This window comes from Fringilla coelebs (assembly GCF_963513975.1).
Source record: "Fringilla coelebs genome assembly, chromosome: 6".
Classification (NCBI taxonomy): domain Eukaryota; kingdom Metazoa; phylum Chordata; class Aves; order Passeriformes; family Fringillidae; genus Fringilla; species Fringilla coelebs.
Window position 1 is genome coordinate 15,711,072 of NC_140034.1, and position 144,179 is coordinate 15,855,250.

The 144,179-nt window shown below is 39.6% G+C and overlaps 2 protein-coding genes across 5 annotated transcripts in view; one reads left to right on the top strand and one right to left on the bottom strand.

Annotated features, from left to right (window-relative positions):
• Positions 1 to 4,028: 4,028 nt before the first annotated feature.
• On the bottom strand, positions 4,029 to 110,506 carry UNC79 (unc-79 homolog, NALCN channel complex subunit; the record flags this gene model as incomplete). 2 transcript variants are annotated; one of them, XM_084208554.1, is made up of 52 exons in its annotated part: positions 4,029 to 4,229; positions 4,919 to 4,960; positions 8,486 to 8,563; positions 10,740 to 10,937; positions 12,276 to 12,462; positions 14,081 to 14,256; positions 17,678 to 17,767; positions 20,221 to 20,298; positions 24,037 to 24,141; positions 29,620 to 29,730; positions 30,314 to 30,382; positions 31,929 to 32,102; positions 32,935 to 33,020; positions 33,105 to 33,217; positions 34,179 to 34,217; positions 38,192 to 38,332; positions 40,057 to 40,159; positions 41,805 to 41,888; positions 43,899 to 44,015; positions 48,213 to 48,320; positions 49,992 to 51,215; positions 52,565 to 52,714; positions 55,472 to 55,634; positions 56,352 to 56,534; positions 60,315 to 60,601; positions 64,361 to 64,426; positions 65,485 to 65,664; positions 67,277 to 67,478; positions 68,733 to 68,914; positions 69,248 to 69,405; positions 70,422 to 70,570; positions 70,650 to 70,729; positions 71,122 to 71,263; positions 72,675 to 72,902; positions 73,536 to 73,757; positions 75,067 to 75,207; positions 76,488 to 76,611; positions 76,965 to 77,155; positions 79,327 to 79,557; positions 81,887 to 82,058; positions 83,191 to 83,417; positions 84,487 to 84,515; positions 85,745 to 85,785; positions 86,951 to 87,039; positions 88,820 to 88,884; positions 90,434 to 90,563; positions 91,191 to 91,246; positions 92,536 to 92,628; positions 95,395 to 95,565; positions 98,995 to 99,299; positions 104,803 to 104,923; positions 110,485 to 110,506. In XM_084208554.1, 52 exons carry the CDS (start codon positions 110,504 to 110,506, stop codon positions 4,029 to 4,031), a joined length of 8,124 nt encoding a protein of 2,707 aa, XP_084064680.1. The 2 variants fall into 2 exon arrangements, with proteins under 2 accessions (XP_084064680.1, XP_084064681.1); XM_084208555.1 differs by lacking the exon at positions 64,361 to 64,426.
• Positions 110,507 to 138,389: 27,883 nt separating this feature from the next.
• Positions 138,390 to 144,179, top strand: part of BTBD7 (BTB domain containing 7) — a 50,993-nt gene continuing 45,203 nt past the window's right edge. For 2 of the 3 annotated variants that reach the window (XM_084207596.1, XM_084207598.1), the window contains exon 1: positions 138,390 to 138,521. The gene's annotated coding sequence lies outside the window, so the exon portion shown is untranslated. The remainder of the gene's footprint in view (positions 138,522 to 144,179) is intronic. The other variant, XM_084207597.1, reaches the window with a different exon arrangement.

The following is a 144,179-nucleotide window of genomic DNA, read 5'->3' on the forward strand; positions in this document are numbered from 1 at the left end:
CGTGCAAAACAAAGCCAGAGAACCAGCGGTGCTTTTAGGGCCTTTGAACTGCCCCGGCTCTAAGGACATGTTGCAGAAACATTACCTATAAGATAAGGCACGTATGTAGGTAGCAACTGATGTGCTGTAAAAGCCTTTGTTTGTGTGACCCTGCGTGTAGCTCAGGCCGTGGCTCTCTCCAGAGGCAGAGGAAAGCCCCTGGAGATGCCCACGCAGACATTAACCTCGCGCTCAGGACACGGGTTACGTAACCCAGCAGCAGTGGGCGTTTAACCATTGCTTCATGCAAAGTGCCCCTTCTTGTTGGGAATTTCACAGTTCAGCACACACTAAATTAATGCTTTTACTAGGTCAGGCCTGGTAACAAGCATTGATTTAAGCAGCTTATTGCAACAGAAGACTCAGCACCGTTCCTAAATGGCAGCTCTCTGTGATCCTGCAGAGGATGGATTCTGCTCCTGCTGCCACACACCCAGAGACACAGCCGTGCTGGGAGCCTGGCAGAGCAGAGAGATTTGCTGCTGCCGATCGGGAGAATTTTCAGGGAACACCAAATGTTATTTACTTCCTAATCTTCCTACAGAATATAAAGAATTGCTGCTCTGGGCTATTTCAGTGAGATAATGTGAGTGACTCATTTGAGTTGTATATTGACCTCAGGCACTGTAAAGATACATTTCACGGTGCTTTAAAAAACTACTAATGCAGATTTCTGTAGTTCTGAAGATCCCTAGAGTGCACTTCAAAGATTTTCCTGAAGTCTTAAACCACACATATCTGGTCAAGCCCTATGTTATTTGTTGTTATTAGTCAAACACCCCTAATCATTGGTCCTATCATCTTCCAGGCTATATCCCCTACACTAAAGCAGCTTCTAAATAACTTGCAGTCCTAATTTGCCTAGGCATAACAGCTCCATAAGAACCATATTAATTATAATCAGTGACAGATACATACTAAATCCTATGTTGAAACATGGGAGTAGTTTCTGTGACCAACTCTTATCTCTAAACCCAGAGCTGAAACCAAATCTCAATTCCCACAGTGTTAAACTGTTTAAAGACCTGGATTCAGCAGGTCTGTCTTTGGCTTGTGTTTAATTTAATAACTCCCCACCACTGTATTTGCATTCTTTTTGAATTTTGCCAGTCTGAACATAGATGCTTTAAAGCAGATTTAGCTAGGCAGGGAAAAAGCTTTTACCATATTTCTTCCATGCATTATCCACTGAGATGCCTGATCATAGACTCTCCTTTCCAGCAGTGAGTTTTAACAAGCTTTCTCAGGCTCTTCTCCAGCAAATCATCTCTTCATCCTTTAGGTTTCCACAATTCCCATTGCACCCATCTGAGCTCACCCACCTCACGCCCGAGGGCCTCAAATTCCCTCCCTCTCCTTGTCTTTCAGCTGTCTTTCAGACACACCAGATCAGAGCACATCAAAATACAAAAATCTCTCTCCTACTTGTCCCACTTTCAGGGGCCCATCAGCACTTCCCTTTCAGTAGGGTGACCCTACACCTGGGCCCCCTATTACCTAGCAAAGGTATCACCTGTGTGGCAGGTACAAAATTGAAGCAGACAGAGTTGAGGGATGGAAGGAATGAAGTCCACTGAAAGCACAGACCACGGCTCTTTTTTGCCCAAAGTTCCAACTGCCTACCACTCAGCGTGATACTGCACCCCCATGAGGGAGTGACAGACCTTGGGGTGAAAGGAAGGGATCCCAAAATCAGCAAAACATGGCTCAACCACCAGCGTTCTGCAGATGAGCAAGGAAGTGCCTACAGGGAATCATTATGGGGAAAATCCCAAAACCCTTCAGGAAATCATGCTGGGCACCCCTCTGAAGTACCTGTACATTAATGCACACAATATGGGGAATAAACACGAGATGAGAGCTAAGGGTCCCAAGAGGTAAGATGCTGCATGAAAGAAGGACACAAGAAAGACAGTTAATATTTGAGAAAAACCTACTCTAAGCTCAAGAGCATGCTGTGCTGGTGCATCCCCCTCCTTGTTCCTTCTCAGACCACACTATGACCTCAGAAAGGCTCCTTAGGCCACCAGCCTTTGAGCAGGTGCTGCTGATGGAGCGGAGCTGCTGCCCCCACTCCCTGAAGCGCACTTTCCCCACCACCTGCTGAGAAGATGCAGAAGCACCCAGTGTGAGCACTTCACTGCACTCCAGGGGGTTTTTCACAGGAACCTGTACATACTCCTCACTATGTAGGTGGAGAGTAGTACATTAGTGTGCATGGGACTGTGAATGGGCTGTGGCAAGGCTACTGTGAATGCTCTCCCTTGGATTCTTAAGTGTTAGGTGTAGTAAGATAGGCTTCTAAGGGAGTTGATGTGTTTATAGAATACTTTGTTAAATTGTTTAAGTTAGGCTGTCAATTAAGTGCTGTTAAAACCTTCAGGACAAAAAGTGTTGGACACGTCTGGGGCTCACTTTGGCAAGGGGGTCCACTCTGAAACTTGACTCAGTGGGAGGATGTCTCTCATTCCTTTTATCCCTACTGTTTTTTCATCCCCAGCCTCCATGCAGATCATTTTAGGTTGCTTTCAGTTTTAGATTAGCCAAATCAATTTCTTTCCACTGAAAGAACACAGAGGGGCATATTTTAAGCAAGCTAGCATATGCCTGATTTTTCTTTCTTTTTTTGGTTGGTTTTATTTTTGTTGTTTTTGTAAAGCATAACATTAATGGCATATCTGCAAACATTTCCATTTGTATTTTAGTGAATGTGTTGAGGGAATACTGACCCTTCACAAAACCTGAAACACACTCAGCTAGACTGTGAGAGAGGTAATAAAGACTAGGAATTCAATACCATTCCAATATACAACTTAATTTTGTTATTTTTCTAATCAGTGCATTACAGAATAAATACAGAAAATACAACTGGGATTGCACAGATTTAGGTATTTATTACAAGAGGTGGTAAATCATTATGCTTTCAAGATTTTATGTAAAATCCACTGAGTTAATTGATTCTCCTTAGATTCCAATGGGCTTTGGCTGAGTCTCTTAATGATATTAAAATCCATCTGTTATTAAACATCATGTATGCAACGGTATGCAAATGCTGGGATTTGTAATATCATTATGCAAAAGTTCAAGTCCAATCATGCTTCTCCTGAAGTTTGCAACATAAATTCTGTAGACATCAATAAGAATAGATTTGGGATATCTTTTTAATTGCACTGTATACAAGTATCGACAGAAGAATACAATAGAGTAGTCACAAAATTAAAGAGGCTTCTATGAAACCCACATAGTAGAGCAGCATAGAATCAATGAAGTAAAAGCAGTATTTCAAAAAATAATAAATCAGACCTGGCAGTTTTGGAAAATGTACTGAAAAAAACCACAAATTAATTGGCACAGTTTAACAACCTAATTTCTAAGTGCACTTCATAACAAATCTCCTTACAAGCTGCTGTTTTCCCAGAAGATGATGACAAAAAGCCTCATTAGAACATCACTGTTTTATAGTGACAGATTTTATTGCATTGCCAGCTGTGAATCAAAAAAAAAAAACCAAAACCTCCCCCCTAAAAACTTATATAAAGGTTCCTAAAAACCCTATTTTCTTTTGTAATTGTCAAAAAACAGCAACATAGCACTTCCATGTTTGTGAATACCCACAATTCTATTTTTAAAAAAAATAGAAGTTAAAGAAAAGTGATTTTTGTTTTAGCTTCAAAAATAATGTAAAGGAACATTTAAGAACAAGTTATTTCAATGATCAGAGAAATATGTACAATATGATAGATTTGAGTCCAATCCATGTTCATGAAAGCAGACTTAGAACCTGTTGATCCTGAGAAACTGTAATTATAAATTGGCAGGAGCAGGCTCTTAGCTTCACCCATTTATATTATTTTTCACAATCTGTCCTAGGCTAAAAAGTGTAGATACAGTATATACTCAGTATATGGATTTATACAAAAGGTCTTTTACAGCTCTAACCCTGTTATTGCTAGGCTAAAAAATGACTATTTTGGAACAAGTTACATGAATCATAAAGGGTAAAACTGAGATGCAGCTTCTGATGACTGAATTTCTACTTGAGCCATTTTAAACTGGGTACACTGCAGCCACTTGCGGAGCACAGACGAGCTGTTGTTCATTTGTCCTGACCCCTGTAACATCCTCAGGCTGTGATGGTTGACATTGCTTTGGATGGCTTGAAGGCGGAGCTGAAGTCCAGCAGATAAATGCTGTTGAAATGATGCAAAACATTTAGTTTCTTACCTTTAACATGTACATTAATACAGCAATGTGAAGGGTATTGGTTTGTTGGCCAGGGAGTTTCTTGCACTGTCCCATGTCAAATTTCTTTCTTGCACATCCTGCCTTGTGTTTGTAAGCACACTTGCCATGGAAGGCAAATGTGCTTACAAACACAACTTCATACTGAGACCAACACCAAACCTTTTCTTCTCTTCACCAAAAATCTCTTGACTCACAAACCACTGATCCATCTTTCTCTCCCTTACAAAGAGGGCCAGATGGTAGTTTTACCAAAGCAAACAGGCCCACATATCTCCCTTAGAACCCAAATCTATCTCCTGAGTCAAGAGTCCCAACCCTGATTTGTCAGGGAACTCTCAAGCCTAAGGCATTAAGAAAAAACACAGCTCAGGGAACAACCAATCTCAGTAAACGGCAAGGAAAGGCCTCAGAGCAGAGCCTGGGTAGAGGAAAATGTTCCAGAAGGGAAATGCATAGAGCAGTACTGACTAGAGGGCAAGTGTCTCAGCAAATGATGCTCTATCTCTGCTAACACTTCAGAGCTTCATCTCAACTGCATATGCTACAATTATCTATTTTCACACATCTTTTTTCCAGAATTTAGAGAAATGTATAATACTAACAATAAAAGGATAAGGCACTAGAAACAACTTACCTTTAGGTTTGACTGTATCATTGGCAACCACATTGGTATGAGCTGCAAGAAGAGGTGCATTTTGTTATTATACAAGTGACTGTAAGCATGCTACTGTGAGACAGAGAAGTATACATCTAATGCATTTAGCCTTTGAATTGGCATGGTCTGAACCACAAATCTGAAAATGTGGTTATTTTAAGTACTTGGAGAAGGTAAATCTCAGATGTAAAGAAGCCAGTTTCCCTTGTCTGTAGCTTGATGAATCACCAGTAGCAATTATTGATATCCTGTTTAAGGTAATGATGAAAATACAGAATTAAACTTGTTACAGGAAGTCACTTATTACTTTCCTTGTAAGGGTATTTCTGTATGTGCAGGTGAGCAATACTGGAGTAAACAGACTAAACATTTTGCATGGTGAGGCATACATCAAGAAATTAAAAACAAAAAAACAGCAGCAGTTCTTAATAACAGGTCACATATTTAAATAGTAACCGACAGTTTTTAAGCCACTAGTCACATCATTCACTGCAGAATGTGAGATATTCTGAAGGCTGGGGAGCACAGGTAAAATCTATCCAGAATGGCAAGGTGAGGAGGTCTGAAAATTTGTCAGCTCTGATTGGACTGGAGTTACACATATTTCAGATTCCTGCTCTTCAGGGAATTTTTTCTTCTGAGGAAGTGTAACATGACAGCCTTATGAAAGCCAGAGAGGCATTTCTAGCAAAAGTATTCATGTTTTTCAATATTAATTTAACCATTGAGGTTACTGCTCTAAAATGTTCCTCCAAATGGCATTAAGATTTGCAATTTGCCAATTATGCTACTGGAGCTGCAAGTTAAACCTAATCACTATTGACAACATTAGATAAAGTGCTGTTTCCCTTGTACAAGGAATGATAATTGTTTCAATTTCAGTGCTCTTTTGCTGGGGAATCATATGCAACTCTGTCAGGACTCATTACTTAGTCTACCACATGAAGAACCATAGTCCAAGCTCAGCATTTACAGACAGATGAATGCCAAAACAGCTGGAATGCAGACAGATGCAGCAGATGTGTGAGCTCTGTACACCTTCCATGGGCTCTCACACTAATGAAGTGATTAATAAGATGCAGTGACCACAATCCCAAGGTGTGTTTTTGGTGAGGAGGGAACAGGTCTGGGAAGCCATGCTCCACACCCCACTGCCATCAACAAAACATTCCTGACAATTTCATCTGGCACTGGTGGAGTTCCTGTGGAGTTAGCCAGTGGAGGCAGGACTGGTGTCAGAAGTACATCAAGCAAGAAGGGAAGCCAGTAGAAACTTAGGGTACCCCTCTGCATCTGAACCAATTCACTGGACAACTTTTACAGTCAGCTGAGAGAATCAAGCACTTCACATTCAGTTCATCTTGTCCCAAAGCAAGTAGCTAAAATAGATCAAGATGAATCATGTCCAAAAATACTGACTGTAAAGGGCACTCATGGAAACTAGCTTTTATCAATATCTCTTCTGGACAAGTCTAAGGTCAGATACAGATCTTTGTCCTCCAGCACCAGTTCTGTCTTGCAGGGTCTGGACATATTTAAGGAAATAAACATTCTGCTGCACGCACAAGCAAGCAAACCCTCTAGTGCTACAGCTGCCAGATAGATAAGTCACACAAGAAGACATTTTTATGGAAGCACTTGAGTTTTGTTAACTAATCCTCAGCCAGCCTTTTCTTCACAAAAGAAGAATACAAAACACTAGTCAGAAAAAAAAGTTGGAAGAACAGAGTGCTGTCAGACACTATCAAATTTTTTGAGTTGATATTTTCAAGAGAACTATATTGATTCCAGTTTAATTTTTAAAGGGAAACCAGGCTGTAGAACAGGCTGGTCACGGTGCTGTTCTGGCTCTCCAAATCTGCTGCCTGTCCAGCTCTCTAAAAAGCTACACAGCAGCTGCTGGGGCTGCCCAAAACCCTTGGGTCTTGGCAAAAGGCCTTGAGCTGTTCTTGCCTTCACTGAAGCCTCCCAGTTCCTCAGAGATACATTTGATGGTCAAAGATGTGACCAGCAAGGTACTGGTCTCCAACACCAATGCCTAACCTGGTATGGCCACTTTTCCAGTTCCTCTGACATAGAAAAGCAGGAGAAAAGTTCAACACTTTCATTTCTCAGTCACAGAAAAAGAAACTGTCTAAAATTTGATTATTTTAATTAGAGAACCAACTCACTGGTTCCTGTGTGAATAATCTTTGCCCCTCTGTGTCTCTGAAGGGACTTCAAATATACACTAAGTCCCTAAATCTTGGTGCTTATTTTTCACATCTACAATCAATATTTTTACAATCAGTTCAGAAGAAAAAATAGTGATCTGGAACTATGAATCCTATAGTACTGTTATGCATGTATACTGTTCATGCAGGATTTCACTTTAGGGCTGAGTAAAGGGGATTTGGTCACCCAAATTCTTCTCTTCCATTTCCCACCCACTAAATATGAAAGCTTAGCACCTTAACTCATACTCCCACAGTTTTATGAGCTTGATTTTATAGTAACAACAATGTCCTTTTACCCTGACTTAGCATTATATTGATATATGCTCTCAAACATAACCCCCTGAAAGCCTTCATTTGATTTGTGACAGGGATTTGGCCCTAAAGGCCTCTCTTTTCACAGCTTTAAAGCCACTCTCCATCTTTGTCAAATTCTGAACATCCTGGACTGGCTAAAAGAGAAGCCCATATGTCTTTCAGACAGAGCCATAATCACTTTAACAGCCCTTAGTGACAGAATTTCTGTAGTCAATCAAGCCATTACAAATCTGTATTTCCACAATGAGTGTGAATACTTTCATGTTGACATAAAGACCATCAATTTTAGCTACTTTATTTTCAATTCTTGCTTGATCATAAAAGATTGGAGTAAAGCAATAGCCAGAAATTTCCTTTATGGCAACAGAAGAACTATATTAACCTTAACTACTTATGTGGAAACTGTCTTGCAGTGGGAAAACATAAAAAAGGATAATAAAATTGATTTATGCTTGTGAGACTACCTCAACCCTTCAGCAAACAGTGTGATGGAAGACTGGCTATGGATTTCCAAAGAAACAACTCATATAATAACAAGAAAATCAATGTGGCAAAAAGTTTTTGTCATCCACCTAAAAGAATGTGAGGCTCAGAACACAGAGGAGATCTGCAAAGGACCTATGATGATTAAAAAATACAGAATGGCTGAAAATTTAGGCAGTAGCTAGAGGTTTACAAAGTCAGTGACATTAGTTGTGTCTGTTAGAGGAGTAAGATCATTACTGACATTAGTGGCAATGGAAAGAGGAAGTAGATTGGATGTTCACTTAAAAAAAAATCAGGAGGTCTTGAATTTGAGATTGTGATCTGGTTTTCTTAGCACAGATTTTATTTTTCAGTATGCTCTGTTAGGGTATATTGTGGCATTAACATTCAACCTCAGTTTCTTCCACTCTCTCTTTTTTTAAGCAGGAGGGAAAGCACAGGACAATATACATTTAGAAATCAGAATAATCAGGCAATATAATTTAATACATATTCATGGTAGGGTAAAACCACAGTAGAGTATGCCTACCTTTACAAAGATAGTAGAGTTGCATTCTTGTAAAGCCTCCATTAAACTGATCACATGCAGGCACACCATTTCCACCATCTTGGAAAAGAACAATCAAGTGTGAAACTAAATTAATATTCAGCATAACAATGTAGTAAGACAAGCCAACAGCCTCTAAGAAGGATCTTCTTGTATTTGCTAGGCAGTTTATTACCCACTGACACAGAAGATTAAAGATTACATGAGCACATATGGGATGTTTTTCTTTGTTTAGTTTTATCCCAAGGTGGTGACAGCTATCTGTTAAGTATTTCAACCCTTGATGTATTTTAATTCTTACCACACATCAAAACAAGCTGTCTTTGGCTTTGCTCTTTTCAGACATCATAAACTGTTTTTTATGTCTTTGCTATGCAACTCTCATCAATCTGTGTGTCAGAAATTGTTATTTTTATTTATTTAATCTTTGAAAATTAACATTGTCACAAACCCCATATTTTTATCCCCCATCAAAAGACAATTTATTGTTTTGAACTGACAGCTAGTCCATAATTCTTCCATTTTGTAACATAATGTATGACAGATGCAAATATCAGTTATTTGGTAGCAGACAGCTTTTTATGTTTTATATTGTGTAAATTCACAGGTACAAGACAAACACCCTGAGCCAGCAATGACTATTTACAGTGCCTGTCTAAACTACATGTAAATTCCCCTTGATAATAATAAACTCAGCTTTTATGTTGTGCATTTCATCTTCAAAGTGCTTCACAAACAAAAACTAACTAACTAACCTTAAAACACCCCTGTGAGACAGGCAAGTATTACTATCTACATTTTACAGAGCAAGAGCTGAGGCAGAGAGCTTAATAACTGTGGCTCTAAAGCTACATAATTATATACTTTCAGAGAAAGGATTGGAACTTGGGACTTCCCAGTCATACTCTTGTCCTAGGGCTTGACAAGAGGCTTTTGTGTCTGACTAAAGAACTGGCTGGCTGGAAACACAATGCATGCTTCCTGTTCCTTCAAGTGGAGCTTCCTGAACTACTGTTCCAGCAATGGCTTGTGACCCACAGAGACCCCACCATGTCAGAGGCTAAAATATCATCTAGGGACAGCTTTAGGTGGTTCTTGCCTGATATGGACAAGACATAGGAGATAATAACTGGCTAAGACTTAAAATTGCAGCCCAGGCAATTACAATTAAAAGGGCAAGGTCCATACCTGCCTGGGATGGAAGATGTTTCACGTGGGGAAAGAGGAATTATATAAAACAATTTCCATACACATAGCAGATCTACATTTAAAAAGAAAAATGGAAACCCAAACAAACCAGGAATGAAAACCTTAGTAGCAGCAAACCTTAAAAACCCAAACCTTAAGACCTAACTTAAGAGGAATGGGCAATGTATAAAAATGTTTCCCAAAGCTAACCTCAAGCTCTCCAGAGCCAGAACTACTAGTGAACATCCCAGTTAAAAAGTTTTGACCTGTCATGACTATCTGGGATGTGGGAAACACAACAGGCCTTGCCCATCAGAAACAAGCTCTTAACCCTAAGCCTGCAAGTACAGAGAATCATTAGGCAAGGGTAAGCAAAGGAGCAGCTATGAGAGGGCTGCTGGAAGCCCTCTGGGTTCTTATTCTACAAAGTTGCTCCAACAGAAGAGAGTATTTGGGATAAACAAACATTTAAGGGTTATGTCCAAGCAAATGGTATGGATGATTTCTGGACAGAGTGAATATTTCCCTTTAAATCTTATCTCTAGAGATGCCTCCTTCCAGTCAGTCATTACTCAAAAATGTTTCAAGAGATATTTATGTAGCTTATTTTTGATGAATAATCTGCAAATTATGGGTGGCCAATTGTCAGCAGTTGAGTGTTTTTTCACCATCACATGGTAAAAAATAACCAAATGGATATTCACAGAATTATCCTAGAAAAGTTCATTTGTGCTGTAAGGCAGAGTCAGATAAAACAATAGACCACAGTTAAGAATTAATAGATACAAAATGAGATGCGATGCAAGGAGCTCTTAACCCAACAAGCAGCAACTCAAGCTCCTGATGCTGTTTCAGGTAGATTCTGGCTACATCCTGTTTCAGGCTCTCTGTGAGGTTAAATCACTGCTAATTAGCTATCCCTTTAATTTCTCAAAAGCATCAAAGTCACTTTATGATGTTATTCATAGTCTGTTGTATTCCACTGAAACAGAGCCAATCTTCCTCTGACATTAATCTGTACTAAATCTGTCTGCAGCACCTGACTTACCACTTTGTTATGTGCCATTAGCTGCAGGATGCTGGGTGTCACTCGGCTCCAGAACTCCAGGGCTGTGAGGATTGCTGTAAAGCTAAATTCGTTCTGATTCTGGACTGTCGGAGCTACTGCCGTTTGTTCACAATACACTGTCCAGAGCTGAGCAAATATAAATGCATGGAACAAGGAACACATGTGCAGAACAGATGTCTGTAAAAACAGAAAATAGAAGAAAATGTTTATTTAAGTAACTGTATTGGGATACAGTGCAGAGGCTTTCATTCTCTGTCACGTACCCTGCTGTGCAGTTTTGCCCCTCATTTTCCCATGTTTCCCTCCCATTAGGAACTAGTAAGTCAAGTACACTTGATAAGATCTTTTCCATGTTTACAAAATGGGTTTATATTTGTAAAAACTGCATTTGCAAATATGCTCCCATGCCATCTAAGTGCCTGGCATTAAGGTCAGTCCCTTTAAAGAAAGTTAGTTTTGCAAAACAGGCATTCAGGACTATTTCTGAAAGTTTCTTAATGGAAATCTCCACTGCAATCTGTGGAAGGCCTGAAGGTTCTGGCACATATGACTCCACTTCAGAACCTGAAAGGACAGTTATGATACAAAATACATGATTTTACATCTGTTCTATTAATCTGTCATCCATTTCTGCTTTGCTGGGACTGCTCATAGTCACAAGGAAACAGTCAATGAAAGAGAATTCATTTTGCATACTCAGGCATGGCTCCTTGCTAACCCTCGTTATATATCACAGTGTCTGAGCCCCCAGGACTGCTGGACATTAACCATTTCATTACAAGAAAGATGCTTCTGGTCAGAGATGTTTTCTCAGTTTACAAGAGCAAGAGGGATTCATGCTCTGTGGCAGTATGACTGCACCAAACATTGCAATGGTTGCTTGGTAACTGGAAAGAGGTACTTGAAAGAACAACAAAAAGGCCAAGGAAATGGATGGGAAACACCAGTGTCATGGCTGGGTGGAGGGAAAGAAAGGAGTATTTTATGTAAAAGATAAATGTGTGATCATTCTGCTTCTGTCACTAATAAAAACCTGGTTGGTGTCAAAGACTGCTGCTATATTTGTGTTTAACTACTGTCACAAATGTTTTATCATCTATAATAACTCTTCTTGTCCTGAAAACTTGAAGACAAAAGTTGTGCTTGAATCATCACTGTTTGTAATTATTTTGATCATAAAATTATTTACATGCTATCCAATGCAAATATACAACAAGAATAAATAACTATCTGAGAGACTTGCTACAGAGAGGGTCACTGCTAAAGCTTCAATTTGGAATTCAGTTTTTCGTTCCTCACTCCTGTGTTCAGACATTTTGAAATAGCCAAACCTCAAACTTAAGTGTACTAATATCATCAGTCTTCTAGGCATGTAAGAAAAACTGTATGGAGATTTCTTTCCCTGGCTCCTGGGTTTTATTAAGCTTTTACCCCTCCTTTTATCTTACTAAAAAGAAATGTTTGCAAAAAGGCCAATACAAAACACATCTCTACTTAAAACACATAATCCCTTACCTTTGATTGCTCTGGAAACCCAATCAGAATAACAATAAGGTGGTCAGCAATTTGTGAACCTGCATCCAGTGGAATAGGCATGCAAGATGATGGAGAATTTGGACAGACAACATTGTGTGTCAGAGACCCCAGAAGTAGCCAGGACAGCAAACGAATGTGTGAGACACATTCTATGAACTCTTTGGGCCTGTCAAGAAAGAGCAGATTTTACAATGATACTAAGTTTTCTGGCTTTCCCCAAAATATGGAGTCTCCTTATGCACATTTGGCAGATGCAGTCTCAGTGTGCTGGAGACACAGATCATTGGGAAGATTCCAACCACACAGATCTTGGTGGCCTTGACATACCACATTAAGTCCAATAGAACCTATTTGGTGGGTCTAAGAAACAGCCTCTATAAAAGGTTAAAGCAGTCACAGATTCATTGCTCCCATAGAGAATGATTTTTTTTCACAGATGTCATCATAAGGGAAGAATTGCCCAAGTGGAAATGCTCCTCTCAGCTCCCCTGGACACCATGCAGCTGCCTTACCTCCGCTGTGTTCCACCTCTCCCCTGGTAAAGCAGAGTTAATTTCTATGTTCTTGGGCATCTCCTTGCACATTTGGATTGTGTTTTTGAGGGCAGGGACTATGCTTTTTTGTGACACTTAAGTATTTGTCCACTGTCAAGTGCAGTGGATAATTGCAAAGTGTGTGCCTAGATAATCTAAAAAGGAAGAGCCCTTTACTGGTGACATCTTGTCTGTCCCTTTGCTGCTTTCAAGCTCTGACTAAATACTCATTTGAATTCATAGGCACAGGAAAAAAAATAATTGTTTTTCCATCTATAAATCACTATTTACTAGGCCACTCTCCCTGCTGGTTTTAGTTTCTAATTTGATGTCATTGTCAAAGACTCATATTACCCAAGACACATTCCATTAATTTTTGGTTTTTAATAAAATCTGATACAATGCTCTTCCTCAAGTCCCTATAGGATCTTAAAGTAACTCATTACTTTCAATTCAAAACATGTATTCCTTTTTTTTTTTTTTTTTACATGTAAGAAACTAAAGTGCAAGGATTTAAGCACTCTAAAAGCAGACATGCTCCACATAAATACACAGGCAGATGTATCTAAAAGGACTGCAGCCTAAACAGCTTAGTCCCAAGGACAGGTAGTCTGGGACAAACTGGGACAGGAACACAGGTTTGTTGAAATATAGTCCAGTTGCCTACACTCAAAACAAGTCACTTATTGTCATTGTAATACAAGGGAGAGTACTCCCTTTTTTTTAGAAAATAAACACTGTACATCAGGATTTCTCTCAGTGAAGAGGGACAGAAAACATGTCTTGAGCAGGATTTCTTTCATTTAACTTTAGCCAGGTGAACTTAGTAGTTTATTATACATCAGTAGACCTACACTTTAGAGTTCTCACTCATTTGTACTCCATAATTTCAAAGGCCCCATTTCCTGTTGTATTGTCTATAATTCAGAGAATATTTTCTGTAATTCTAGGACTTATCAAGTGCCTGTGTGCTTTTTACTGTCTGCACCTAGACCAAGAATCAAGTTAATTTCCAGTGTTACTCCAGTCAAGCCCCTGGAGCAACCTCCACTATCCCTTTGGCATGTACTTTAAATATTATATTGACAAACTCCTCAGTTAAGGATCAGGGAGATGCTGAGCAGCTGTTTCAATGTCCCACTGCCACCATTTCCTACTGTGGGTCTTTTCTGTGGAATCTGGCAATAAAAACATAATTTTGTGAAGATTTCCAACTCATTTTAGCATTCCATTTTGTAAAAGTGTTCTCACCCTTGTTGCATTGCTGAAGGAGGATGGTAAAGCCAAGGCAAATACCGGATCACAGCTTTGTTGTCCCTGTGGTTCCCCCGGGTGATTTCCATAGCAGCGATCTGAGCTAAACCAACTTTCAGATGTCCACCAAATGTGTCCTCGTGCAGTGGCTGAGAACAAGTCTTCATGTGACTCTGCAAGGCAAAGATCTGATTTCCTACCCAAAAAGAGTATTTTGCTTGAACAAAATTCTTCCCAAACGCCGCATGTTCTATTTCACTCCCCCCCCCCCACCCTTCAATTCCTTCCCAGGATCTCTAACTGTGTCTACAAAACAAAGCTCAGAAATAGATTTTTCAAAATTCTCCAATCCCTATATTAGTAACCCCAGTATGATGCAGATTGTTCCACAGAGGGCCACAATTCTAAGAGACCATAATATAAAAATATAAGGACATAATATAATTTGGGCAAAATGTATAGGCAGCTTTTGTACAGCAAACTCAACAGCTGATGAATACAAACTAATGCTTGCATATCCAGAGAGGTTAGGTAAAAAGGAAAGACTCCAACCATTTAACAAGACAGCATCTGGGCAGGAATATTCTGCAATATTCCATTTACATGTTCAGAAAGAAGCTCACTTATTCTCCAGCAATATGACTACATTGCACTAGTCAGCTATATTGCACTATTCTGTTACAAATGTCTTTAAGCTCTGGCAATAAAATGGCCAAACCTCTCACCAAGAAATACTCAAATATTTATGCTTGTAAAGATAATTTATTCTGCTTTGACAGCTTTAAGGGATGTTTCTTTGCTGCTTCTTGAGATACTTCTCTATTTCTATTCAGCTAACTTTGCATTACCTTCTGGTACTAGACTATAACAGAACACATGCTGACTGCAGTTGCTAGCTTAAAAGGAGAGCCATATGCTTTGCACAAGAAAATCAGGTCATCAGTTATCCAATTACTATAACAGGATAAAAATCAGTGAACCAATAATATTTTTGTAGCAGATAAGTATCTAGCCACAGAAACTTACACTCTCAAATTGCACTTAAAGTCTCTTTGAAGAGAAAAACCCTTATGTACCAGCATGAATATTTAATGACTTTGTTCTACAGACAGGTAAAAAGGATAGACAGTTATGCAGGCAGATATATTATAAATCTTCAAAACTGGTGGAATTTTCTAAAGAAAATCCTGCCAAGCTTTACCAATTAAGATGCTATCTCAAAGGGAAAAAGAAACCATAATAAACTGAACAGAAACAGTGCGCTGAAATGAGATTATCTTGAGAATTAACATTTATACCTTTTTTATAGTGCAGTAGTTCCTAATATACAGGACTGAAAATTATTAGTCTCTTTCAAAGAAATTATTCTTGGATATTCAAAAGAAGACATTGGATATAAATAAACAACTTTAACTAGGTCTGTTCTCTGAATTCCTACAGAGAGTAGAAATTTCCAAATTTGAAAAGCAACATTTGAAAACTACCTTCTGCTGTTGGGATTGTTACAGGTCATAAAAATCACATAGGATTCTTTGTTAGCTATAACCCCAGATGCTGCTGATAATACACACTTGTAGCAAGAAATTGTACCACCAGCTGATCTTAGGACTCATTTTCTAGGGAGTAACATTTCTGTTAATAAAACCCAAGCAATGTAAGTTAATATATTAAATGAGCTTTCAAGAATTTGAATCTAAATGCTGTGAATTTGTTCCAAGTTCTGACTATTTGTAAACTTAGAAATGCTTACAAATATTTTCTCAAACATGTTGAAACCACAAAGTAAGTTCTATCTGTTTAAATACAATCTGCCTTTTAATTTTATAAGATAGAAAAGCTTATTCTTTGCAATACATAAAATTATGGTCATATTTGACTCTCCTATTATGCCAATATGTCCTCATATTTCTGTATTACGTGGCTAAATCAAAACAACATGGAATTTCTGACTCAGTTGTAAATGGCTAGATGACTGACTTGGGAAGCTTCTTGTCCCATTTTAAAACATGAAAGGGCCAAAAAACCAGGTAAAGTTTTAGTTCCTGTTTTATCTATATCCATCTATAACATTTTTAAAAATAAATAGCCCCACTGAGGATAAGAAGTAATCACCAGACTTCAGCACTGTAAGAACAATTCTAAAAATCAGACTACAGCTCCAGGGAAATGAGCAGAAGGAGAAAGTCCAAATGACAGAAAGTTTCCTACAGAAACATTTACACAGGAGAGAGGATACCTGCAAGTATTTATAAATATATTTTCCCCATTCCTGGTTTCAGGTAAGCTGATTTTTTTCCTGTGGAACTAGCAAACCAGATGTATCTCTTGCCTCATTTATGATTCATTTGCTACCTATTCTGAAAGCAGTTCTGAACTTTAACAGAAATGGGTGAATAACTTAAGAGGATAGAGTGGGAAGGCAATCCAATTCAACTTCAAATGATTAATTGCTTTGAAGTAAATTTCTACTTCTGCATAACAGGCTGCTTCCCTTAGACTATTTTTTTTTAATTCAAAGAAATTCATGGCCAACAGGGTAAAAATTTAAGAAAGGGAATATTTTGTCCAGTAAAATACAATTACAGAGAGTTTCAAGACACAAGTTTCAGTTTAGCTGGGATTCCTCTTCCTTTGTGGTAAGTATTATTAACATGAATATGGCTTCCCCTCTGAGGCACAAGGTGGGTTTGAGGGCCAGAGGGACAGTGAAAAAGTGAGTGTCTAAGAAACTAGTAGGGTAAAAATTCTCATCTCATTGCTTCATAAATGAACTTCAGAGCAGCAATGTTACTTAGGCTACTTATTTTCCAAAACATTTTAGAGAATTTTCATTCTGTAGGAAATTCAATAGGAACATGAAGTTCCTCCATGAAAGAGAAATTCTAGGTTTTGATTAGCTAATGATTACTAGGATCTTTTTATGAAATGCATTCCTAAATAAAATATTTTTTATTAACAGAGGTATTTTCCTATCACCCTTCTTAAAAATTTGTCATCCAACTAATATAAAGAAATCAAAATGCAGTTTGGACTACAAATGTAAGAGCCATTTGGTTTTTCCCCACCTTCTCCCCACAGAATATAACCTGACAATGAAAACAACTGCATCCATTAGGAAAGGACACCCCCCTTTTTAGGTCAATTACTGCATTTTAATTACCTCTGAACTTCCAATAAATTTTAGTGTCTGTTTGTGGCTATAAGAGACACAGGACTCCTCCACAGGAGTGTACTTAGTTGTACAGGCAGGGAGTTTTATGCTTCCCTGGGTTATATTAAACACAACTACTTCTCACAGTGACTTTGGTATGACATTTGCTTTTCATCAACATTTCAGAAAAATCATGCCTGCATTTTTATTATGTGCTCATGATATTAGAATCAGCCTCCATTTCAACATCACATAAGCTACTTTTTACTGATGCCACAGAAGTCTCTAATCTATAACAGCACTAATATTTTTTACAAGGGAAAGAAAAAAAAACCTGTCAGTCACCCCCTACTTCCTACTGTCTCCCAGGCAGATTCCTTACAGAAAACATATTTTTGTCAAAAAACCTCATACACTTTAGATCAATATATGCCAGAACCAACCTTCAATTTGGTTAAGGTATGCATATCTGCAATGAAATCCAGCACTTCCCCAACATACTGCCTCATGCATTCCATTGCTGCTGTTCCACACTAAAACATAAAAGAAATAAGTTTAAGTACTGGGTTTTGCTTCATCAGAATACAATTAGTCTGTCTCAAATTCTTTATTTTCCTTTTTAGTTAGAATAATTAGAAATAGGTATTCTTTGATGTTCTTCTTCTCACTGTATTATCTCCTCTTATCTGATTATGAGAAGATAGCCCAGCTGCTGTAATTTCTTCACGCATCATAAAATACTCTTATCTATGACAGCAATAAAAGACCAGCTGATGAAACTTTCAAGAATATTCTGCTCATGTCACCCTGAAATTTACAGTGGTCCAGAATCAAAGTCTTAAAAACTCATGAGAATTGAACAACTCAGTTTTTCAAGCAGCTGAGCATTTCTGCAATTGGAACCAATCACTTACAATCAAAGAAAAACAAAATTCAGTCACAGGCACAGATGCCCTTATTTCACATTAATCACAATGGAAAAACAGTTTAAATAACTTCGTGCCTTTTACGTGTAAACATCACTAAAATGAACATCACTGAAATGTGTCATGTTTCTTCCTTTCCACAAAAACTAGTGAATATTTCCTGTATATTCCTGAAGAAAGAGCATTCAAAATACAGCATCTTAATGGAATTTAAGCTATGCAGTGCTCCAGTTAGATCATAAAGGTATAAGCTTACTGAGAAACCACCTGTGCCAGAGCAAAAACAACCTCAAAGGGAAAACAAAGGGACTCAATGTGGCGCTTGCTGTATTTGTGCACTACAGATTTTCATAATCCTCTTCCTAGAACAGTGAGAAATGTGAATCTGGCCCTCAGCAAGCATAAGATGAGCCCAAGGTGCATAAAGCAGTCAACAGAACAAAGCTGTCAGATTAAATAAGGGCTTTGAATAGATCAGAGAGGCCTGCAGGGAAGCTTCCCAAAGGTGACACTACCAACCCACTAGGTATCACATAAACCTCTGTTTATATGTTAATAGTCTGAGGTGAGGAAAAAAAATGCTACTTGAATTCAACAGGAACTATGGATGCCTCATTCTTAGGGGTCAAGTAAAACAAATGCTCAACTTTTGAGGCTAAATGATCACATTATTAAATTGGATATCTTTTCAAAGTCACCAAAATCTACTTTTATCCCAAGTTATAGGGTCAGAGCAGAGAACTAAAGTAATGTTTACAGAAGAAAACTACTGTTCTTTGACCTCTTTTTGATTACCTGCACTTTGAAGCATAGAAGCTGATTATCCTATCTGAGCATACAAATGAATTAGATTTAGTTTTAGTCACAGAATTATTAAGCCACAGTTGAGTTTTAGTGGCTGAAATTTGAAAAACTGCTAGCCTTCTATATTTAAACAACTGACCTGGGCACTCCTCATTTCTGTATGTTCCCTTACTATGCCACCTCCTGTCTTTTCAAATGATGTTCCTGTCAGTTCCCATGACAGAATAAAAACCAGTGAAATATGGACATTGGGTACCCTGTCCGTATATCCTCCATCCAGTTTATGTGCACTAAGGATTCAACCTGGGTTCTTGAATAATAGATTATGAAAGAGACTACACTCCAATCTCTGAAAATAAATGCTCAGTTGCACAAGACTTCTCTCCAACAACCTATTCTGTGTCATGCAAGCAGTAGTCAGCCTAATTTTCTATGTTTTCTTCTGAAATGATCATGTTCCTATCATACCTTGTAACAGCAGTATTAGTCTATTCAAAGCAAGTATAAATTAAAGTAACCTGTTGGGAGGAAAGGTATTATTAAAGATTGGCATGTAAAAAATCATGCACTTCAGAAGATACACGGGAAAGATCCTATTAAGTCATCCCCAAAGCTGACAAACACAGGGAAACAAGTTTTCCTTACTCAGCTTGTAAAGCAAACTTGGCTAACCCTCTTCCATCTGCTTGGGTACTCAGTCACATGTGTCATGGAACAAGTCAAGATCTCCCATTGTGGTACTTCCTCCCATACTCACCAGGTGCACATTCAGTGCCCTGGCAAGGAGTACTTGTAATTTAGCTACACTCATTAGCAGGATACAGATTAATGACTTACACATTACTAGAAAAATACCATTAACTCCCTTCTTTAATCAGATAATCTTTTGTGAGAATGGAGGCAATGGCTTGTAGCTTTCCATCCTGCTGCCATTTTTTGATGCATTCATCTGGTCTGCTCCCCACTGAGAACTGCAGATCTTTGATTTGTCTTTTTGAGCACAGGTTCTACTGAAGTCAGTTACATGACTAAAGGTTATCAGTGAAAGCAAGGGAAGCAACATCAAATTCAGAACCTTTCCACTGTTAATAAAAAGAATGAAGCATCTCAGCCTCTGCCTGTAATCCATCTTGCCAATCAGAGGAGAAATGGAAAGGAAAGAGCATTAAAATCAAGTAAAGCATGCCAAATAAGATGTATTTTCAAAAAAAATCAGAACAACAGAACTAAGAAATGGACTTTGGTTCAGTACTTACTCCAGGCATTGAGGCAATCATCTGTTTATGTAGGATTGTTGACTCAGCTAGTTTTGTTCCAGCATCTGCACAAACAAACTAAGAAGAAATTAAAGACAAGTTATTTTTAATTATTTTTTGAGGAACCTGAAGACCCTAATAATTTATTCATTACTTCATTAAAATCAGTTCAGATCTCTTCTTGCTTTTATTCATAGTAATTTGCCTTTAGAGATCTCTTTCTTTATAAACAACCTACTTAACTCACCATTATAAATGAGATAATTTTCTTGAAAAAACATCTGACTTTAATGTGCTTAATTAAAACATATGCTGTGCAGAAGCAATTTGAAGAATATTGTGTAACAAATCAGACTTTCTTTATGAAAAAAATATATATTTGCTATTTCTTCCATTTATCAAATGCTCCTCTCATTATAGAGAGAACCATGATAGAGAAGGATAAGGCAGGGTGTCATATTCTTCACTGTGATATTATGACATGTCACTGAAGTTCTACAATGATGAATTATATGAAGAGTTTTGAAGTTGACAACTAGTATGGTGCAGTATAACTTCTGTACAGTACAACATAAACAAGCTGTTTCTGAGACATGGTCAGTGTCATGCTATTACAGTAGAATATCCCTCATTGCTTTTCTTATGCTTTTATTTTACCTTTTTTCTTGTTTCTTTTTGTTTCCAAATCCCTTGACCTAAAATCTCCAATGTCCATATCATTCATACATTAAACTTGCTAAGGCTATTATTTAATCATTTTAAACTTCAATAATGTATTGGACACCCTGCAAATGATTTGCTTGTTCCTACAACTTCTTGTCCTAACATTTTATCTTCACTTGAACAATTTTTGTCCATAGTGATGCAATATAACTTTCTAAGAAATAGCAGACAGAAAATAACAGTCAACTAAGGTCTAAGCCTTAATCTTCCTTCTGATTAAAAAATTAATTTATACAATAATACTTTCACAAACTGAGAGAGATATTGACTACCATGTTTTATGGTTGTCTAATGCATATATGTTAGCAGAACTATCAGTGACTGACTGCTCTTCATGAAAGCATTTCAAAATATCCTTTACAGCCCTAGAATTTACTCTTACACTTACACAAGCTGCACAACAAAACAGATCAGGTACACTGAATTTTAGAGACTGACTGAACAAGCAAATTCCAAAGAGACACCAGTTAATTTGAAGTCAATGTAAATCTTGAAGATGTGTGCTGATGAAATGTGAGCAGGAGAAAAGTACTAGGAAACAAAACGCTGCGTGAAGAAGCAGTTCCTATGGAAACCCATGGAACAGCAGCATGTACATGATGGCTTTCATTTGCTAGGACAAATCAAGGAGACAGTCTCTCTGTACCCTTAATCATCCATGACACCTATGCAAAGATTGGAGTGGTTAAAAATCTGGTTAAAAATTCTCATTCTTTGTAAAGTGGGACAAAGTTAACTCTCATTTTAGCCTTAATGTCACCAGTGACACTGATGGCACTATGTAACATGGATAAACGTGGGTGTCAAATGTACCTTTCTAGGAACTCCTTTGTTAGTCAGCCCACGACTGATCTATCATTAAATTAAAGTGCTCCTAGCTCCTTTGTTATCTGGAACAGTTTGACAGAATCTCTGAATTCTGTGTGCACTGTCTGTACAGAATCTTACATACAGGCTAACATGTCCATGGAGATATAACTGCTGGAAATTAAAACCATTTCCGTTTGGTGCTGTGTTAACTCTGCTATGTCTTTATTCATTCAGAAGCACACAATTTGAATTAATATCATGTGGTAAAGAGGTGAACCAATCCCTTAATTCTATTAATGGCACCAGAGATTATTTAAAAAATAAGAGACATGCATTTTTATTGGTAGATTTCTTAAATTAGAGTGGTGCTTAAGATGGGCTTAGTGGTTACTATGGCATTGCAACTCCAGAGGCTGTTGAGTGATTCAGACCACATACTACTGAGAGCTGCCAATTTACAGTCAATGGGAGAAGCAGTCATCATGCCTCCAGTAGGCATCTATGGCAGATGGTCTGAATACAACCCCTATTCTTCACCACTGACTGCATAAAAACAGAAGCTGGCTGCTTTGGATAGCAGGAAATATGAATCACTTCATCAGCCTCTGAAAGAGAGACATCATAAAAGACATTTATATCCACATTAGATGCTGTTGTATAAGGTATGAATACATCCCAAAGTGAATACAGCATATGGGAACAGTGCTAGGAGGAAAACCCAGGCAAATACCATTTTATCTTTATGAGATAAGGTACTGTAAGAGAGTTTTGTGTACTAGGTCTCTCAGGCAATTGACTCAATGTGAAGCACAAGTGTAAATCAGTTAAACTTCATTGCCAAAATTGACATGGCCTATTTGCATTCTCAAATGATGAATTCAGGAAGGACTAGATTAGGGGATTGTCATGCTTTGGGATAGCCACAGGCCTGAACTATAGGAGTAATCAGAATAATTGCTTTATTCAGTAATACATGAAAAATCAGTTCAAGTCAACAAAAACCAATGTACATGGTATCAAGGTGCGTCACTGCAGCTGTAAGACAGAAAGAGGTTGGTGGTTGTTATTTGATATATTGACTGGGACTGGAAAAAGGAAGTTTGAGTTTAATAATAATTAACAAAAAAAAAAAAAGACAAACTTGTACTTTTTAAATTAAACAGATTTTAAAAAACAACCCTTAAGCATCAAAAGAAAAAAAAAACCTATGTTATTCTTCCCTTCCCAGCTTCTTCCCCTAACACTGATGGCATAATAATTGTTTTCAGAGTTAGGATAACTGCCATATTATTTCATTTGTCAGTATTATTTCTCTGTCAACTGGCAATCATTTACTTACTATGAGTAATGTACCAGTGCTCAAAAGAAAATGAGTCCACAGTAAGCAACATGAAGCTTTGACCCATCATGGGAAGGGAAGAAGTGAATGGAGCTGGGATGCTGGGGGCTTTATGGGGGATATATGTAATAAACACCTCACCTGGACCTTATGAAGTGTTGTTATGCTGGTCCCCTATAATTTTAAGTTTCTAAATTTAAGTTCCTTACATATCATTGTCATCTCATTGTAACAATGAGCCCAGTGCTTGTGATTACATTTTATGGACTTCAGCAAATTGTTTTGGTGACAGGCTTGTGATGCCAAACCGTGCCACACAGTTGCCTTCTTGGAGGCAGAAATTTTCACAAGTCTGTATCTTATTTCCTCATACTTTCCAAAGGTAGCTTGACTCTACAGAATGAAAGCAGCAGAAATATTGTCAATGTATTTGTTGCTGGAAAACTACAGGTCAAAAGCAAATGGCCTGCAGGATGTGGAGACAAGCTCACTGCCAGAAACTGAGTTGTGACCCATGATCCACTAGCAGCCCTTCCCACACAAGCTGGTGACAGGGTTTGAGGCTAGGATATAAAGAAAAGGTAGAACCAGGGGCAGCTGCCCCAACAGGACATGATATAAAACTCAATGGACTCAACCCTTATGGGTCCCTTCCAACTCAAGATATATTCTGTGACCTTCAATGTATCAGCAGTGATGCAGCACAGGTCATTGTCATGATGAGAAATTTGGATTCCAAATTTAGTTTCTTAAATTTTAATGTAGGAGCCTGAATTTATGCACCAATGCATACAAATGCAACTGGATTTGGATTTTAAAAGTTCTTGCTTCTCCAGACATTGCCGGTACTTTCTATAACCATGTTGGACTCCATTCTTCAGCCTCTGCCCCACTCCTGAACCTGGGCCCAGACAGTATGAGAATTACATCAGAATTTCCTGTACCTGCACCAACAGCAGCAGATTCATGTCTGGTAAGGGCGACTTCAACTTGAGTGCTTGCAGTAATTCCAATATAACACAGCGTGTCAAGTAGAACTTGTCCCTTTCCTGCAACAAAAAAACCACAGAATTATGAATGTCCTGAAATTCACGGACAGCCACTAGCAAAGCATAAAGATACTTTTTATCTAAGTTTGAGAATGACAAAATTACAAAAATGTACCAGCTTCTGCTCTTTAAAAAAAAAAGCCAACATCACTCATAATTTATATAATTCTACAGATTTAATGAACAGACATCAACGAAGGTGATTTTTCTTTGCTGTTTTGTCAGACATTATATCCAAGATATAGTATTTCACACATGAAATACAGACAGATTTTATAAAATAGCTATAAAACCCAGGTACACAAGCACAGCTTTCATTAAGTAGTCCCATGAAAAGAGAAAAGAGGAAAGCAGTAAGAAATGACACAGAAGAACAAAACTGGCATAGTATTCAGCTTTATTCTTTCACTGAAGCTGCCAAAACCAGTCTATATTTCCCCTACTTTCTTTCTGTTGTTATTCCCCTTTAAAAAAAGAGTGCCTCTACTACAGCTGCTTGGACCATCTATTCCCACTCATTAGACTGGCAGTACTTTTCCACTTCCACAATAAAAACAGTCTTGGCTACAGCTGCTACAACAGAAACACTTTAAAACATAGGGGGAGATCAGCCAGTGGAGATGAGAACGCAGAAGTCTAAGAATAGAGTTGTAGGGCTGAGTCAGCAAGGAGGTACATGAGATAAGATGGCCTTGTTATACATCTTACTTTGACATTCTTCAACTTTAGACAATAAGATAAAAACATGAAACAAATCCATAACCTGCTACTGACCACAGCAACTCAAGGATTTTGATAAGCAGGAGCACCGTGCTCTATTTCAAACAACCATTAGAGATGAAATAATTGGTCTAATAATGAGAGCATATCCAAAGTGTGCTTAAAATCTAAAATCTGGTGTCCTCCACCTTGTAAATCCTATGCACTTGCCTGCTCACTTAAGTTAAATGTGGGAAAATTTCTACTCAGTCAGGGCCTCCGTTTCTCCACAAAATCTGTAAAATGGGATTATTTGTCTCTTCCTCAGAGAAGTTTTGTGAGGTTAATGAGTGAGACACAATTTGAAGGCCACCTCCAACTGCACACAGGAAAAGCTGAAGGTGAGAGTGAGCTTCTGTTGTAGCAAACAAGCAGTCACCAGTGTTCCTTTCAGAGCACTGCTGTCGCCACAGCAGCTGTGTGGCATACTGTCTAAAAAAGCTTGCAGCAGCAGTGCATGTCTCCCACAGCACCCACATATCTCTGAATGAAAAGATTTTAAATATCAGGCCTTGATCTGAGACAAGGTGCCAAAACAACAGAATGGTGTGTATTCCATGGAAGTTATGATGCCAGCGACCATACTTCAAGTTCCTAGCTTCCTCTTCAATTACACGGAGTGTGCAGACAGAATGGGTCCCAAACTGCAGTCCTTGTCCTTGTCTGACTATACTGTTGCAGTATAGGCAGCTAAACTTGCAGGAAGCTAACACTCCAGAATCAGCTGTATTATGAAACCATTTCTTGAGGGGAAAAATATTCAAAAGTCACACATTCCACATGCATGAGTGCCGCTCTGATAAAAAATATACAATATAAGAATGTTCAGGAGAGGTCAGATGGGAACAAATGTCTTCAGTAAGTTATCTCCAACAAGGCCATAAGCGGAAGCAAAAGGAAGAATAAGAACAAGGCAAGCATGTATAATTTCACCATTTATTTTCAGTTCTGGGAACTTCTGAGCTCAGAGTGGTTTCTGTAAAATTCAAAACTCTCAATGTATTTCTCTTCCACATAACTGTCCATTGACCTCTGGGACTCATGCCAACCTTTAGCACAAATAGTAAAGAGTCACACACTGTTGAAGAATCACTTCCCTTTACTTGCTTTGACTAGTTCCTATAAACTTAGTATGTTCTTTACACTGGAAAGGAATGAAATTACCTACCCCTGTCTGGATCACTTGGGACCTTGCAGACCTCCCTCACATTCCCATCAGTTGCTGCTCTTTCAGACCAAAGAGCTTTGACTTAGTCGCTCCATATGCGGAACTCCAACCGTTTGATCATTCTTGCCCTCATTAACTGAACTTTTGCTGACACTACAATATTCTGAGTAGGAATGGAGAACCCGAACGTGCATAATACCCACAGTGTAAACAAATCCTGATTACTTGTTAGAATTCCCCAGGAAGAGTCTCCCTTCCACCATCAAATGCCTTCCCAAACCCAACACTATGCAGTGCCACACTCAAGTCAGTTGACAATTACATCCCCCCCAAAAAGTGGACAGAAGTTCCTATCAGTAACCCAGTCCAGTAGCCTACACATACTGAAAAAGAAGGAAAACATAATTCTTTCAAAAGCATTCAGCTATTTTACATACCAACATCTATGCTACACAGGATATAACTGGGCCATAATAAATTGCTTGTCAGAACACTGGAAAGGAAGCCTAGGCTTCATGAACCCCAGCTTTTCTTGGCTTTAGAGATAATACAACTGCTAACTGCCTCTTTATCTAAGGAGTCTCCTATCTCACAGTCTAAACTCTTAAGGTTTGTTAAGCACATGTAATGAAGAGAGATTGTTAAGCACATGTAATGAAGAGAGATTGAGCAAAATCAGGCAAAATGTTTTTTTGACATCTGATCTCTTGCTTCCTGCACTGTATATCAGGAGCGATGATATATAAGTCAATGGCCTTAGAGTATCCTTCCTACCCAAGTCTACTTTTCCTATTATCCTGCTGGTGATAAATATGTATAAAGTTTATATTTTGCCACAAAGCCGTTGCTTCTTGAGAATAACATCCAGGGGAGCCACATGTATAAATCTGATACCAGAAGTGTCAGGAATACACTACTTCAGCCACTGTTCAGCCAAATTAACTCTCTCACATGTCTATGCATCCCCACAGAAAACGGCTTTGCAACCTTCAAATTGTGACTAACCACATGTCAATATGGAGAACATGAAACTACTGAAGTTCTAGTAATACCTCAGGTTCCAAACTTAGTAATAAGAGTATATTTGGATCTTTAATGGAGATTGCTATCCTCCAAATAAGCCAGTATAAAGCAAAAATCTTTATTTTATTACTGCTGCAGTAATTAAAAATACTGAAGATCTGCCTCTTAATATTCTTTAAAAGATCCAATAGCAAAATCATGCAGCATTCTGCAATTACTTAGTAAGGCACAATAGAACACCAGCAAAAGGCTAAGTTTAAGTTCCAGCTTCTGCAGTTCTAAGAGATAAGAAAGCCAGAAAGTGCCCATTTAGGACCTTAAGACACTTGAAAGTAAAACTAAAGATAAGATTACAATCCACAGAAGAGATGGTATTCTCAACTGAGAGTTCCAAAGGCACTGAAAGAAGCAAATTGCTGACCTGGAACAGAAACTCAGACAAGGAAATATCAGATGGACGTGAGTCTTCAGGCTCCAACACAAGAGAAACTCAGATATTCCTGCCATAGGCTATTAGGAAAATGTTGGATCTTTTTTCCTAAAAAAAAGATTTGGAGTGGTTGTACAGCACTGACCTCTACCAAGTATACGTCAGAGTAGCTTGCTCTTTGAAAAGACAAGAATCCTCCACAGCTTAGCTGAAAGTTGGTGTTTTGTTCCAGTCAGCACACTCTAAGTTGCAAAACAAGCAATTACATTTGAATAGCTTCAATGCTCACAATTATATTCCTCCTGGAATGCACTTCTATGTGGTCCTCTACCACAACACTCTTGTTTACCTACAGTGACTTCCACTGTAGAGAAATACAGACATCATAACTGATTTGGTGTTTTTTCTAACAGCAGTCATTAATTTGACACTTCTAAGGCAAAACTACGGTAAGCTTTCAGAAATAGCAAAGATAATGTAGTGTGGAGTTCCACTAAATTAACTATTCTGTGGCCATACAATGCAGAACATTCACTAATGCTTCCATTTCTGGGTCATCAGGTTGCATTAAAATAAATCAAGAAGATTTTACCAAGCACTGTAATGCAAGCTTCCTGTGTGCAATTAAGTACTCACTACATTAATAGGACAATCAACCAGGAAGCATGCAAGAAACACATGTGGGTTTTCCAATACCATGGTTTTAACTACATTTCTCTGAAACTGCAGAGCCTAGAGGAAAGTAAAAAATTTCCTGTAGGTCACCATTTGCTTTAGCAGATATACAAAACACTCTGATAAAACCACAAATGCAAGAGGGATATCTTTGTTCCAGTTTTAAATGAGGTTTTTCTGTTTCAATGAAAAAAACCACTATTACACTTCAAGTTAACATTTTACTCACTTTGCCTTGCCCAAACCCTTAACTATAGATACAACTCAAAATCATTCCAAAAGCTAGGCAATCTCTTACGGATTATTCGACAGTATAATCTCTTCAGGATTATTCCCCAGCATAAAGTCTTCTCTTTCAAATTAGACAAAAAGCTAGAACTTGCTTGCTTGCTGTCATTAAACATACTGTTAATTAATTCTATTTAATGTTTCAAGCCATTACATTTTGTAAAAATGTTTCTTATTTTCTTGTGGTGCAGTTTTTCTGCAAGAGTGCCATTGCTTTCATCACTTCTTCACTGTTTGTACAGTGATATTTTAAGTCTTAACAAGACTCAAAGAATGCATGTTCCAGTTGTACATTATCAAAATAGAAAATCATGTAGCTACTTATGACAAAGTGTTTCCTGAGGATTAATTACTGCTCTGACAAATGTAGCAAGGATGGAAAACTCTGCACCTAGTGGCTAAAGCAACATTTTTGCTCAGTACCTTGACAATCTACAGAATGGAGTATACATGACCATGGGCTCAATTGCTTTTTTGTTGTTAAACTTCTCACCAATAGCTACAAAAATTAACCCAAGCAATAACTTATTTCTATGCCATAGCTTTCATCCAGGAATCTTTAAAACTTTTTTAAAGTGTACATATACTGTTCTCTTTTTCACACAGCAACAGCCAAAGGAAAATATCCAATACAGAATAAACAGGATCTAAGATGGAAACTCCTAACTTGGAGTCTTCCATTTTAGTCAGTTGTCTACTGCTTCCCCCCACAGCTGTGCTCTCAAAAGGCACTGCCAGGAATATTTAAGTTTTTACTTTACTCACAAGTGTGAAAGGCTAAACTTGTGCACCAGGACAGATATGACTGTACAGACATTTTAAGTGATGAATGAATACCAGGTATCTTATCAATATGAGAAAAAATGTCAAAGTTCCAAAAATCACATCAAAAAACTTTTCTGAGCAACATCTGCAGCAGGTTCCCATCATCTGTGCCTTTACTGTGAATGTAAAACTCAGCATTATTAAAAGGCAATGAACCACGATCATTAGTTGATTAACCAAACTATGTCAAAACTATTGACATGCCTGAAACTTGATACTGATTCCATCTTTACTTCCAAACTACTGGTGGGAAGCAGAATTTTGTCCTATTTTCACTTGTCCCTAAAGGAAGATACAGTGTCACTGTTACCTTTGTGAAGGCTCGGTAGCACAAACCACATAGTTCCACCAGGTAGGCCAGAGTGAAGACAGCATTCTGAATTACAAAACTCAGTAATTTTGAAAAAGGTTCCAGAAGACTCTGCAATGACATGTTTTACAGAAATCAATAACTCATTGCCCAAAACAGCAAAGAAGCATTCCAACCCTGAAATGCCTGAATGGAACAACATTATTTTTAGCTCAGAGGCTATCTGCCTGGGATTCACACTGTTTTCGTCAAACAGCTGTATCACATGCCTTCATGCTTCTGTCAGAAGTTAGAAACAAAAAGTTAGAAAATAGTTTCACTTGTGACACAGTGTTTATAAGAGATTCTGTATAGTTTATGCAGGAAAATCTCACTGACTTCAGTGGAATTGTACTGAAAAACCTCTAAGGAAGCTCATTACTCTTTTTTTTAAAGAAAAAAAAAAAAGAAGGGAAAAAAAAGAACTTTAAATCTTCAAGAAGATATACATTCACACCCACACAAGAATGTAATTCTACCTCCACTTTACTGTAACCTAGATTCCAAAGCTCTTATCACTCTCCAAACAGTATTGGACTGCACAATTTTATGCTTACATATAATGCTTTCCTAGCCAGGGGAAATGAACACATTCACACAATTGCACAGGCTGGCGATATCTGAGGCAATAGAATTTTGTCTTCTTGGAACTTACCCTGGTGGCACTAGTGGTAGGTATCTTCAACAAGCAAATCATGATTCTTAAACTAGAGTCCAAAGAACACTGAACATATTTGAAGACAAAAAAAGGAAAAGAAAACAAGTTAGTGCCTTTCTATGTACATATCTTGCTTATAGTGGTAGCAGCTATGAATAATTTACAAGTGAAGTCTGAAAAATGATCCCCAGTGATTGACTTTTAATTACTTTCTCTAAACTGGCTTATCCTTGAACACAAAATCCACCACTTCAGTGGTAACATCATCGGTGCACACCATCAACCTTACTTTACATGTTTGTGCTTGTTCTGTACTATGATATTTTCCCTCATATATTAAGACATCTCACAACCTTTATTTTTTTAATCTTTATTTCAAGTAAATCACACAGATTACAGCACAAAATGGACTTTTCAGGATCAATCCATTGTCGTGCCTCACCCCTGCTGTAAACATCTAGAATAGCAAAGTCTCTCCTACGACCCTAAAGAAAAGAACAGGAGATGGAAAGTTCCGGAGCAAGCAATTGCTTTACTTGTATCACTAGTAATACCTCCCATGAATAGAAGGGAAATCAGAGTAAAGCCTCCACCTAAAGGTTCTGTGAATGGTGGATGTGCAGTTGGAACCACTAAGACCCAATTAATTTCTTTTTATTTATTTCAGTAACATAAGATGCAGCAGATTGGGGTGGCTAGTACACAGAGGGAATGGTTATTGCCTGTTTGTCTTTGTAAGTGCTGAAGGATAATGCCACAATTTACCAAAATCTAAAGATGTTTCAAGATCTGATTATTGCATATTAGTGCTAAGGAATTTAATATCATTCATGTAGCCAGGTGGTGACAACCAATTTAACACAATGTTATCAGTCACAGATTTAGATTTTTGATCCCTCAGCCTATATGGAACAACACTGCTTAGTACAGAAGAAATTACCACTGGGTTCATTCACACCATAGCAAACAGATTAAGCGCATCAGAATTCCATTTAATTTACTGGAGTCTACTGGAAAGACTCAGAAGTTTTTACTGTGTTTGCTGAAATATACACACCAGGAGATAAGATCCTGCTGTATGTCTTCTGAGCTCTGAAAAATCAGAGCCCAGAGCTCCTGCATTCAGTTTCTGTAACAATATTCTATTACAACGAGAACTACAACCTGGTCAGCCAAACAGGCTAGGCCCAAGTCCCAGTAGTTTCAGTTCTCTCTGCCTGTCTGGCTACTGTGTACTTTCAGCAAATTAATTAGGTGGTGCTGCTCTTCTTAAGAGTTTTATTTCGTTTCAACAGTTAAAACCAGATGGATTTTCATTGTCTAAATACTGACTGTCTCAAATGCAGTATCTGACAAAGACAGGGTATAGAAAATGCATAGGAGAAAGAAGTGAAAAGTACCCCAGGTCAGAGTTGCTGTTGTTACCCACAGAAAATATAATTAAAGGGATGGATCAGAGATACGATAAATCCAGTCCTCTGGAAACATCAGCTGAATCATTAGGAAACATTCACAACAACCCACTCTGATTGGTTATCCACAGTTTACGCACAGTTTCGGTACATTCTGACCAATGTCAGCACAGCTTGTTTCAGATGCCCACACATCATACCTTAAGAGGCAAAACACACGGGAGTTTTGTAAGGAAGGTCTGAAACTGATTACTAATTGTGGTCCAGAGGTTGCTGGGGGAATCCATTGGCAAGGCTTCCATAAAGGTAGCAATGTTTTCCAAACAGCGGAGCATCGCACCCCCTGCTGGCAAATTCTTTTTGTTGTTTAAACCCTGGGAAAAGAAACGAGAACTGTGAACGATCATACACGTGCAGAAATGGTCCCTGACACGACATTTGGAAGTGCTGAGGTTAATTTGTTGAGACCAAATACTCTATACTTTTTCTATTATGTTAATGATAGTGTTGTGCTGGGAATTTGAGCTGTGTATGTGAAAGTTAGTCTAGCAGTTCCTAAAGCACTGACCAAAAGATTTTGAGCCTAAATGTTGTAAGCAGGGTCTAACTCATAATCTGCTTAGACTGGCATGGCAGTAGAAAAAGCAAAACTCAAAGTATTCAGCAGCAGATTTTTCATGTTTTCCTTTAGACAGTTTCAAAGAAGATATGTTCATTAATGTTCCACAGACCACGTACGCTTTTGTGGCTTGTGTCCTAGGGTGAGGCCTGAAAAGACATGAGCAGTTTTGAAGTGGTGCCAACATCCTGTACGAGGCAATTGCCATGTTCTTGGAAGAGCAGGATACATGCAAGTGACTAGGTCTAGCAGGAGAAAAGGTACAGTAGAAATAAGCCAGCTGCATAGGAGGCAGTCAGTGAAAGGCAGGCAACAGATTTTTGGAATACTTAAGAGAAAGTGTCATCAGATAAAATGAAGAGGGAGAACTGAGATGTATGAGTAGAAATGTTCCTGAAAACAAAAAGCAGTGGTTGGGGAAGGAATGGGGCACACTACCAGTGGTGAGGGCAGCCTGATTACTTCCAGGGAGGACAAAACAAAACTTCAATGTTTTTGATGAAGCAAGTTTGAACTCGCATGAGGAGAAATTACCCTGATAATACTAATAAAATTAGCATCGCTAACACAGCCAATTCTCAACATACCTCTAACAGCTGACTCAGAGCAGCAATGGAGCTCAGCTCACTGAAGTCCATCAGAGACGTAGCCAATGTCCGTAAGAAGCTTCCATCTGAAATTTGAATGACATTTTCACACTGGCTGTTCATACAGAGGAACCTGAGGGTAAGAAATGCACTCAGATATTGCACATTACCTTTAATAATGCTCTGGAAGAGCTGAGGGAAGATGCCATTGGGAGCCAGCTGATGGAACACACAGCGGAGGAACTGCTTGGCCACACCTGCAGCATTTCCAGGGATCATCATGCTGAAAATGAGGGAATATAAAAGAAGACAAAAATTGCATTGCAGATTAAACACTTGTCATTGCTGACTACAGGGAGGAAATAAAAATGATGCTATTCTTTTTAATTAAGGAATTGTTCAGTTACGAGTGAGACACTCAAAAACAGAAGTGTCCCGATCCTGAAAAAAAGTACAGCATGTTTATTTTCTGACTTGAGCTCAACTATAAATAGATTTAAAAATTACATACACATACTTAAAGTATTTGTCTCAATAAATACCTGTATTTTTCCTGATTCCCCACATAGTTTTTTTTGTGAGTCATGTGAATTTGAAATATAATCCTGCTCTCACCTTGTGTATTTCAGTGACACATAATAAGGTTTCTGGCTTTTCATAAAACACATGAACAACAGGTAAACAAAAACATTATAATATTCATTTGCTTCTTGCAGTTTCCTTCAAAAGATCAAGTACTCCCTAATCATTCATAAATGCATGGTTTCATTTTAAAAGCCTAAGTATTATCTATTTACTCATAAATTGCACATCTTAACATGCTTTACAGCTGCACAAAATGAATTTATCCTATTCAGCATCTGATTTACATAATGAGGCATCACTACCAGGGATTCTCCATGGCAAAGGAGGATTCACTTGATTGAATTTATGGAGATAGTTTATCAAGACAAATACTGAACACAGAACCAGTTAGAAAAAGCTGCACTGAAATTGTGAAGACCAAACAGCATCTGAATCTGATTTTTTCCAGCTTTAACACTTATGAATATGGGCTCCTGTTCATCTCCAGAAAATTTCAAATAAGGATATTTCAAATAAGTGCAAAGGGCTTTTTTTTCCTTTTACTCGGAAATATTAAATAACATTTTTTAAAAGTTAAATTTTGTTGATTTTAGAGTCAGGGAAGATGATGCTTTAGACTGATTGTTTCACTTTTGTCAAGGTATCCTTTGCTACCATACCTTTCTGCTTGATTAGAAAAACTGGTACTTGATGCCAACCTGGAATAGAAATAAAAAGAAATTGAAACTCATATGCTTTTTTTGTGTGTATGTTTCATTTTTAAGTAAGACAATAAAGTACTATTTTAAATATATAACACACACAAATTTTAGAGGGCATTTAAAATGTTAACATAAAGATCTTCTGAAGAGCACCTAAATTCAGAAAAATCACATTTGCATGACATAAACTCTATTCAGTCTTGCAGTCTCACTAATGCTCAACTGCTGTAAAGACAAATCTTGCCTCCCTCTAGTAGCACAAAGATAATGAAGTAATGTTTTTGCCCTACAGCATATCATGGATAACTAATTTTTTTGAGAGAAAAAAAGTTTGCCAGAAGCTGCCTACTGACTGAATAGTTTCTGATTAATGCAGCAACACAGACTAAGCAAAAATTCTTTGCTTGGCCCTCTAAATTGAGGCTTCTAGTTTCAGATATTGGCACCTAAATAACTAGCCTCATTTCAAAACCACTAATTACCTACAAGCTCTTCCAAAGTCAGATGAGAACTGCTGTATTCTCAAAAATCAGGTCATTTATTTTAGTACCTAAATATAGACTTTAAAGCCTAATACAGGCATTCGGGGGTGAAAATACTGAACCCAATCTTAATGTAAAATCACGCACTTCAATATGCAGGAAATGTAAATGAATAGAATCAGGGCTGACAATATCAAAGCAAAACACCTTTAATACCAAAAGCCACTAAAAAGCTGCACGCTGTAAAGCCAATATAAAGATGGAAATTGGAAGCATCCCTTATATACAAAATAAAATTCTTATTTTAATCTGCTGCAAATCAGTATTTCAGATGGTGTAAGTTGAGAAGTCCAAGGGAAAAGTTCATAGAGCTACACTATTTTATATCTAATCTTCAATGGGATTTTTTTGATTAGTGATCCTTTTATCCTGGACTTAGCTGTTGCTCATCCTTGGTCAACCCCTGTTCTGAAGACAATTTCCTCTCTAATCAACTAATAAAATCCAAAAAGGACACTTAGGCAGCTCAGTCAAATGCAACAGCGTGAAACAAAATTATGGTGATTTTCATGAACTATGCATGACAAGCTGGGGACACAACATACTTCCAACAATCTCAAACTTGATGGTGCAGGGGATTAAAGATCATATTATCTTCAGTTGTTCTAGTGTAAATCAGAAACACACATTAGAGTTCCTGACTCCAGTATTGTTAAGAGGAATCCACACTAAAACACAACATATCATTTCTGGTGTGCAAAGCTAATTCTGGGGGAGAAAGGTCTGAAGCTACCACCAAGCAATACAGGCTTTCATTCTGGAATGACTGTAGCAGCAGCTTACATTAAGGCACACAAGGATTTCTGCAGAATGCAATGAGACCAATCACATGCCCAATGGACATGACACCTGTTTTCCAAAATTTACTGAAGTACAGAAACACAACAATGTAAAATCTTTCTTCTAAAAGAAATCAAAGTCTAATATTTTTCTCTCCTTTTGAATGTGATAATGCAAGCATGGGGCTTCTGACAAACAAAACACTAAGTTCCAACTTTAGAAAAATTTCACCTGACATGAACTACAGCAAACGCTTGGGAACATCTGAAACTTTCCAAAACGTACGGTCTGTATATATTTATCATTACTACTCTAAATATTTTATTGCACAAATGCCATGAAATCTCATCATTACCTCTACTTTGCAGACCACAAAGCAGAACAGGAAAGGGATGTGTTCAAATCTGTATTTGTTAGGAACAGAAGTTAAGCTTTTCACAGCTCCTCACAAACTCAAGCCTAAATTTAACTTTCAAACACAGCTTTAATGCTTGGAAAGCTAAATCTCACTGGAAATCAGTTAAATAAGAATAACCAAGTCAAAAATCTTGATTAAGGAATCAGATCATAAATTTAAATGCCCATCAGAGTCTTAGAAACACTTCAACCATTAAGTGTCAGTAACCTGAACCCAGAAATTTTTTCCCTTCTGAAAATCCCAACAGATGCCTATCTGTGCTTGTGGGTACCAAAATAACTTTTGAAAATCTTTCTGTGTATTGTTTAGGTCCTGAAACACCTGGGACTTCCTAACTCCTTATTTCCCCTTTTGTGCATTAAAGTAGTAGCTCTATTAGTAAGAATAAAAGTGCAAAAAGTCTAATTCATTTTCACTTCTGCAGTTAGATGGGTATTTGGAGCTATATATATATAAATGGCACCACTTGATGAAAAACAGAGCAAGGTACATATATGAGGCGCCTGAATGCCTCTCTGCTTATATACACTACTTATTTTGCATATTTTCAAAGTAATTCCTTTGTGGGGAGCCTCTTCTTGGACCTAGAATTTGTCAGAAATTGCAACCAACAGGAACAAGACAGGACATTTATCAGAAATACCCCATGTTTGCACTGTTATCTGCTGCTCTAAAACAATCAGCTGTCTCACTCTAAAGATGCAGCATTTCCCACTCAAAACACAGAAAGAGGTAGCCCACTTATCCCTCACCCCTGCATAATTCATCTTCCAAATTATTTCCTCTCTGTAGCTATAATACTGCTGTATTTACAAGAGTCACACAGAATGGACAGCATCCATCTAGGTCAGAAACTCTGCCTCCATCAGAGTTAATTGGCAGAGACAGCAGGGAACTGCAGCCTTGCAATTAATGGAAATGGAGGATTTGAAGAGCTGCTGTGCTGAAATGGAACTGGGAGGGAGTGGAGAAGCAGGGCTGTGGAGAGACATGCCTCTACAGAAGCCACAGTCAAGCAATTTGAACTTCAGCCTCCAAAAGGAACGTGGATGAGGAGAGCTGTGCAATGTTTCTGCATGTCTGGTGCTGCTCAGAAATTTATTCTGGAAGACCTCATCATATCCATCCCTCCTCTGAGGCAAGAAGTTGTGGAAGTGGCCGAGACAGCAACCACACAAAATTCAATGGTAGTGGTATACCTTAATTATCCCCTGCACACTGGTTAAAGTAACAAGAAAAAAATAATGGCAGCAAATGTTCAAGACTTTCTCAGAGAATTTCACACAGCAGCAGGTTTGGAAGCCCTTACAAGGCAATGCAAATTTTCACCTAGCATACAAAATATGGTTGAAAACCCTGAAGAGCGTCAAGTATGCTAATGAATGATCATACTTAGGAGTCAACAGTCCTCCAGGAGCAAAGTTCAGAAAAGCTGACCACATTCCTGCATAACTTCTAAAGCAGGAGCCACATAAAAGCAAAAAATTGTGTCAAAGCAGCAACAAGGGTGGAGCCAAGAGAATGCAATTTTGTAAGAAGCACAGAAGCTGTTTATGAGCATTACACTAGAAACACAGGGCCAAGGTACTCTAGTTGTTAAGAAAGATTTCAAGAGAGCAGAGGAAAATAAGGTAAGGGAAGTTATTAGAAAAGAGAAGGCTTCCTTCAAAAAGATTGAGCCCTGTCTCAAATGAAAGCAGACAAGAGCATAAATTCTGACAAATGGGGTACAAAAACCACGAGGAGGCAGGACAAAAAAAAAAAAAAGAACAAAAAAACCAACCATTTTAAGGAGCAGCTAGCAGGAGGAATAAAAACTAACAGTAGAATTTTCTTTCAATAACCAAGCTTGAGAAGCACATCAATTTCTGCTACAGTTGCTGTTCACATAACAGAGTAGAAAATAAATAAGGGTACTGTGGGAAATCTGAATTTATCCTTTACATCACTGCTTAGAATGGGACAAGCTGAGGAGATTCCTGAGCTGGAATTTCCCTTTGGAGGGTAAAAGGGGAGAATATCAAAGGAGCTGCCAAAAATTAAACTGACAGTGGAAGAAGTTACATAAGAAATTTATAAAATTATGAGTAACAAAGACACAAGACGGAACCAGATGTTATTCACTTAAGAGTTTTAAAATATACACCTTTGCATACTGAAGTTTATGTAAACCCAATTCCAGGCACAAAATCCTTTCAATCTTGTTGGAGAGAGGAAAATCCTGAATTTACCTTCCTACAGACTGCATGATGTCCAACAGCAGAGGAGCAGCCAAGTCTGGACTGAGGTGAATGAAGGTTGAGAGCACAACTATGGCCAGGCCTAGTGTTTCCTCATCATATTCTTCAAGAACAGCCCCACAGTCATGGCACCTGCAAGGAAATTTTTAATGATGTTAACAAATTTCATACAAAGCATTACTATGCATAAATCTGTGTTTAATTAAAAGTATTATTACTTAGTACATTCTATTCCACATTTATTTAGAAAGACAATGTAATTGTGATCTTTCTATAATTAGTGACAGTCCATAGTTTTTGAACATTAATAAAACTTCTCACTAGCTACACTGCCTGTTTCTTTAGTGACAAATGGAAGAGGGCCAAAGCAGGCCTTGTTTTGAGTCCTTCATTGGTAATTGTACTCCAGCTCCCTCACTCTATGGGACTGTATCAGTTTGCACTGCCCAAGAGGAGTCTGCAGCAGTCTGGCCCTCCACAATGTGAGCACAGCCAATTTGTGCAGCTTGGGCTAAGTCCCAGGCACCATGGACACAAACAATGACACTCACAGATGATGTTAAAGAGATGGAACAATTTCACACTGCCCTTCCTGTCAGTCATGAATTATGAATAACAAATTTTACAATTAGAAAACAATGATCTGATTGGTTCCCACAGCAGTTACAGCTATTAAGAAATAAATGAAAAGACATCTCAGGGGCACAGAACCTTAGATGTCAGGAAAGTCTCCTTTCCCAGGGCAGATTTGCTGCTGAGTCACTTATCCTTCCTGAAATACTCAAAGACAACTGAAGGAGGTCTGAAAAGGCTCCAAAATGTCTAATTATAAAGGGGATGTCAGATCTGGGAGAGATGAGACAGGCTTTCACAACCTAGGAAAAAGGCAAACCAATGTGGGAAATCAGCTTATCTCAGCCCAGTAAGGAGGCTGCCTTAATTTGATCAATCTGTTGCTAATGACTCCAACAGATTGTGAGATTTTAACTTAATGGAATTGAACAGGCAATTTTCTGGCCTTTTTTACTGAACATAAAGAAAATATGGCAAGAAAGTCATAGAAGTCAAGCCCAGCTGGTCTGTATGTTAATAGGTAGTGCCTGAGCTTTGGTGAAATGGCCAAGGGAAGTGCCACAGACCAGACTAACTTTGGGATGCTTCACTTTGTCACACAATAAGGTCCAATAGCAGTCACAGCCTGCACAACGGCCCTGTCTTCTCCAGTGATCATCCTTGCATGTCTGTCTGTCCACTGGACTGAGCACACACAGGAGCTTGCGGTTTCTCTTCCCAAGTTTTGAACAAATCAATGCATGGCTCCCTGCTGACTGCTTTACTTCTCTATTAAATGAGTACACTTCTGTTTAACATTCCCTTTACAGGCATTTTTACCAAACAATAGAGGTTTGCCATAGCTTTGAGGATCAGTGAGTATCAGCATTAAAAATGCTATGTAGAATACACATGATGACACATCAACAGCTACTGATTTCAACAGAAACCCAAAGGAATTTTTAAATGGAACTTCTTTTTTTTTTCCCCTCAGAAAAAAGAGGTTTCTGATGGATCACAAGGAACCCTTGAAATAAGTAAGATGGAAAGTGCTTCCCCTGACCTCTGTGGACACACAATAGTCTGAGTCATCATTTCACCTGTGCACAATCTCCAGGTCCTACTGAATTGAAAACACATCTTGCTAGCAGTGTTTAGAAAATGTTTACCTTGGGGTAAAAAAAAAAAACTTAGCATAGAGATAAATGATGGAATGGATTCTGTATTTGCATCAAGTAAACCTCTACTTGACATATTTAAAGTTCAGCTAGTTCTTTGAAAGGAGAGAAAAAAAAAACACTTACTTGTCAGTCATCAGAATGGGCTGGTCATCAGCAAATTCTTCTGGCGCAGGTACAAACATACTGACTATACTGGGTGCTGACAGCAAACTAGATTTTGTAGCACCTTAAGACAATTAGGAAAAGAATTTAGGAAAGGAAAGACTCATCAAACAGAAATCCAAAATGTGTAATGAGCAGGCTTCTAAAGTATAATGGCTTTACTATGCCTAGAAATAAGAAATAAATTGTGTCTATAAAAAGACATATAAGCACATTCCTTGTTTCTGCCAGATTATTCCATTTACCTAGAACGAGCAATTAAAAATGGATAAAACCTTGGGGGAAAAATAACATAAACCATAAATTCCAGGAAATTGGATGCAATTGTTATCTACTAGATAGAGAAGATGATTTTACAGTTGCTATGAGACTGGACATCAGAAGATCTGCAGTATTCCCCTATACATTTTGGGAATTAACTTCCCATAGTTCTCAGTTAAATGAAGAAGGAATTAAGTTCACATGTCTCAACACCAGGTCATCAATCTAATCATACTATCCTAACAGACCCATAGGAGGTAAACCAGGAAAGGACAGAGAGAAGAAATAATTCATAATGAATTGAGAACATTGAAGGGCTGATCATTAGAAATGCTTTCCATTGAAAATCTTCAAAAGTATCGTTAACCTTCAAAGCTGAGTTTTTCAGCTGAGAGCACAGCCACTGCGATCATGCCAACGTGTGGGGCTCACTTTGCCCTTGGCACTTTTTGTGCACCTAATTTCTGATAGATGCTTATTTTATTAGGAAAAGCCATGTATTATGGGAGATCCAAACTCTTCACTTCTCCAAGTTCTGCTTTCCCGAATTACAGTTTAAATAATCCATTGCCAAATTTCTTTCTGGTTGCTTCAATCTGTAGATTCAGATTTAATGTCAACGTCAGCCTGCTCTGGTAATATTTAACTATGGAAAAAGGAGAAAGCTTCTCTATGCAAGATTTAGGTGGAATTTATTATAACAAAATCCTGGTTACTGCAGAAAAAGCAAATTTAACAACAGCTCTCAGGCAAAATTAGCTAAGAAGCTCCCACAATTTCTGAACTCAACAAAAGTGGAGTGAAATGAGAATAAGGCAGATTTTAAATAACCATTTTATGAAGCATGAAGGAAACATTTCTTTCACATCCATAGTACAGAACTTTATAATTGCTCCCTAAGGTTTTATTGGATATGAGCAGATACTTCAGGAAGGCTAGAATACTCCAGAGTAATGTAGAAAAACATCCAGAATGCAGGGTAATGTTAGGTATAGATTTTGTATCCAGGTGTTTCTTCCCCTCTCAGATGCCTAAAGACCAATCTGCCATGACTTTCAAAGTTTCACTGTCATATTCTCCAGATGTAAGTTCCACTGCAGCACACAAATGCTAAAAGCAGTCATAATGCATGTTACAATGTTGGAATAAGACTTAAATACTCAAAAATGTCCTCTCTTGCCCAGTGAACAGCAGGAAAAAAACATGATTTAGGCAAAGAAAGTAGGTCACTGCCCCATTGCAGAGCTGTAAGAGAGTCTGGGTGTATTTCAGCTGTGAGGGAGAAGAGTTTATACAGAAATGAGATTCAGCCACTCTATACTTTCTGCAGGACAGTTGAGGGTTTTAACAGCTGAACAGAACACAAAATTCAGCACTATTCTGTATTAACCATGAAATCTTCCTGGCAGTCTTGGCAGAGGACCAGGTCAAACAGACACTGAACTAACCTCTGATTCTCAGTGGTGGTCCCTCCAAATCTGGGTTTAGGCAAACAGGGACATTGCACAGCCTCTTTCCATGCTGTATCTGCTCTGTGAATAAAGAAAGAACTTCAGTCTCCAGAACCACAAATCCAGCACCTGTCACCAGACAACTGCACCACAAGTCTTAAACAGTTACAACAAGAGAAAGACAAATACAACTGCTATAGGAAAAAAAAAAAAAAAAAAAAAAGAAGAAAGAAAATAGTTAATTTTTTAAGCATAGAAAGGAAGAGGAAAGAAAGAAAGAAGTCCATACAGGAAAAAGGACACAGACAACCTAAAACTAAAGGCATTTTACACAAGAGTTATTAAACAGGAAAGGAAATGCTAGCTATAAAGATTCTACAAGATACGGAATATATGAACCACAAAAAGAAAAAGAAACAAGTGTTTAGAAATACGAATACACTAGAAGATATAATTTGTACTGACAGAAGCCAGGCACAAAACAATTTTTTTTTTTTTTTGCAGACAGCAAGCTTGGGAAAAGAGTGATTTGAAATAAGATGGAAGACACACATGACACCTACCCAAGGTAATAAAAAATAAATTAATAAAGCACGCGTGGACCAAACACACATGTTTATGTGGGATGAGACTACTTCCTAGTTGGTATGCATGAGTATAATGAGTCTTAAAATTGTGGGGTGGCATTGAAATGACAGTCACACTGATCATTTGTCCTAAAAAAAACCCAAAAAACCCCCAAAAAAACAAAAAAAAAAAAGCCTGTCCAAATAAAAAGTTTACTTTGAAGCTAGTAGTTGAACAAGAGACTGAGAGATGCAAGCTTTCCAGAAAAGACCATTTAATTGTCCCTCTCCATGCTTGAAGGCCTTTAGCTGAATTGAATATTGGAGAGAAAAGTCATAAATGTGAAGAAAGCTACTAGATTTGGAACAGGATTAACTAGACAGAGATTCTGAACAGTTTTGAGTATTGACCTGCTCATTTTGAAGACAGGCTAAGTACTCCTTGCAGAACAAAGGCAGTAACTTTTAAATCTCTAAAACCCAGCCTGAGAGACTAGGTGATCCAGCTAAGTCTCTTCAATAAACAAACTTACCTGCTTTTAGAACAAAACCCCCATTGTTACCACTGGCAAATTCCGACCTTTATGACTTAAGGGTTTCATGCTGAGCATGCTATTCAGCAGACTGGAATAGAAAGGATAATCCTGAACTATGCACCATAACTTCAGCCACTCTTCAGCTACACAGCTTAGTTTGATGGAACACGATGCTGAAGACTAAATTAACCAAAAATTTCAACTCAGCTGTCCAGGGCTGATGGTAACACATTCATTCAGCATGCTAAGTTCCATATGATATTTTAAGCATTCCTTTCTCTAGATGCATCTACATCTGCTGATAAATTCCTGAGAAGGACAATTTTTTATTGTCAGTAACATCAAAATGGGCACTAAAATATCTAGAATTTTTGATAAACCAGAATGGTTTTGTGACATCTGCTATGAATTTAGTAAAACTGAAAGTGTTTTACAGAAGAAAATAAGAAACAAATGAAATGAGTGGTGAAAAAATTATGTGCTTAATTCAGTTTTCATTGCTTTGCATTCATCTTAAAAGGAGCAAAAGCAGTGAGTTAACAGAAATTTCAGGTGTTCAGCATGAGTTGGTGAAAACTTCTTTAAAGAGAAACAAAACTGGCTGGTAGAAGGCACAACTCTGTGGTGTGACAACACCATTGTAAACACACATACAAATAAATGATTCCATGCACCAGGGATGAAAACCTAGACCTAATGAATTCAACTGTGATTATTCCATTTCTTTCAATGAGACCAGGAAATAATTTGAGTAATATGCACAATTAAAGGGACAACAGTGTACCAGAGGGTCTACCTCCCAAATATGTAACTATTCCAACACTTACTAGGTGATAATCTTGCACTGTCTATAAAGATTCACTTTAGACTCTATACTGATCACTTATCTGCAATGGTAGAATGGAAATACTCCCTTTTTTTTTTAAAGTGGATTGTTACACAGTAATTGGTTTAGGAAATAGAAATAAAGAACAATAAATGCAGCTCACCAGTATCCCAAGTGCTGATATTGTGGGGAGCACTAGACTGGTGTTCCAGCTGCCTCTTCATTAGCTGGTTCATTGTCAGAGCTCCCAAAGAGCCTCTTTTCATTTGTCTGAACTGAGCTGCAAGTCAGAAATGCAAAAGGATTTCAGGAGCTCAGACAACATTTAGAACTACACTCATTTCCTGATCTTACAAGCCAGCATGATATAAATACCAAAATGACAATGATGGCTGGCTCTAAGGATCTTGCTCAATTCAATATGCACCTCTCATACAGACTTGGGTTCACTGTGTCAACTGTCAGTGCCTTTTTTTCTCCAAATATTTTGAAAGCTAATCAAAAGACTTGGTATCTGGGAAGAGCTAAGATGCTATCCCAAAACTCCCATGCTGGGAGGCAATAAATGTACATTCAAATCTCACTCACATACATAGTAGCAAGGAAGGAAACTCAGTCTCCTCCCAGCAAAGGATGAGGACTGCTGTGTCCATGCTGACCCTAGGAAAACAAAGTCACTGACAATATGTACCACAGCATCCTTCATGGGAGGCACGAGCTGCACTTGCCTCCTACACCCCCACCCCTCAGGCAGAGCACCTGCACTTTCTGCTGATGGGTGAAGCCAGCAGCCTTTGAAGATGAGATCCTTCTGTAACTTCACTGCCATTTATCTTATAGAGAGCTATCAAGCAACAAACATTCCATTTTTATTCATCCAACAATTTACTTCATTAAAAAGATTGATTTATGAGATATGTGTCACTCAAAGAAGAACCATAAGGGAGACTAAAGACTTGGTTCATATCAACGTGGTGATTAGGAACATGACTTAGTGATGGACTGGCAGTGTTAGGTTGGACTCTAGATCTTAAAGCTCATTCCAACTTAAATGATTCTATATATTTTCTCTAATTAAATTGAGGAGGACAGAGATCATACACAACTTTTGACTTTCTCACTTTTTTCTCCATTCATAAAAAAAATTCAGATTTAACAAGCATAATACATTCACTTGGACAATTGAGCCTGAGCAGCATACTTCCACCATTGAAACTAAAATCATTGTTCACTGTGTGAAGACAGAGTTTTAAGGCCCTGCTTGAGCAAGGCCTGTGAAACTGCTGACACAAGTATCCTGGAAAGCTTTTAAAATGTTGCCTTAAGAATAGCTTCAAGTTTTTCTTAAACAGGCCTTTAGAGCAAGGGCAACAAAGTAAAATCTTCTCTGAATGATCATTTTTATCTGTTGAGCTACATTCAACTTCATTAAAAAGACCACTATCAGGTGGTTCCATTATGAAATTCTGAACAGTAACCATCTAACCTGTGAAATTAAACACAGCATTTCACATTATTAACATTATTCTTCTGATAAAGAAGTACAGATAAGGGATAAACTGCAACTTTCAGAAAGTCAAGAAGGGTTGAGTGCCTTCTCCTAAACTTGCTCTACTCATTTTCTATCAAAGAGTTTTAAAATTCAGAGTAAGCAGAGTACTCCCTCAAAAACAAAACAAAACAAAAACAGGCCTTGAGTAACAAGGCAAAACAAACACTTCAGTGAAAATCTGCACTGAAATTATTTTATTAGATGAAATATTTATGTTTTCACTCATTACATCCTTTCCAGTTATATTCTTCTGAAGTGCATTTAAACTCAATTTTTTGGCCCAAGTACAGCATTTCTGTAAAGCTGCCCTGGTATAACTGAGCCTGTAGAATTGAACCAGACCAAAAGACCATTCTATGCTTCACTTTTAAAAGTTATATTGCAGCTGCCTTTCACAGCAAATTAAGAGAAAAATAGAATTTCCATCATTTCTAGGGCAATGATTTTAAATAGATGCTTTATCACTTTATCCCGTATAGAATTCCCTGATAAAAGAACAGCAATTAATGTTAGAACTGACAAGACTGCTTGGAGTGCAGATGACTGTCAAAATAGAGAAAATTATCTCTTTGAATTTTCTCTAGCAGCTTTTTGCGATTGCAATTAAAAATTTTTCATGACTATATCACATAATCAGGCTGTTGTTGAGCAGGTTTGGGTTTCCAGGACTATTTACCTGATTTCTCAATGACAGCAGTGACTTCAAATAATGATAAGTTACAGGGAAAAAAAAACAACAAAAAAAAAAACCAAAAAAAACCAAAAAACCAACAAACTTAAACCACAAAAACGTCAGAGTTGCCAGCCTCTGAACAGTGTTGGATCCAGTATGATTGCTGTGGACCAGCATGTGACTTTTCATGCCTGTGACTGACTAGTGGCAAAGGGAGCTGTGCTGGTTTCAGCTGGGGTAGAGTTAATTCTTGACACTGTGGCTGGGACAGGGCTGTGGTTTGGATTTGTGCTGAAGACAGGGTTGATAATGAAGATATGTTTTTGTTATTGCTGAGCAGGGCTTACACAAACACAAGTCCTTTTCTGCTTTCCATGCTGTCACACTGGGGGTGCATGGAAGGCTGGGAGGAAACACAGCCAGGACAAGCAACCCAAACTGACCAAAGGGATATTCCAGACCTTATGGCATCATGTTCAGTGTATGAAGTGGGTGAAAGCATGAGGAAGGGGGGACACATTTGGAATGACAGATTTCATCTTCCCAAGTCACCATTACTTGCGATGGAGCTCTACTCTTGTGGAGATGGCTGAACACCTGCCTGTCCACAGAAGGCAGAGAATAAATTCCCTTTTTTGCTCTGTTTGCATGCACAGGATTTGCTTTCCCTATTAAACTTTCTGTATCTCAACCCATGAGTTTTCCAGGTTTTACTCTTCCCATTTCACCCCTGTCATGCCGGTGGGAGTGAGAGTGAGCGGCTCCCTGGGGCTTGGATGCTGGCTGGGGTTAGACCATGACAGGGGGGAAGTTTTCCTCTATCAGGTTCTCTGCAAGAAACCTAACAAGCACATTAAAAGATGAGTAACCTTCATACAGTGGCTGGCAACATTTTCCATTTCTTATCTACTGATCTGGTCAATCCTGTAGAATTCTTTACTCAAAGAGAGAAGTCCAGAGGCAAAATCCTCCCATTGCAGTGATGCATGCTTTGTGTGGCCAGGCTGTATTACCTATTTGTGTTACAGAAGTGCCTTGTGCTCACAGGCCTGACCAGGGCCTACTATGCAAAGCACTGTAAAGATACATAATAGAAGATTAAAATCATTTCAGTCTAAATGTACAAGAGACTCAATGGAAGAATTCATGTCCCTTCTTCCAGTTGGAAACTGAGGCAAGTTTCCAGAAAGAGGAAAGAAACATTTACATAGGAATGCAGGCTCAACATCATATAGGTACTATTCCCAGTTTCCTATGCTGGAATTTACAGGAACCAGTAGCACTGGGCTAAAGCAAGAGAAATAGGTCTTAACTCTTCAGCTGCTTTAGTAAGTGACATCTGTATCATTAGGTGGCCATGTACTCTATGAGATGCACAAGACCTTGTGGGAAAACTGGGGAAGTACACAACGAGCATGTCTAAAATAACATTCTTCCTTTAATAAGCCAGACACCCCTTCCAATCAAATCAGCAGATGATGAATTTCCAAAACTAAAATTTAATATTGCTATAGCAATCTGAAATTAAAGTTCAGCAAGACAGCTCAGCTGACCTAACAGTTCATTGGTATCAGAGGAAGTCATTTCCCCTCTCTTTGTTACCCACCACAGTTATGCCCCACTGGCTTTCAGATATGTCACCTAGATAGACACACCATTCTGACTTTTGTTGTTCAGGAACCTCCACCTTAACATCTTATCTTCATGTGCTCTTTCAAGCCATCTGTCATGTCTACTTCAAACAACAGAGTTCACTTTCAATTGAAATGGTTATGGGAGTCTCAGACAGAGTTACCACATTTCAGCAAGCAGCTGAGAAGTGGCATTCAAGGCATTTTACAAAAATTGCAAGAGATTTTTTTTTCCTAAGGTACAGCAAAAATGTATCAAAGGCCACAGTAACAGCCCTGTGGACCCTCATCTTCTGCTTCTGTGCACTGACAGTTGACAATACTTTCTCACAGGGGAAAATAAACATTCAGCTTTAGTGAATTACTGCTTTTAACTGCTACCTACTTTAATTCAAGAAAACCACATTTGTCAAACTTGCCACGTCCCTAGAGAAAATCTTTAGCTACTACCTGCTAAAATGCTGCTGACCATCAGAGATTTAACAGTTCTAACCATATCCAAAACAGCTGTACTTTGAAGAATCAAAGGAACTCAGGGAAAGGAATTTACCATATATGCTGTGCATCTGATGCACAATACAGTAACTTTGATTTTAATCTTCAAACCAGAGGTAAACTTACTTGATATGGAAGAGTGACTACTTGTCTCTGGAACACCTGCTTCAAGGGTTGGTGCAGATGATGACTCTCTAGGCATTTCCAGTGTTGAAAGTCCTTTGGCAGCAGGATCTGCATGTGAAAATTGTGCTTAAACTCTCAGCATTTAAAATCAACCAAGTTTTTAATCTTCCTTCTCCCTAGATGCCCTTTTCGCACCATTTCAGTCATCCACTCACCATCTGGCATTCCCAGCAGTTTTAAAAGAATTCAGTGTGTGTGTCATAAGAATTTTTATAGGGGCACAGGGATCTATTTCTTAAAATCACTTTTTAAAGGAGTCTTCTGCCTGTGCTCTTTAGAGCTCATGACTAATAAAGGCACATAGAGTTTGATATTGATCCCACTCAAGGGATTATTGGAACCACCAACATGGAAAGGGGAGACCACTGAGACAAAGCTAGTTTAAGTGACAGCTTAGCATCTTCTAAAAGCCTTAACTCCAACATGTCATCAGTTTTCATTCAAGAGGCTGTTGATGTAGCATTTTATCCTGAAGATCCACAGTTTAAAATTCTGCATTAAAAAGGTTCCATGCAGTGTTTCAGAACTGGAACAGCCCTTCCAAGCAGTTTCAAGTTCCATTACTGCATGAAAACTAACCCTTTTTAATGGTCAAAAAAAGCACTGACTCTAATTGCACAATTCTTTCAAGGCCACACTTCTCTACATGAAAGGCTCAAAAGCACTCAGCTCTCTTTAATTTTTATAAAGCTCCAGTAGTTCTTCAGCTTTTTAGAACCATAAATGGGACGAGAGGCCTGAAACATAAAGGGAACAGTGTAACTACAATTACACGGAACGATTTCACCTTGTAAAAGTGGAATATCCTAAGAAGAATTTATACTGCAATTCCCTCTGAAGCACTTAAGAAAAAAGTGAGGTCAGGAATGCATAAATATTCCCCCTCATTTCAACAGCAACAAGGAATTGAAGCCTGAAGAATTCTGTCCTTTTTCATTAATATGTTAAAAAACATGGTAAAATACGAGTAACTGAAAAATCCTAGGAAAAAAAGTAGCCAAGAAATTAAAAAGGCAGCAGCATACCATTTTTCAAACTATTTGATAGATCCATTTGGAATCTGAGGAAAAGCTAAAGCTCACTTTCTCTCCACCAGAAAAAATTAGTAAAAAACTTTGCACTGAAATCACCTGAAAAAACAGTTAGGGTACACAGAGGATTGTCCATCTTTGAATCTTAAATCTTTAACAAACACAGACCAAGAAAACCTTGTGGATACCCAGTACAAAGAAGGCTACAAACAGGTTTTAGTGTATAAAAACAAAATATATGTGTATGTCTATATCTAATGCTCAGCCTTACGCTTCGTGATCCATTCTGCTTTCCATTGCCTTATGCTGGCAAAAGAAATAAGGGCCAAAAATCACTACACCAAAATAGAATCAGTGTAGCATGGACTAGATTAGGAGGATAAAAGGCATGGAAATATGACCATTTTTGTGACTCCCAGCATAAAGGGGACAGGGAGTTTCATTTCCTTACTTGGATATCATGCGTATTTTTGAGTATTGATGAGTATTTTTGTCACAGAACTCCACTTCCTTTTCAAATGGGTCTTTTACACATTCCTCATACAGGAATGATTAGCACATTCCTTGTGAGAAACAAACACCTGAAAGCACTCAGCTAGCATATCAGATGCTACACATCTTCTCATACAGGTCTGTTACTAAAACCTTCACACAAAAATAAGCCTTTTGACGGGGTGAGTGAGCTCACCTGCCTCCTTCTGCTCTCCCAGCTTGTCAAGGATGTTAAAGGAAATGTCCAGGTATTCTCTCTGAATAGCACTCACAGCAATCTTCCTCTGCTTCCTCTGGCGAGGAACAATCTGAATCTTAAATTCTGACTCCTCAGTCTCCCCTTCTTGTTTCTGCTCTGTGTTTTGTTCGGTGTCAGACTCTGTATTAGTATCAAGTTTATCACTTTCTGTTTGCTTTTCAGAATCTTCAGGGACTTTAATAAGGACTGTCTTTACATTTGGGCTTGGAATTGTTCCACTAGGTTTAATTTCCTCCACACTGATCTCAGAGTTATCATCCAGGGACATTTCTGGAAGGGCAGATGATTTCTGCAGCAGGTCCCTTTTCTGTTTCAGAGTTAGTGAGTTTCCAGAGGACATGTCCTGAAATTCTTCTGGCTTAACTAACTCTGAAGAGTCCTTCTGATCTTTGGGAGAAATGGAAATGACCTCCTCTATTCCTGCTGAAGCATTGTTGCTTGTATCCTTAGAACTAAAGTCTTTGGAGCAATCTTCAATGCTGAACTGCACCAGCGGAGTTGTGCTGAGGCTGAGCGCAGACACGTTGATAGGAGTTGAAAAAGATGAAACAGCAGTTTTGCCAGAGACCTCATCATTCAGTGGGTTTGTTGCTTCTTCTTCTTCATCACTCTCCACTATTCTAAGGGGAGGAAGTGGTTCAAAGACTAGAGAGTCACTGTCTGAAGTGGAGAGCACTGAATGTTTTTCAGGACCCGACGTTGAATCGGAGGACAAATCTATCAGATCTAAATCGTCCTTGGGATCAGCAGTTTTAACTGGAGAGTCCACTTTCACTTCATAGGTCTCCATGCAATTTAGCCTAACCTCTGGTATGACAGGCCTTTTGGTTTCCTGGAAACTCTCTGTATGAGGAAGGCTTTCTTGTGCGTCTATATTTTCGGCTTTAGTGGAAGAATTCTGCCGAGAGCGTCCATAGTCGCTGTGCCTGTGTGCGGCGTAAGCGGCAGGGACAGGAGGCTTGTCTAGGTCACAGCGGTCTATGCAGGACTTCCTGCGGTGTTCGTCTAGCGAGAACAGCAGGGAGTCTGCGTTCCCTATATCAAGAGATTTTTGTTTTAGAGAGCGCAGTTTTTTTTTCTGAATGCTTTCTTCTCTCACACAGCGCAGAATACTGTCTTGTAAGGCCCCCGTCTCTCTATATTCAGCCAGCTCTATTTCACCTGATTAAAACAGAAAAAGCTAATACTACCTCAGTCGGAGACTTTTGGCAGATACCTTCATCTTTATATCACAATTCAACATGACTGACATTTTGAATACAAACCCAGTATTAGTCAAAATTGCCTACATTTTGGTTTGACCTCAGAACCAAATGACATGGATTTTTACAACAAATAATAACAAAAACCTGCTATTTGGATAGTAGATTTTACCTAAACGCTGTCCAAAGTCTATTCATCCTGGAGAGATGTACACGAAGATTGTTTAACCTTGCGCATTGAAAGGAGGTGTCACAGGCATGTAATTTTCACAGTACCTGGGATGGCTGCATGTAGTACATCTATTATTTACTGCAGCAGAACAGGCTTAAAATGGATGCTTCTGATTCAAGAAGCAAGGGTAGTATTGGCAGTGAGGATATTGCAGCACAAGCCTGAGATCAGAGAATTTTTCCCTGGTGATCCTAGAATCCAGCAGGGTTCAGCAGCTATCACAGCACCCAGTGCCCCCTCCTCATGCTGGGGAGGAGGGCAGCGAGCACAGGTGCACCTGCTGGCACTGCCACTGCACTGGTACCTTGCTATGTGAACACACTCATTGAGAACATTTTCAAAGATTACCACCGTTGCTGCTATTATGAATTATATATTTTCATATAAAATAGGATATTCCTAATCATTAATATCCCCATATTTCCAAATACTCCACATACAAATCACCATGCAGAAAAAAACAGTGACAGAAGTTTATGTGTTCACTCTAGTCAGAATCACTTCCCCTCCCTCTGCAAACACCTAAAATGAAAAAAAACAGGCAGGTGGGTGGTAGTGAAAATCTCTTCAACTTTTTTTCAGGCTATTAATTCCAAACAACTAAATTTGAAATCAAATTTTTGAAATTTGATTTTGAAAACCTACTTTTTGAAAATCCCATTTTTGCCAATGGAAAACAATCACATTTGCAGCTGCAAAAACAAATTTGCTTACCATAGAGTCCCACCTTATCAACAAAATCAATTTCTCTGAAAAAATAATTTAAGTAAAAAGTCTTTAGCCCAATGGTTGAAGAAAATATTTTTAAAATCCTCTTAATTGTTTTTTTTTAATTCAGAAGAGCTTAATGTTTCAAAAAACAACTGCTGAATTTAGGTATTTTTACTCTGGAGTGCCAACTTTGAGATTCCTGGAAGATAACTTATTCAGGAAAATGAGTGCTCTTGAGAGTAAGACAGAGTAGTTATGTTAAAATTAGGCAGTGCAACAAACTCTACAAAGAAAGTTGGCAGCTTGAAACTAAGAGTAGAAAATTGTATTTCTGCATGAGTTTATACCAACAAAACAATTCATACTTCTCTGAGCATTCATCTCAACTGGCTGGTATTTCACCATTTTGCTGCCACCAATTCTTTTCAGTCTTGCAAAGAAAGTTTGAGACTCTTTATTGCAAGGTCCAGTTGGTGTATCATGGATATCGGATTCATCAAAAACACTGTCTTCCTCTGCTGGAGAAAGAAAAAACATTATTACTCTTAAGAGGGAACAATTTCTTGAATGAAAAGCTGTTTGTGTAACAAAACCTCAGCTAGTGTCAATTAAATCTGAATTGAAAAATGAAGTTTGCTAGAAAATGTGTATTCCGAGTTTAACTTTGTCATTCTTATTACATCTTGAGTTAAGGTCTGAGAGAAATGAAAAATGGGTTACAGTGCAGCAAAAGCATAACAAAGTTTTTACCATTCTAAGGTGATCTTCTCTACCAACAGTAATACAGATTCTTTAGATGGAAGAAATGCACTAGACTGGGACACTGACTTGAGTAAACAACTTCTGTAGTGCTCAGTGAGAAATGGTAAATCGAAGATGGAAATTAGTGAAAGAACCACAAGGGAAGGAATAAGCCAGCAGAATAAGAAAGTGAAAAAGGAAGAAAAAGATAATTGTGGGAAGCTGATAATGATAATAGTAATACAATAAGACCTAAGAGTATGAATTATGAAATTACTGATCTAAGTAGTAACAGTAAAACATCATGCCCTGATTTGAGACCAGCCAGATGAACATGGCAAAGAGAAAGAAAGATCCAAATCTATTTATCCATCAAAAAAATGCCGTATCATCTATATGAAATGGCTATTAAAAACAAAACGGAAATTAAAAAATTAAAAATCTATCATGCGGAATCATTCTGTAACTCCACGTCCAGTGATTAATCTCCAAGGAAATAAGAAACACTACTGGGACAATAAAAAAAATCAGAGCCCTCAAAAGAAAAACAAAGTTGGCCTTGTTTATTGTAGCAAGCAAATATGGAGAGGAAACACATTTGATGCCTGGGAGTGAAGGGGCAAGTAAGTCAAAGAGCCAGAATGGACAAAAACTGAAGACTTAAATGAGACATAAATATCTTCAATTCTGAAATTGCTGGGAAGCTGCTAGTACATGTGAAACTGCCACCTAAAGGCATCAGGGACAAGATACCTAATTGAAATGATGAATCCAGAAAAATCAGTCAAGGTTGATAGTAAGAATTTCTACAGCAATTTGCTTTAATAAGTTGGAAGATCACTTTTAATGTCATGTCCTATGAGTAACTTTTGTCCCTTACAAGATTTACCATCAGTTTCACACTCGATCCCCACAACAAAGTCTAGCAGAAAAAGGAGGAAAAAAGTTCAATACTGGGGAAATCCATCCTCAGCATATGAATTCTTGCTGCCTGACAACAAAATCCTCATTTGTTCACTATCTAAACACCACCTCTGATGATGACAGCAACACACACACACACACACGCACTACCTGACTAGTGATTAAACAAGTCTCCTTAGAAAAGGTGGGAAAGGCTTCAACTTTCCAAGTCCCTGGGGAATTGTATTTGCTGATTTTGTAGGTGAAAGAAAACTTTTCTACATCCTCCTTTTTCTGCAGCCCTTCCACAAAGGAGGAGAACAAGCTCTGTTGTTAAGTCAATATTTACAGAGTAAAATTTGCCCATTTATGGTCCTTTACCTCTGTGCAGCCCAAAGCCCTTCACAATAGTTTTGGAAAGCAAGTAAATATTATTCTCCTTACTATAAACATAAGGAAACAATGCTGAAGTGAGACTCAAGGCCACCCAGGGAACCATATTGGACAAGCTGTGTACTTGGGCATCTCAATTTGTCTTTAAAATGTCGCAGAATCAATCCAGAAAGTTAATGCACTATTAAGCATTATTAAGTCATTATTAATTAGGTCATTAACCTGTCTCAAAACAAATTCATAGTAAGGCTACAGTTGTCTCTTAGGCCTTCACTAGCAATACAAAATGTCCAACTGAGTGAGGTTATGCAATATGTAGTTTAAATCCACATTAAGATTGCTTTAATTTGCTAGAGCAGAGTAACAGGGTGTTCAGGTAAACAAAATATTGTGCTCTTGTTTTGCTGTACATCTTTTCACAAGCAATAAGCAGCAAAATAGGATAAGATACTGACATGAAAACAAAAGAGTTTTTTGGATTTTTCCTCAGAAGAGTTTTCTGCATACTACAAAGACTATTTGAGAAGGAAGATGTAAACAGCAAATAAGCAGCTAAAAGGCAAATTAGCTGAAAGAAGGCTACAGAATGTCAAAAGAACATGTTAATCATTAACACTTATTATGTAACAAACTTCATAAACCTAAGAAATTACACTCAGTGACACCATGGCATTTGAAGCCCCAAGCTCGCACCAGTTCACATCATCACAGCACCTCTGCTACACCTAGCAAGCACATACAGAGCTCACCATCAGACACAAAGTATTGAACCATTCTTCTGCCTTTAGACAGCCATCTACACGTTTGCATTAACCTTAAGGACAAAAGCAAACTATACCCTGAATTCATAGTCTTTTCAGTATCAATATTTGCTACTATTTCATGTTATTATGAAGTTAAATCAGAATGTGGTGTCAGGCTGGTTGCACTCCTTGTGTGAGGTAGGATCAGCCAGCACTGCCTTAGGAAAGGCCAAGAACTATCCAGGCATGGTGACTGGGTGTGAGATACACTCCCCTGGGAGATGTGAGACCACTGTGCTAAGCTCAGCCTACAGAGCAGCTGAGAACGTCTTTTACTATACATGGCTATCCTGGTCAGGTAAGTCCCACTTCAGACTCGATTACAAGTATTATCTTCTAAAGTTCAGGCCATCTTTACCCATTTCTACAACATCTGCAAGACTTGGTGAATTAAATCAATGTCTCTCATGCAAATCAGAGTGTTAAAAGTACCTTTCTCCTTTTCACTGTATCGGCTTATGTTACTGTTGTCACTATACAAAGGACCAGCAGTTGCATGGGGCTTGCAGCTGTGATACTGAGCGTTGAGGGTATTGACTGTGATGTGGATTAGGTGAAGTACAATCTTGCTGATTTCACAGTCTCTGTAGGGGTACTGTTCAGCAAAAGAGAAAAACTTCAGCTTAAAAACTAACTTTTCTCCTTGGATAAACATTTAGGCAGTAAAAGAGAAAAATTACAATAATATTGTCAGCTGGATGCCCTTTGCCTTCCCTTGACTATACATTTCCAAATATATCATGAGAAGCATGATATATTTGTACATGTCAGCTTTGTACACATAATTATTTTAATTAAATATTAAAAGTCCATATTATTAACATTTAGTGTCTGCACTTCCTTGTACACCCTTATAGACCTGCTAGAAATTTGTTAAGCACATCAAAAGTATTTGCAGCTCCATTTCAGTGCATTTTAACAGCATTTAACAGCATTAACTAAAGAATACAAACTGCTAAACTGACACACTCCTCCATTTAAAGTCACTACTTGGTATTTTTTTAACTCATTCTAAGTTACTCAAAATACTCCTCACTGGAATTTCATACATCATTTTCCTATTTTAACTCGTATTTCCTTTCTCAGGTAAATATCTGAAAGACAATAAACACTAAAGAAACACAGAGGAAGTCAGAAGCACAGACTAATTCCTAACTGCTTCAGACACTGAAATTAAATGCAGTAAAGTATATCAAAGAAAATTGCCCTTTCCAGTTCCATTCACTTGCCATACATTTAGGTGTTCCCTGTAACAAATTTCAAATTGAAGTGTAAATTTTCCTGTGGACAGTGTCTTGTCAAGAACACTCACCTTGTAGAGAATAACAAGCAAAGCCTTTAACCACATCTGCCGAATGTGAGGCTTGAGGGACCAGAGGGAGCAGCGAGGAGGCTGCTGAAAGTAATGCCTTAGCTGAGGACAAGTGCAATATTTCAACACCTGCACCACCAAAGGAAGAAGGTGTTTTCCCAGGTTGATGTTGTAGTCCATCACCTGAAACGAACACAGGAGTTACCTCACCGAAATCAAATCCACTGATGTTAAAAAACAAAATAATTAATACAGTTGAGGTATTAGGTAAGTGAAAGGAAATCAATGTTTTTAAGGAAATCCCACGAACATTTAGAAGCTTTCTGCCAGCTTGCCACCTTCTCATTTTAGCCAGGTAGGCAAAATGAAACAAAGAAAATGTGTTCTGAAAGCCTTTCATTCAGCACAGTTTAAATTTTAAGATAAACAGGCACGTTCATAAAATATATTATGCTGAAATAGCCTTGTATTATGGCAGAAGTTGATCATGCTTCAATACACAAAACCATATCATGTATACCCCATGTTTAACAGGAAGCACCTGTGAGTTTTGGGGGTTGAGTAGTTTGGTTATTTGGGAGTTTCGTACTAACATTTTAACATTGTACTGGCAATTTTCTTTTTTTTTTTTTTTCCTCAATAGGCTTGCAACATTAGGCATGAGGGTTTTTTAAGCCCTGGGTTCTGGAACCAGGTAACGACATTAGGTTCCCACTCTCCACCGAAGGTAAGAGTGCCCACTGTGTTATGCAGGAAGTTTATGCATACAAATCCTAAAGAATCCAAGAATAAAGCAAATGAAAATTATCTCGCTCTAAATAAAATGCTCATCAATCTTAAGTGGTGGTGCTGCTGCAGACAGGTTGCTGTGATTATTGTTAGTCACTTGCCTGGCCTCCATCATGACCTTTGAAGAGCACCATGCTATTTGGGCCAGTGGTTTGAATCCTAGGAGTGATTCAGAAGTCCAGTGAAGCCATATATTCCCACTACCCTGGCACAACTGTGCTTCACTTGAAACTGCAATGCCATTTTTCATCATCTTCCTATCAGTCTTCCAACATGAGCTACTTTTAAAATCACACATTCTGAAATCAGCAGTTAAACTAGATCACAACAAGGTTCCAAAAAGCCCTTTTGTCTGATGCTGCCCTGGGAAGGTGCAGCAACAGGCCAAGGCAGCTCCAGCACAACTCCCAAGATCTAACACGCCCCTGCAGTTTCAGTGGACTTACTGAATTTTATCAGCAGCTCTCTACATCTAAACAGAGAGCCTATGCTTCTTTTGTTTTGTTTTTATTAGAACAAGCAGAATAGACTAAACTCCTGGTCTCAAGTTTACAAACACTAAACTCCTGGTCTCAAGTTCTCTCCTGAAAAAGCCAACTAGAAGTTTTTCCCTGTAAAATTCTCCAGTTTGATGTGCAGCTGTCTCAAATACTTGTGTAGACCTGAATAGATGAATCCCGTGTCTATCCATGTAGGGTGAGCCAGTCGAACATATGTATGATTTACAATCACCAATCACCAAATTCGGTCCCTACCCCCAGGGAGCGGTAGTTACTCAGCACGGGCAGGACAAGCGCAGCCAGAGCGCTGCCTAATGGAGCACATCCCGTAACGCAAACATGCCTGGCGCTGAGCAGAGCCATTCTCCAAACTGCCGTAGGAAAATGAGGAATGAAGGAATAAAGGAATAAAAGAATAGAGTAAAAGGAATAACAGAGCAGAGGAATAAAGGAATAAAGAAAGAAATAAAGGAATGAATATGGAATAAAGGCCGCGGGAGAGGCGGAGTGAAGCCCGAGCCGGGACAACGCGCTGCGCAACAGCGCCACCGCGCGGGCAAACACCGCTACTGGAGAGAAAGAAACCCGGGCTTCCGGAGCCCAGAACACCCGGAGCTCACGGTGAAAAATAGCCAGACATTTGGGGTTTGGTTGTTTGATTTTTTTTTAATCGAAGTCTCCACTCGAACCAAAACTGGAATCAAAATCAGCGAATCAGCAAGCCAACTTAATCCCAACCTTTGTGGAGCCGACGGGGTAAAGCAAGTGTTTATGGCTCGGGAAAGAAGAGCAAGTGAAATCTATCTCTTAAGAGCTCAGTACTAAGTTTTCATTCTGTAAACACACCTTCGGATTGCAAATGGCTTTTCTCTTGCAGAAAAGGTGATTCCAAACACAAAGCAGACTTACAATAAGAAAAGAATTCTCCCAAATACAAATTAAAGTTGATGTCTGCTACACAGAGAAAAACCCTGTACTACTGAAGCTCTCAAACTCCTTTTGACACCAGAGGAACTAGGATTCAGTTCTAAAGCTTTAAACACAAATGGTGAATTTGGCTCACACAAGACATTTTAAAGGTGGAAGAGAAAGGCAGGGGCTGATATTTACAGTTGCAGTAAGGAGTACTTCTGAAAGTCAGTCCAATTATAATCACTGAAATTTGGGCTTCCAAAATTGGAAAACACTTGGAAAACAAATGTGGAAGATGCTGCCCTGATCTGAACTGCCACTTTCAGACTCTCAATACAAGAGCAACAGGTCTGAATCTGCTTTTACACTCTTTAATTTAAAACTGCACAAACAAAAGATGATTAACACAGAGCCATAGTGCTCTGGGACAATGGAACCCAATGCATTTGCAGCTACCCAGTTTGCATTAACACCATCTATTCTGCTTCCTGACATCTCCCCAGCTGTATAAGTTTATCTACCTATCAACACCACATTTAACTTTGAAAAAATCACAGATTCCAATGCATGAACTAAAAAATCTTGCCAAGATCTGCAGATCCAGAAGAGACGATGATAGCTTTGAGCAATGTTTGAAAGTTACAGAGGACATCTGAAAACACAGCCCTCTTTGTCCCCTAAGGTAATCCTTTATAAGAAACTGTGATAAGGAAAAAGCACTGAAGTGATGACGATGCTCCACTGCAAACAGGAATACCCTGCAAGTGTGAAACATTTTTCAGACCACTACCACCCACTACTCCATCAGTGGGAATGAACTGAGCTTTAGAAAAGCCTGGTAAGGTAGGGAATTATGGTCCTCCTTACAAGATGGAGAAAGAAGGAACAAGGATGTGCTTGGTCATTTATCACAGCAAATTAGGCAAAAGTTTATAATGGCAATGGCACTCCCTGGGAAAGGGAGAACAGAAAGTCCTGGTGCACTGTAAGGAAGAAAAATGAGCCTCCTGCAAAGTGAAGAATGTTGAAGAGTTCACATACCGTGAACTTTTCTTCCATAGGGAAACTCTTCTTCTGCAGGGAAACAAAACAAGAACAGGTCTTCCTGAAGAAGAAAGGTGGAAATATTCATGAGGAAAGTAAGGCATTCAAAGGCTAGTGAAAGAAGGCACAGGTTAGAAGAGACTCTTATTTTTAATACAGTGGTAGTATTTGCATGTCTCCCTGCACACAAAAGTATAATCTCATTGACAGTGATGCAGAAACTTTAGATTACCAGTGGAAAGAAATTCTTTCACAAGCTGAAAATGTGTTGAAGTTTTAAGTAGGATTGTTGAGATATTGGGACACAAGACAGATGATGGACTTTGGACCTGGTTAGCATAAAAGATTTGATGATAGGATGCCTTGGCAAGAGCAAACAGAACTTTGAGGATTAAAAGAAGATTCAATCAGACTGGTTTACCGGAAAAAGAAAATTTCATTAAACCCTGCAAGCAAGAGGTGTTGCAATATGCATAAGTTTGTGATTTTAACCTAATCATTACAATAAATGCTACTAGTCTTCCTAAAACAGTATGTAATCATTGGTAGTGAACAATAAATGCAAATTCTGATCACCTATCAGTCTTGCCTCTCTTCATCACTGACATAGGATTACCTCATTCAGCCATTAATTTGCTACAAAGAAGGCTGTGCTACCATCATTTCAACAACAGGCAATAATAAATAGCAGCAAAAGCTAGTAAGTGCCTTCACCTACTTGTGCTATTCCAGCAATAAAGGCGTTAAAGCAGGTTGAAACACGCATTTTTTGGGGTGCAATCATGAAGCATCCTTCCTGCTGATCGTAGCCAAGCAGGACGTACAGATGGCGCTTGACCGTGTTGAAAGCTTTGGCGCTGCTGATGTCCGACTCTGCACTGCTCTCATCCTTTGCCATGAACTTCATCAGCACTGTGATGAGCTGGTGGACAGTCTGGTGGTCAATCCCAGCATCCTCTGGCAGCAGGTCTTTAATTGTATTATCGTTCTCTGGGGAAGGTTGTCCTATGGGAACAAGAGACATTGGTATCAGACACTGGAGAACACTGTGTAAACCCTGTAAATCCAAAAAAAGGGTACAGAACACACCAGAATTTTTTTTCCAGAGTTCACTGCTCCATTTCTTCCCAAATGCAGCCAGTGAAATTGCAGGAGACAAGCATGCACTTCTGAGGACATTGTTCCTCTGTTGCCTCAGGTCCAACAGCACAGAAACACCTACTGTGTCACTCAACTCCATTTCTCAGCTTTCCCACACTTAGTGGAGCAGCTTATTTCCCATCCCAGTGCATTTCTGACAAATTGAACATTATTATTCTTCCACATCCATCAAATCCTACTGTCACCAAATTCTCATCTGGTATGGTTATCAGTCTTTTCTCACTAACCATGAACAGACATCAGTCTTTGCCAGTGGAAAATGTACAAAATGGCAAGGGTAGGAAATATGAAAAGTTGTACCAGATAATGATTAAACAAAGATTGAAGACTTCCCCTATTAGCACCAACCTGTATTTCTCTTAAATAACTTGTAGTACTACAAATAACTTGTAAATAAATAGTGTTATTGTAATATTCTAATTTTCCCATATTCTCAATGTGATGTGCTATTCCGACAAAGGATTCCTTTGCTGGAACAACTGCATCTGTCTTAGGCTCTTCACAAGAAAAACCGCATTGTCTGTAATTTTTTAAAATAGTTTTAAAGTGTGTTGCATTTGTATTCGTGGGTGAACAGATGTTTGTCTGGCTGTTTTGCAAAGCATGGGAGATGGCTATCATTTCTATGATAGGTGAAAATTATACAGGGAGCAGGAATTTTCAGATCCACTTCTATTAAGAATAACTTTCCTTTATTGGTCTTATTTGAGTTTACTTTACTTTATACAATATTTTTTATTCCAGACAGTTTTCACTGAAATTTTGTACTTAAAAATCCTCCTCCAAAATGGAAATTCTCTACCCAAGCTTTTGCTGGACTAGGATTTGCAGATTCAAAAAGAAAACAATGAATTCTGAAATAATTAGAAATAAAGCAAAACCATTTTCAAAAGTACTTCAAAAATGTACACAGAAAGTAATCTTAGCTTCATGGACATAAACTGAGAAATAATCTTTTATTCTTATATAATATTATACCCAGGTTAAAATTTTCCATGGAATTATATCATAAAGACACAATTTTTGTAAGGATGACATCTGCCTGTATATTCAGCTCTATTTATTTTCATCTCTATAACATGTTGTGAGATTTTCAAGAAAATAAAGAAGATGAAATGAATGAAATGATCATTTGGCTCTGAATAAATACTGGTTCTGCAAGTAGAATTCAAAGATTAATTAATCTGAAAAGATTAAACCATTTTATTTCCACTTGCTGAACAATATAATTTAGAAGCTCAGCGATAAAACGTTCAATTTCAAAAGTGTTTCATAACTTAACACAAGCTAACAGACACTTCCCAGGATTTTTCCTGACATTTTACTTTTCCAGAAATATTACTGCACTTTCTGATGCATTAAAGATCTCATTTCTCATACTGTACCCTAAAGATAAACTGTACAGCAGTATAGAGTGTACAGAGCTTCACCCTGATTTGTTTGTCACAGCTGTAAGAAGGATCAAGTCTATGGACTGTCATTCACCCCATTTTTATTTCTGATTTTGGAACCTGCAAAAAAACAGTAATGGAGAACTACTTGTTTAAGACTACAGAAACTGTACAATCCAGTTTAATCAATAGATCTTCAGAGTCTGGAAAACTTCTTCTGCTGTCTGGAATGAGTCTCAGGTTATATCAGGCCTGAACTAAACATTTATTTCATCAACACAAGATACAGGGTATCCTGTTATCACATGAGGCTGTTTAAATCCAAGCTAGGAATGCAAAACCAAGACAGTTCTGTCTTTACAGTGGCTAGGGTAACTTTTATCCCTTAAAATTGACGTGCATTTGTATGTGCCTATACAAGGTACACAGATATACACACCTATCCTCCCCAGCCCTCAACAAAACTTTCTCACATCACCAAACACACAGCCAGGTAATATACAGCCTCCACGCTCAAATTCAATCTAGCCTGACCTCCCAAGATTCATCTCTTTATTCATGTGTGCCTTATATCAGACCCCTTTACCTTCAAATTACTTTAAGGTATGTCACAATGTAACATAAAGCAGCAGATCAGGGTTACATCACACTTCATCATCCCAACTGTGATCCCTATCAGTGAAACTCTCTCACTGACTGTCCAGGATACTGCAGAGGACAGGCACAAACACATGATCCTGGTGTTTAATCCATACAGAATGCACACTGAATTCAGCTTGCATTTGGACTGTGCAAGGATGCCTGTTTTAGATCTAGAAAGAACAGATGAGCATGAAAACTGGTTCATTCAAGGGCTATGTATAAAATACATGTTTTTCTACAACAGATGTACATCCTCCATTTAGGAGTCAGTCAGTTTCTTAGCTGAAACACATATGCTCAGTACTGCCAATGCAGCGTTAAAAACTGAAACAAACCTCAAATTTTTTTTTCACAAACATACAAGCTTTAAGGAAGAAATAATAAATATTGGGCAGGAGAAAAGGGACAGTAATTAGCCTTCTAGTTTCCAAATCATCTGTCATATTCTGAATCATATTATCAGAATTTTCTTGAGATCAGTAGTTACTAGATACGTGAAACATTTTATATACGTATTTTTAATGGAAACTTTGTTTTAACCTTAAGTGATGAACTACCTAAGGCTGGAAAGTAAAGTGTAGCAATACCAAAATGTCTGCTAAAACCTCAACGTGTAACAATGCCTACTGTGACACTGACAGTTCTTATGCAACAAATTTCTTTAAGCCCAGTATTTAGGAGGTGGTTGGTGCCATTAAATGAAGAACAATCATCCACCGATATACCTGTTTATTGCATGATGTCACTTGTTCCCTCTGTGAGCCTGTGACAACCCACACATATGTTCTGTAAGGAACTGGTTTATTTCCAGCTCTCACTGGGCTAGCACAGCAGGGCTATATTGTGATAATTCAGAAACTCTCCTATTTCATTTCACAGCTTAGTCAGCTCCCACAGTGACAAGGTATCTTCCTTTCATCTGATCGTCAAATAAGTTGATATATTTTGATTAGGAATTTGCATCTGTTGGAAGTATTTCAAATCTTGAAGACAGAACATGAAAAGATCTGAATCTGACATCTTTTCACTTCCAAATCATCAGCCTACACACCACTCAGAGCAATAACTGTCAATAGCCCCAATTATGAAGAGATTCCTTAGATCCTGCTGCGCTACCTATTCTACAGAAGCCTGACAGAAGGGTGTCATCTTCAGAAAATCTCAGTAAATACAAAATAAGGGACTTGAGATATCTATAAGCATGCAGAGTGTAATGTACAGGCAAAAGCATTCTGTCTGCTGTCTTTAAAATCTGAAGGACTCAAAGATCTGACTCAAAACAGGTTACCCATGGGGTCAGTCTAGCAAATATTTTCTTGTGGGCAATCAAACACAGGAGGGTGAGGCACTGCTGGCATAGCTGACTGACTCCAACTGGAGGCAGCTTTCAGTACAGATTGAGAGCAAAGCTTCAATTTACACTTTTTGGAACCATGCTGAGATGTGATTCAGTCTGCCATTTTGACAACTTCCATCTTGTGCAAGTTTATCTCATGATTCAGCAAGAAAGTCAGAGTTAGAGCCTTCCTTTTCCTGTTCCATCAAAACACACCTCCTTTGTCACACCCACCTGGTGTTTGCTCTGGTGTTCCTCCAAGTGCTGGTGCAGACTGCTCATGTCTGGTCAAGCTCACAGCTTTAGAAAAGAAACAAGAGCAACTCTGTTTAATAAGGCAGCACTGACATCTTACACTTAGCATATATTCAGTGCTAGCACATTTATGTTCATTTTCTCATGCACTGTTGTCAGGCAGTGAGTGTAACTGCTTGGAACATGTCATTTGTGTGCCCTACAGATTTTGTGCACTATGTTCTGTAACTCTAATTTTCTCCATCATTTAATTTTGCTGGTACAAGAGTCAGCATACAGAAGTCCCTGTGCAGCATCAGTAATTGGTCATGAAGAATTACCTAAGAATCCCAAAACATTCAGGGGGACTGTGTTGGAAAGAATATATATTGCAGTGTTGGAAAGAAAATTACCTTTTAAGTTAATGGTTCACTAGCACTCAGGTTTGAAAGTTTTATCAGTTCCTATTACATGGGTAAGAGCCATGTGAGAGGTCCAATTTGAATATAAGGACTAATCTGTGTTTGCAAAATTCTCTAAATGAGAAGAGACAAGCTTCATTTCTGCTTGGAAAGGTATCTGCATGACACTCCAGACAATCCCATGGTTTTCCAGCACTAAGTCCTCCTGTAGAAGCCATCAGGAAAGACGTGTTGCATGGACATTGTTTCCTTATCAACAGAATGCTGAATATATTCAAAAACTCATTTGAGCCATTAACAGCTGTTTTTAAGACATCTAGCATATGCTGCATGCACTGATTAATAATTATAATTAATAAATATATTAGTAATAGAGGATATAGAGGATTTTTTTCTGTAAAATCTGTATCTATTTAAGACAAAACTACTGCATATTAGCCACAATTAAAAATTAAGATCTAGAAAAGACAAACTAGTTTTAGAGCATTTTATTCTGGCCTTTTAAAGAGACACATCTAGACACAATTGTCTGTGTCTACTTTCTTTGTCAAACTTACTGACTTGTCTTTATCTTAGTAATGCCCAAAGCAGTCAGAAACCAACTGGATAAATATTGACAGCTCCAATGTGTACCCATCAACGGGATACAGTCCATGGGGAGAAGATAGAGGCGTGTCACAAAAACATAAATAGGTACTCAACGAATTTTGGTGGTTAAGGTTTCTGGAAGGGAGAGCGCTCTCTTGGACTCGGCGGGTCCCTTGACGCTGTCCCGCAGGGAGCGCACGCTCTTCTGGCGGTTACGCGCGAAACGAGCCCTCTTGATCTTCCACATTGCCGCATCACTGAGGTTGGCCACGTTTGTCCTGACAGCAGTGATAGCTTTGCAAATGCAAGGGACCAAGTTAGGATTCATTCCACACCGTGGGGAGGTCCTACTGCTGCCGAGTGCCAAATGCAACTGGGCCCCGGGTCCCACTCGAGCCAAGAAAGTTTCAAATGGGCCCACGGGGTCCATCTGCAAGGTACTCATTTGCATGCTCTCATTCTAGAAACCATAAAACCCCAAGAGCATAACTGTGTTAAAAAATTATGCTGTTACTTTGTCAAAAACAGATTATTGAAGCCAAAAACTGAATTTCAGGCTAAGAGAATATGAGGTGCCCCCTATTTAAACAGGCAGAAATCTCACAAGTACGGATGACATTTAGTGCACTCATACCTAACCATGGCCTCTAGGTTTGCCTTACTAATCTCCTGTTCTGACTGCACCTACCATCCTGATTTTGAACTCAAAAAACCTGTGAGTGTTGATTATGGAGTTACAGTGGTGCTATCAGCAGTATGACTGCATATCTTAATGGATCCACCAATACTTTTCCACACTTATATCTATAGTGCACTGGAACCCTTTGAGTTTAATCATCTGAGTGACTGAAGTCAGTGACCCCATCCTTTGCATCACCCATCTCTTTGAAATGGCAAAGAGAATGATAAAAAAGAAATCTGAACATTTTCTTGTGCTTATTTTAAATCACACAAAAATATTCCTATTTAACAACATTGCCCTACATTTGCAGCCAGAGTGTTAGAAACTAGTGCCAAGACTCCCTCCTCAGGCCACAGCAGCAGTTCCCAGCATTGGGTCAAGCTAGTCACATATGGAGAAGAAAATACCTTTGCAGTTCCACCCCTCTCTTGTGGAGCAGTCACAGCACCTAGACTTTTTTAGGCACGGGGCACCATGCAAATGCAGAAGGAAGCACTAGGCTGCTGAGGGAACATGCACTGTTCCAACAGCTGTTCTCATCTCCTCCAGGAAATGGAAATAAATCTGACTCATAGGCCACCACTTGGGTTAGGAAGTTTTCAATTATTCAGCATTCTAAAAATTTATACATGAATTAATTTTTAGTGCCTCTCTAGTGAAACTAATATTTGGTTTCTCATTTAGAAACCAAGTATGAACAGGACAAACATTTAAAAACATTTGTCACTGCAAAAATAGTTAACTGAGCACTGGCTCTAGGAGTCCATGTATCTCTAATACCGTGCCCCACACATTTGGGCTTTTCAGGGGGTCAAACAGCTCCTTGGGCTGACTTTGTACAGACCACCACAGCACAGGGCTGGGCATGATCTGGGACTTGAAGAATAGCAAATGTGACAGCATTAGAACTTCTACAGTAGAACAAGGGGGTTAATGTGGGTTGCAGGTGATCATAAAATCAGATTACAATTCAACCAAGGCTGGGAATCACATCCTAGTGAGAACAAAACACAACACCCCAAAGGTGCAGCAGAATACAGCCTGATCTTCAGGAATTCAGGAAGTAAAAAATGCTTACTTCAATTTATTTTATTTTGGCCTGAAAGATTACTTAACTTCAGAGAATTTATACACAGGAGACCTGCAACTCTCTCAAACTCTTGCAAGCAGCTAAAATTCCAGAAGCTGGTAAAAAGTTATCAGATTGATTTGGAATATGCTTACTTGTTGGGAAAGGAAATTCTTTGTTGCAGTCCAGATGAAGCTGAGCCTCCAAACTCAGGGTCTCAAAGCGATTCACAAAGAACTCCCAGCTCAAAGCTGGGATATCTGCTTTTAGAAAATGAAGTAGCAAAAGCTTACTAAGAATTGTGGGCCTATCCTTGACAACTGTGTCAAACTGGAAATCAAGGCAGAGGCAGAGACCCTATAGAGGGAAACAAAGAAGACAACACATAACTGAGATACGAGATCTCTTAAGGATTTTTTAAATAAAGGGAGGTCAAAGCTCATAACTTCTCCTGTCAGTTAATATAGGATCAAGGTTTAGCTCCTTTTTTCTACCAAGTCCTTTAAATCAGAACTCATGCTACTGACCTCAGAGATAGAGTAAGGTAAGTAAAGAGATAAATAAGCATCGTATTTTGAATGTAGAATTTTCTAAGATTTTGAGTAATACAAAGGTGCAGGCAAAGCTCCATCCTACTGCATATTTGGTACACAATATCAAAGTGCTTTGCTCACACTCCCCATCTGAGAAAAACATTACATTTATGTAACTGAATCAAGCCCTCAATTACAAAAAGCATGAATCACCAAGGTTAAACAAGGGAAGAAAGATTACATTGTGAAGTGTATCAGAGGCACTTTGCCTGAAAATTCTTCTGTATATTATCTGCACTAGAATTTTGTCTGGACTGTCAAGGTTTAAGTTTGATGAGAAAGCCCACAAATTGAATATGAAAGTGCAGTATACTGGTCTCATTGAGCCCAAGTTCAGTAACAATGTCATTGAACTCAATTTCTCTGGAAATTATTTTGAAAAGGTACCAAATGGAATTAAACTAGCAAACATTAACAGCTTTTTACAGGTAGCAACCCTGAGATCTTTAAAATTCATTCTATTCTCCACAGAACTAGAATTTAATTGCTCTATGAGATTTATTTTTTTATCTTGCTTTTCTTGCTTAGATATCTCTTCAGATTTAATCATGTGAATCCTGACTGGCAGGCCCTCTGACATTCATAAAATTACATGTCTAAGTGAATCTTAAAAAGATCAAGACCATGTTTGGTTTTGCTCAAATTTATTTTCTCACTGTGAGCTCCACAGGGTCTCATAAGACTTAGAAATTTATTTTTTAATTGAAAAACATGAAATTATTTTCAAATAGTCAAAAATTACAGCTTTCTACAACAGCAGTTCAAACACAATAATCCTCTGCAGTCATCAAAGTATTTATGGTTGTATTTGATCTTAAATTTTTTTTTCCATGATTGGAAAAAAGTTGGAGTAGGGCAGTATCATTCCCCTTGGTTATTTTGTGCATTTGTCAAGTACCAAGACCAACAATGCTTGCCTAAAGAGGTATTAGCAGTGACTGTGATGCTGTACATCTGAACTCCAGGTGAAAAGCCAGCTTCCCACTGGAATGTATTTTTTCCCATGTAGAGCACACACCTGTAAAGCTGGCCTCTTTATGGTGTCAAGTAATAGTCCAGCTCTTGTCGCCACTGCTGGGTTGACATCTTCCACAGCAGTCAGGAAACAGCAGAATGCATGGGCCAAAGAGTACTTTAGTAGGTGGTTTTTTGTCACAGAATGAATATCCAAAAATCTGCACAACACAGCCACCTTCTCAACTGTAGCAGCAAGACAAGAGGCATAATTGTTTAGGCAATAGTTTATGTATTGATTAATGCACATTTCCTGGAAATAAGCACAGCTGAGAAAGTAACAATTAAAAATAGCTAGAAAGAGTTATAATTTTGATTTTTATTATCTAAAATGTCCCATCCTCTCCTCTATTTTACTGCACACTGTTGTGCTATAGTTTAGCACCAAACTATCTCCAAAACTCTCCATAGCAGCAAAAAATTCATCATCTGTTATACGTCTCCTCAGTTACTGCAGAGAAAGCTCTACTTCTTCAGAGAAGAAACAAAGAGAAAATAAAGTCCATTTCTCAGGCCTACCTGCTTCAAATCTCATCTTCCAGTCCTTACTGTTGAAATTGCTGTTTATGATTGTCCAGAAAATGTCAGCTCCATGAGGAAGTGAGAGTGCATGTAGAAGTAGTGGGACTGCCAGGGAAGAAAGCTGAGAAAATTCAGACTTCACAACTCCCCATAAGCTGGCAAGACAAAAGAGCAAGCCTGCTTATAAAGACACTCCCTTGATATCCTTTCTTCTAAATGTAAAGAACTTTCCATGAAAATCTTTATAAGCCATGCTGGGCATTTATGTGGCTATTACAGAGTGGATTGTAGTAAAAACAGAGTATGAAAACAGAGCTACTTGCAAATCTTCAACTACAGCATTTTTTATTGAAAATCCAGGTTCAAATATTCCTCACTTTGAAATACTTCATTTTTAAAGAGTTTGCCTAGTTCAAGACAACTGCCATGGAACACAGTCTGTGCTACAAATTAGGAGTTTCAGCATGACCAGCTACACCACATAAGCCACATGAACTGTCTTGACACCACAAATCCTGTGCATCCACAAATAACTATGAAGCTGGATTTTCACAATTTGCTGGTATAGATTCAGGACAGATTCTCTGGGCTGCTAAAACTAAGTCTTAGGAGATGCTCAGTGAAATACAGAGCAACTCTTAAGTGCTGACAAATACTATTTCAGAAGATCATATGCTGATGTTAACTCCACTAGCTTTCTTCAAAGAGAATCTTAAAATGCACAGATTTCAATCCAATTCCCTCTAAGTGAACAAACTTCCTGTCCCTCATAAAAATAAGGTGAAATACTATTGTTGTTTCAGCTTTAATGCTAAGGCCGTGTAAACTGTGTGCCTGCCTTCACAACATCCTTTATTTTATTTTGTAGATTCCAGGAAGATACATCAGTCTCAGGTAATGGTATTATTGAATATGAGAGGGTCTGACTCACTGCAAAAGAGGTGGTACACAATGGAGTAGCCATGATGGACACTGCAGGGTTACCTTGACTTCCTTTACATCTTAATTAGCCTGTGCAATAACTTTTACACAGGTTTCTTAATCTTTCCACACTTCTCTACCATTCTTGTTAATTTCCCATAGTAAACTCGCAAATTCTTTGACACTAACAACAAATGTGTACCTGGAGAACCAATGAAATATGAAGACAAAATGTGCAATAATAACCCACCTCGCAATCAACATGTGATCTTGAATATAGGCAAGAAATTGTGGATGGTCTTTTCTTGCTATATACAGGCATTCCCCATGAAGACACAAGATCTTCAGACAATTCAGCATGTTAAAAAGAATGTCTGGTTCTTCAAACCTTGACATTTCCTGTGTAAAAAGATGTTTCTCTCTCAACACAATGACACCACCAGCAATACAAACTAAACTAACAAGTAATCAATGTTACCTGCAATATAGTGTATATGAGCTTCAAGGTAACTGGAAGTTGCTGATAACAAAATTTTCTTTCTGTGTCATTCTTTATTGCTGTTAAAAATGTAAGTTACAGACAATATTAAAATTCTCTTATCTATGAATTCAAAATGAAACTAAAGAATGTTAAGGTGATGAGAGATACATTAATTCTAGGCACATTAACCCTGCAGTCAGCAAAGTTAGCATAGCATGGAATGTGGCATCTAATTTTTTTGCTACTTTATATGTTCAAAAAGCCAAGACTTCTTTTAACACTTTTGAGAGACAGTCACACTTGCTATCAACTTCTTTACAGCCTATCCAATTAATATGTTGAAAGAATTAAATGCCTGCTAAAAAAAGTGACTGTGCACTGTTGGACTTGAAAGACTGCTTGTATTGTATATGAGTATAAGCATTTCTTTTAAAGCCTTACTGCAATAACCTTTTCAGCCTCTACCTACCAGCATTTTCAGTGGTCTCTGTGTGATTTCCTGGGTTTTCTCCATGCTTTGGTGCTGATTTGTCTTCCTCTTCTCCTTCAGTTCCTATAATAAACTCAGGTCTAGTATACAGAAGACTATCCTCGAGGTTATCTGTGGGCTCCTTTAAGAATATAATAAGTTAAATTCATTTCTTGATGTTACCTACATACATGAGGCCATATCCTGTTGACTAAGCTACATTTGGTGTGACAAACTGAGCTATAATGAGGCATTTTTTGTTTAGTTCCATGTACATTTATGCACTCAAATCACCTGCATATCTAATATTTTGCATCAGCAAATGCGTACTAACAAAAAAAAAGTGTGTTTCTGACATTGATTTAACAGAAACTGTATATCCATTTTGGAGCTGAGGTGGATTCAGTCAAAGGGCCAATACTTCACTAAGTTTGTCATTCTTGCCTGAAAGGAGTAACAAACAGGAGCGGGGTGTTTCCTGCGCTACTGTGGAGTTACAGGCTTAGGGGCAGGACCTACCTCAACCACTTTTACATTGAAGAATGTAAACTCCAGGCTGAAGGTACTTCTGCCTGTGGCAAGGAGCACAGGACTAAAGGTTTCCATTATGATATTTATGTTATAAATTTTAGGGTGAATTCTGGAAGTGTCCCAGCACCCAAAAAGCTGCACTACTCGCTAATTCTATCTTGAGATGAGAATCTGTACTGGAGGGGCATTAGATGATTTTTCTAGCACAAATACTATATTGAATACTATGTGCAAAAAATCTACTTCTAGCATACATATCAAATGAAATTCTGAAAAATTGAAACATAAAAAGTCATCACTAGTCCCTGCATGGAAGGAAAAAAACTAATAAAAATCTGCTACTAACACACCACAGCAAATGAGCAGCAGAATAAATGGAATGAAGCTTTCTTCTCAACTACCAGACGGAACAGTTACATATAATAGACATCCAGCTTAAAAGAAATTCATTAGACCACCACCTGGAAATTTCCACCACCTGGAAATTCTCCAATTCTTCTGCAAAGCTACAGAGAACTTTAATGATGACTAGTGAGTGGACAGTACATATCTGGGTCTGATAAAGTTGGATACTCAACCTGAAGTAAAATCATTTTTCCCACGGTGCTCAGCATTTCAAACAGTCAAGCTCCAACTAAGGCTTGCTCACTTGACAACTGCTTCACTCAAAATCAATAATCATTTCAAAGTATCCACCCCTTGCTTTTAGCAAAAGGTTAAGTATTAACACTTTACAATTTATTTGAGACACAGTATGATTGGAGTCATGCACGTCCAAAGTGAAATAGCACTTCAGTGTTCATGGGGGAAGAGTTCATGGTGGATGAATATTGCTGTCTTCCCTGGGTTCTTTGAATAAATTCAAACTTAGGAAATTTTACAGTTCAATGGCATTTTGCTTTAAGCCCCTGAATCCTTCATGCCAAAAGTCAGTGCAGCTTTGCTCCCTGAGCGCAATGGAATGAGAATAGTGAAGGAGTTTCAGCACACCAATAATACAGACCCTTTCCTGCTCTACTTACCACAAGCCTGATTTCTTCCTTTGGAGCAAGCTGTTCCAGCAGCTCAAAACCCAGCTGGTAGCACAGAATGCTGGACTGGCACAGACCACATTCAACTGCTTTTTCATCTTTCTGACAGGTGTGAGAACCACCCCAGGGTGCCTGAAACACATTGTTTATGATGGATATTATATCTTTTGAGATGCTGTTCTCTAAGCCCAAAGTGACACCATCATCCTGGAGTTCCATCTGAAAGAAAGTGAAAAGAGTAAGGATTTATTATTAATTGAAAAGGCACTGTATAAACCATCTGCCTCTTTCTACAGTTCTACTAGTTTTATATTACAGTACTGGGAAGAAGCTGAGATAAACTGTAACTCAGAATCTTAAATTGCCACTGGTGTTGAGGCCCAAGCTCAAACAGCTAGAGTAAATAGACAATTTCAAGCACAGAATTAATCCATTAATTTTACCTGCAGACTGTTATCCAAAACAAGTGTCCTTGGATTCATAATGTAGAAACTTAGCTATCCAAAAACTGACAACCTATGCTTATCAACAAATCTCTGCTTCTAGTCTGTAAAAACAAACAAAGCTCCAAGGAAAAGTTCCTTTCACTAGTGTCAGGTTAGTATCTAACCTGAATGTGGAGCTATCTAACTTCTTTGAACATTAACCTATAATTTTGATAGAGATAAAGACAGATGGCAGCAGGACTGGGATTGCAATGCTTTACACTTCATGCCAGGCCCTTAGCAGAAAGAAAATCAAAGGATCGAAAGAATCAATGCCAGACCCTAAAGAGAATCAATACAGGAGAGCCAAAAGTGACTACAGAACTTCAGTGTTCCTTCCATGCAGATGTTTTAATGCTGCAAGTACCTGCTTTAGGATTAGATCAAACATCAGAATGAAGCAATTAAGATTCATTTCCTCATCTTCACACTCAAAATCAATAGTTTTTCCACTAGGATGTCCAAAATTCTTGAAAGGGCTATGAAAAGGACTACGTATTGGGCTCCGAAATGGGCTCTGGAAGGGGCTTGGGAAAGGACTCAGCATGTTGTGCTGAACTCTGCGCCCAGGGTCAGAAGCAACGCTTACCTGAAAACATAAAAAAAATCAACATGTCCAAATGACTGTTAGACATTTAAGCAATCTCATTCTATAAGAAAATGCAAAAAATAGCAAGAGCTCTGACGGCCTTGCCCCTCCCTTGTGTAGCTTTTTTGCAATATATACAGGTGTCCATTATTAACACCAGTGAACAATAAGATACAATGGAAGTACAGGAACCATATTCTGCCCAGATGATACATTCTCTCAAGCTAGGGTGGCTGATATCCATTATGCTACTCTTTCTAAGGAGAATTTCAGCATCCAAAACCAAACTGAAAATTGGTGCAGGCAGTAAAGCAGCCAGCAGGTTACAATGATCTGCTCCATAATCCATGGACACTGACTTTAATAGCAGGAAGCTATTAGAGAGAACTTTGTTAACTAAGGCTGTGCCAAGGATACAGGTAGCTGGAAATGAACTAGACACAACAGCAGTAAGTTGTGTATGTCTGCACTGATTTATGCCCAGACCACAACAGGCCAGCTTAAACACCCTGAGAACTTCTAAGGCATTGCAGGGAGATACACACTTAGATGACACACCAGGTCGATTTTCACACCAGCTATTGTCTGAAAGACCAGACAGTAAGTTTAATCATTTTTTCTGCTTAGTTTAGAAGTGATCATGGGCTAGGTGGGGCAGTGCTCTCTGCAGAGCTGTATCAGAACACTGGCAGACCACATGTAAGGAGTCATCAGCTGCCTAGATGCTGTAGTTCCTTAAATCTAAAGAATCAGGTCTTTCAAGCAACCTTGATCCTGATGTCCTTGTAGCAATTCATCCAAACTACCTCAGTTAAGTCACATCAGACCAAGAATGTGTAGTACCTACATATTTGTACACCCTTTCTTCCAGACCATAGGCCTTTGACAGACTTTAGAACTTTAGATCACATTCTGCATCTCTTGTGTTTGGGACAAAAAATGCAGGGAACCAGAAATAAATTCTGCTCTCTCACCCTTTCAAAACATACCCAGGCCCACCAAATTCATTCCAGAATACAAAAGGTCATTCTGGATGACCAGTTGTCCATAACAGTTTGTTCCTGATGGTTATTATTAGAAGGTGCCAAGAATAAAACAGCTTGGAAAAGATACCGAGTTCCTACCCGTGTTACCTTTTATATGATAGAGTAATAGTAACTGAAGGCATGCCAATTTTCTTTCATTTTTAAAATACATAGTGTTTTCAACCAAATGCTGCCATATTGAACGATGATTTTTAATTCTTCATGTGGACTCTATCAGGAAGACAGTTATAAGCAAAAAAATAAGCAGGATAAATAACAGTTACCCTCCGAGCTGCAAGATTTCCTGCCAGTTCACTGACTCTTGATTTCCTTTGATTTGCTAATTCTTTTACAGAATTAACTCCATCAGAAAACATGCTGATTAGTAGCTGAAGAGGAACCACAATGTCTAGTTCAGACAACACCTAAGGAAAGACAATAAATAAGAAAGCATGAGTTTCAAGGTGGATCACAATACCAGCTACTTTTTATGCATTTTTGTAACATGACCCTCAGTTCGGCAAGTTCTGTGCATTTAATTTTGGGATTCAATGAGGTGAGGTGTAAGCTGAGATTCTGTTAGAATCAAGGCAAAATAAAACAGGCACATTCAAAATATTTGTTGGAATCCACTTGGTGCACCTTGAGATCAATTTTATGCACAAACACACAGATATGTGAGGCTATTCCACAAAAATATTTCCATAAAGCAGAAGTATTACCAATACTTGAATGAATAACTATTTTTTATTATTCCTTAAAACTGAATTCCTTTTTTTATTCTAAGAATCTGGTCAGAATGATAGCCTACAGGTATCAACATAGTGACAGGATTGTTAATTGCACATCATTTGGAGTATATTCCCAATCTATTATGCCACCCACACTCAGATAAATATAAACTCATTTGTACTTGTCATTATGAGCCATTAATTCAAGAAAAATCTAAAAAAATCATGCTTTACTTGAAAACTCTGCATACCTAAAAACTTGAAATTACAGTCAGGTAAATTGGTCTTTGTAGAGGCTTAATTAAAATAACCCTCAGCAGGAAAGAAGCTATAATGAAAATTTCAGGTATTATTCTGAGGTGCTGTGGAAAATTTTATATCCTTTTTGAATTCATTGCCCTCAGCTGACATGATTATCCCTGCAGTTCCATGTCTCCCTGTAACACTGGGTGAATGCCAGATTTGTGGACAAATATAGCACCAAAAAGGCAAGAGCAGCAGAAAGTTTGGTGGGTATAGAGCTAGTCTAATCCAGATCTTCATTAGCAGAAACAACTACAGCTGTTTCTGGAGTTTGGAATTAATTTTGGAATCTACAGACCAATTTCTGTGGAGACTAAAAAGAGGTGCTCTAAAAAAGTCAGCCAGCTGAATGGCCCTAAAGACTCAACTGACAAAAAAGGTTTTCTTTAAAAAAGGTTAAAGGAATTCCCAGGCTTCCATTTTTAAAGAATCACAAAATCATTTAGGTTACAAAAGACCCCCAAGATTACTGAGTGCAACCCTTGACTGATCCCCACTTCGTCAGCTAGGTTATTGCTCATGATGGGTTAGCAACACTCAGGGTCTGTCTACCAACCATCCTTATACTGGAGTTAAACAAAGGGCAGAAGGGTGCATCAACTTCAGAAAAGCAGATTCTTTTTCAAAATTATCAGCTGTTTCAGCATGACTTGTCAAGTGAGGACACTTACATGCAGCCAGAGCAACGCCTGCTCTTGCACAGAAGATGGATACCCTGTGAATCGACAGCTAATAAAGCCAAACATCTCCTCCAAGGAGAAAGGGAGAGGACAGAGCTCAGTGTCAAACATTTTGCTGAAAAATAGAACAAAAATGTAGCAGTACTGAGTTAGCATGGCATACACTGTGCGAGACAGAACAGAAAACTGGTAGGAAGCTAATCTCACTTGCAGCCTTGCTCACACCAAAGAAGCATCCATGTAGTTGGCTCTCAACACAAAGATATGGGGATATGGGGGGGCAAAAAAAGAAAACTTTCCCAAAGCTTAAATCCTTTAAACATAAGATACAAAAACAAATCCAAAGCATTCCCTCACTACTGTCTATTGCACACACAAGCATTTTTATTAGTTGTCCCCATCTTACAATGCTAAAACCCTCAACAAACACATGCAAAACCAGAATGATTCCAACATATGCCTACATACCTCAGCACTTCCCGAAACTCTTTCAGTTGGTTATCGGGCACTTCTGTCCTTATAGCTTCCAGCCATTCAGGCATGATACACTCCCACACCGACTGGTTTATCACATTGTATGGAATCAAGCAAAGGATTCGGTTCAGCCCTTCTTTTAGCTGGGTTACAGCACTACATGATTTGTCCCAGTATCCACCAACCTGTGGGCATTTCAAAAAATCATACTGATGAACTATTGTAAATGCAGGTCCACCAATGAGGGGAGAGAATGATGCATCTGACTCCATGTTTTCAGAAGGCTAATTTATTACTTGATTATACTATATTATATTAAAGAATACTATACTGTACTAAAGAATAGAGAAAAGATACTTATTGAATGCTAAAAAGATAATAATGAGAACTCGTGACTCTTTCCAGAGTCCTGACACAGCTTGGCCCTAATTGGCCAAAGAGTCAAAACATCTCACACTGGAGTCCAATCAAGCAATCACCTGTGGGTAAACAATCGCCAAACACATTCCACATAAGCACAACACAGGACAAGCAAATGAGATAACAATTGTTTTTTCTCTGAGGCCTCTCTCGCTGCCTTTAAGCTTCCCAGGAGAAAAAACCCTGGGCGAAGGAATTTTTTCAGAGAATGTGAATGCCACAATGAACAACATTTCTAGTCCCTGTAACTTGCTCACTATCACAAATTCGCTCAGTGTGTTGCAGCCAGGAAATTTTTGGAGGTGATCATTAATAACTTCAAGGCAGAATTTAGAATTCAACCATGGAGCTGCATTGTTTTTTCCTCTTTAATTTTATTGACTGTCCACAAAAGCCTTGTCCAAGACTTAAATGAAGTTTGCTCACTTCCAGGCCATGATTCAGTGTACTATTATTTATAATTCTCAAAAAGGGACAGATTTATTTGGTCAAACTTGCACCATCAATTTTTGGCTCTGGGCAACTTGTTACAGTACCGGGTCTTTATTCTGAAAAATTTGGTCTGTACAAGGTGTTCTTTCATGGGTGTTAGTTTAGGGTTTTTTAAAGAAAGGTTCTCAGTGATGGCAGCAAAAAAATATGCTTCTAAGTATTAAAGTAATTGGCATACAGAGATTAATTATTCTAACTGACCTCGGCTCACATCTGCTGTTCCTGACTAATGGCTCTAGAGATGCCTGCTGTTTTGGCAGCAATTACTGGTTATCTCAGCCAGCAAACTATTTTTCCTTCATTCATCACAGCTAATTTCATGGCTATTTGTCTTCATGTTCTAGTGAAGTCTTGCAAATCTGGCAAGTTTTTGGTCTAGTCTTAAGTATTGCCGTAGGGGGTAACAAAACTCAAAAGACGGGTTGTATCCAAGAAAAAAATCTGCAAGAGATTACAGCATGAGGTTCAGTCCTCCCTTCTCCCCTTAACCTCAAAGCCATGGTCTCTTTTGTTCAGTTTCTAACATTGGAAGCATCCATCCACCTCTCAAACTGCCCCAGCTGACCTACAAGCCTCCCAGCAGCAATGGTAACTGAGTAAAACACATCCATGTTGGTCTGCACATGTACAGCAAATCCCATGCATTACATCATGAAAAACCCACAATGTACAGTTCATGTCTGATGATGTAATACATCACATGAAGTCTTTATGGCTCTTCCAAGTCTAGCCACTTAATTTTAGGAAACAAGCCCAACATGTCCTCTGGACATTTTACATGAGAGTCTCAGAAAGTTTTACAAAAGCATGATTAAGTGGCAAGTTCTGTTTCATAACTAATGGACAGAAAGAATGACTCTTTTTAGAAGAGGCTGCACCAATGGTTGCACTTAGGCACTCTGAATAACCTTTCAGGTACATCTCTCTCTCTCCATTAGCTACAAGGCAAACCATGTCAGACTGGGATCTTAATTAATCACTCAAATTAGGCCTCTGAACTTAGCATCAGTATTCCCCAAATTTCCTTCAGTTACAATTGTGTGATTTCATAAACCTTAATTCACAGCTTCAGAGATGAAGTATGCAAAGAGCAAAGAAACATCGCTAAAGGACAGGCTTATACCTGGGAGTAGGCAAATGATACCTTTTAGCAAAGACAAGTTTGGGTACTTCAGCAGCATAATGAAAATGTGCTGCTATCAAAAATGTACAATATCTTTCAATACCTATAATATTCTTTCAACCTGCCTTCAGGTCAGTGTAAATAATGCCTACTTTCTAACACAGTAAAACTAAAAATGCTGTGAAAAGGAAAAATTCCCAATTTCCACTGCTCCCTCTACCACTGAGATTTCTTTGTCATGTCAGAGCGGGGAAAGAAAAGATGGCTTAAGACCTTAATTTCTGTAGCAAAAAAGGGAGCCTTCAGATAAATCGTTCTTACCCTGGCAAACTCCATTGGCTTTGGCAGGAGGCACATAACCATGACATCAAACCGGACATCACAAACGGTCTTCAGCCACTTAGTAACAAACTGGGGCTTCAGCTTCTCAACCAGGCTACCAACTTCATCATCCATCATGTAAGCTGTGGAGTGAAACCACTGGAACACCATGCTGACCAGCCTTGCTAAACTCTCTGTGGGTGTATTCTCACTGGGAGTGCAAAGGCTCACCTGGAAGATAGAAACACGAACCAAATTTCACTTCTAGAATTAAAGGTGGGAATTTTTTTGTCTACTATATTTTGCATATTCTCAGAGTTATGAGGATGCAGATTACATAGGAGATAAATTAGATGATCAGTTTTAAGTAGAGGTTGGTACAGGACAATTGACAAAACATTTCCTAACCAGAAAACAATAAAATGGAAAAAAAAACCCCAGGCACTGAATTTTTTGTTTACTTTCAACACTGAAAAAAAAATCAGTATAGAGTGCTTTGACAAACTTTTTGGTTTGAACTTTAAAATTACCTTTAATTTCAGAAGGTACTGTAAATCTAGTAAAATATATGTATACATACACACACATATATAAGATTTACCAGGTAAAAAGACAAGTCAAATCAAGAACTTCAAAAATTCAGGAAGAAAATGACTGCCTAATGTAATAAGTGAACTTTACTTTGCAGAAAAATTCCCATCTTGAATTTTTGTCCTCATTTGGGGCATGAATATGAGTTTTAAGTCCTCAGAAATTTCCACAAAATGATTGACATTTGTCACCCCTTCTCCAAACTCTAAAATGACACCTGGACTGTAAAGATGTTACAAATCTGAGACCAAGTTTCTATCCCTGCTCACAGGCCAGCACACTGCTAAGCCCTTAATTACCTGATGTTTGAGCTCTTGGTACCCTCTGGCTACAGGAGACAAAGTTCAAGTCAGGTTGCTGCACTGAATGCAAAGAATGGCTGACAGGAGAATTGAGAAGCTCCTTTAACCACCTCTCAGCTATTCATTGTCAGTTCCTAGTGAAAGCTGCACTCTCAGCACATGGCAACCTGAAACTGGTGACCACTGCCTGGCAGTGAGTGAACAATGGATATCTGGGAAAAAAATTACAGCTGTCCTTCCCAGAGAAACCAGAACCCATTTTAATGTTTTTCCTCCACAACTTTTCTTGAGATGAGGCAGCCACCAACCCTCTTGACAATTTAAAGTACAGTCTTGTACTTCATTGCAGGTTGAGCTCAGGTGTTTTCTTCCTTGTGCTTGGCTCAGTTGAGCATTAACTCAAAGGCATTAACTCAACCAGCAGCCTTTTTAAAAAGAACTCTTGACCCCTTATCCAGTTTCTGCATGAAAGATAGTCATTTTGTGGAGGAAAACAGCAACCCAAGATTTCTCACAACTTGTGTGGTCACCTCTGTCAATACCCACTAAAGAGACATCAAGAGATTTCAAAGGAATAGAATGGAGACAATGAGTTCCTCCTCCCCACCACAGAAAGGTACACTTTGCATGTCAGGGATGAGGCATGCACAGTGAAACATAACCTGTTCTGTTTGCACTTAATTCTACTTCTGGAAATATAGAGCTTCAGTCTTTATAAAACATCATTTAATACAGAATAGATGCACATGGCACAAAAAAATAATATATAGATGTCTTTAATTCTAAAACAACATTAAACAACAAAACACACAAGAGGTCAGCAGAATATAAAGTTTATTCATGTAGTTCCTTGAAACTGCAGAGCAGCTCTTTTGGCACTATGGAACTCCACACCTACTTCCCTGCCATCCAGAGATCCCATCTCTGTTTAGACAATGGATGAGGGGTCCTGCTATTTTGTACACCTGTCACTGGGTGACTGGAGAGCCCCTGAGAGGAAAGGGGACTTGGAAGGAGCCTGAAAGAATTCTCCTTAAGGAGAATTGCAGAATGCAGTTTCTGAGGATCTATGAGGCTGCAGCCTGGCCTGCTCATGAACTAGCCAGCAGCAGTCCTGCTGTTTTGGAATAATCTCTAGTAGTTGCTGTAGGGGTAGAACCCAAGGCTTCATTCTGCCAATGCACACCCGGTGAGTGGAGTAGACTGACTGACACAACTTGATCAAGCTGACTGCAGGAAGGAACAACATCCCACTAAGAATCCTCCTGCCTATTCAGAGGTAAGAGAGAAAGCTCTGCTTCCAGAAAGTGATGTTGAAAGCTGGAAGGGGGAAAATAGATTTTCAGGGGACTGCCTTTTAAAGTTAAAATAATGGCACTCACCAGGGGGCACTTGTGAACAGAAGCAAAGGGAAGTCAATTAAAAAACTAAGAGTGAATAATTCTGTTATACACTTTGTAGCAGACTCAGAGGCAGTCAAGCAGCTCCACCCAAACTAGTTATGAAATTTCCAAGTCTGACAGCTTCACAGGACAAATTCTTGCTTACAATACAGAGTAAGTCTCCAACTAAAGCCAAGAAGTGAGGAAAAAAAATAGAGGCAAAACAGACTTCAGAAAGTAAAGGGGAGGCAACCAAGAAGAGAGAAGAAAGCAAGAATTTCTTACCAGGAACCATATTCCAAACTGGCTCAGGAGACGTTGGTCGTGCTTGTCATCATCTTTATTATCAAAGTCTGTGTTGTCCAGGGAGTGATGGGAAGAGGAGAGGCCCATCTGCCTCCTTCGATTGAGTTCATGCTCCCTCTGCTCTGCATGAAACTCTGCTTCTTTCAGCAGGCTATGAAAAAAGCTTGTGGTCAGTGAATGCACCTTTCCTGCAGTGGATACAGGTATCTAATCAAGAGTAACTAGATGTTAAACCATATGATGTCATCTCTTTCCTGAAACAAAATAACATCAAATCCTAGGCTGACTACCTCATCAGGACAACACTCACAGAATCACGAGGTTGGAAGAGGCCTCTAAGATCATCAAGAAAAACCTATGCCCTAACACCTCAACCAGACTATAGCACCAAGTGCCATGTCCAGTCTTTTTTAAACACATCCAGAGATGGTGGTTCTACCACTTCCCTGGGAAGAGCATTTATTATTCTTTCAGAGAAAAGTTTTCTCCTAATATCCAACCTATACCTTCCCTGACGTAGCTTGAGGCTGTGTCCTCTGGTTCTGTCAGCTGCTGCCCGGTGGAAGAGACCAACCTCCACCTGCCTACAGCCTCCCTTCAGGAAGTTGCAGAGAGCAATAAGGGCACCTCTGAGCCTCCTCTTCTCCAGGCTAAACAACTCCAGCTCCTTCAAACGTTCCTCACAGGGCTTGTGTTCCAAGCCCCTCACCAGCCTCGTTGCCTCCTCTGGACATGCTCAAGCATCTCAAGGTCCTTCCCAGACTGAGGGGCCAGAGCTGGACACAGCACTCAAGGTGTGGCCTCACCAGCACCGAGTGCAGGGGAAGAACGACCTCCCTGCTCCTGCTGGCCACACCATTCCTAATGCAGGCCAGGATGCCCTTGGCCTTCCTGGCCACCAGGGCACATTGCTGCCTCATATTCAACCAGGTCCCTTTCCACCTGAACACTGGCCAGCCACACTGTCCCCAGCTGAGCCACTCTCCACTAAAGCAGCAGGAGTTCAGTGTCTGCTCCCCAATTATTCCAGTGAAACTAAAATCCACCTGTGCACAAGATCTGCAGGCAATATGCACACAAGGCCTGATCCGGCCTCACACACCCATGGCTGACGTTACCTGATGACAGCCTCCACGGTGCACACGAGCTGCAATATGGACACAAGGCTGATCCTGCTCACACACCCATGGCTGACATTACCTGATGACAGCCTCCACGGTGCACCCATACTGCAATATGGACACAAGGCCTGATCCTGCTCACACACCCATGGCTGACGTTACCTGATGACAGCCTCCACGGTGCACACGAGCTCCTCGGCGCCGCACTCGCGGGTGTTGATGGGGGGCGGCGAGGTCTGGTACAGGTGGGTTTCCGCGGCCGCCCCCAGCTCGCTGTGGTGGTTGGAGTGGCACCTCTTGCAGTAGCGCACCGGCCTGTTGCCGTGGCGGCCGCAGCAGCCCGCCGAGAAGCAGGTGACGACTGCTCTTCTGACGTGGGAGCTACAGTTCTGGAAAATAAAAAAGGGTTTGTCAGGCCACAGGTTATCGGGAAATGGAACTGAAAACGGGGATGAGAGCCAGCACCAGAGAGTTGGCTCAAGTGTTGGCAATTTCCAAAATCACTCTGTCTAAGCACAACTGTGTGCAGCCTCCTGATGCCAAACATCACTGACCTTCCAGAAAAACAAGCTCAGGACTAAATGCTGAGCCTGGACTTAAATGTCACAGTTGCTCCTTTTCTGAAACACCAAACTGAAACTTAAATCATCAACCTCAACCTCCTGACTTGGAGCAACCTCTAAATTTTACATAACAGTTCTCATAACAGCTGCTTATGCTTCAGAAAGTCTTTTTAATTTACAGGTAGCAACAGGTAGATCCTTAGGAGTGCAAAGAAAAAGGCTGCCACCATGCCACAGTTTATGCTACGTAAGGATCTGCCTTATCAAAGGAAACTGTACAAGCCTTTGAAATAAACACTGAAATTTCTGCCACCTAGCAATCCAGCCCAACAGAAAAGCTTTCTTTGCCACACGAGAACTACAATATGTTATACACTGTATCCTTTGCTATAAAAGTCTTATCAAAACACATTAGGCTGGTATGTACTGCAAGCAGATTCTTTTTGTCAGCAACCTTTTCAGAGCCAAGCATTAAAGATTTTCAGTCCATGTATTTTTAAAAATACACATTTTACAGTTTGATTTTTGCCCAATTTAGAATCAATCCAAGTCTTCAAGAACATGAGAAGATATATTAACATTTAAACTTAAAATTCATCTCTTGTTCTATCCTCTTCATAAAGCAGAGTTATAGAATACAAACAGAGCTCAACTGCATAATTGGATTGCTTTACTCATTGCCACTTAAACTAAAACCCACAACTCAAATTAACATTGCCAGTTTTAACAAAAAGAAACCTGCTGCTGCTGAATTACTTCCATCCACCAATAAATGCATTCATGGATAAATTGTGAAATTTTGGAATGGTACAAAGAAGAACGCACTATACAGTAATGGAATGACATTACACACGACATCAAATCATGCCCCATCACACAAATGGCTGAATCTTACCTTCTTCTGACATATAGCAGAAATTTCAGCTGTAAGGGGAAGGCATACAAAACATGAACACAAAGTGACCATCTTTGGGGTTTACTATGGTAGCCATGGGAAAATGAGCATCCTGCAAGGAAGTCTCTGGGCTAAACTTGTGTTTCCAGGTACTGCTGAAACCCCTAAGCCCGCATAAGTTAGGACACTGTACACTTAGGCCTATTTCTACTTTGAAATACAATAACAGCCTTGGTGCATTAAGTGTGGTGGGCTCTGCAAACCACCCACCTTCTGCTTATGCTCCTGCCTCACAGACAGACCTGTAAAAGCACACCTTGCACACACGACTGTGAGCAGGTGAGCCTACACTGCTTGTGAAAGCTCTGGTGCAGCAAAAAAGAGTAGTGAATATGGATGAACAATGCCAAAGCAGGCACCATGTCTGGCCCATATTTCAGAGAGAAATGTTTGCAGATTCAACCTGTAAGCAGTAGCTATTTGATCTGTTGCCCTGGCAACATATGATTCAGTAAGTTTAAGGGGCTGATTAAGAAGATGTGCTTCCCTTAAGTAAATAAAACATTCTTTGTCTGGGTAACATTTCAGCTAAAAGCAGACAGCAAGAAAATCTCAACTGCTTAAGAATTTTCAGTTTGCAAAGCAAAGAGACAGGCAATGTCTTCATTCTATCCCTGGAAGGGTTATTTCAGATAATATGCTGTCTGTCAACACACTTTGTCTGCATTCTAGTAGATAACAAAATATCAGGTTTTTTCACTGGCCAAAGGACAATGACTGGATCAATGACTGGATCATCAAAAAATATTTTATGTCCTTTTCTGATATTCTTTGCAGTCTCATGTTACAGATTTTAAGCCATTTTTAGAGCTTTCAAATCAGACCCAGGTTACTGGAAGAACTAGCCCCATTTTTTGGACAGCACTGTGGGACACCAGTACTTTTTAAAACCTTGGCTCCAATTGTGAATGCTTCAAGATTTGAAAATCTGTTCAATTGTTTCTGTTTTCTCATACATAGAGTTGCACAGTATTTCAGACAGAGGATTAGTCAATTCTTCATAGTACTTTAAGGACATTAAGCAGCATTAAGTACAAACTAACTTAAATTAAAAAAAAAAAAAAAAAAAAAACAACAAAAAACCTACCCAACACTTTTGAGCAGAATGCAGCAGTTCAAGTAACACAGTACGGAGAAATACCAGCATAGCTTTGTACAATTATGATTAGTTTGTACCTACCCTTAAAATATCTCTTACCTTGTGGCAGAAGAACATCAATCAACCATTCACTGTGATCCCTGTAAAAATGTATATATAATTAGATTTTTTTTTTAATACATACATATATATATACACACACACAGATTTATTTTTGCACAGAGGAAATTTAGATAAATCAATGTGGTAGGAATGCCATTATTCTGAAGTTGCTTTTTTTAAATGTAATTTTATAAATTGCAGACTGGTTTACATTACATCTCTTTATTGTGCTGTCTTACCATAAATTACCACTTCAATGATGTTGGTCACCATGTTCAAGGTTTTCAAAAATTACTTTTGAGACCTAAATTTATCAAATTAAAAGAGAGTGTCCTCTGAAAGTCTGACAGCTAAGAAATGGTAGTGAAGAATAACAGACAAATGTAGAAAAGAAACCAAAGTACCAGTACTGTTTTCTCTGTGTGTCCTTAGAAGCTATGCTTCTACCAAATTCAATTACTTTTTCCTGCAGCTTTCATTCAATGATGACTTAAAAACCTAAGTAAGATGTAATTGCTTTTCCCACAGTCAGTGTGATTTAAAGTTATCTGAAACTGAGGAGAAAAACACTCCTTTAGGTTCTGAACTACCTGTAACCTTGTCTATTTGAAGTAAGGACTGGCACTGACTGCAAGCATCAGTAGATTTTGTATACTAATGCAAACCAAAGTAGCAATGTAAAGGTAAAAAAGGCAACCAAAAATGAAAACATTATTTTATTTCAGGGTACATCCCTACCAAGTACTGGCCAATCCTGGATCAATTTCTTTGATCTCTTCTGCTTCACAGTATATCTTAGAGACTAATCTGAAATACATGTTACAAAACATTAGTGAAAGCTCTGTAAAAGAACTTTCACTGTAATGTTTGGTTTTAAATGACAACTAATGGATGAGGACAAAAAATGTTTCATAAGCATCAGCTGGTTCATTAATAAGGTTTCCCTGTCATAGTCAATGCATCTCACAGTATCTATTCTTTCAGAGATCTCAAATTAAAAGCTCTGTTTAAAGGTAGCTGCAAATGCTGATCATGTGGGGTAAATATTTGTAATCCTTATTCATATTGAGTAGCAGTGGGTTCCATATATTTCAACAAGTTTACCATATATTAATTATATGCTAATCATGGTGCAAAAAAACAAAACTCCAGAGTTCAGAACTCTGGCAATATTTATCATTTTCCAGCTCTTGGTTTACCTACCCTGCAATTCTTTGGCTGCACTCTTCACAAAGATATAGGGGAGGTGGCTTATCACCCAAAGCCACAGACAGGGATGGGTCAATGCACATCTGAAACATGGAGAAGGAAAAGGATTAACATCTCTGTTCATTGAAGCTTGCTGAAAACGTTCAACATGTTAATGCTAGGACATAAAATGTAACAGAGCTTTGATATGTGCTAAGAGCATTTCGTAATGAAAGAAAATACTCAGCATGTGGTATACAAAATCTCAAACTATTTCTAACAAAGATAGGGATGTGAGAGCCTGTAAAAAAAATAGGACATATTGCAGTACCAATATTATCCATTTCTGAAAGACAAGCATGTTTTTTTATCCACTCACATCACATATTCACTACACACTGCTACTATTTTTTCCCCAAAGAGACAGCACTTAGAGGATCCATTGTTTAGGACAAGGTAATGGAAAGGTCTAGATTTTTCTATGTCAAAAATCCAGCAAAATCTGATTTTCAGTCATCACAGCTTTCAAGTATAGAGCACAACTGCAGTGACAGAACAAAGACTCACAGTTCCCTTGGCAACATAGGTCCAGACTTTGTCTTGCATTAGCTTTTATCCTTTCACATACGTCAATTACAGAAAACAGCCACAGTTAACAGTCAGTTCCATACTCATTTGTTCAAGTGTTTTGTACTACAAAGGAAACACTGAACAGTAGTATGCATACACTACATCTCAAGCACTCTGATCACTCTTACTCCACTGGAGTGCAAGACTTTATAAATAAAGACAAATACTTCTTTGAACGTTTCTCATCTTTGTTAACCAAATCATCATCTATTTAGCCTGCATTTTTATGAGTGATGACTGATCAAAATTGGTTCTGTCAAAATTAGATTAACAGATCACTCAAAAATATTCATGTACTTAACCTGCAAAGCTTGAAACTGTACTTTTTGAATATTTTGCTCTATTGTATTATTAGCCTGGAACTAGTGACCACTACAAGATGAAGCACCTTTCAGCATTTTTCCTGTGAGAGAGGAATCATTGAGAATGACTGGAGTGGGCAGGAAGGTGATCCCCTGCAGGACTTTCAACATAAGTGCCATCATTATGTCCTATCACAGCCTGTGGAAAAGGCTCATTGCAGAACTCTGACTAAACAAATTACATTAGTATACAAATTGATGTCAGGAAAATTGGTTGTACCTACATATTTAACTAGATACAAATTAATTAATCAGTACACCTAACTGCAGTATGTTCTGGACTTGGGCTGCTGTTCTTGCCTCTGCTATCAAATTGTTCTGTGTGCCTGGTCAAAGCTTTTTTTTTTTTACTATGCCTGTAAACAGTAAATATACAATTTACCTTCCTCAAAGAGGGCTGCAGAATAGGTAAGTAAAACTTTGCTGCTATTTGCTTTAGGATACATTCCAAGCAAAGGATCATAACCAGAGTAGGTGCATTGTATGAGCTCAATCAAGATACCAAGGTGAACACGTAACTACAGAATTGAAGTAATGTTTCCAGTATACAGTAATATTTGTGCACATATTTATATACATATATGTGTGTGTTCAGGAAAACATTTACATGGATTAGCCAGGAGCCAGCTTAGAATTTTATAAAGTACTCTACAACCATCGCCATGTTTAATTTCAATAATTCCCACAGTAGTGGCAGGAAAAACCTCATCTTGCTTGAAGCAGCCAAAGAACATATTCACAAAGCTGTGGCCCCCTTGGTGCCAACAGGCTTTGCTGCTCCCTTAGCACCTGCTTTTGGTCACCTGCACACCACCACAGCTCATGGCTGGGGTGGAAGTACAACCTCCCCTGTCCCAGAGACCGGGTTTGGCCCCTAAAGCAACAGCAGTACCTTCACAGCGGGTTTGTTAATCGCATTATGGCATTCGATGTGCTGGCAGTGAATAGGATTCCAGGCTGCAAAACCAAAACATGGCTGATTAATAAATGAGAAGAGATGCTTCTATTCTTTGTGTCTAGCCATCTCAATTGAGAATAAGATCCTCTTGTACTAAGTACTATATAAATATGAGTATGATACAAATAGCCATTCCTCAGGAAGCTTAATAATTACAATAAACAACCTTGAACATACCTGCCTCCTGACTTATTTACAATATAATTAAGTGAACCATGGATTCAGTGAGAAAATGGAAAAAGTAAGACTCAGGCATTCCTGTTGCAGACTCTTCCTGATCTCAGCAGCATCTTGAAATAATTAACTATCTTTCCACTCCAGGAGCTAGATGGTAGGAGTAGCTGAGTAAATTCAGTTACTTTCCCAGGCAAAAAGAAAACACAGCTGGAACAAAGAAAAACTAGTCCAGTGACAGAAGGAGCCTTGGGTGTGTAAAGACAAGTAAACAACAAAGGAATGCTCAAATGGCATCATTTGGACACTCTGATCAAACTACTGGATGCCCCCAGGTCAAAATACCATGCAACTGCAGATAATACTCATCCCATTCTGGGATATATTAGCAAAAAACTTACATATGAGGAAAAAGGCTCAGTCTATCCAGTACTAGTAACAGTTCAAAAAGAATACTATCATGATTAGTTTACAGACCTGCTTGCATGGCAAAAGTGATGCAGAGCAGTACATGAAGAATTTTTTTTGTCTAAATAGTCAAGAAAATTTATCAACCCCTCAATGGAAGGCTTTAGAACAGATCAGACAAACTTCTACTGGGAACATAAGGGCTGCACTTGAGTTGGTCTAGGGGTCTTCTAAGGTTTCTTCCAACCCTTCATTTTCATAATTTAAAATAAAACATTCTGGTCCAGAAATTTTAAAAGTGAACAAAACCTATGTCATATGACAGAGATTACTTGAAACAGGTTGATACAGACAAGCAGGAAAAGCAATGAGTTGTTGCTGGACAGTTGCCCCTGTAGCAGCGCTATCCCATCAGTAACTCTGGGAAGTCTGGCAGACAGAGGACTTTGTACCATGAACCTACTCCAGCTGCACTCCAGACTTTGTCCCCAATTTTCATCCTATAATCAACCTTGAGAATTTATCCATTGTACTAACTGCACCTGACATCACATGACTTTTTTTGACAGTAACAGCCAGATAAGAAGTCTTAGCAACAGCAGCAGTGTTAGCAGCTGACACAACAAAAGCAACCAAAGCAATAATTGAAAGCAACATAAACCAGAACTGTTGGGAGGCCCAGGCAGCAGTTTCACAGACTATTTGTTACAAACATGGTATTTATTTCTTCTCCTATTCAGTTTTAGTTAATATTGTGAGGAAGACAACATACTTACTAGCCATGATCTGAGTTTCTATTTTTCGTGACATGTTTTGAAAATGCAGATAAATGGTTATTACATATTGCTATGAACGTACAATTTATCACACAAAAAGAGTCAAATACATCATAGAACTGTAAAAATGTGACTTTAACACTTCTCATCATTTATTTATTTTGGTCTATACAAAACCTGCTGCACTGACCTGTGTACTGAAGTCCTCTGTATTCACTGATTGCCCCAGGGGGTTTTAAATTGGGCCAATAGTGAAATAACATTTGTACTGCTGGAGGTTTAACTTGAGATGGTCCATAGGCTATTACATATAGCAAATCCTAAGGAAAGAGATGTACAAAATGTTCATTTTTGCAAGGTAATACTCCACAATTCAATATATTGTACTTCTGTTCAAAGACAGCTGAACACACAAAATTAACACATTTCATGCCCTAAGAAACTTCCTTTGTATGCTCTTAGAGACAGATTAGATGACCAACTTGAATGCTTCTGATGCTTCTCTGTTTGATCAGAGCATGCAACAGCAACCACCCATCCCACAGTGCACTAACAGAGCAAAATGAATTCTCTGTCTAGTCATGGAGGTGAGATGCAGATAAATAAACCAGATTCAGAGCAGACTCAGACAACGATACTCACAAATAGTTCTTGTAAAAGTCCAGTCCCACATGAATTGAGAAGCCTGCTCATTATTAAAATTTCCACTCACTGGAGCCACAACCACATAGTACTTAGGAAACAGAGCTCGTTTCTATAAAACATGGAACTGCCTCTGTAAACTAAAAATTAGAGGGACCTTCCTCTCCATAATCCAGAGGGAGGACTGGATATAAAGATCATTTACAACTTCTTGGCATACAGTCAGTTCAATTTTCAAGCCATCTGGTTTTTATTACTACCCAAGCACAGTCATTTCCACAAAGTATATATGATCATAAACTTACTTTCCATACTTCTTGCTTATATTTCATGAGACATTCCAATAATTGGCAGTGATACACTGAGAGAGAAAAGACAGTATAGACTTAACATGGACATGGAAACTCAGGCTACAGAAGTTGCATAATCAGCTGATTTGCTTTGCTTTGTCCATCCAAGACTCTATGCCTCATTCAAATATTTTTTATTTTAAAGGGCTTGCTAAAGAATCAATGCCCTGAGAGTCATCACAAAATATATGAAACTGAATATTAGTAGCTTCTTTCTGACAAGAAATGCAGGAAGATGATTACCATGAGGGTACAGCTTTTTGCACAGCAATGGAGATCTTTTTCAAACACATCCAGTTGAAAAATACCTGCTGATTCACTAAAACTTTGTCCCTCTGTCACAGTGTAAACAGGTATCCTGTCGTTCATCTTGAGGCAGTAATGGAAGTCACATGTAACAATATATATTATTCCCACATATACAAAAGGCTATAGGAGCCACTCTGTATCAAACAAACATGAGAGCCAAGTGAACTACTTTACATGTCTGACTTCCCAAAAACCACAGGGCAACGTTTTCTCTGACAGTTTGAACACAGAATTCACAAAAAAACAAAGACAGAACATTTAATGAAAAAAACTGACTTCTGCAAGCAGCTTTTAAGAATGGTGTTCTGCTTTTATTTACCCGTGTGAACCAAGTAAGGATGATGTGACACTCCTCACACAATGCAGTGTGGGGTTCCTCCACACATACACCATCTACCCAGCCACATGAGACAGGAGATAGTTGACAGCTGACGATCATGCAATGTAACAGCTCACTGGGGTTAAATTTGGTTATGTTGTTTCAATTTGGTTATATGATCCCAATGGTTAAACAGGGACTGCCTCACTTTTGTTTAGATGCTCCTAATTACATTTAACTTCATTATAGTTCCATTAAGCCTGCAGCCAGCATTATCTGTCTTCTTTAGAAAAATAGTACCAGTTGTGAATTCAGTGATATTGGAATCATAGTACAAGACAGTACTATGAATTTCTGTAGTCAAGGTAAGTAGTATTTCTCTCTAACACTGACATTATATATATCAGCACTTTATTCTGATGTCAAACGTGTGTAGATCAGGGTCTCCAATCCTGGTCCAAATCCTATTTCTCCATCACAAATCTACATAAGGATTATTTCCAGCATGATGTTCAGAAATCTCAGTTTTGACTAAAATAAATAATTTTTCATCCTGTGCTGGAAAATGACACATTTTTTTCCCATGATGAAAACTTTTCTGTTTGCACTTGACAATACTTCCTGACTGATAGTTTCAGAATGAATGATACCATGTTGCACGTTTACACATACCTGGGTTTGATGTGTACTGCATTGCAATCATCAGCATTGATGATGCAGACAGATTGACATGTGCTGGAACACCTTCTCGTTTTGAAGATCCCACTTAAAAGAAAGGAAAAAATAAATAAATTTTCCATTGTAATAGGAAAATCAGGTGAGAAAAGCATGTAACTGATTCCAGCTCATGCAGATAGAATTCGTAAGGTGCCATGTCAAGAAAACAAAACAAAAAAAAAAAGTGGAAGAGAAAGATGGCTAGGTATTGATCCACAGAGCACACACCTGGTTTTCCAGATCAGTGTGACTTCATCCCTAAAACTGCATCAACCAGTTGCCTTCTCAGGCCCTCTCCTTCAGAACCCACAGACTGGTCAAAATAACATCACCTGTACAACCAAGGGCACCTAGGCCTTGGATTGTAGGAAGGGTGAAGAGGAACTGGAGGGTGAAATGGCAAACCTGCTGTTGAAGTGTGCTGAGGAAGGGTTGGGGCTGGTGATAGCTGCTGGTGCAGGGCAAAGATTACTCCTCAGGGAGCATCTGCTGAGAGCTCAAGTTATAGCTGCAGACCAGAAACATCAGTCCCATGGTTATGTGAACTGGGCTGAGATAATGATGAACAGCAACATTGAGTATCTTTTACCTCACACAGGAAGTGGCTGGAGTTCCTCCTGGAACCATGAAGTGGTTACTATTAAATGGTATATTTGGAAAAACCCTGCAGAACTTTTACATGGCAACATGGCTTTGAAGGCAAGCTCCTACACAGAGATGTCACAAGTATCTTTCCACCCTCACAGCACTTCCCCAAGCCTGGATGCCAGGACCCAAATACCAAGCATTTGGGATAGAAGCACAGAACTGTAGCTACCAGCTCAGCGAGCTGTTTTCATCCCTCCCATCTGGCTCTCCAACTGCTTAGACAATCTCTTGCATCCTCCCTTTTGGATTGAATCAGAACTAAAGGCTAAGGGAAGGAAAGGTTCTACACTTGCCTTGCAAAGGAGCATATAATTCCCAGCAGGGAAAGACAAGGAGACTAATTAAAAGAACACTCAAATAGAAATGAAGGAGAGAAGAGAAAATGGAGAATTTCTCCCTTTCTGTTCTCCACAAAACCCAATATTACTATGGATCTCTTCACTGCACTTAATTCATTTATTTTTTTAAGGTTACCCACACAAATAAGTGCCCCCGAATTATTACAGAAAGGTGTATTTTTATGGATTTAAAGTGAAAAATATTTGGCAGCTCTAACTGGGCAATTAAATATAGCCATCAGCAAAAAAGTAGGACACAGTACTAGATTAGTAAATTTAAAAAGCAGCAGACTGGTTTCATACAGAAATCTCACCAAAACAGATAGAGAAGAAAGCCAGCATGACAAATGCAAATGCAAGGATGCAATCTCTATCAGGGGCAGTTGGGGAACAGCATCTATTTAAGTAAACCAAGGATTTGACTCAACCAGTTATTCTGAGGTATAGTTCTACAGATCTGACGACAGACAGGGTAAGTCACCACCCTCAACTGTTCTTTAACAGGTTACAGCAGTGGGAAAAGGAGTTGTTTAATGCAAAATTCTGTTCTTAACACAAAGAGGACCTATTGCACATTCATATAAGATATATCTTAGCATTTTTGATTTGCACACTGTCATTAAATGCGTCAAAGTTAATAGAGAAAACCTCATTAGGATGTACTAAAAATGAATATTTTACATGAGAAAACAGGTCCAGGAGAGTTAGGGGACTCTTCCAAGACTGGTCAGAAAATACACATGATAAATTGGTATTAAATATTAATCTCAAAACACTGGACTATACTTCTTTCAGCATCTTCTGCATGCTTAAATGACATTACTCTTGATCTCTGCACAGAAGTTGCTCATGTTTTTCCACAAAGATCAGGAATATAGAGGTAAGGAAGAGACATTCTCACAAAATCACAGAATGGTTGATGTTAAAAGGGACCTCTGGAAACCATCTTGGCCAATCCCTCTGCTCAAAGCCAACTAGAGCAGATATCCAGGGCAATTTGTGTTTTGAGCATCTGCTAGGATGGAGAATCTGCAACTGCTCTGGAAAACTGTTTCACCATTTGGTCACACACAGTAAAAGGCTTGCTGGTTAAAACTGACCTAATATTGACCCTAATGATTCTCTCTGCAGAAAATGGTTACATTTCTCATTACTGCTAAAATCCTATCAAGCTTTTTGTCAGGTACATGGACAAGCATTCAGAACACGCCTCAAGATCCACACTGACAAGGACCATGACATTAAGTAATCATGTGATACCTTCACAGAGGGCAAGTAAAAAGAAAGAAGAGGAAAAAAGACAGGGACCATCAGATTCAGTCCTAACTGCTGTGGGAGACATTATAGGCACAGCCATTTAGTATAGAACTTAGAGAGAAAGTGACAAGAATACAGAGAAGGAGAAAATCAGAAATTCACCACAACATCATCACATTGAGAAAAATCATACTTGTACATCCAGATATAGTCCAGATGCAAAAATTATGCATGTTGCTATTGCATCTATTATTTCAGGAGCAGTTTGCCCATTGATTCTGTATTCACAACTCCCACTGCTGGCACTGAAAGTACTATGAGTCTGAAAACAGTGATTTCTTAAATACACATCACACTTTAAAGGAAGGAAGAATTCACATCAAAACACAGTGCAATAAATAAATAAAAATTATAGAGCTATTTCCCTTTGAAAATAGTCACATGAAATTATTTTATGTTTGTAAGGAGATTGATGTTCCATTACAATGCTATGACAGACCAAATTTTGAGTGGTACAGTCTGATACTGTTACGTGCCAAGAGAGAACAATACTAGAATGAGTTCTACTTACATATAGCCATAGGCAGAAAAGATGTGCTGAGATACTCTATAATATCCTTGTGCAGAAATGGAGGAAAGGTAGCTAATGTTGAAATCATTGTATAGGGTAAAGTACTCAAAATATCATCACTGAGAAAAGGAAGTAAGCATGTAGTAGTGTAAAAAATTGATTGGCCAAGATCTGTTGAATAAAATGAAAGAAATATAGAATCATTACAATGAAATATAATTATGACTATGTAGTTTCTATATACAAAACTAAAATAATTAATTATATTTGAATTCCAGCTTTCTCCTCAAAGTAATTTGGAAAGATAATCACTGTAGACAAGTGAGTTCACCCTCAATTTTTAAGTCTCTCCTAAACAGAGGGAAACAGCTGTTGAACACTACTCCAAAGAGTCTGAAGGGAATATGAAAGCTACAGCCTATAAAATACTCAGTTAAAATCAGTGTTGATATTAATAATATGGTGATTAACATACAATGGCTTGAATTTAAGCAGAGATGTTACTAGAATCAGAATTTGAAATGCACATTGTATCGAAGGCCAGATTTTGCAAAAATCATTCTTGTCTTTATCAGTCATAATAAAATAAGAACTTTATCTTAATTACCCTCAAGAGTTCTGCAAAGTACCTCACATATATTGACTACAGGAAGTGTCACTGTATTTTTCAAACAACATGTGATTAAACTACAGATTTTGATTTCCAGGGGAACCACTGAGGCTAAAAGTGGCCAGAGCTTAAAAGGATAGGAATATTTATCAAGATTTTCTATACTTATTATAATAAATCATACTGCAACTCTTTGGAAAGGATACTTAATAACTGTGCAACATTTTAAGATCCAAAGAGAAGGCACAGTTTACTGTGTATCTGGGCACTGTGGAATAATCTTTATACTCTCTCCCAAATGAGAAAGTGAGCTGGTGCCCATAACCCTCTGTCAGAGGTTAGAGCACTCAGTGAAACCTGAGTATGAACCTGTACGATGATCCAAAGACATCAGGAGGCCTTCCTCCTGCACTTGTTAATTATTCCCCAGCCCCAAGTTCGTGCACAGGCCTCCAGTCTCACATGTACAACTGGTGGGACTTCAAACTGTCTCTGTAAAGCACAGAGATCCGTAGCTGTAACCATCTTGGGTCATAGCAAGAATTAAAACTGGCAGCCCATTTCAGCGGTTCTGGCCAGCCTTCTATGCAAGAGTCTGACGAGACCCTCCGTGCTACAGAGTGCTCCTCCTGCACAACATATCCACCAGCTAAATTCACTCTTTTATGACCTGACTGGGCCAAAGCTCAGGATTGCCTTGCGCAGCAGTTGTACTTACCCAAACAACACGGACTGTTCTGGTAAAAAAAAATATATTTCTTTTAATCAATTACTAAGCTGAGGAAGAAATAAACAACAAGTTGTACTGCAAAATTTGATTCTCCGCACACAAAACCATACAGGACAGCAAGCCATCTCCCCCTGCCCCAGGCATGAGTCAATCAAATTATTCCTGGCACATATTTATCTAAAATGTTCTTAAAAACCTGCAAGACACTCCTCACTCCTTCTCCTGTCAATTCATCCTAACACCTAATCATCCTTATCATATAAAAATCTTTTCCATTAAAAAAATTTTCCATCACTGCTATTTAAGTGTGTAACTTCTTACCCTGATCAACTATAACCATAAATAGATTGGTTTAGTTTATTTCTCCTCACAGCAACCTTTACATATTTTCATACGATAATCACATCTCCCTTCCATTTTTCTCTAAGCTACATAAACCAAATGTTTTCTGGTTTTCCCTCACTGCTCACATTTCCTAGACCTCAAATCATTCTTGGTTTTTTTCCTGGACTCTTCACAAATAGTACATGTTCTTCTTCAAGCTAGATGGACAAATCTGAAAATTTTACTCCAGCTGAAGCTTTACTAAGGCTGTTAGAATAAGAAACATAATGCTTTGGGTGCCTCATACATAAAAAAAAATGTTTACACATTGCTAGAATAGTATTTATATGTTAGTGACTTTTGGTCTTCTCTCATCTACTGTTAACTCCCAGAGCTCTCTGCAGTACAGCTTCCAAGCTAGTATTGCCTCTATTTCCTTTAACTTCTCTCTTAAGCAGAGTATTTTACATTTCTCCTGTGGAGACACTTCAAAACAGAATGCGACTTGCCACAATTATTTGAATCACATATCTCTCACACAAAGCACATGCTAGCAACCATCCTGATAACACTTGTAAATCCAAATTCTATCACCTAAGTAAAAAAATTTACAATAAAAATATTTAGTAAAAATTAAAATATTTAGTAACACTAGACCCAGCACAGAGTCCTGTCAGATTTCCCACTGTTATAATCTTCCAGCTGCCAAGCCACTGGTAATTACTCCTACAGTGTTTTCCTTACTCAAGTGGGGATCATGTCCCAGGATTGCCTATTAGGATGTAAAATGACACAGCAACAAAAATGTGACTAGGGACAGGAAAACCACTCAAGGTGAGCCACTATGCTGCCATTAAAAAAAAAAAAAAAAAAAAGAAAAAGTTCACCCAATGTTATTTGTTCTTTACAGGCCTCCATTGATTATTAATCATCACCATGTTATCTATTTAGGAAAAGTTTTTTTGATAATTAACTCCATCATTTCTAAGGAGTTAAGTCAACAAGTCTGTATCTTGCTATAGGCCCTGCTTTTGCAAGATCATATCATTTCCTAGTGCAGCAGTCTTGGGTTCAAGCATACTGCTGCCAGCTCAAAGGGAATTCAGCACTTAACAAAAACAAATTTCCTTCTGAACAATTTCAGCAGCATTATCAGATAGACAACCATCTTCCCATAGTGAAGTATGTAACTAATACATCATGATACCACAGTGGAAATTAATATTGGCTAATACATAGGGAGAATACTGGGCTACTGAATCCCAGTAGGGAAAGGCTAACAGGTTAACAAGCCAGACAGATGCAGAGCAGAACTTAAGGAAAACAATACAAATACAACACAGTCACAAAAACCTCTTGTAGCTGATTTAAAACATGAGACAATATTGTTTTTCTCTCAGTCAGACAGAGATGCTGCTACCTATTTTACACAGGAGTATTTTAAAGCCATCTCAAAGCACAATTACTATGTTTTTTTCTTCAAATAGATGCATGCTATATTCTGTGTAGAGATGGACCTTCACCAGAACACTCAATCTGTGTATTTCTTATAGGCCAGATACACATTTGCAAGCTCTTTGTGCATTTTTAAGACACCCACCCCAAAAAGACAGACTGAAGTTATCCCAGCAGATTCAAGTTAAAAATCTGGGTATTTTTACACCCATCTGTGCAATTTTTGTTACATACAATTGTATTTCAGTTACATACCACCAGCACATCACTAAAAATCAGACAACCTCAGAATTCAAACCCAAATCCACATTATGCAAAAAAACATCCTTTATTTGAGAAAGTCAAACAGAACACTTGGATATAAATGCATCCCAGAAGATTTGAAATCCAGATCCAGGTCAGTTTAGGCCCATCTCTTCTACTGGATATATGCACCACTCATGGATTTCACAGCACTGGAATCATTCAAGGGCCTGCTTACCATGTTGCCCATGTTGTAGCAAGGGAACTAGATCCAGTAGTGTCACCAGTGTCACGTAAAGTCCTTGATAGTCCAAAGATGGGTAGTCTGATAACTGAGCATCACGACTTTGCTGGCCACGTTCAGATGGAGCATCTCGCAGGACGCTGTAAAGGAGGGAGCGAGTAACAGTAGGGTTGATGGAACTGACCTGTGGTCTTAGAGATGGGGTGAGTGGGAATGGCACAGGAAAAAGACACATGGTCATGGGCACTGTCAAATTGGAGGCATCTTGATTCTCCTTCTTCCCTGTGCGGGACAAAATGCTGTTGGGGGGACAAAGAAAAAAAAGAGACAACAAAGACACAAAGAACAGCACATTACATTGAAATGACACTATAAAACAAATAATAAAAGACCAGATACATCCCACATAAGATGCAATCACTACCAAAACCAGCATGTCTACAAATCTAGCAACCATTTACTTCCATGCTTCAAGGTAAGAGAATTAAAAATTGTCTAGGAAAATTTCATTGCATCTCATGTGTTATCTGGTTCATAAGGAGCAAAAATATAAAAATGCATGTTTCAGTGCCCTACCCATGTTTCACAGTTAAGAAAAAGTCTACTAATTAAAAGTGGTTAGCTGTGTCAAAATAGGCTGGTATTTTGCTCTGAGATTCTGAGGATTTTGAGAGATTTATTTTTTTCCCCCCTATAATCTTTTGAGCCAACTGACTGAAAACATGCAAAATATAGGTGTGGCACTTGCAGAAACATGTTTTAGCAAAGAATAAACATGTGTGTTTGTTAAGATAGTCTTAAAAATCACATGTTTATTGCATTAAAATAATGTCCGTATGTATTTTATGATACTGTTTCATGACCACTCACTCAGTATCATTTGAGATAATGAAGTTTAAACAGGCACATGGATTTAGAAATAATATAATATTTCTAAAATGTTAGCTAAACTACATTTGGAAAAGTCATAAAATAATATATAGTAGATGGTCTTTAGCATATGTTTGTGAGCTAATGATAATGGGTGTTTATGTGTGTTTTTAATTTTACCCATGTTTAGGGAGGAAACATTTTGCTTTATGAATACAAACACTCCTTGGGTAAATAGTTACCTTCAAAAATCTAAGGGCTAAGCAAGCAAGACCAATTATGTAACTGCAGATCAGACAGTATGTTACCATACACTCCTGCTGTTACTTACGTTATTATTCAACATAACTCACTATAAACTAAAGGAGAGATAATTTCAAAAAAATAAAAATAATTTAGTGGGAATCAAAATAGAGGCTATACGTCAACCAGCTTGTTATGTAGTTTTAAAAATGTTGCAAACATGGTTGTAAACATGGTAATCTAATTTATTTAAAAAATAAACCCCACTATTTTAAATAGAAATAAATTCTCACTTAAACAATGTTATATTTTAGTTATCTAGCAATTATAGCGTTACTTCATAATCTCCATATGTGCCTATAAAATATAATACATCTTTTAAATATATTAACCCACACACAATGCTTGTTTTTTTCCTTTTTAAAGCACCTTTTTGCACCTCTCAGTCATTGGGATTTCCAAAAGCAGTTGCTGTTGGTTTAACTCTATTCCCACAGTCAGTGCTACACTTATAAAAGACAAGGCAATAGCACAAAGATTTCCACTGACTCATGTAGAGCAGAATTATACCAAGAGAGTGCACTTTGGAAACCTCTCTTCTCTGTAACAGTACAGAAATCCCTACCATATAATCCCCTCAGCAAATCTTACCCCCCAATTAATTCAACCATTTACACAAGCAAGCCAAACTCTTGCTAAGGTGCTTCTAAAGAAGGTGTCATTCATTTGCCATATATTAAAAACACTTTTTCATAAACAATTACTTGCCAAGTGGCTACTATCACATGGCTACTTGGCTACTATTACATCACCCTTGCAGTCAGAGTTGACAGACACAGTCTGTCTTATAAAAATAATTTTTTTTTCTTTTTTTTTAATTGTGCCTCACATATTTGGCAGATGATTTTGGTTTCTGTTACCCAATGTCCAGTAAAAGAAACATGATCATTGTCATGCTTTTATCAGAATGTCACCTAAGATCTAGTATGACTTTAAAAATGAATTATCAGAGTGCTGATTCCTTCTAATTTGCTTGATGTTCATTTGCCATATTTTATAGCTTACGTTTAGAGATATGAAGGTACTACACTATTCCTGTCTACCAACAGATAATACCAATTACCCATCTCTTTACTTGCCAAAACATCACTCCACGTGCACTTATTTCCAGAAAGGATATTAATCCTTTCTTTTTACACTGAGCTACAGGTCATCTCTGGATTAGATGCCAAAGCACACTTTTTATATCTTGATCAGGGCATCCTTTAGTTTAACAGTAATAAGACTAGATCTAAATTCCAGATGGAGCAATTAAAAAACAAATTTTAAAAACCTCAAAATTTTATGTCCAGGCTCTTGCCTGACCTGTATTTTTAAAAGGCAATAAACAGAGGAGCCAAAATTGAAAATCTAGGAGGTCCCTTAGGACCAAGATACACCAGCAATTTGCTTCTGGTTCAATTCAGACCAAGTACTGAGAATTTGGAGCGTCTGCAAATCATAACTCCATACTGAACTTACTCCATACTGAACTTGCTCTGCAATAAGGGGCAAAGCTACCAAGGCTTGTTTCAAGATGTGTATATCTTTGCTGCAAATCTATCCCACAATTACTGCCTTCTTGGACAGGTTTCCTAAAATGCCTACAAGTGAAATTACATCTCACCAAGGCAGCACAACAATGACCATTAATTAGCCACCATGTCATTCATAACTATGCCTCACATAAAGTATTTTACTTAGAAATACATATGGAGAATTTTCTTCAGGAAAGAGTGTAAGAACAAGCTTTTTCTGCAGGATGTTTCTTAAGCCTTAGATCATTCCTCAAATGAGGGAGAAATCACTGAAAATGAGTAGGGCATGAAACAAATTCATGCTGTAATGTAAAGAAATGCTTTTCCCAAAGAGAAAACTAAAGAAGAATTAAATGAATCAATGTGCTATGCATTGTGTATGGTGATTTTATGTGATGTTTGTTATAGAAATAAGGAATTTTTTTTTCAGTCATTCCACATCTGTTCCCCCCACCCCTGAGCATGTAATTTATGGAGGCTGCATACAGAGCAAAGGAGCAAATTAATCTCTTGTGCAATCCATCTTTAGCCAGCAAAATGACACCACATATGAATGTGATTCAAAAGAGTGGGCACGTCCCACTGAAAAGAACGCAGTCAGCGTGTCCCTAACATGGAAAGGTAAACGTGTAATAAACAGTAAAATCTACTTCTGTAAAGCCCAATCATTATGTGGAATTTCTCTGACTATTCCTTCATTATTTCTATGACTATACATGTTTACCAAGAATTGTTTGTCCCTAACAGCACAAGTTCATTGCACATGCTCTGTGTTAAGCCAGAAAGATTATTCTCCACCATGTACTTCTATTACTGATGTTAAACCTTGTACAATGGAGTCTCAGTGTAGGAGGCAGAAAAGAGACTCAGCATGCAAAATATTCAAATAAATTTTTGAACACTCTCTTCAGAAAGGTTCTTAACCAGTCTGTTTAGTTTTAGGGTAAATCTTCCAGAGATCTGCACACAGTGGGTGGGAGTTTCCTTCTTTCCATCTGCCACATTAAATACAGGGTGTGTTGTTTTGCTTTTTTATCCATCTTCTTTCTTAGTATCAGCAAGTGTATAAACTTACACTGGTTCAACCATAGCATTCAGCCTTTGACCCACAGTTCAAAATCCCCAGTTACAGGGCTTTAGAATGCGAATTTGACCTTGCCTGAGTATCAGAACTAAGTCCACTTAAATTTAGATCTTGGCATTAATTTCTCATACCCTTTTAGTTCTGAGGCTAATCAGATCCCAGATCATGAAGGACAAAGCCATTTGTGTATCAGATATGAGTATCACTTCTGCCCCATGGGGTTCAGTATTATCAACAAAAGGATTTTGGTTCAGTCCCATTCTGAACATGAAAACAAATGGAATAAAACAAATGGAGTTGCTCAATTGCGGAATTGCTGCCCTGATTTCTGATCTGCTCTCGTAGTTGCTAAGTACAAAGCTTCTTCAGTAAGCCCAGGAACATCACTGCTCCAGGAGTGTGAAGAATTTATCAACAGGACAGGTCAGCTGTACTTTATACAAGAAGACCACAGAGTAGTAGAAAGATGCTTTCTTTAAGCAGAACATTCTAAATCTATCCTGACCCAGTGAACTTCTGACCAAAAAGAAACATATCTCATTATAGCACTTGGTAGTTACAGCTAAAAGAGGAAATGCTCAGAATCAAGTCCAACTTTCTAGCTTTAACAGCTTAAAGGCTCAAAGTATTTAAGCAAAAGCTGTCTTGTCATAAATAATCTTACTTAAATGCAATTTAAGTGTGTGTTGTACAAATAGTCCGTCATAATAGCCTGATGTGGGAACAGAGACACATTTCAGGAGTAAGTATCTTTTGTGACTCTGAACATTTTTTCCCACTGCTTAATACAATAATAAAATTTAATTTATTAACCTTCAAACAAAAAGTCCTACTGGGTGCTGTAAGACTCCTCAACAGTCTAAATGAGAAGGGAAACAACCAGTTCTGCTCTTGAAATTTTCAAAAGTAAACAGGAGATTTCAAGTTTGCTGTGAGCAGATGTTCTACTAAAAATTATTTCTGTCTATGTCTCTCCTTTTTAACAGGGTCAAGAAAACTTTCATGTATCCCAGGCTCTTTAAATGTAAGAATGAACTGCTCTCATTCTCTCAAGTTTAAATTCTTGCTTCACAACTTGTATACATCATTAGAGTATACGTACAAATATATGGGTAAATTGTAATCTGTTAATGTTTCCTCCTCAAATAAGGCAATTAGCTCTATTTCCAAACTACCCTTTGACAGCAGGTACAATCTTTCCAGGTATAAATCATGAAGCTATGCACAGAAATGCAATTTGAACTGCATTTTTCTGGATGTGAAAACTAGTGCCAGCCAAAACCAGCAGATAAAAATCCCCTGTTCACGGTCAAAAACCATTTTAAAAACAATTTGGAAATATGTATCCACTAGGCAGCACTGTGGAATGTGCATTATTCCTAATAAAGTCTCACATTCTTTTCCTAGTTTTTGGAAGACAAGAATAGTATTTCCTAATCATAAGGTATTCTCTATTCATGTGGTATTTAGCACTATATATTATTACTAAACATTAGACTACGTCAAAAATGTTGGATCAGAACAATCCTGATGTGTTGTTACCATCCAAATCCAGATCTGTACACAAACTTTGTCTGCTCCTGCTGTTCTAAGGGACTGAACCAGAACCCAGAAGTGCTGAACACAGTGAGAAGCCAGTTCTTCTTGCTCCTCTGGCTCCACTCTGGGATTCTGAGGCACCAGGACTGTCAAGGAGGCCATGATTATACACATCTAAAACTCTATAGGTCACAAACTCCTTTCTTCACAAGTTCAGCATGTTTGTGCGTTCAGCTAAGTCTTAGGACCAAGCAAATGCATAATCAACCAAGTTTATTCTAGAATCAGCCACTCAGCAAGGGGGCTTAACTGGGCAAATTGGGCAACAGCCACTGAAGAGATTCGTTCATGCCATGTTTTTCTTAAATTATGCTCTGACTCTTTTTGGCTGACCATGGACCCATTAAATCCGGCAACCAATTCAAAGCCAATTGATATTCCCTACAATTCTTTAGCTCTTTTTCTTCAAGAGCATTAGTCAAAACTTACCTCAATAACGTCTGAGAAAAGTATTTCAGAGTATTTGCAATGTCAGTTCCAGAGGGCACAGGGTATATGTTGTGGAGAACCCGGTTGTGGTACTCTTGAAGGTAACGGATTTTGGAAGCAACTACATAAAAGACAAAAAGACAAACACAAAAACTTTCATTTAGGTTTTTTGCAGACTTGGACAGAGTCATGTCTGTTTCTTCCATTTTCTTTTTTTTTTTTTTTTAATTTAAGTATTAAACTCAAAACCCAGAAAAATCTCTCTGTTCCTTCTGTTCTGACTGAATAAATTGTAAAAGACTGCCAGGGGGAACACATGGAAGTGAATTTCACATCTGTATTAGGCAAACTTAGTGCTAGCAAATAAAAAATTATATATTGCCACTCAGCACTTCTTCCATGTCTCCAAGCATCTCAGTGAATGAGTCATTGGATCACAGGAGGTTCATGTGAGACAGATAAGTATTTCTACAGCCAAAGAAGAGATATAAGCTAAGACAGAAAGACCTTATGTGATTTCCTTTGGGCCATACATTACTTTATGCAATGAACTAAAGATACAAAAAGAGTGAAGTTTCTGCTGTTTATTTGTCTTAGGAAATGTGATCAAGAAGATAAGGGGATTTCAAAGAGCAGTAGCAGGTGCACACCTCCACTGAAACCAATTTTTGTTGTATTACAAGTAACAGTGGGTTTACTTTCTAATAGGAATCCTTGTTCAGGTTCAGGAAAAAAAGTGATTACCCCCCTAGCTGCACTGCCTTACATTGCCTATACAGCACAAGCAGTCTCGTGCAGAGACACCTACACACACACAACTCTCCTTGCTCCACTCAGATTAGCCAACTCTGCTGAGAGAGAGTGCATTGGCTGGGGCAGAGGGCTGCTCAGCTGTGCTGCACTGCAGACACAGCCTCATGAAAGCACAGCTGCCTGGGAACTCTTCATCATCTTAAAAGTGCACCAAGACTGTGACAGGCAGTTAAAAGGGGAGATGCTTCTGAATTCTTTCAGCCCTTAAGCATGTGGATTATAACAGCCTTTCACTAGACCAAGATATACCTCGCTCCCCTACAGGGCTCCTTCAGTGTGGAAGATAAATCATGCTTCCTAAACAAGCAATTAGTCAATACTTGGTTTTATTCTCATGATTAAATGGCATTTATTAAAGAATGAATACCATTAAATCCTCCACTGAACAGAAAGGTACTAACTACCTGGGAGACATTGCTACGCCTCTCTGCTGAGATAGCTGAACACTTCATGAATTTCTGGTTTTTTTCTGTGCCACTGGCAAGTTGAATGAAAGGGGGTGACAGTGTATCCATATTGCAGAAAAGATGGACAGGCACCAAAAGCAAAGTGTCTGCAAATACTGTTGGAGGCTCAGCTTGAGATACTGAGAGCCCTTTTGCCAGTACAGGTAACAGTACACACTGGACTTTCACATCCAGAAAAGAAAAGCTTCCCTGAATGGTCAGCCACACAACAAATGAGGTTTGACAATTTCAAGTCAATTACCCATAAAATGAGGAACAGCCAAATAATCATCAAATGAAGAAAACTGTTTTCTTGAATGCATGACAAGAAATCCAATTTTGCAGCACACAATCAAGGTCATTCTTTAACTCACTTCCTGCTGTAAGGAGGGCATTCCCCAGTTCCTGCAGCAAGTGAAGCTTCTACAGACAAAAGCCTTCCTCATGATATTACCTGGCTTCATCACAAGGAGAAAGCCCATCATGTGACTGAAGGGCTGGGGTCTATGTGAAACCAGCAAGCAAAAATGCAACCACAGACACTGTCATAATGCATATGCAAAAGCAACACACTAAAAATGCATAAGCATCTTTAATTATATTTCTGTGGATGCCATGGGACAGAGAGAGAGAAACGGCGTTTCTCACAGCAGCTTGCGAGAAGTTTTAGGGAGCTGGAAAGATGTGATAACTTGTTGACTATAAACAATTTGCAGGTGCTGTTTTTCTCCTTTATTTTTCTGTTCCTCTCAAGGAGAGAAAGATGTTTCTGTTTGCTAGCCAATGGAATAGAATCTATCGTACCACTCCATAAAACCACGCGGTTCTTTTGGATAAAGCCTTCTTTGCCTTTTCCAGGACGCTGCCTCTCGCCTGTTCCTGCCCCAACCTCGGCGCACCAGTGAGTGACATATTTCCTCACCTTTTACTTCACAATTAATGAATAACTAAAAGCAATCCTGACTTTTTCCCCTCTCTCTCAATCAACTGAAAACAGAATTTTGCCACACGGACTCAGATGGCCACCACGGCGGCATGAGGCACATGGCCTGTGCTCTGCAGGAGCTGATCCCGTGTGAGAGCAGCCCCACTGCCTCCCTGCACACCACTGGGCTGGGAACACCTGGGCAGGATGTGTTTCACTCCACAGTACAGAGGCTGACTTGAGCACTCCAAGACTGTCTTCCCCTTCTCATCTCACACCTCATTCTTTCTGCCCACTAATCTCAGTTTTAGTCACAGATTTGCAGGCCATCTCATCAGATTATTTAAAGGGTAGACATTTATTTCAACTGTCATAAAACTAATCTAGCAATGACTTCATAAACATATTTTGTGATGTTACTTTCTCTGGTCGGGGAAAAAAAAAAAATGTATGAAACCAAGTATACTTGTAAGGGCCACAGACTGTGCAAGGCAGTACCCAGCTAAGAACAATGCACAGCAAGGTGCACAGATTGCTGTGGCTGCCATGGTTTGCTGTCAGATATCTGTAAATTAAATGGACTAACAAAATGCCAAAGATTATTACTGAATTCAGATCTAGATGCATTTCAGAGAGCTGTGTGCCTCCCTACAGTTACTAACTTTCAATAAAGGGCATAGGGTATCTAGAATCACTTAGAACAGCTTTTTTTTTCTTAATAAATATGGAAATACATTCATTTTTTATTGATTGGCATTGTTGTGCAATTGTATCAGGCCAAATATCAAAATAGAAAACTTATTTATAAACAAAATATAAACATTAGCTTTAGGCTAAAGGTTTCAGCCTCACTTTTCAGTTCTGTTTCCCAAAACTCTGTCCATTTCAGCACAGCCTCCCAGAACACAAAGAAACTTCTGAAGGAAAGCTCCAGAGCAAAAACTTTGCCAGCTTTCAGGTTACAGCAAGTGTGTAAATGACCCAATTTTCTGAGTTTCTGAGTACCCAGAGACACACTTCAAAAAGTGATGTCACCCTGTGGAAGCACTTGGGCACTCTCATAGGGTCATCACAAAAAACAAATAGGTTTCTCTTTAGCATCTCCACAGACTTCACTAAACTCCTCAGCCCCTGTGTCAGCACTGCCTGAACTGAGAATGAAACCATGAGGACTCCTCAAAGATGGCCTTGGTTGCTCCACTGGCCTGAAGGGGAACATCAGGCATTCCCAGGGCATTGCTTACCACAACTAAACACCAATTACTGCTTTTTAAGGTGAAAAAAAATTCATTTTCTTTGACTACAACAGAATACCTTAGGCATGCTGCAAAGAGTCAAATGACCGAACTCACAGTCGATATATCTGGTATGCAATACAAGATGTGTGTGGTCACAAAAAAGAGCAGCTTCTCCAGCCAACCTTCAGACTGACACCATTTTACCTGTTGTTCATAGAACCTGCCCAAGAGCTGTAGGATTCATGTTTAGACCAGCACATCTTCTGTTCCAACCAGTGATTCCTCAGTTGCAGTGTTTCACTGATGCTCTTGGTAAACTGAGATTCATTATGACTTGTAACTTGAGTCCTTCCCAAGACATTCTGGTTCTTGCCTGTCACTCACTGAGGGTAGAAGCAACAACAGCGACAGCTGGGGTTTGAAAGTTTGACTGGTAGTGATATATGCACACCAACACATCCTTGTCAGAGTCCATTACTCAAAAATTGCTGGTGAGGGAATCTTGAAGTTATGTAGAGACAAAGACATTTGGTAATGGCATAAGAACTAGTCAGGGAAGCAGCCTTGGTAAAAAAAAATACATTCAGCAGGTTAGAATGCACAGGATATGTCCATTAACCAAATACTCTTCCTGGAGTATCATGAAAAGGAACATTAGAAGGCAGAAAGATCTGAAATCTGGGCCCTAAGTAAATCTTGAAATAGAGAGCAATAGGGACATAGCAGGCCTGGATGCAGTGTCTTGAAAAGTATAAAGGGATGAAAAGAAAAAACAGCCAAGGATAAAATATGTAAGAGAAGCTCAAACAGAGCAGACCAAAAGCATTAGGAACAGAGGAAGAGAGAAGACAGAACAAAAAAGGAACAAAATGCCATAGCCAGTGCTAGGACAAAAAGTAGCACAAATTCTTCTGCACAGCAGTGTGAAGGAAGTGTAATTAATGTGTAAGTATCACAGGAAAGAGCAAACAACTACAAAACTCAGGTGCAAGGTGGGGAAGGCAGCAACAACAGAAGGGTACAGATCCAAACACTGCACAGTTCAGGGCTTCTGCACAATCAGAATATTGTATCTCTAGTTATGAGGCTAGAACTGCATCTTTACAACAATAAATTAACATCTGCATAATATTTTTAAAGCAAGCTCATCCAGCGCCATAAATAAGCAGTAAATCCTAACAGGAAAAAATACAGGTATTGTTTCTGTTAGATGAGTTCAGCATAGGCATATATAAACACAAGGATCCTTCTCAGTGACCTGGAGGAAGAAGAGAGCAAGTCTCAGCATGCAAAGTGTCAAATCACATCACGTCATTGTGACAAACATCAATCCAACCTCCTGGTCACAGACTGCCTGTTCATAGCCATGACACCGTATCAGGCAAGAAAGTAGCTTTGACATGGGTAATGAGCTCGACTACCCCAGAAATTTCTTTTCAGCATCCTATCAGGGCTCTTGCAGACACACCAGGTGTCATGAGCAACAACAGTGGGGAGCCCTTCCACAGCCCAGATGCAGGTAGCCCAGCCACCATGTCATCTACTCCTGCCCTGATCAGCTCTAGCCAACATGGTGGTTACAACAGCCGTGACCGAGCAGAGGCACGGCGGCCGCGGGCAGGGGGATGCCAGCACCTGGGGGATCCTGCTGGGACCGGGCACTGTGGCAGGCGGCCTGTAGGTAACACACGAGCACCCAGCCTACATTCACCCGAAAGGTGAGCGGCCCGGCCAAGAAGGACAGCACGACTCTTCTCGCTCCATCTCACTGCGAGACCACCGGCAAGGTGGCCACGCGTGCGTCACCTCTGCTCTCGCAGGTGGCCGCATCCTTCGGGACACGGCGCAGCGCTGGCAGACGGGGCAGGCTGGACCGCTCCCGCCGTGGGGCGGGGGGCGAAGGCGGCGGTCTCAATACTGACTCTCCCCCCCGACCCCTCATTCCCCCGTCGGCTCCCCGGCGCTGCCTTTGCCGCCGCCCCGAGCCGGCCGCCCGAACGGCGAGGAGCTCCGGGGGCTGCGGCCACCAGCACCGGCGGCGGCTCCGACAGAAAGAGCCAGAACGCCGGCAGCCCCCTCCCCCTGCACCGCCTGCTGGCGGCCGCCGCAGACCGCGGCAGGAGCCCGGGCAGCGCTGCCCCGCCGGGGCGGCGGGCGGGCGGGCGGCGGCGGGGCAGCGCCATCGGCGGGACGGCGCTCCCGGCCCCGCTCCCCTCCTCTCGGACAGACCCCGGCCCGGCGCCCGCCCGGCCCCACTCACACTGTTCCGCCTTGGTGGACATGCTGCCGCCCCGCTCTGCCCCTCGGCGCCGCGGAGCGCCGGCCCCCGGCCGCGATGGAGCTGCCGCCGCCGGTGCCCGTGCCGGTGCCGCTGCCGGTGCCGCAGGGCTGCGGGCCGGGGAGCGGCGGGCGGGCGGGACCGGGCGGGAGCGCGCTTAAAGGGGCAGCGCGCCTGGCGGCCGCCGCAAACAGCGTCCTCGGGAGGGACGGCGCGGGAGACGGGACGGGGAACGTGGTTCTTGGGATGCGATGGGCTGCGATGCGGAGGCGGAGGCCGGCTGGCCCCGGGGCAGTCCCGAGGCACCTGCCCCAGCGGGGCTGTGGCCCCGCCGAGCTTGTCACGACGTCGAGTTGGGAGCTGCCGAGCCGGAAGACCTTGATAAGCGTCGGCGGTGCCCCCGGGGCCGCCAGGGTGGCCGGGGCTCCGAGGGGCTGGCGATGCCCCCGCCCAGCCCTGCGGGCGCCTTCGCGGGAGCTGCGCTGAGCGGGGACAGCGGTGGTGGCACTGCCGGGAGCCGCGCGTGGATCCGTGTGATCTCTGACATGGAACAGCGCCGTTGTTCCCTTGCTACTTCTCCCCTCGGCCCCTGGGCTCCGGCTGTACCCCGGGCGGGCAGTCAGGTGCCTCTGGGCCGGCTCTCCCCGCCTGTTCCCACCGTGCACCCAGCGCCTCGGGACCGCCATGCCCTTCCCGAGGAGACAAGGGCTGCGCTCAGCCCCGACTGTGCCCTCTCCATCACCAGATCCCAGCCATGGTGACTGCCCCAGGACGACGGTGGGATGAAAAGACTTTTGTCCAGTTGTGGCGGGAGTACAGTAATAACAATAAAACTCATTTGCTCCAAGAGAAATTATTTCACTGCTGTCCTGACAGCTTCCCCAGTGTCCTGACTTGACCTTACTAGGTGTCAGAAATTAAGGGTTAGCTATGAGTTTCTTCTCTGAAACTTTTCATACCAGTTTTTCAGATCCTCCCACCTCTGAAAAAGCTATGTGGAAGCAGTATTCATCAGCCAGGGCATGGGAGTCTTGATGTTTACACACAAAACCATCCATTGCAACATGCTCTCCTCAAAATGCTGGGCTGTGTAAGATAAGTAGGACCGTGGCAGCCAAAGAGAACTGTGCTGTGGAGGTGGAGGAAAATAGGTGTGCTTTGTTATTCATCATACAAGGCAGTGCTTCCAAATTACTGCTGCCGTGATTTGGGGACAACGCACATTCAGTGCCATGAACCACAAAAGGGGCAGATGCTGTTCACTGGCATTTAACTGGTTCGCTTTTTTCCTGAAAGAAATTTTCTAAAAATACTGCATGGGCAATATTCTTCAACACCACTTAATCAGGTACAAAACAGAGCTCTTACTGGAGGCCATAATTCTTTCCACCCTTTCTGCTGCTTGTGAGCCCCAAAGACAGAGAGAAGCCAACTTATACCACTGTTTTTTCTTTTATGTTCAAATATTTGAGAGTAAATATTTATGTTTTTTCTTTTATTAGAAGCTTTATTTAGCAAAGTGCTCAGAGAGGTCATGTGGTGCTACAAACCTGCTTCCCCCAACTCTATGTCTCACAATATGGAGCCTAAGTGATGAATATACAGACAAATGGCTTTCAGACTTCATTGAAGTAAGATATTGAAGACAGGTTTCATCTTTGAATTTCTGTCTGTTGATGCAACAAATCAATCTGAACTGCTTTATTGCTCATTACAATAGAGAACTTTCTGCTCTGAGGGGAACTGAGCTTCCATAAGTATCTTTAAATTATACCAAGTGTTCATGTACCAGAGTGGTGAGCTTATTAAAAACACTCAGGTTGATAAAGCAGGAGTACACTGAGAAAATATTAATTCCATTTCTCATGTAAAATTTCTTCTTTGGTTTAAGTGTCTGAAAATTGCAGCTATGCCTTCATTTACTGAACAAGGTCCTACATAGTACAGCATGTAGCTCAGGTACATGGTAAACAATTTATTGCTTATAAGTCCTTCTGCATTGTCTAAACAATGTCTAAGACCTAAATAAATCCTATACAAGTAGTCTGTTGTTCAGTCAAACAATTTAATACTTGCCTAGCTTGTTAATTCAAGTATAGAGAGTCACACTTTATATAGTGAACAAATGTCATTAAGGAGCAACTATAGAAACATGGTACTCTGGGAATTAATTTCTCAAGTCTCTGGGCTGAACCAAAGTCATAGATCCTCAGCAAGATCCTCATGAATATGCCTAACAAAATGGGAACAGTGCTCCACTGGAAACCATTTTAAGCTGCTAAGGTTTATGTCTATATGGTTTTTGCCTCTGCACACACTCAGTTAAGAGAACACATAAAAGTTGCAGGCATCTTAAAGCCCACATATCATTAACGAAATAATATATTTTTAACATTAAATGAATGGGGAGTGGAAAATTTACATACCAACTGATGGAAACTTAAAGAATAAATGCTATTTTCTGAGTTCATGAATGGAAATTTCACAGAATCATGGAATCTTTGAGGCTGGAAAGACTGTCTGGAGAGCTTGTCTATTCCAACTTCCCTGCTCAAAGCAAGGTCAGCTAGAGCAAATTGCTCAGGGCCATGTCCAGCAGGTTTCAAATATCTGACTCCACAACTTCTCTAAGCAACTTGTTCAAAGGTTTGACCATCCTCCCTATAGAAAGCTTTTTCTTCTGTTTAAGTGGAACTTCTTGTATTTCAGTTTGTGCTAATTGCCTGTGATCCTATCACTGAGCTCCACTGAGAAAAGTGTGGCTCCATCTTCTTAGTCCCTCTCCTAAGGTATCTGTACACACTGACAAGACCCACTCCCCACACCAAACCTTTTGACTTTGGTGCTAAGCAGTCCCAGTGCTCTCAGCACCCTTTTATATGACAGCTGCTCCAGTCTCTTCATCACTTAGCCCTCGCTGGACTTTCTGCAGTGTATTCATGTCTTTCTTGTACTGGTGAGTCCTGAATGACACCCAGAACTCCAGTCAGGTCTAACCAAGTAGAGCAGTATAAACACCTCCCTTGACCTGCTGGCCATGCTTTTCCTCCTGCAGCCCAGGATCCCGTTGGCCTTCTTGCCAGGCAGGCTCATTGCTGGTGTCTGCCAGGACCCCCATGTCACTGTTTGCAGAGCTGCTTTTCAGCTGCTCAGCCCCAGCCTCTACTGGTGTTTAATTATTCCCTCTGACGTGCATGACTTGGATTTTCAGCTGTTGAACTTCACAAGGCTCATGTTGGCCCACGTCTCCAAGCTCTCAAGACACTCTTGAATGGCAGCACAACCTCCAGCTGCTGGTGTATCAACTGCTTCTCCCAGTTTTGCATCATCTGCAGAGGGCATCCCATCATCTGGGTCACAGGCAGGGACACCAAACAGCACTGGCCCAGGGCTGACCCCTGCAGGGCAGCTCTGGTTTCCAGCTGGACTTTTTGCCCCTGAGCACAACCCTCTGAGCCTGGCCGTTTGTTTGGGCACTTTTCAATTCACATCATTGTCGACTTGCCTAGTCCATATTTCATTACTTTTTCTTTGCCGATGTAATGGGAAGCATTGATGAAAGTCTCGCTACAGATAAACTTTCTCTGCTTTCTCCTCCTACACTGAGTTAGTAATTTTGTTGCAGAAGGCTATCAAGTCAATCAGGCATGGTTTTCCCTTTGCAAATGCACAGTGACTATTCTAAATAACCTTCCCCTCCTTAATGTGTTTGGAAGTGCTTTACAGGATTGTTTGCTCCATCATCTTCCCATGGATCAAGGTGAAGATGAATGACCTATAATTTCCCAGAGACTCCTGCTTGCTCTTGAAAATACGAGTGACTCTTGCTTTCTTCTATTTCTCAGGACTCTCCCAGTTGCTTTGACCTTTTTTTAAGATAATAAAAATCAGTCTTACAGTGTCATTGGCCAACTCCCTCAGCACTTTTGAGTGCATCCTATCATGTCCCATGGACTTGTGAATGTCTGATTGTTTTGAAATGTGGCTTTTGCAGGGTAAGGTAGATAAGGCATGGAAGGGATTTGGAGCATATTTTTTCTGTGAATTGTGCTGGATTTTAACTAAGTTTTGCCTGCCTAAGTGTGCTGTAGTTACAACATAATTCAGGAATAAATCAATTGAATATCCTATAAGGAGAAAAGAAGTAATCAAGAGCAGAAGTCACTATTTATGTGACTATTGTCACTTTGAATTACATTTTCAAGTATTCAGCTCCAAAAAGACACAAAATCTAGTGCTGTTTCTTTTTTAAAAAAACTCTATGCATTAAAAAAATCTACTTTTAGAAAGGTAATCCTTTCTGAAAAATCCAAATGCTAAGCCTTCCTACTTTGAATCACATACAGAAAATGTATTAAACTGTTCATAAATTGAAGTGAATTGATGCATGTATAAAAATAAATCATTGTATCAGTTTACACAGATATATAGCTGCACATCTGTATCCAGACATGTTCACTATTACCAACACTTAAAACATTCTAATGGTGTTTTCCTTAAAGGCTCAACTTCCTGAGTCATGTAATTACATGGGTCTTTATTTGAATTTTAAATAAAAACTAGTCCTTGCCTGACATAGTCAAGGACTCCAATGCATTATAAACAATGTTTGAAACAAATGAGGATTTCAATGCCTGAATGAGAGACAAGGACCTAAGTTTAATCAAAACACAAAACAAAAACAGCTAACTTCCAATTTCATTTATTTTAAGCCAATACCTCAATTTTTTTAAACTTCCTCACCACTTTTGGCAGGAGATTATCAGTAACTGCATTGTGATAAGAATATTAAAAACTGCAGAAGAGGTGAGGAGAAGTTTGAAACATCTCAAATTTTTCCTTTAATCTCTACAAACCTATCTGAATCGAAGGCTGTGGCATGGAGGGGGGCAAGTGTAATTGCAGTAAGAAAAGCCAAACACAGAGTGAACAGAAGCAGGAGGAGGCAGGTTTCTCTGCCTCTCAGCATCTTTCAATCTACATGGTGCTTTCTGAATACTTACAAGGCTAAACTAATGCAAATGAAAGGGTCTTGGTACGGAACTGGAGCCCCTGAACAGCTCCTGCATAGGGACCAACCTCCTCCCTGTCAGATTCAAACAGCAGATGGAGCCCCTCCGGCTCAGATGAGTGCATTTCACAGCAATAGTTATATCATGTTAAATTAAATTTGTCTCTAAATCTTTGCTCTATGTAAGAATTAATCCTCATGAGCGATTGTAAAATATATAATCGCTTGAGGAAAAAGTCTATCTGGGATTAAATGGCACAGTTAGGCTTAACTCAGATAGGATACAGCAGGTATCCTGGAGCAGCTCCTCAGGGCTCTGACACCTGGGTCAACCAGCCTGAGCCAAGAAACAGTGAGCAGGGAAAGCACCTCTTCTTGCTCACAGAAAATCAAGTCTGCACAAAAGTAACACAATATTACTGACAGCTTGTGTAGTCTTGTGCAGGGAAATAATTTCTTCTGAGGTGAAGATATCCAATTTTAGCCTCTGTGCTGAGACTTAAAAATGCAAGGAAAACTTCCTTTAGTGGTACTATCACACAGCACTGTGTACAGAAAAAATATCAACCCAACCTTCCTCCTGTGGGAGGGCAGGAAAGCAACTATTCTGAGAAGGAAGGTGTAGAGCGGGATAGACATTTGGATAGGGTAGAGAATTAGAATAGGATAGAGAACAAGTTGGCAGTAATGGCAGAAGTGATCATAATGTGACCAGAAGCTTGGCTGAAGCCACCGACCCATATCAGTTATGCCATCTGGCATGTGACAAATTCATTTCAGTCATCACTGACTTGGGCTGCTTTAAAGTGAGAGATGGAGCAGCAAAGGGCTCTGTGTCTCATTGCTAGCTTGTACTGTGTTTCCAACAGAGTAGCCAGATTGTGATGTTGATGTTTGTTCTTTCTTTCCCCAATTTAGAATAATTAAGACCTCGGGGAAAAAAAATGCCATTAAGAAATACAGTGGTTATTTGATTGTACTGAGAAAACTGTAATTTTCCTCTTATTCTGATAATTACGTCAACTAAGTCTGTGGATGTTTGCTTTATTATTACATTTGTCAGCATCTGTCACTGTAAAATCTCTGATAAATGCCCTCAATTTCTCTTCTGGAGTAATGTCATTAGCCTTTAAGTGAACAAAATACTTAATTTGTTGCTATAGCAGTGGAGTTTGAGAAATACATGGTGACCTGCATAAAGAATTAGCACAAATTTGATAAGCATACACTAAGACTATTATAAAACCAGAGATTGGGTATATTGCTGTAAGAGGCATAGTCTTTGTGACAACCAACACACCAAGTTTGTGGAAATTAGCACCACCCTGGCTGAATTATATCTCCCCTGCAAACAGCTGGGTTTTTTCCTTACCTGTAATATCAGACTTAGGCAGAATTGACCATACCACCTAACTACATGGCTAAAATAAAAGCACATTGTAGTGGCAGTAATATTTTAGGAATCAGAATGGCAAGTGTCAAAATACTGCCTTCTTAAACCTATCATAGCATCATGGCCCAAAGGCAAAGAAATGAACAGAGAAATCAAGAAAACCAGATATTTACTTTGCTTTAGTATTTCTACACTCAAGTAGAATTTCTACACTCAAAAATATTTGTAAGATGTCTCTGCTGGGCAAAAACTCTTACAGAGAGCAAAAGAAGGCATGAGACTTTCCACAAGGAAGGGAAGAAAAAGCATGTGCCACTCAACACTGCTGAGATCCTTGTTTTGCCACACCTGTACCAAGTCTGTGACCCAGGTGAAGACCCTGGCTCAGTAACAACTAAAGCTGACTGACCTTGCTCCTGATTTGAAGGCTGCCTCCCTATCTGGTCTCTCCTCCAAATTGGTTTGCTCCACACAGGAGTCTGGGAGTAACCTAAGACAAAATGAAGGCAGGACTATCAGAGACAGGAACCTTGGTGGAAACAGAAGGTGAACTAAATTGACGGAACTGGGACACTCCTAAAGCAGCCTGTAGGAAAGCTGCTGCACTTCACATGGGAATGTATTTTTCTCATCTGCAGATCCTTACAAATTGTCCTATCTATTGCAAATTCAGGCTTCCTCACAATTTCATAATATTCCCCAACTACTTTTTACAGACTCAGAGTGTTTATGGACCATAAGCTGAACACTGCTGGGTCTCTTAATTTAAGTGTAAGCTCATCCAGAGCATCCATTCTTAAGAAGAGACAACAGAGTAGCTGAAAGACTCTTCCACTTACTCAGAACTGTATTTTAGTTTAATTGTACACTGCAGCACATAACCATAATCACAAAGCATGTAAATGTTACAAAGTTCAGTTCAATACAAGATCTTCTGCCTTGCCTGGAATGAGTGCTACTTGTGTTCCTATGGAAGAACAGGCTTCAGCCACTTACCTTAGGTATATTTGTGTTACCTGTGCTACTTATATCAGCTTAAAATCAGCTTTGGCCCATCTGCAGGAAATGCAAACCACTGATGTAGAGATACCATGAGAAGCATGGCAGGGAACCATCCTTCATCTGTTCCCAGGGAACCATCCTTCATCTGTTCCCACCTCCTGCTACCCTGCTGCCTTATCTTGAGCAAGCATTCCATGTTTGGTGTTCCCCATCTGTGGAATTACAGGAGGGAGTCTCTTTCCTTTCTTTGCAAAGGACTCCACTGATGTCCACACACAGAACCCCAAGTGGTACCCACCAGGCTGCAGGTAGGGTCACTGCTGTGAAATGACAAACCCACCAACCATTTTCACCAAACACTTTGGGCAGCTGTAGGAAGCCTGAGGGAAAAAAAAGCAGGTGTTGGAGCCAGAGCCCTGAGCACTACTGGCTGCATTTATCAGCCCAGTTCTAGCTGAACTGTGGCTGGTTTAGATTAATAAATAAACACCCTTGCTCTTAATGAACAGTATAAGCTCATTCATACCACACTGACAGCAATAAAGGTGCCTGCAATCACCTGGCTTCTCTCCTTTTCATCTTGGATTTCTATGCACCACATTCCCCAGAGCCTCCGGTCCCAGGATTAAAGATCCACTTGCAATCAGTAAAGAGAGCTACATGATGTATTTTTAAATGCCTGTAAAATGTAATCATTAGTACTTTTAGGAAGAAATGCTTGAAGTGGACTGAAAATCCAAAAAAAAAAAGTATTTGAGAAAAACACTTAAATTTTAAGTAGCTCTTCAGGTAAGTAGTTACTAAAAATTATCACTGCTTCAGTATAAACATCCCCATATATCTGTTACCTCATTTCATCCAACACAATTGTCAGTGCTTTACTCACATCCCCCAAGTATTATAACCAAGTATTATAACCAGGCAATCTTATTACTCATTGCCATAATTTAAGAGGACAAGTACAACAACTGAAATGTAATACCTTACTGATTTATTGAAGCATTACTAGGTGAGAGAAGGATAATGAAATCAGATACAGGACAAGCAGATACACTGAAATGTTCAAAGCTGATTTTTACAAAAGATTCTGCAAAAGAGCCTTATTATTCCAAAGGATGCACCCACAGTGTGCAGGAGCAAAGCTCCTTGTCCAAGTGCCTTTCAGTTACTGGCACTGCTTTTTCTCTGGATTCCAGGAATGCAGGCACATATCCAACACTCATTCAAATCTGTGGGAAACTTTCCACACACACAACTGGGCTTTCACATCAGACTGCTCAAGTGAGTGACAAAGCTATCATTTCTTGGAAAAAAATAAGTCAGTATGACTTTCTTTAAACACTCAGGATGAATGTTTCCATTCTCATCTGAAAATTTCAGTCATGGTTACAAGGCAGAAGGGAACTCAAGCCATTTATCTGAAAAACATACTTTAGAAGTACAGCAAGTACAATACTTTCACACATTCACAGCCCTACTTTTGGAATCTGTTTTCATATTAGATTTTACAAATAACTTAATGGAATTTTGAATTTTATTCTACTAATACTTAAGCATCAAAAAAAGGTTGATATTCTGTATTTTCTTGCAAGACAGACTTGAAATTATTAGAAGACATTCTTTTATTACTCCTGTAACATGGCATAACAAGTGTTATTTACTGCACTTTTCTCAAATTTAGTCTAGACTTCAAAATATTTATCATAGTAATTACAAATAGCAATCATGGAAAAATCTCTCAAAAATCTTAATCTAAAAACTGAAAATAAATTTAAATACCTGACAACCATGACTGGCAGAAAAACATTTATCCTGGTGGAAGAGGAACACACCAAAAGAAAATATGTAAAGATTAAAGAGAAACTCTCAAGAAAATCATCCTAAATTCTCAGAGGTTTAGTATGAGATGACTATAATTTTTTTTTCTCTGTATATTTTCCCATTTATTTAAACTTTTGATGGTACCTGTATGTGCTGGTACAGAAAGGATGCAGGAACAATGACAAAACCATGGATGAAAGGCAAAGAGTAAACTCATTTTTGTAACCTCACCAATCAGGGAATCACCGAAGCAGCAGCCAGGAAAGGCACACAAATGGGAACACAGGCACTGCAAAGCTTGGTCCATGGTGGAGGATCAGCCAACCTGCTGCTTTTTCCTGTACTTCAGGGATTCAACAAGTATAATTTACCACTGTGCTTTAATCTTGCCCCAGGAGGGCAGGATTCTCAAGCATGTTTGACAGGGTACCTCTAAGTCTACCCCAGGCCTATGTTTCCTAGACACAGATGTTCTACCTGTCTAAAACACAAGGTCAAAGAGCAATCAGTATGATAGGTGTGGTATTCAACAGCCAAACTGCAATATACTTGAGCATGTTTTCAGTCCTCCTCCTCCTCGCTCTTCCTCTTCTCACAGGACCCAATGGCAGATCCAGACTGGTCCAAGGCAGCAGGAGATGGCAGAGCAGACCTGCCACTGTTTTGTATCATTACACCATTGTACATCTGGGTCCAGTTCTACAGCTCCTGCAAAAGCTTTCTGGGACCTGGCCCATGGGATGGGTGACAGTGTGGGAACAGGGACTTTCAAGAGAGTCCAAGTTTGGAGTATTTCAGTTTATTGTAGCCTTTGGATGTTAATTTTGAAGGGATGTTTTCTATTTCTTTTTATAGCTTGAAAGGTGGCACAGGAACCATCCAGCTGGTCCAAGAACTGCCAGTGAAAATGCTGAGAATCCAATGAGTGTCTCCTAAATTAAAGAAATAAGGTTAAATAAAGCTAAACAAATGCTCCCAAACTAAGATGTCCATTGCCAAGCAAATTATGCGGTATTATTGAACTTCTGCAGCAATAATTCCAGAGATGTGACAGACTCTAAAGGAAAAATAACCCACAGAGGATTATTTTATGTGTTTGAACTAAAAGCACTAGCAATCTATGGCAGAAAGAAAAGTTGGAAAGAAAAGTATCTTAGTCCATTCCATGCACCAACATGCTTATTCAAGACACATTTAAAACAATAAAAGGCACATTAAAAGGTATTTTCCTACAGATTCAGTACATTATGTGCCTATTTCTTGAGCTTTTTATAAATAAAATCTTTATAGAAACAGTATTATCGGCTTAATAGTTACAGTAACACAGTTTACCACTATTCAGATAAATAGCTTTCGGTATTTACCGACACTGGCAGTTGATACAATAACACAGAGAGTTGCTGCTTTATTTTTAATTAAATAAATTTAGTTGGTCTTCCATAATCACATGCCGGAATACTTGTGTTGGGGTCTATAATCGAAGACCATAAAAGGCACCCCACAGAAATGGATTTTGTGACGTGTCTCTGTAGGATGCTATGTCAGCATTCCCTTCCTCTCAGGCACAAATTTCCCCTCTAGGAAGTGGGAGAAGACAAACTTCTTTAGGGAGTGGAGGGAGTTACTGGGCAGAGCTGGCTTCTAGTTGGGACGAAGAAAACAAATATCTTCTGAATGAAAAAGAACAGCAAGAGAAAGGTCTTCCAAGAAGACAGGTTTGTATGAGAGAGGGAAAGAAAAAAAAAAAAAAAGGCTCAAAGACAGAACTCACCAGCAGTCCCACTTTGCCCTCAGGTGGGGAGCTGTGGATCCAGCGACCGCTCCAAGGGGCAGACCTGAAGCAGGAGAGTCGGGACCCACAGAGCTTTACAGGGCCCATCATGTTAGCCCGGGGAGGAGGGAGCACAGCTGGGAGATCCTGACCGACGAGGGACTACTGCTGCCGGGAATTTCTCAGCCCTCTGTTATTTTCTATTGCTCCAAGGCTTTGGAATGCTGAATTCCCTTCAATGAAGACTGCTTGACAGTCAAGTCCCTTCGTTTTTAAGCTGGGTGCAAGCAGCACCAACGCGGTCCCTGGGCGATGAGCAGCAGGAGCGTGTCTGTGCCCGCTGCCCGGGAGAGGAGCGCCGCGGATGTGGCAGCCGCCTCCCACGGCCTCATTGGGCTGCGCTGCTGAGCCCAGGCGCTGGGAGGAGTCTGCCTCTGCTGCTCACCCTGTCCGCAAAATGGAGAAAGCTGTCCCCATCTACGAGAACCTTAAAAGTCTTTTTTCCCCTGTGCATATAGTGTCTTCACACAAATTGCTTGCACCCCAATTAAACACTCTCTGGAATTCCTGTTTGCAGTTCACTTAATACTTTCATTCAAGAAACTGACCCATAAATGACCAGTACCTTTAATAAAATACTTCCCTGCTCCCACTGCAAAGAATATCTCCTTCTTGCACACCTTACCCAAACCATCATGAATCCATGTGCACAGTGGAGCTGTGAGGCTTCCCTGCTGAGAAAGCAGCCTTCCACAGCAGGGAAATGTGAAGTGATCTGCCTGGGCTGGATTGAAGCAAAATCTGCGATAGAGTAACAGGCAAAAGCAGAAAAATGTTATCAGCATTTCTGGTAGGAGATCATTTAAGCACACAAGTAGCTGGGCAGGCACAGAGATGGGCATGGCTGCTCTTCTGCATGCAGAACTGGAGAGCCACAGCGCCATGGCACTAAGCTCAAGCTTAGGAGCTGTTAGCCCAGGAGCAAGCACTGTGCTAATTGAGCTCATCTTGCAAGCTGGGGCTGGTTTATAGCTAGTCAGCTTTCAGCCACAGCAATCAGACATCTGACAGCCTGTGCATATCTGTTTAAACTGTGTTACTTGTGCACTCAGAGCTGGAGAGGCAGGGCAGTAAATAATCCTCCCCTCACTATGGACTGTGCCATTTCCAGGATGGACATTTTTCATAGATGAATTCTGTGCCCCTTATATGCAGACATATGAAGACTTTTACTCAGCTGCAGTAAAGAGGTGATTTATTCAATTCCCTACTAATTTCTAAATACATTTTATTAATTTTTGCTTTCTCCTGCTTTTAATTATCAAATCCTGAATCAGATAACTATAGCATCCTTCTCTAGGCTTCAAGTCAGAGTACAGCCTTGAAGCTCTCTTCCAAGACAGGCTGCAACACACTGATGGTGGGGAGAGCCTCAGCATGAAGAATTTTTGACAACGTCCAGAATATGTTAGCAAGGTGTGAAGAGCAAAGAGTTAAAAGTCTACACAAACAAACAGTGGTGGATCAATGATTAAACAGACATATCTGGCATGGTATTTGCCAGAGCTGTGGTTTTGTTATCTCGGTAAATTTAATTACTTGATTTTATAGAGGACAAGACAAGGGTTTTTTTCCTGTAAATTCTCCCCAAACACTAAATATCCTACCTGTCTGTAACGGATACAGAACTTATCCAGAAATAAATATGTCTGAAAAATGTGTCTAAAGTGAACAGAAAGCAAAAGACTGATTTACATTCATCAGCTGAGGCAATAGTAGCTAAGCACTCAGTGGATAACCCTAAGCAGCCAAACTTCTTTGCCAGACCTTCTAACAGCAAGAGATTGTCTTAGATATATGACACATGATATTTTAAAATAATAAGGTTTGAGTTGTGCTACTTGTTTTCAGGTACTTGCTTTTGTGTCTCATGTTCTCTATATCGACTTTCTTCTTCTCTACATTGACTTTCTTCTTCTCTCCTTCTCTGTGAGGATTGGAAACTTCCTAAATTTATGCTGAGATTCTCTTTTCTATCTCCTCCTCAGACCACTCTAGCATTAATTTCTGTATTAAAGGAAATCAGGCACTGTCCTACAATAGCAACAGTGTCTCTAATTAACCTTGTCATGCTTGGCACTTATTTTTCAGCTTTCTGAACATTCACTAGAAAATGAGATATAATCTTATTTTTCTGTCAAATCTTCTGTGGGGATGAAAGGGTTAAAAATGGAAGCTTGGCAAAGAAAGAGGAAAATAAGTTGTTTCTAGCACTGTTTTCACTCAAAGACCAACCTTGCACCTGGGAGATATTTTTCTCAGTGTGAGAAAATTCATGTATTTGTGTTCAATTTGGGTTGCTTTCTGTCTGCTATAGAAGAGCTTTCTCACCCAGATAACAAAGTGTTGTTAACAAACATAACAGCATTCCTCAGACAGGCTGGCAACCTTTTCATAAGGGGGAAGGGAGATAAGAAGTTCAGAGATAGCAAAACTCAGCCTGGAGAAGATTTGTGCATGCCCAATTGCCCAATCCCCTTTTTTTCTGTAACTCAGGACTCAGGCCTAACCACACTTTGCCCCTGCTAAAATGATCTTAGCATCATATGTGTCTCTGATTTTGTAATCCTCTAGCTGGTGAAGTGCTGGAATAAATCTATTTTTTGCACTTCAGCTGTGAGCTGTGGTCATCTTGGTGTTTCCTGCATGTATTTGGTTCACACACCTTGCAGGAACTGAGCTGTAAATCCAAAGCACTCTTCCCCTGCTCAGGACAGTGCTGCACCCTGGCACTGCCAGACCTCTGCTATTTCCACGTGGCACTGAACAATATTTGTCCAAAGGGTCCCCCAAAAGGCTCAGCTGCTCTTGGCTCAGCACTGGCCCTTTTGTTCCTCACTCAGTCTGTCTCATTCAGTGCCTGGGGATGCTCAGCCAGCTCCAGCCTCCTCCACACTTGCATTGCCAACCCTCCAGATAGCACTTACACACCACTTCTGAACACTAGGAGTTTTCTCACATTAAGTTTAGATTTGAAAAGCCTTTTGCTGTTCCTAGATTTGTTATTGGTCCCTTCAGAAAAGCAGGAGGACTTCAAAGCTCTCCTGGCACAGTTTATCCAGGTGCTTTCTTCTTCTTGGCTGCCATAAAAATACATTCTGTATTTTTCCCAACATATGTGGGATTTTCCCAAATCCCACAGGGTGGTTCCTTGCTCCTTCACTCTTTCAGAGCCCTGCTTTTAAGAGTATTTGTTCTTTAGACCGCTGTCATTGGAATAACTTGCTGTTGAATTGCTGAGGTCCCTTGTTCATTAGCTAGAACCATTTCCTCACACCTTAGCTAGGAGGGCAGGTCCAGGGCAGCTTCTCTGGCCACTGGAACAGTGATATAGGTAATAACATTCCCATTAGTGCCAGTGCAAAGCACTTTCAATTAACATACTGAGACAGCACGATCCCCTGATTTGTAGCTCATTTTCTCCCTCATTTGCTCCTGGGGGAAGATTGTAGATAATAGTGAAAGGCTGTTTCAGCAGCTTGATTTCTGTGTGAGGCCACTTGTTTACTTATTTTAAAAGGTGAGTCGAGTGTGAAGGAAGATAATGCTGGGTTATATTTTCCATGGTACTTGGTTTCAGAATATCATCTGCAGGAACCAAGCCTGCTGCACAGAGAATTGTTAGCCCTCCCTGGATGTAAATATTGAAATCCTTACTTTAAAAAGAATAGAACATACAGAACTAAATACATGTTGAAACTTCTCTAAAAATTATCATTCATTATCATGAATCTTCAGATCCACAGTCCTGATAAAATGACTCCAATGACATTATTGGAGAGAGAGTTTTTAACCATTGGCCATTTTGTGGGGTTTTTTCCCTGGTCTGTCTATAATAATATTCCCACATATAAATCTCTTGATGTTATATTTGAAAGACTATTTGTGATTTTCTTTGCTTTTTCACAGAAGAAAACATTTCAGTCAGAATGAACGAGTTTCTGACATATCACTACCTTAAAAGATTAAAGATGCATTAAGATACAGAAGAATTCAAAACACAACTCTTACAGCAATATAAATATAGGACAATTGTACTGATGGTGGTATTTAACCTGTAGAACTATGGTGAAATGTAAAAATTTAATTGGAAAATTAAGCAACTATAATTACCTTGAAGATTGTTGAAGGTTGGGATTTATTTTCTTTTAATGAGAAATTTCTAACATTTTAACTTGCCCTGCGTAAGTTTCATATTTGGAAGAAAATAAATTCTATTTCTACTACTTGGACACATTTTTTAAAGCTGCCTTCAATAAAATGAAATACATTTGACATTTATAAATGTGCCTGATATCAATAATATTTTTTCCATAAATTGCAACTCAATAATAATTATAGTAGAATAAAGAGGATTTGGTGGTGATTCTACCGTGAGCTGCTTCTTCAGATACAGAACAACACGCTTTGCAATAGGCACAATCTAGACAAGTTATAACACAAATTCATGACCTTTTCTTTCTGAACCTTAGTGGAACACTTGTTTAAGCTGTATGGGAAACACCTGTGGAAGAAAAGGTTGGATAATTTTTTTACTGCAGCAATGGGACTTGGCCAAGGCGAATGGACCCCCCACACAGGGGACGCTGAGTGCCCCCAAGCTGCGACCCGGGCGTTTGTGCCTCTCTGGGGAGCACACCCCACCCAGGGATGGCAGAGCTCAGCCCTGCACCCGTTTTGGAGAGGAGAGGCTTGAGTGAACTTTCTCCTGAATTTCTGGAATGTATCAGAGAGAAGAATCAAATGCTGGGATCAGATGCTGCATGTTAATAATCCAGAATACATATTGCTCAAGAGCATTGCCCAAGCAGCCTTAATAACACTGAAGAATGCTCTGTTTTGAATAAACAAACCATTTACAAGCTAATTATAGATAGCATTTTGCCTTGAGCATTTACTGAGTATTTGATATTGTATAGGTTGCTTCTGAGCAGAAGAAAAATTGAAAGCAGATTTTTTTTAACATAATCCTTCTGAGAAAAACAGCTGATCAATTCTCATGTCCTTGAACACAGATGTACAACACCTCTTGTTCACAACTCTACAGCTATTTTGATTTTAAAGGAAAAAAATATTAATAGTGTCCTTCCTTTCAGCTCCTGTCTCCAGGGAATTCATCCCCTAGATTTTATGAGGTATCAAAGTTAGGAGTGTGGACACCACAAATTCTTTCTATCATTGTTTTTGATTTCTTCAGTTGTATAGATATTCCCTTTCTAGCAGTGTGCACCTAAAATCTGAATCTACAATGCATATTGCCTTCTTCCTCTACTGACTTTAAGAGAGGCTGTGCTCCTAACAAAGACAACTTGGTTAAGTAGTGACTTTTGATGGCCTGAATTGATGCCTGACCAGTCCTGGGCTCAGAAAATCAAACAAGGTTTTCACCATTGGTGTGGGTTTGCTGCATGGATCTATCAGTATCCATACTAATCAGTGAGAATGAGGATTTCTAAACATTTATGAATTTCCTGGAAAGAATGGCTGGTACATTATATTACTGCAACATTTAATAAGTCTGCTATGCATAGTGTGTATAAAAAAAGGAGAAAGTATGTCTTGAATTTGCTATGTATTACCCTAATTACCATAGACATAATATCACTGGCATAAGAAAACAATGGATCTATGTGCAAAGACATATAAATATTGAGGAGAAATGCGAGCAAAGAGGAAAGGAAAGAGAGGGGAGCAGTGAGGAAGGTTGTGAGAAACCCTGAGATCAGAGCCTCCTTCTTCAGTTCCTATTCTCAAATCCATTTAGTTTTAGAAATATCAGTAAATGGCAATGGAGGAGTCAATCTCTGTTGGTGTCACTTAGAGATCCTTGTTAGAAGTTCCACTTAGGCACTGAGGTGCTGCAGAAATTGGGATGCTGCTCTTGCTTTCAGAACCTGATTGCCACTTTGTGTAAGGGTTTAAGATAACTCCACATCCAGTTGTTAGAAACTCATTCTCCATCACAAATTTTATTTATGGCACGTAAAGGCTGAAGAGCAGCCATGCTCAGCCCTCTTGCTGTGAGACTGTTCAAGGGGAAAAAGAAATGAATCATTCTGTTTATCAAAATAAAATCCCCCTGTTTGGTTTACTGCCTAAACAGAGCACATAAGAGATAATGGAGACAACTTCCTAGGTGAATAGGTAAAGCCCAATCAAATGTTCATGTGCTTTGGTCAAGGGCACAGCACTCCAAGAGGGCAACATGGTTTTTATTAACTGCATTAACAAGGAAAATGACACAATATAGAATTAGGTTTTTATTAACTGCATTAACAAGGAAAATGACACAATATGGAATTTACTTAACTGAGTTCAGATTCTCTCCTCCTGAAATGTATGTAAGTAATACCAATGACACCAGAGCACCCAGAGCAGGTTTGACATGCTAGTGCATAAAGCTTATTAAGAACGGCACCAGGTGACATTTTGTCATTTACTTCAAGCTCAGTTAGATCAACAATAGCAAAAATAAACAAGCTGAGGAAAGAAATTCTGTAACATATGAACACATCAATCTATGCTGGAATCAAGCATATTCAAAAGCAAAACTTTTATTAAACAATGTTACATTTTCTATTGCTATTTCAATACATAGCAAGGTTTTAATTTACTTTATTCTGGCTTTTTATCATGTCTTTATTTGTTTTTAAATTGTAAGGTAATTCTTTGTGCATGCTGTTTCACTTTGAGTGTAGCTTAAACCTCTGACAGCCTTCCATCTTCAAGACCCATTTCACACTGTAGATGGCACTAACTCATTGTGCAACACCAAGCAGGCTCAGCTGATTGGGTGTACAACGACTTTGCTCTGGTTTTGCTCTCCTGAAGGATGACATTTTTATCCACTTGTTAAGTAGCAGGAAAAACAACTTAAAACTTGCTTGCAACCTGGGATAAAAGATATTCTTTGCTGCGGTTTTGGCTGCTGTGTCCAGTATACAACATTTTTGTTCTGTAAGCTCAAACAATAGTCAATGGTCTAAGAGCCTGGATACAGGGATTACTTAACATGACTGGGCAAAGATTTCTCCCACAGTTCTGGCACAGCTAAATCCAGCAAAGTCCCAGCTGAAAGTCTGAGTGGTACAGTGCTGTGTGACTGGCTGCTCCTGGCTGTGCTGGGGGCTGACAGGCAGTCTGACACACCAGCCACTGCAAGGCGCTTCCTGGGAAGTGCAGGCACAGTAAGGAGGATGCTGCTTCCCATTCTGTTTCACATTCAATACAAAGCAATTGCTTTGAGAAAAGCTGAGTATTTTGCAAGTTCTTCCAGCAGATATTTCTGTGGGTGGTTAAGACCCAAACTGGCTGCTGCTTTTATTTGCAATCACTAAAATAATCAATATATTGCTAACACTGGTGGAAGCAATGAAATGCAGAATTCCCCTGAAAGCTATTTGACTTTCCTAAAGGGCCTTTATGACAATTTGAAGATTTAGCCTATATCCACCAGTCAGTGATAGTGTTGCTTCCAATTTTAGTGGGACAATATCAGCTTTTTGAACGTTTTCTTGAGACACCAAAATTTCAGTACTTTACCTTGAAAAGTATTTAGCTTTTCTCTTCGGTTTAAATGTAGACGAGACCCTTATTTTTTTTTTTTCTGCAAAGAGCAGTAAGAGAGCTAAGTACTATTTATATTTTCCCCTTGGAACTTGATGAATAAGCAAATCATAGTCAGGAGTCCCAGCTGGTATAAACTGGTATAAACCCTACAATTGCGGACAGTGGCACTAGGCCAACCCAGACAGAGGAAGGAGACAACCCATGGCATGATAGTTCAACACAATGGATTTTGGACAAGACAATAAAAAATTTATCCCAAGAGCTGATTGTTATCAGCTGGAGGCTCGTAAAAGCAGGCTAGCCAGTACCTCCATTCATCTAATTTGCATATCTGTACTGTGACTACTTTCAAAATCACCAGAGGTGATCTTTTCTCACGAGGTCTCAAGAAAACATAATCTTTTGGCTTTTTTCCTGCTTTTATGGGTAGGCATTACAAAGTAATTGCCATGTTCAGCTCTGGAGGATGATGTAAGCCTGGGCCCAGTCCAGAGCCAGGCCATCCATTTCAGCTGGTAGTCTTTGACATTTCTATCTTCTGCTTGCAACAGTGATTTTACCTGCAAAGTTTGCTTGCAGAGAATTATGGACTGAACATGAAAACTACCTGTAAGAATCTAAGGGTACATCTCTGGTGTGCAGCAAAGAAATGCCCAACACCTTGCTAAATATCTGTACTACTCTGGAATTAGGTTAATATCCCCAAGCAGTGATGTAAGAGCTTGGCTGCATTAGTTCCATTGCTCTAATAAAAGACCTGCTCACCATGCCTAATCCTGGATTGGTGTCTCCAGAGCACAGGTGCAATTCAGCAGGGTATGGATTGCCAGTAGATGTTATGCCATGAGGCTGGGTGCTATCCATATAGCAACACACAAACCACTGTAGGAGCTATGCTAGAATCTAAACAGGTCATATAAAGCAACTCTTTAGAAAGTGAAGTAGGAGGAGAATCAGACACCAAGGGGAAAAATTTCCAGGATCTGACATTAATTCATTTTTTTCTTCCAATATCATGAAAGGAATTGGTGGACTCACTGTCGCAACAAAGCCTCAGAGGCCTATAGTTACCCTACAATACCATCTTCACAGCCAGATTATGCTTTGACATCCTCAGACAGCTGCAAAGGTCTACAGAAGCAGAACTGGTCTTACCAAGGTAATACCTTCTGGCACATTAGGCTCCTTTCTTTTGAAAGTGATGAGTAATGAGGTGAACACCACATGCAGCACAGCAAACAGTAGCAGCTTATCATTGCTTATAAGATTCACAGCAGAAATTAACTTTAAGGAGGGATTTGAAAAAACCTTTCACACAGATCTCCTCCCATATACATGGGATGGCCTCAGGCAGAGGATGAAAGTGCTTAGGAGAAAACAAAGATCACACTGCAGTGAATGTTAACTTCAAAGGTAAAAAGGGAGGTTGAGCTAAAATCTTGAAACATAAGCAAAACCAGACTTTCAGCACATTATTAATTCAAATCACTGTGATGTGCTATCAATTTCAGTTTGTGGCATTCAAGGCTCCCTTTATCTGCTAGGATCTGCACCTACACTCTGCATACAAAAACCCTTGAATCATCAGTCAACATAGAGCTACATCTGACACAGCTTAAACCTACTTCTTTTTAAAAGGGGCTTCCAAAGCAATCATCTCATTTAGGCAATGGCTGTAACTCTGGCTGTTAGCTCCAAGCTTTTCATGGGATATATGAGTACTACCCATTCCATATATATTGTGGGCAGGTAAAGCAAATTCCAGTCCTTGGTGATGTTCTAGGGATACTGGTGCCTCATCTCCAGCAGTTACCCCACGAATATAATAGGATTCCACTATGCTCATACAGGATCTCCTTATCTTAAATTCTTATTTAAAAGACTCATTAGAATCTCATTGTCAGTATTTGAGGAATTTTCCATGCACTTTTTCTCTCACAAGAAAGAACTGCTAGACACTGCTAACACTCTTAACGTTATCTCAGATCTCACAGTAGGAGTCATAGGTTTTCATTAACTATTACTTCTTAACTAAAACCTGTCAATAACATTTCATTTATCTCTGGAATGCTTTGTGTCTTGGTGTGGGATTGCAAATTCCCCTGGCACCATCAGCACTGCTATTGTCAGGAAGCAAAACAGGTTGGTCCCACCTGTGGAACAGCCAACACTGCTGTCTTACACACCTCTCAGCCTGAAAAGGCAAAATATCTTCAGCCACTATTTGTCCACTATTGATCAAACAGCTTCTCAGGAGGCTTACCAGCTCAACTTAAGTACAAAGAACCAAAGAAGTGGTCACAGCCCCAAGACTGACAGAGTTCAAGTAGCATTTGGACAACATTCTCAGGCACATGGTGTGATTCTCAGGGCTGTTCTGAGCAGGACCAGGACTTGGGCTTAGATGATCCGTGTGAATCCCTTCCAGCTCAGGATATTTCAGGAAAAATTTCTTCACAGGGAGGGTTGTTAAGCACTGGAATACCCTAGTGCCCAGGAAGGTGATGGAGTCACCATCCCTGGAAGTGTTCAAGAAATGACTGGATGTGTCACTTAGTGCTTTGGTCTAGTTGACAGAGTGGAGATCAGTCAAAGGTTGGAGTGTGTAATTTTCAACATCATTTCCAACTTGAGTGATCCTCTGTGAGATTCTGTGTGAGAATTTCTTCACTGAAATGGTCATCCAGCATTGGAACAGACTACACCAGGGCAGTGGTGGAGTCACCATCCCTGGAGGGATTTAAAAGATGTTCAGATGTGGTGCTTAGGAACTTGGTTTATTGTGAACTTTGCAGTGCTGAGTTAATAGTTGGACTCAATGATCTTAAAGGTCTTTTCCAACCTAATTGAGTCTATGATTCTATGAACAGGCTTTATACGCATATCATCAGTTCTTGTACCTCCCACTGATCATCTACTGTCATCTTTCTAGCATGAACTTCCCAATCTGTTTGTTATTTGATCCATACATTAAGTACATAGACATATTCCAGTCAGTGCTACAAATTCGGCTGATGCTATGTAATCAAAATCTGTATCTAAGTTTCAGTGGAAAACTATTTTTAACATCAGTAACTGCACTTTATGATATCCAGATCCAACTGGGTCATGGCAGGGTCTAAACAGAGAGATGATTTATAGGATGAACCTATTCTGGGTATAAATCAGGGATGCACATTTTAAAAAAAAAGATGTCCATATGTTAATCTTTGGTCAGCGTGTTGCAGAACTTGGAAGGCACAGATGGCATGAGGCAGGAAATTTTAGGAAGAGAAATGACTTTCTCCTAGCTAAGTGCTCTCCTGGGAATCCAACCTTGCCTCTGCCAAAGAATAACAGTGTAATAATCAGTTACTACTTGAACTTCTCATAAGTTGTAGTTAGCTGTTTGTTCTTCATGTTCTGAGTGCTTGACTCGAAATCCTGGAGGTAAGTCAGCAGGAGGGCAGGCTCACAGCTGCCACTGAACAGAACAGGGCACAAGCCCTGAGCACAGCAGGTGCTGCAGCACTGCCCAGAGCCCCCAAGGGCCTGGTACCCAGCTGAGCCCCCACACCAAGCAGGTTCTCCATCTGAATCATTCTGTGCCTCACATCGTAATCTACAGGGTGGATATAGCAACTGCTTTTTGAAAATTCATTAGTGCTTGTGAAGGACTCAGGCACCACAGAAAGGGCTTTAGGAAGGTAACAACTCTGCATTTAGGCTGAAGTGTGCTGCAAAGTAAGCATAGTGTCACACTGAACTGTGAGGAGAGATCAATGCACTGAGTAACTGCTCATTCCACAAACATCTTACATTGTGCACACTGCACACAGAAATGGGGGGAAAAAGAACCATTTGATAAGTACTGCATGGTAGGAAAAGACCAGCAGTGCAAGGTTACACAACCAAGGCAAGCAATTACCATCATCATCAGTGGTTTGGTTTTGGCATCTTTCTCTCTACTGAGAAATTACAAGGAGCATTTACCAAGGAATGCAGCCACAGGATGAGTGATTATACCCTCACCAAGACCATCAGTAACACTGTAGCACCAGTAACAACAACCAACCCCCCCCTTTATGTAGACATAACATTTGTGTCCCCTCCTTTTAAGGACCCAACTAAAGGTTAATCCAAATGAAATTTGATTTTCAATAAGGTAACACTGCTTTTAGGAAGTGTTTTGGTGATCAGAGCTAGAGATATTCCCTGTGAATGTGCAGAAGTTAGCTACATAAAGGTCACACAAACAAGCAAATTAATTTTGTGTGCTTCAATTTGAGATCTTGATTAAACCTCCCAATGTAGGTTTGTCTAAATGTAATGATCGTGGGCTGCCCAGCACTGTCAGCCCACAGACTTCAAAGGCCATTAATTCTGTCAAGTTTAACCTCCTGGCATAAATCACCACCAACTTTATCTTAATTTCTTAAGGTGTCGGGTTGTTCCACAGACAGACACTTATTTCCAGGCCTCCACACCTACCTTGGAATCTGATGCTCCTTCTTTCCTCTGTGCTTCTTCAAAGGCCCCTGATGTACACATCTTTTCTGCCACGTGCTTGGGCCAGGGCACAGAAGTTCAACATCTTCACAGTTATAGTTTGCACTTTTTTCCTGCTGGATACAACTATCTCACCTCATTCAATTCACTAGGCTCCCCAGCAAAACACAGTGGCTCTGTACCCTTCAGCTTTCCCCTGCACACACTGAGAGGGAATTCTTTTCATCAGAAGCAGAGATCTCAGAGCAGATCCCAGTTACATGGTAGCCCTCATCACAGATGTCCCTGGGCAGCTTCTTTCTCTTCTATTTGCAGCAAACAAAATCCTTTATCCTCACGTTCCCTTGCCAGAACATAGAGGTCTCTTCTCTCTGAGTGAAGATCTGGCGATTGAAGGAACAAGCAAAACCATGGCAGAAAGAGCATTTCTGTCACTGCTGTACTTTTACAGCCCTTATTTCACACAAGGAAGCACAGGTCTTGCTCTGCCACCACTGGTTACATAAAATCAATTACTGTGGCTTGCATGTCAACTGCAGTCTGTTCTTTGAGGGTCTCCCAGCTGATGCGTAATGAGCAATGTGTACATGAGTATGGCAAATAATCATCTACACAATTTTAAAGTAGGTTTAGGCAGCAAGAAAAGCTCAGATAGTAAGAAAGACAACAGACAAAGAATAAGATTACAGAGCTAGTTATGGTCCAGATCTACATATTCACAGAATCTCATCAATACCACTGATAAAAATGAAGCCTGTTTAGAAAAATAAGCTTCAATCTTCAATCTATTTTTCAGCCTTTGAGCATTCAGTTATTGTGGATCAGTTACCAATAAACATAATATTTTAAATATTCTGAGCTTTTCTTTAGCCATTATATCCTTCCCTGAGTGCTGTAAAATTGAACTGAAATATACAAATAAAAAAATCAGGATAAGCTGGACTTTAAGGATTTTTATCTTTAATGGCAGAAAGTCACACTTGAAATGGTCATGAATAAAATGGTGTTATTTACAACAGAACCATATTTTTTAACTAATGCAGCTGACATAATTTCTGTAGCAGGCATGGTATCTAGAGGTACCTTCTGCAACACATGGTGTGACCCAGCTCTCACTGAAAATTACACACATTAGGATTTCTCACTGATTTGCAGGAGGTACCTTCCATGATCACACCTTCCAGTTAGCAGGTAAATTCTCTAGACCATGTACTGTAGTCTGTGTTTGGCCTACCATCCAGCACAGAGGGACCCTGGGGTTGATTACAGCCTCCACAGAACACACCAATAAATATGTTACTAATAATCACAAACAGTACACATTTGGAATGAAAAATCAAATGAAACATCTAAAAGTCTAAGAAATTAATCACAGACAAAAAATGAAGCAGTAGAAGTGAACTGGTTGGGTTTTTTTTTTTCAAGTGAATTTTCTCTTCAATAAAATCTAATATCATCCAAAGGGCATTTCAAAGCTTGATCTTCCTAGTGCAAATGAAGGGTAAGTGAACTACAGTAGACATTGGGGTTGGTTTTATTTTTACTAAGTCATGGCACATACTCAATTTTTCCTAACACTCTTGAGTTTGTAGATAAAATGCAATGTATATGTACAGTGATTATCATCAGTAAGTATTTTATAGAAGTCCCTGCAAAAACATGAATCATTCTGTATGAGCAGAAGTACTGAGAACCTTTGTGCAGCTCAGACAGATTCTCATTCTGCTCTTTGTTCTAAAGAGGAGATGACACTTTACAATATTTAGGGCATATATAAGATGTTAGTCATTGGGACATCAAGGGAATACTTTAAATTGATCAAACCAAACATATCTAAATCCCGATAAAAATGGAAGATCAATTTCTTTCTCAGAATGTGGAGTGAGGATTATAATTAAATGATCAGGGAAGTGATGTGAGTGCACATGCTCTGGGGGTGTTTGTCAGACAGTGTGAATCTCCCATCCTCTCATCTCGGAAAGCACATTACCTGCATGTAAATGCAATTAGCTTCCATTTCCCACTCCTCCACAGCAAGGTTTGTAACTCAGTGTTTTATAACCTGTCTTCTGCACCAAGATCCCAGGTGGCATAAGGAGTTAGTCAGCTTACTTTGGTGTGCTTCCCAGCTGTCTGGTCCACGAGAGCACACAACCCTCAAAGACAACGTCAGTGTCTTTGTGCTGCAGTCAAGGGGGGACCTCTGTGCCTTAAAGTCCAAAGTAACAGAAAGCACATGGTAGCCATCCTCACTTCCAACCTGCCAGATGTCTCCCCTAAGTTGTTACCCAACACTGTCTCTGAGTCATAAGAAAGAAGGTTTATTTTAGCTACTAGAAGGATGACTATTGCAGAGCAAGATCTTTATACTTTAATCTAACCATCCATTTTGACTACCTTCTAGTTAATGATATTAGAATACTAAAAAAGACCACTAACAAAACAAATATTCAGCCTGCAAGTCTTCTTTTCCTTTCTCATTTTCATTACCTAGAAGATTATGAGCCAGGTTTGCTGGAGAATTGACTGGTATTTTTCACCTAACAGCAGAATTTTGGAAATAAATTCATAACTGGTTCCTCTCACTTGAAAACCAAGCTGGTGTACTGTGTCCCTTCAGTCAAAGAGCTCTGTAACCTGAACCTTATTTAATTTCATCTCATTCTTACTTCTGTTGTGCTCTCAGCAAGCTGCTGCTATAATTGTAACAATGATATTGTAAACCATGAATGACATAGAGATGCTGGGGCTGTCTCACACTGTTCATATTTAAGAACCTTGTCTGAAACAATTTCTCCTAACAGATACATTTAAACGAGCAGTTCCATGTGTTTTAAAACTACTGCAGTTTAATTTTAAAACATTTCTGTCTGTTGGTAGCCTGACTGTGGTGCCTCAGCCTTTCCTGAAGTTGCAGTGTACATAAGGACCCAAATGAGAAATAGATCAATGAGTTAAAAATATTTTAGCACAGAGGTCATAGACCTAAATCCTCATATGTCCAGGCAGGCAATATGAACATATATAACACAATTCTACAGAAAAACAGGGTAAAATAAAACTGAGGTGAACACTGTGTATATGGTATGCCATGTCAGGGTTCCTAATAGCAGGAAATGGAACGCAGGCTTAGGGCAGGAGCAAGAAAAGAGACAGAAATAGAAGGTGGGAAGGCTCTAGCAGACAATAGCTCAGAGGCTGAGCTCTGCCTGCCAGTCAGTTTTATGAGCTCTCATGACAACAGCAACAACAGCAACAACAGCTTGCAAAGACATCCCATTTACAAGAAATAGCCTCCCTTGAACAGATACAAGCAAAACCCTGACAGCATGAACTTCACAGATTAAATTCCAATGATAAGAATTCCTTCATCTCTGGTACTGCACAGATATGGAAGTCGAAGGTTGTGGGGCTCTCAATATACTACAATATCAGAGAATGTAAATAATTAAGATGGTTAAAACCCCAAGGAGTACATAATACTGTCTGTAAACCCAGCTGCATTTCTCTTCTGGTTATAGGCTGAAACCAGTCCGAAAACAGTCTACAGCATGGGCAAATATATTAGAGGCTGTTTTAGCCCTAGCTCCTTGGTAAGCTGGTGAGCACTATGGGATGCTATGCCAAATGGTAGTTAGGGAGGTCTGTAGCACTCAGGCAAGTTAATTACAGAGATGGAGGACAGCATGATGCCAAGTGGGAGGAAGACTTCCCTCCAGAAACAGACTGTCAGCAGAATCAGGAGGGGATGTAATCAGTCATAGCTTGCTTTTAGCAACCAGAAATAATCATAGATGTGGCTTTCAGGTTGCTGAATATTTTCTAGCATGTGATTTAATCAAATTTTTGGCCCATGCATGGAATTTTTCTTAGACCTTCTCACACATAGACACGTGGCGTTTCACTCTTTTAGCAGGCACAAGTTGTTCAGTTCACTCAAGAGTTTTTATTGTTCTAATAAAATGCTGACATGTATTTTTGGTCACTCTCGCTGATTTAGAAAGCAGCGATCTTACAGACATGGTGGCAGGTACCTGCCGATCCTGACTGTATCAACATGCACCTTTCTCTGAAGAAAACATAGCCAGCGTGGTAGGTGGGAACAGCTAGAAGCATTTCTACTGCTGGCACTTACTTTCATCTAGACCAGTAAAATACTAATTCCTGATGCTGAGAGGGGTCATCAGAAGTTGGAAAGGTGGTGGGAGTTTATTTCCAGGCGAGCAGTGTATATTCCTAGAATGAACAATAAAACTGGAATCTGATTGTGCCCTGCCTCTAACAAGCTCACGGCAGTTTAGCAAAGCAAGGAGACAGACATAGGCTTAATATAAGCAGCTTACGTTAGTCTCAAGGACAAAGAACACGTGCTGACACACCACTTACATTGCAGACACCCCTGCACCTGGGCACGGCAACGAGCTCGGGAAATGTGTCACACACAGCAGGCCGTGCACGCAGCGTTGGAACGGGCATCGCGGCAGGGGCACACACGCCGGGCTCGCCCTTCCCCGACGATCCCAGACCTCCTGTGCGGGGAAAAGCACCGAGATCCCCGACCCACCGGGAGCCGCCGGGATCCACTACAACCCGGCAGCGCGGCCCGCCCCGCGCCTCCCCCTCAGCCCCGGCCCCTCCCTCCTCAGCCCCGGCCCCTCCCCCTCAGCCCCGGGCCCTCCCCCTCAGATCCGGCCCCGCCCCCTCAGCCCCGGCACCTCCCCGGCCCGGCCTCCCGGACCACGTGGCTCGCGCGCCGCAGCGCCGCCGCCGCGCAGGCGCCGTGCGCGCTCCCGCTGCCCGGCCGAGCCTGGGGCTCGGGAGCAAAATGGCGGCGGCCGGAGCGGGGCCGGGCGGGAGCGGGCGGCGCTGAGCGGGAGGATGGAGGCGGCGAGCGGCTGCCGGAGGTGAGGCACCGCGGGAAGCCGGGCTGGGAGGGGATCGCGGGCTTGTTGTCACGACGGCGGAGGGGAGGGGGCAAGACCGTTGACGCCCCCACGGCGGGAGTCGGTGCGCGCCCCGCCGGGCCGGCTGCGGGCGGCTTGTCCCGAAGCGCCGCTGCCAGCCCGCCGCTCCGTGGGGCCGCGGGGCCCCGCCGCGGGAGGCAGCCTTGCTCCCCGTGCCGCTCCCGGCCCGCAGGGTCCGCGGTCCGGAGCGGCGGCGGCGGCCTCGGCTGTGCCTGTCCGCGCTGTCGGGTCCTGCCTCGCCGCCCTTTCGCTCTCTTCTTCTCTCCTTCCTTCTCTGCCTTCCGCCCCGGCGCACTCTCCGCGCTGCTGGAGAGGTGCTCGAAGCCGTCTCCCGCAGGAGCTGGTGCGGGGCTCGTGCTCCCGCAGCCGCGGAGCTCCGCCCGTGCCGGGCCGGTGAGAGCGCGGCCGCGCTCGCCCGCCGAGGCTGCGGGGCTCCCGCCGGTGCCGGTCAGCGCGTGCCCTACCCCTGGCCTGGAGACTGCTGCTGCCCCGGCTTTTGTGGGGTTTTGTCCCGCTCCTTTCTGTACAGGTGTTACCGCGGTGTTCCTGGAGAAACTTGGAGAGCTTTGTAGGTGATGTGTTCGCTCGTGCCTCTGGAATATTCCTGCTGCCAGGGGATAAGTGCTTTTCTGTTGGTTCGTGTTTATACTTGCTCTTCCCCGCCATCCCATATGAGACCGTTGGGTGAAAGATGACACACATGTCGAGTACTAACATTAAATACGATAGCAGGATTATAAAATATGTGTTGATGAAATGATAGTTTGTGAGAATTTACCTTAGGCAGTGTAGCGTTGCTTGAGGCTTTGCTTCAAACCAATGTAATACAATAACAAATTTCAAGTGTTTGGCAGATACACCATCGGGATGTGATCTCCTCAGGTTTTGACACATAGTGCATGCTCTGTTTTTATTTAGAAGTGGAGAAAATAAAAACAGAAGCTGGAATAAAAATTTTTTAAACCTCATAACCCATGTTGAGACTCTGAAAATCTTGAGGAGCTAAAGCTTTACCCTCTTTGTCTGAAAGATCTCAGGGAAGAGGATAAGTTTTCTAAGCTTCACTTTTATTGTTTCAAATACTTCATCCTAGTTCTGTGTTAGTAGCCTTCTTCACACAGGGTGGTGCAGGGAGGGGAATTTCTTCATAGATCCCTCTCCGTTTGAACCTTTTGCTTAAGAATTCAATGAAAATGCTTTTTCCTCCACCCCTTGTTGACTAAGAGTCTGCTACCAATGTAACAAAAATAATTCTGTAGATGTTATTTATGAGGATGTGGAACAGAAGGCTGTTAGTAATGTACAGATTCTTTGGACCGTGATGTTTATAAGGCAAGATTTGAGTGCTTATTATGTAGAATATCTGTGTGAAGATAATGCATTCAGAAGGTATGGGTTGTGATGTTTTCTCCCTTTTTGGAATAATTTATTGACTAGATAACTAGTCTCAGCTGATGGACCAAAGCATTATTGAGCCATTTAAGAACTTGCTACTTTGCTGTGTCAATTAGTGTCGTGTAAACAGTACTATCTGTTCGTGCTTCTATGTAAACATGTGATGAATGTCACAGTAAATCAAGCTTGGGTCTTAAGTTACAACACAAAGCTGCCAATTGCTCACTGGTTTGTATTCAGCTCTAAAGTTAGACTTACATAGTTGGGCTGCACGCAGGTAATCTTGGAAACGGAGCTCAGTGTTTTGTGTCAAATGTACAGCCAGTGTTTGTTTTTGTTCATTGGAGATGAAAACAGCTGTTGAATCCTTTGTATTTCAGCTCAGCTGCACTAAGCATTGTTTCACTTGCTTTCAAACTTTAGCCAATAGATAAATGGGTTTGACATTCTAATCTGACCGTGCTCCTTGTATATTTAAGCATACAAACGAGAAGTTGTCTGGGTCATTTATGGTGGCATTGTTGCAGTTGTTGCCATTTTAAAAATCCTTACCTCTTACATTAGTAAGTAAATTTTCTTCATATGTCCAGATTCCCTTGCTGAGTCATAGATACAGTGGTGGTGTAGTGCTTATAGCTGGCAAAAACTGATTTGCAAAGACTCATACTTGAAGGAATAGAATTACTTTTATAAGCTCTCCTGGAAGACTTGCATGGATTTGTCATAGGGATTTTTACATTTTTTTCCCCTCTTAGTTTTCAAGCTTGTTTGAGAAGCTCCACACTTTGTGTTGTGAAGCTGTGTTGCTCACTGTTAAATAAGAGTAGAATGTGCTGCCTTTGCAGACAGCTTTTTAAATTTAATTCGGTGAAACTGCCTGAGCTTGATGAATTAACAACAAAATATTGAGTCTTCATTTTGAAAGCGGCCTTTCAAGTTGCTGCATACATGGTGTCAGGTTTACAGATTGTCACTGATGGCTATTAATCTCAAGTCTTGTTGGGGATGAATTTTAGGCTGGGACAATGTCTTCTTCTATCCTGTTAGTAAGCTGCATTGGTGATGTGGTGCCTTGGGGTGCTGCACATGGCCTTAGGAGGAGGTGGGACACTAACCCTGCTTGCTCCTCTGCCCTGATGCTTGTTTGCTCATGATATATCAGACCACATGCAAGAAAAAGGGAGTTTTTTCTGATGTCTTGGATACATTGTGGTGACTGAGGAAGTTGTGGCTGCCTTTCAGAGGCAAACAGCCAGATGAATGAAAACATCCTATGGACATATTGATGGACTGTGTGTAGTTCACATTAATCAATAAACAGATCTATAGGGAAACCGTGAGATTGCACTTATGAAGAAATAACTATTCCTAATGATACTGATGAGAATTACAGCAAATCTTGATAGAGAACTGCAAGTTTTAGTATTAACCCTAATTTCTTTTTGTTTGTTTGCTTTTTCTTAACATATTTAGATGGCTTTTGATTTCTCTTACCAGATGAATGGCTTTTCCCATTTTTTCACACTAGTCTGGAAACCTGATGCACAACTTTACTGTACATGCAGTGGGGACCAGGAATCCTAGTTCAGATATATTAGGTGAGCTTCCAGTGAGTCATCTAGCTATTGCTTTGTTTAGTTTCCAAGATTCTTTGAAAGATAAGTCTTGTCAGTATCCTTTAATCTTTGAATAGAAACTATTGTGAATTTTTATAATGCTTTTTCCTGTATTGGCCTACTAGTATGCCTGAAGTATAAGAAGGAACTGCAGATGCCACATTTGATTCTAGTCTTGCATTTTACACCCATCTAGTCTGTCCTGCATGTCTCCCAAGAAGGATACCATCTGTAATGATGCTTTCTATAATAAATGGACACTAGGAGATTGAAATGGTTATTATAATATGATTATTATATTTGGTTTATTTCAATTATTAAACTGTACTTATCTCAACCCGTGAGTTTTACTGCATTGTTTTTTCTTTGCTTTCTGTTCTGTTCCCTATCCCACTGGCAGGGGCAACCCACAATAATAAGGATGCCTGTGAGGTTCTTGATAGATGTTTAGTGGCAAAATTGGTTGAAACACTTTCAGTCCACTGCTGCTTTTCCTTGCTTTGAACACTGTCCCCTCAGCTGTGTTGGCAGGGCTGTTTACATGGCTTCACTCTGAAACATTCAGGAAATTGATCTATATGAAAAATAAACCACTAAAGCACAAAATAACTTCATGTCAGATCCTTCATCTGGGTCACCACATTGCTGCGGAAAGTCTTTGCACAGTGTAGAGGTGAGGCCAGGGAGGTAAAGGGGATTGGGGTTGAACTGTGTTGCTGATGTGCTGGATTCAAGTACATACCTATATATATATACTTAGTTAAATTTAAATCTGATTTGTTTGCTCCATTGTGTGCAGGTGTTGTGCAAGCTTACACCAAACACTACTGAATATGAACTTTAACTACTGGTGGCCTTGCAGACATGTCCAGCCTGTTGGGGATTTTCTATCATCAGTGGGTTTAAACTGGTTATTTAGATGTTTGAGTGCTAAAGCATGCAAGAAAAAAATTAACAGCAGTCAAAACTGATTATGAAGAAGCTTTCAGTACTAAGTGTGGAGGTATAGTGTTTTGGGCAACATCTTCTTAAGTCAGTTTTATGTTTCAGAAGTATCTTCTAAGTGATTTTTACTTTGTTTTTCAAACTTGGCATTCAAGTGTGAGCTGTTACCTGTATAACTGACTGATAATTTTCTAAATTCTATTTGATTTTTGTCCTCAGATTTTGTCCTAATTCAGTGATCATTCATACTGTATATTTTTTATAGCGTTCAAACATCATTGTATGTTCAGTTCTTCCTTTATTAAAAAGACTGGACTTTTTGTATTCATCCTGGCTTTTCTGTGCTATCATACCCTGTTTTCAACCCACTGTAGTAAATAGTAAAGAGTAGAATTTAATTTTCTAAAATCTCTTTTAGAGAATATCTTTCTAGTTCTGCAGTTATTGTGATTCCCCATATTGTTAAAGAACCTTTTTATTTCTACTCTCTCCTCTTTCTTATAGGACCATTTCATTATGGTAACTTGTAGCTTTTAAGATTAATCTCTTTTTCTTCATCACTTCTGAACTTTGACATTATCTAGTGGGAAGTGCTTTGGAGAGAGTTCAAGCTAGTTAATGATATGCAAGATTACACTAATTTGGAAACCTTGTCCAAGATCTGTTGAAACCTAATCTCAGGATAACTATCAGGACATTTTACCATTCTGCTGATGGTAACAATGGCTAAACTCGAAGGAGTTGATGTAAACAGGAATGTAATAAGTGACTGCTGATTGGTTCTTTAGTTGGGCTTATTATTTTGTGACCTAGAACCTGCAGAAGCTCAGTGGGATCAGTAGAGCTGTAAAATATATCTCTGTGTGCTTGCCTGTGTATTTTAAACTGCAGCTAGAGAAGATTGTTCTCATAGTCTGCCTCTGAGATTTTAATCAAGGTTTCATATACAAAGAGCAAGAATACCAGTGTCTTTTGAAGGCATCCAACATGAGTTGAACTTTATACCTGTTGATATGAAAATTGAAGTATTTTTTGAGTGACCAAGTAGATCACATTGTGAGTAGATCACATAGTGAGAAATTGAAGTGCTGCTTTGCTTATCATCTGCTACTCCAGATCTCTGTACTGCAATGAAGAATATAAAACACTTCTGTAAATGGGTAGGTTATTTTAAGTGCTTTAAAAATAATCAGTATGAGTGACAAAAGTTCCTTTTCATGCTTTTTTTCTCCTGACCCCAATATTGGAAATGCTGCTTGAGAGCTAATTAAAAGCATTCTAACATAACAAATACAATCAGAATGCAACAAGACAGTATTTTGTGGACTAGTGCTCCCTTATTCTTTGATCTCTTTTGATCTTCTGCTTTAGCTTTTTTCAAATGATGATTCTTGATGTAAAGATGGGGGAGAAGTGGTTCGTTGACTGTTAGAACTGTGTTTGTTGTGGATTTAGTGATTTTTTGACTTAGTCTAGGAAAATGTCTTTTTTAAAGCCTTCCTGCCGCTGTAGTAATTATACTGTTTATCCACTTAAATTCTGCAGTGTGTAAGATGGGGTTGTGCTGAAGTTCTTTTTACATGTGGGGGCATTTAGAGGTTTGTCTCATGTACCCAGATGTATGTCTTCAAATACATAAATG